At 45.1% G+C, this 130,335-nt stretch overlaps 5 protein-coding genes across 6 annotated transcripts; 2 read left to right on the top strand and 3 right to left on the bottom strand.

Moving 5' to 3' along the window:
* Nucleotides 1-20,523: 20,523 nt before the first annotated feature.
* On the top strand, nucleotides 20,524-23,559 carry apof (apolipoprotein F). Its single transcript, XM_035387116.1, has 2 exons — nucleotides 20,524-20,653; nucleotides 21,295-23,559. Exon 2 carries the CDS (start codon nucleotides 21,345-21,347, stop codon nucleotides 22,647-22,649), a length of 1,305 nt encoding a protein of 434 aa, XP_035243007.1. The 5' UTR covers nucleotides 20,524-20,653; nucleotides 21,295-21,344; the 3' UTR covers nucleotides 22,650-23,559.
* A 2,473-nt stretch (nucleotides 23,560-26,032) lies between these two features.
* On the top strand, nucleotides 26,033-43,887 carry stat2 (signal transducer and activator of transcription 2). The gene is made up of 24 exons (XM_035387389.1): nucleotides 26,033-26,244; nucleotides 27,081-27,212; nucleotides 28,137-28,281; nucleotides 28,548-28,643; nucleotides 30,301-30,393; nucleotides 31,105-31,183; nucleotides 31,587-31,666; nucleotides 32,298-32,446; nucleotides 32,783-32,941; nucleotides 33,036-33,125; nucleotides 34,124-34,183; nucleotides 34,514-34,534; nucleotides 35,233-35,326; nucleotides 36,007-36,051; nucleotides 36,784-36,867; nucleotides 37,238-37,336; nucleotides 38,026-38,161; nucleotides 38,517-38,569; nucleotides 38,699-38,793; nucleotides 39,102-39,241; nucleotides 40,069-40,257; nucleotides 40,908-40,962; nucleotides 41,854-41,954; nucleotides 43,511-43,887. The coding sequence occupies exons 2-24, from the start codon at nucleotides 27,082-27,084 to the stop codon at nucleotides 43,726-43,728; spliced, it is 2,412 nt and encodes an 803-aa protein (XP_035243280.1). The 5' UTR covers nucleotides 26,033-26,244; nucleotide 27,081; the 3' UTR covers nucleotides 43,729-43,887.
* Nucleotides 43,888-46,533: 2,646 nt separating this feature from the next.
* On the bottom strand, nucleotides 46,534-50,495 carry gpr84 (G protein-coupled receptor 84). Of its 2 annotated transcripts, XM_035387392.1 has the most exons (3): nucleotides 50,241-50,495; nucleotides 47,419-48,588; nucleotides 46,534-47,350 (listed from the first exon to the last, which is right to left on the bottom strand). In XM_035387392.1, the coding sequence occupies exons 2-3, from the start codon at nucleotides 48,585-48,587 to the stop codon at nucleotides 47,347-47,349; spliced, it is 1,173 nt and encodes a 390-aa protein (XP_035243283.1). In that variant the 5' UTR covers nucleotide 48,588; nucleotides 50,241-50,495; the 3' UTR covers nucleotides 46,534-47,346. The 2 variants fall into 2 exon arrangements, with proteins under 2 accessions (XP_035243283.1, XP_035243281.1); XM_035387390.1 differs by having other exon boundaries at nucleotides 46,534-48,588.
* An 8,228-nt stretch (nucleotides 50,496-58,723) lies between these two features.
* On the bottom strand, nucleotides 58,724-63,767 carry slc48a1b (solute carrier family 48 member 1b). The gene is made up of 3 exons (XM_035389639.1): nucleotides 63,225-63,767; nucleotides 60,752-60,919; nucleotides 58,724-60,524 (listed from the first exon to the last, which is right to left on the bottom strand). Exons 1-3 carry the CDS (start codon nucleotides 63,352-63,354, stop codon nucleotides 60,388-60,390), a joined length of 435 nt encoding a protein of 144 aa, XP_035245530.1. The 5' UTR covers nucleotides 63,355-63,767; the 3' UTR covers nucleotides 58,724-60,387.
* A 4,919-nt stretch (nucleotides 63,768-68,686) lies between these two features.
* On the bottom strand, nucleotides 68,687-117,304 carry LOC118211763 (integrin alpha-5-like). Its single transcript, XM_035389191.1, has 30 exons — nucleotides 116,861-117,304; nucleotides 101,885-102,015; nucleotides 95,458-95,558; nucleotides 94,780-94,903; nucleotides 94,621-94,682; nucleotides 94,464-94,509; nucleotides 94,183-94,308; nucleotides 93,950-93,994; nucleotides 93,671-93,714; nucleotides 93,324-93,380; nucleotides 92,316-92,368; nucleotides 91,172-91,380; nucleotides 90,787-90,978; nucleotides 90,650-90,695; nucleotides 90,061-90,174; nucleotides 88,426-88,481; nucleotides 87,843-88,000; nucleotides 87,309-87,446; nucleotides 83,174-83,241; nucleotides 80,278-80,428; nucleotides 79,525-79,617; nucleotides 79,196-79,275; nucleotides 78,760-78,840; nucleotides 78,392-78,497; nucleotides 77,843-78,001; nucleotides 75,517-75,624; nucleotides 72,455-72,568; nucleotides 71,659-71,760; nucleotides 71,154-71,276; nucleotides 68,687-69,954 (listed from the first exon to the last, which is right to left on the bottom strand). Exons 1-30 carry the CDS (start codon nucleotides 117,061-117,063, stop codon nucleotides 69,871-69,873), a joined length of 3,174 nt encoding a protein of 1,057 aa, XP_035245082.1. The 5' UTR covers nucleotides 117,064-117,304; the 3' UTR covers nucleotides 68,687-69,870.
* Between the last annotated feature and the right edge of the window lie 13,031 nt (nucleotides 117,305-130,335).

Raw genomic sequence — 130,335 nt, 5'->3', positions numbered from 1 at the left:
TCTGGACAAACTGAAAACACGTTTTCAAGAGGAGGGTAAAGATGTATTTTTAAAAAAATCCATAATGAGGGTGTTTTTCAATGTACAATGACTGTCTGTCTTCATTTGATGCAGTTCTGGGCTGCTTTTTAAGTATCTGTCCTGTCTTGATCGGCAGTTAATGGATTGTTAAGTGATCTGTGTATTGTGGCGTATTTTATATGTGTCTTTCCTTTTTAATTTCAACCATGTGAAGAGTGCTTGAGGTGAGCTCGTAGACTTGCGCTGTTTAAGAACAATAAATAAATGAATACCACTAATCCCAATCTAACCCTGAACCTCCCTTTATGTATATGTATATGGTAATGTCCCGCATTAGATTCAGATTCACCCCCTTATGTCACATGCCCCCCCCCCCCCCCCCCCCCCCGTCACATTGTTCAGTTCTGCCATCAGACATTTCCTTTCTTCCTGCATCTTTTCATCTATTGGGGTTTGGGACAGGTGCTCTGTAGGATTGTCACTGCAGTGACTCGAGTCGTAATATGAGGATAAAAAATTGATGGAAATGAATTCACAGTGTAAAAATTCTAATATGAATTACTCAGTTAAAAAAATTAAAATCGGTTAAATTCTGTGTGTTTTTAAATTCAAGCCCTTCCACAGAAATGAAGTGGAAAAAAATGTAAATGATGACACAGGACTTTCAGTTAACTGGAGGTTGTCTTTTTTTGGTCTAGTTCAGGAGTAGCAGCGTGGCAGCGTGATCGTAGCGCCCGGTGGGGTGGTGTTGAATGGTCTTTGGCATAATGCTCAGCCACCCAGAGCACCGCTATAATGCATCATGCGATGTCGGTGTGCCTTGTATGCCAAGGCACACCGGGGGGGGGGGGGGGGGGGGGGGGGGGGGCTGTCATGATTGCTCTCCAAACGTAATACAAAATGCAAAAACATATTAATAAATTTGTCAGCCTGTCTTTATTTTGTAAAACAACATTTACAGTCAGGTTGTCAAGCACTGGGTCATGGCAAGAATTACCCAGAGCTGGGAAAAAGGCTACCATTTATAACCCTTTTATGCCAGTGTGGGAACTGACTGATTAATTATGCCCTAACTCCTTTAAAAGTGATAAACTTGACAACCTTTAGATAAACTTGAAGAAAACAGTCAGATACGAAAGAACAGTCCCTTGTTCCAAGACACTGAATGCTAAAAAAACATGAACTTGTAAAATAGAAAAACTCTGGTTTTCCACATCCAAAGATAAACAAATAATTTAATGAAATGCACTCTCAAAAGTGTAGGCCGTAGAAACAGTAAACAACATACAGCGAAACTGTGTATGACTAACACCCATTTTCTCTGCAATTTTCCTTTAACCTTTGCCACCATAAACCTTTCTGATCGTCTCAATTTCTTTGTCAAGTGTCAGCATAACTGGCGGTTGACTGGAGACAAAGACCAGGTGGACGGGGAATAAGACTTGTGCTTTGATGCTGTCCTGAACTGTGTGTAGTGGGATATCTGACCATTCTTCAAGGCAAGCGTCTAGTTCTTTGAAGGATGAAGAAATCTGCTTCACTGTCTATGCTCCAGACCTTCCCATAAAGGTTCAACAAAGTTTTGATCTGGTGATTGTGGGGGCATTGGCAAACCACTCTTGAGTATGGGGGCATTATAAAGCCGCTTTTCCACCGCATGGTACCGGCTCGACTCGACTCTACTGGACTCTACTCACTTTTGGTACGAGGTACTTCGTTTTCCACTGCAGATATTACCTCCATCAATGTAGCTGGTCGTCATTAGCGACGCCGCGTGAAACGCGTTGCTCTGACCAATCAGTGGTCTGCAGTGTGTTCACGTCACCTTTTGGTATCGCCTCAGCTCGCTTGGAACCTCGACGGAGGTGATACCAAAAAAGTACCAGGTACCAGGTGCTATCCACAAATTTTGCCCGATGGAAAACCAAAAAAGTCGAGTAGAGTGGAGTGGAGTTGAGCCGATGCCATGCGGTGGGAAAGCGGCTTAAGGGAACAGTGTTTACGCCATCGGGGTGCATGTCGCCTTGTAAAATGGTTTCATGTTCCTTGGCCATCATATGACCATGCAGAGCAGTCGCTGGACGCAGTGACTGCCGTGAGATGGTTGTCCATATTATTACAGATCCACCGCCATGTTTAATAGATGACAGCAGACATTGTGGGTTTGAAGCGTTCCTTGGGCTTTCTCCAGATGTGCAGTAAAAGGCAGTAAAAGGAAAACCATCAGACCATCTTACTTTTCCCACCACTCAGGAGTCCAAATTTGACATGATCCTTACACCAGGTCATATTTCTTTGTCCATTATTCTTGGACACAAATGGTTTCTGAACAGTGGCCCTGTCATAAATTCCAGCTTTGTGAAGTTCACAACAATGTTTCCTGAGACTGAGTCACAGTTTTGATTCAATTGTGTAGTCATTTTTGAGCCAGTCATAGTTTTGGGGTGTTTAGCAGCTGTCCTGTTAGGTGTCCTTCGGTCCCTGTTGCAGTAGCTTTGACTTGCGACCACTGATCCTCCTTGCTGATGCAAATAGTTTTTTTTTTTGTTTGTTTCTTTCTTTCTTTTGCCAAATGTTGTTATCATTTTTGACACTGTTTCCCTTGTCACAGTAAATAATTTAGCTTTTTATTTTTGTATGAAAGATGCACCTGCAATTCAGGCACTGACTATTTGGCCTCACATCAAAGTGCTGATTGTCAGGCCTCTTTTATATTTGACGCGTACTGCTGATTGATATTCAGATAATATGACTCGCCTGTGCAGCTTCCTTTGTAATTGTGATTTAAGTACTTCAAAGTTGAAGTCCTTTTTCGTGTGGTGCTTCTGCTACTTTGTCCAGCCCCTGCACTTATTAGTACATGGTTATAATTCAAAAAGTTGCATAAGAAAACAATGTGATCGTGCTATGAACGCAGCATTTGAGAAATTTTTCTTCACGCAAGACTTTGGTTCACCAAAAATGGGATGGGTAGGAGAAATTCACAAATTTCCATCCGATTCCGCAGCTGAGTACTGTTTCCCTCCACGTATTAAATTTGTCAGACAAGCTGTCAGCTCAGTGATTGGCTGGGGGAGGGTGTTTGGAATCAGCGATGCGGCCTGTGAGCAGATGGAATGTGAGGAGTGATGGGATGGTGTTATTTTACCCGTCAGCCGCGGCTCTGCGCTCAGGACTCCGTGTTCCTCCGCTGCTGGGCAGCAGTGTGCAGTCGTGATTAGGGCCCTGGGCCTATAACCGTGAGTCTGCAGATTCAGTGGCCATTTGGGGTCCGGCCACCGTTCCTCAAGCAAGGCACTAAACCCGAATTGCTTCAATGAATGTCCTGCTGTGTAAATGGAATCTACAGTGAGCGCCATAGTGTTTTGGAAGAAGATATATTTGATTTGGCTTTGTACTCCGCAATTTTAAATATTTGTATACATTATGGTTCCACCATGTACAGAACCTTTTATTAATAGTTTCCCCATTTTAGGGCATCATAATGGACAAATGGCGTCACAGGTGTTTCTGATTATTCAGGTGTGTTTAGTTGCTTCCTTAGTGAAAAGGAAAAACCAGGAGTGGTAAATAAAAATGGTTCATGCTGTCCCTTCTATCCCCCCACCCCCAGCTCTTGTGCTCTCTCTGATTGTTTATTGCCTGGGATGCTGTCTTTCCCTGCAGCGTTCGTAATGAATCTCTTCTGCTTTATCTCTGATTGCTTCCCGACGAGAAATCCGGCCACTGCCTCTTCAGACGTGAGCATTGGTGTTTTTGTGTCCTGGTAAAGTCAAATCTACTTTGCGGGGAAGAAACTGAATGTGAAATAGAGGAATGATTCTGTCAAAATTTGAAACTCACTGGGCGTGGTGCTGGAATACATTAATTTACTAGATATGAAACCGCAGAAGGAATCTGAACGGCCAAAATATGCAGTAAATGGGCCTATGGGGCTCCATGTTTCTGTCTGTGAGAGTTCATTATCTGACCGCTTCATAGCTTGATGGGACAAAGGGCCAATGCAACCGACTGTGTGCACAGTGGCGTGTTCAGGCATTTTAACTGTGGTGGGCTAAGTGGGGCATGGACTCAAGCAGAGGTGGCACTAAGCATGCTGTCTGTGGACTTGGGTGTGAGGGGGAGGGGGGTAGACTAGGGCTTTACAGAGGTTCCCTTACTGCAGTTTTACTGCACTTCCTATGTTCTTTAGATGTCTGAACGGAATGCTGTACGAAACCAATATAAGAGGAGGCAGGTGTAACATCAGGCTATTTAGAATGTCTTCAAATTTAAAGCTTTAAATTATATGTGAAACAACTCACTGGTAAAGCCATCAAAAAGCTGTGGCAAATCGAAATAAGCTGAATGATAATTGAACAGACTGAATGCTGTTGACAGGTGTGCAAACGCTAATGTGCAATGGGAAGTAATATGTGGCGGAGGCGGTTGGGCGTGGGGGGGAAGGGGGGGATCTCTGTTCTGCAGCATTGGCCCCTCATCAGTTAGGTCACTACCTGAGGAGATTGCTTTCTCCTCTCCCTTTGTTACCTCTCGTCTCTCTCGCCGTTCGACGCGAAAATGATCGACCGTCCGCCGCGGAGATGCCGAGATGCGAGAGTCGCGGCGGCGCGGCGGTATTGTTCGCAAAGCACCAGCGGCGCCGGACCGACTGGTCGCCCGTCAACTGAGGCCTGTCCTTATTCGGGTTAGCTTGGGGATGTGCTCGATAGCGCACGTGAGGGTGAGGGTGCGCTGCCCGACTGTTATGGAAACTTTATTTTTAAAGTCACTCAACAAGAGAGCTTGTTCTGTATATCAACAGCAGCTGTCCCTCCCACTCGTACACAAATGGCCACTGTTTCCTCAGCCTGTATAAGGGGCAGACAACCTCAGTGTCCTCTGCTTTTGTCATAAGACAGACAAAATTGTCATTGTTGTAATGCTAAGACTTCAGCTGTCTGTCACAGAAGATGTCGCTCGCGGAATATGTCTGCAGGAGTGGCGAGGCTTGTTTCCTTTTCGCCGGCGAACACACCGTCGGGTTCTTTGTTGGCGACGACGCTGCACTCCATGAACTAGCTCAGAGTAAGAGCGCTGAACAACACCGCCAGTGCCCTGACACGCATCTCTGCCATTCTCACCATTATTATAAATATTCAATGGGAAAAATGTTTTTTTTTTTTTTTTTTGTGAAGAAAACCATAGTACCCTTGCCTGAGAATGTCTGCATGCTTGCATGCCATGCCATTTCATCTGCGGTTTTTCAGTGTGCAAATGAGAAAAGCATTTTTGAAATGGCGCAATAATGGAATGGCCTTCATGAATAATAGAAGCCTCGAGCTGGCGTCTAAAGCGAAGCTGTCAGATTGAGCCATGCCCTTCAGTTGGCCCCGCCAGTGCGATGTATGTGCATCTCTGCCCTTTGTGTACGCAGGGACAACAGGCGAGCAAGCTCAGAGGGAAGGAGCTCCGATATAGTTTCCATTACTTACTAGTGACTGCGAGTTGTATTCAGTGGCCTACATGCACTTGGACAGTGGTCTATATGCACTTGGACAGTGGCCTACATGCACCACAGGCCTGGATTCAATCAGTGTTTGGAATCATCTTTTCTTCCCTCACAGCGTTTGGTGAATGAATTTTGGTTTTTGCTCAACCGTTTGTGTGAGGAAGAAATTGACTTTCATTGACGGGAATGAACCTTTTTCATTGAACACCTTTTCCATACTAAAAAAAAAGTACCAGTTAAAAGAAAATAAGGACTCAGAAACAGATTAAAAATCAGCTTTAATTGTGTGACGTATAAACGGACAACAGAAAAAGCACAGTGCTCGTTGCCGCAGTCTCCGTTGTTGATTTGGCGGGTTGTTGACGAGCGCACGCCCTCCACCGAAGCGTGTAAAGCCAGGCGGGGCTTCTTATCGCTCCGCAGCGCACACTCAGGGCTCGCCGTTGTGCGACAGGGCGCGGCCATCCGGGCCGACTGAAACCCTCCCGTCTCTGCGTGACATCAGAGCCTCCTGTGCAGGGCCGCTGGCTGCAGTCAGCACTGACATGGGCTGCATTCAACATCGGACTGCAGGGCTCTGTCACGAGAACAGTGGCTTAACAAATGAACCGGTTAGCAGCTCGCCACCAGCCGTCTCCTTAAATACTACCCTGAGATCTCATTAAATGTAGGACCAGCCCGTTACTCCAACAGGGAGGGGGGAGGCGAATGAGTTTGTGAAATGGGAGAATTGTTCGACCCTTTGTTCCATGTTGCATTGTTGTAATGGATTAGTCATGCTAAAATATTAATTTGCGCTAATGCCGCTTGTTCGTTGCACTTATGTGTGCTGCCCTCTTGGAAGCATTTGATTGGCCGCGGTACTGGTTTGTTTTTAACGGGAGCTCGCTATGACCTTATGCTCTCTCGCGGTTAGTGACAACCACAGTTGGCAGTCTCACAATAGGCTGGGTAACAGAAATGGTTGTTAGCACCACTTGGTATGCAAATGAGCAGTGCGTGTGTGACAAGGGGGCATAAATACTTGTAGTAGTTGTGCGGTAGGCAACTCTGAAAATGACAGAATCTACTAGTTAATGAGCAAAAACAAAGGTGTCGTTGAATTTGGGGGCAAGTTGGACCTTCAAATGTGGCATAAAAATGTTTTTCTCTGTCTTTCTCACTTACGTACTTGCTGTGGTCTTAACTATTTGATTCTTAATGATTAAATTCCATTTATTTCACTCAAATAGGAAAATAAATTAGACTCATGCCTCAATATACACTCATACTCAAGTGAATATGAGTGTATATTTTTTTGTATCTCAGTTCCACATGTCTGTCTACTTGGCAGTTCTGTTTGTATTTAATTTGTAAGCAACAATTTATCATTACCTGTCGTCATTCCAAATATGGTACAGTCATTAGCTTTTCAGGCCTGTTTCATTGCTGCAACTTCCTAAATCGATTTGTTAGGGCACACACTAGTCTACCTCTGTTTGTTTCACCCTGCAGTTAAGCTGCACTGGAGGACTGAACATCACAGCAAATTTATTTTTCTATTTCAGTCCAATAAATTGAACAGCTGGGCCAGGTCCTCCACTAACAGTGCAGGCACAACTGGGAGTTCAGGAGTCGCTATTGGATGGAGTTGACTGGGATCCTCCCAACCTTGGGTGGCATTGTCTGTAGTTATGTGACTGATGCACTGTTGGCTCTGGTGTGGTTAGGATCTGGATTCGCTACCAGAAGATGCATCACTACCACTACACCAAGGACTGTTTCTTTTGGTTCAGTGTTTCTGTTGCTCTACTATCAATTCTATTTTTGGACATGGCAAAAGGGAGCCAGATTGCGTTTGGTGTGTATTTCGCAGAAAACTCTTCATTCCATTCCAATTTCTCTGCATAGTAACAGTGTAATATCTACTCTTACGGAGTACATACGGCCCCTGTGGGGCTCACATGTACTCTGTCACAGTTCAATTAGCGCCGAGTTAGCGCTGGGCATTGTGTACGGTCCTGCGAGGACGCAGCTGGTTCCTGCTTCCCGAAGCTGGCCGAGAGGACGGGCAGCACGTCTGTCCCCCCGCGTCTGTCTCCTGCGCCTCTCGGCTGACAGGAATGACTCCACTCAAACGCGCGGCGCTGCTCAGCGGGAGTCAGAACGTGTGGCTGTGTGAGAAAGCCGAACGGAAGCCGAGGCTGTTCGCTCCTGCGAACGGATTTTTGATTACGACGTTGAAGTGGCCTTCGCCCCGTGAACACGATGGGTCTTCCATCGCCTGTCCTGCTCGTTCAGCCTTAAAGGGACAGATTTCGTTTTCGGTTTTAGTTTCTTGAGTCATCTCCCCCCCCCCCCGTTTTTTTAAATGAATACCTGAGGTATCTGGCGTGAGATGAGTTCACCTAACTTTCGGGAATGCTCTTTGCTAATAAATTGACGGCCAGTTAATTTTACTGATGAATTGTGTGCTTGTGTAGGCGGCGCTCCAATTGGAGGCAGGGAAGCATATTCTCTGGTGGTTCATCCATCACTCAACAGTGATCACAACTCACTAAACACCAATTAAGGATTAATACCAGGAAAAAAACCCCAATGTAACGACCCTTTCCAGACACTCCGGAGTTCCCACCAAAAGATACTAACCAGGTCCAGCCGTGCTTGGCTTTCAGAAAGCAAAATTTGAAAGGAGGTTCAGCCAATACGTGTACTGCTGGCAGTTCTTGAAGATAATCAGAGCTCAGCTCAAAGCCTTCTCTGCAATGACTGCATTTCCCTGAAGTGGGATCCACCTGACACTGAAAGGTCACAGTGTTACGCAATAGGGAACAGGGCAAATTGCCGCAGATCTCTGTCACATTACGCGGTCCCTGACATAATCCTCCCTAGCTTCGGCGTGAACAAAAGTCAGCGGAGAAAACAGTACATGATAGGTGTACATGAAACTATATCCATGACAACCTAGTGGTCTTTGCAGAGCAAGTTTGAATCTAAAGGGTAATCATTAATTCAAGTGTACGTCTCTTTCACACAGATTATTGTCACAGCAATTACATTCTTGTTCCTTTTCAAAGTGGATAAATAAACGGAAGTCTATTAACCATTGATAAGACTAGTCCCCCATTCCCCCCGACCTCCATTTCGTAATTAGTCCTGTTTATTACTTTGGTGACCTATTGTATAAACAGTGAATGACTTCCCAGGTCGCCGTAGATCTGAAAGGACTGTAAATATTCCCCCGTGCTTTTCAACTTGGCTACTGATTGGTCTCTTGGTTCTATTGTCTGCTATGGTTAGGTGGACTCCTGCAAATGTGGTAACCGTGAGGAAGTTTTCTGGAAACCTTGAGAATGTCCCATCCAAATCCATTAGGATTACAGAGAGGCATTTATTGCTTATTGTTAGCACTGTATCTGAAAACCTTCCTGCTCTAATTGGGTACTTTGTGGCTAGATACTCAATTGGCAGTGCCATCTTAGTCTGGTGAAGTCCCTTAATTTGCTTTGATAATTTAATCATTTGTGTTTAAATGAGTGTTATGATCATTCCATTTTGTGGGAGCACGGTTGTGTGTGAGTGTACTGTGTGTATGTGTGCCCTCCTGTATTTGCGTACGATACGTAGGAGAGATCACGTGAAGTTATCTGTACAATTGGAGTGTACATGTGTACATTACACACGTGAGTGACTGTGTGTCTACGTATGTGTTTGGAGTATGCGAGCGTGGCTGTTTCCATGCGTCTGCCCTGTCTCTGTGTACTGTATTTGTGTATGTACATATGTATATTTTATGACTATGACAGTGAATATGACTGCGTGTGTGCGCACATCGCACTCGGGACTGTATTGAGTAAGATACGGAATGTACCCTAAGATCTTGTTGATAGGAAGTAGTTTGTCTCCACTGTGTTGTTGTGGTGACAGATGGACAGGTGCCAGAAAGAACTCCCACCCTCGTGCGCAATTGAATGACCCGGGGCCCTCAGCACTACTGTTCTCCTTCGATTGACAAAAGTCATCCATTACTCCTCTGCTCGCTCCACCAACGTAATTATATTACTTTAATAACACGGGTTTCATAATAAACACAATCGACAGATTTTCGTCCACATCCATCTACCTCTGGGCAGGTTTACGTGCATAAAACGAAGCTTGTAAATAAAAATATGAAAATGTAGCCGACACATTCGCTGGTGCTTGGGTTGGATGGGACATTTCCACAGGGACGAGCATAAATCAAAACAAGTCACTCGCGCCTGCATTAAAACAAAGACTTGTGTAACATACTCCGATTTTAAGAATAGACCATTATTTCCTATCATTCCCTCTACGGTTTCATCAAGACCTCCGACGCCAAAATACTTGCGCGTATATACGCAAGCGCGCGTGCCTCTCAAACTGCTCGAAAATAATGTTCCAGTCGGACTTGGAGAAGGCTCTCGTCGTCTGACTGATTGCAAGGGGTAACATAAATGAGAAACCCATCAGATCCTAGTCACAGTCATCTGTAAGAACAAAAGAAAAATAGCGGAAATTGTACCGGCGAAAGGGCTAGAGAGGTGGCAGAGAGCCGCTAAGCTGTTACGGAGACGTCTCACTGAATAGCCCGTTATTTTTCATCTTAGGTTTGTGTCATGATTCGGACCATCTAAGTTAATGGCCTTTTCTGTGGCACAACCCTGAACATCCAACCCCGGGGCTTTTTCTGCCAAGGTTGTTGTGTAAGAATGACATAAAACGCCGGTATTTATCCACAACGTATGAACTGCTTCGTAAGAAAATAACTGGAGATGTCACCTATTTACCACCATAGAGTGCCACGCGGTAGGCATATTAATGGACAAAGTTTAATTTCCAGGTGCCTTGATTCAATGCGAATTTCTCCTATATTTGACAAACACACACGCGAAACCTTTATTTTTTGTGCACAAAGAGAGTTTTATGAGTTCTTGTTATTAAGAGAGAATGGACGTCGTTTCCCTCGACAAAACGTGGGAAGAAACGTTTACGCCAATGAACATGAATAGGGACACCTGATTGGTTGTAATGGACGGTGACAGGTTGCCTTAGTGACGTCTAGCTTTTAACACCCCCGTTATGATTTCATAGGTGACATCACTGCTGAATACATTAGTACAGAATGCTGCTCAAGCACTAACATACATGAAAGGTAAAGATGTATGAAAGTATGCCTCATTCACACAGCCAAATTTGGAATGTAGCTTGTAAAACACCTGCTGATGGCACAGGCGTGACCTGGCAATCTTCTGGGAGCCCATATTCCCTTCTACATTTTTCTGTAGAGTACATTATGTGCTCAGAGACATAGCCAACTGGAATGCTCTCCAATTTTATTTTCAGTTTGTGTGTGTGTGTGTGTGTGTTTGTGTGTGAGTGAATGTGTGGGGTGTGTATGTGTGAGTGAATGTGTGTGAGCAAGATATAGTGAGGTGGACATAGAGAAAGGGAGAGAGAGAGAGAGAGAGCATGTTTTGGAGCAGAGTGTTTGGTTGTCAGTCCCTTGAGAGGTCACTAACCCAGTCTGCTTTATTAGTTTTCAGAATGAGAGTTTAGGACACTGAATCATTGGCTCCAGCGCCTGCAGCAGACCTCTTGGACAGGTTATTAGGATGATGCATGTGGGTCCAGACGAGTGTAGACGGGGGCTGGGCTAAAGAGCAGTTTGTCTCCCATAATATCAGTTCAGTATTTACAAGCGTTCGCGCGGTGGCACATGTGTGTCCGTCTGCATGTGCACATTTTATGTACGGTTAAATGCAAAAGTAGTGGGTGAAGCCAGCAAGCAGAGTGCTCAGAAACTGTCCGTACATCATTACGGGCCTGGAGAGCTAAGAGCACTTCTGAACACGTGCGCATGAGAGCACGTCAGATTATCGGTGGGTAGACATGTACAGTTAAATGCAAAAGTATTGGGACAGTGACACAATTTTTGTTATCTTGGCTCTGTACTCCAACACATAACATGTGACTACGTGACAATGAAGATGAGGTTAAAGTGCAGACTGTCAGCTTTAATTTGAGGGTATTTGCATCCACATTGGGTGATCTGTGTAGGAATTACAGCTGTTTTTATACATAGTCCCCCAATTTAATGGTTGCCTTTCATTTGCAATTACGGATGTAGGGTTTTCCCAAGGCTGAAATGATAAACTATGAAACAGTATCTCTTGGCAGCTGGGATCTTGACATTATTTTGTCAGTTGTTTTATAAATGATCTATAAATTTGAATAATGATGGTAATTTCAACAGAAATTTCAGTGGCATTATAATGTTGACTAAACTCATTGGTTCTCAAACTCCATGCTGAGTACCCCAGTGCATGTGGGTTTTCATTCCAATCACAAACGCAATCCCACAATTTTACCAAGCTGTTCATATTTCTCAATTAGCTTTTCATGTTTTGAGGGGTTATTTACCCTCTTATGGCACATTATGTCAGAAATAGCTATTCATGCCATGAAGAATAAAAGTTATGTATTCACATTGTACTCATTGTGCTATATTGCGAATGATTCTAATCTATGAAAAGAGGTAAAACATTTAACTGATCAAATTGAAGACTGAGGTGAATCTGCTGACACGTGGCCAGTAAAACGAACAGTTTAGTAGGTAATGAAGAATCCAAAGACAAAGCAAATAATAACAACCACAATCTGCTTTGGGTAAAGGTTAAGGAACATTTTCAAAGCACTTAAACCTTTAATTGACCAAGAGATTGGCTGTAACAAAAGGTGGCATACACACGGATCCCCATGACTGAGTTTGAGAACCACCCAGACTCAGTGACATTGTGAGGGAAATTATGAGCTATGATAGTGGATGGGAAGTGCCTTGCACAGTCCCTTGCATTGCCGCTCTCAGATGTTCCTCTTAAGCTCTCTAAGCCAGGGAGGTCTTCAGCACCGCGGACAGCGATTGCCTCTTGGACAGCCTGACACAGCTGAGGTTCATTGGTAATCAGCCCAGGTGTTGTTTGTTGATTTTGTTCAGTCCAGTTTTAAAGACAGTGACACGTCTCCTGAACAGCTGTAGCCACTGATATGTTCTTCCATCCATCCATCCATTATCTATACTGAGCAGGGTCACGGGGGGTGCTGGAGCCTATCCCAGCGTGGATTGAGCGAGAGGCAGGAATACACCCTGGACAGGGCACCAAAGTTTTGCAGGGCACACACACCATTCACTCACCATTCACTCACACACTCGTACCTATGGGCAATTGAGAGTCTCCAATTAGCCTACCTGCATGTCTTTGGACTGTGGGAATAACACAGAGAACATGCAAACTCCACACAGAAAGGCCCCAGACCTTCTTGCTGGGAGGTGACAGTGCTACTCTCTGCGGCGCCGTGCCGCCCCTGTCTGGGAATAGGAACCGGACGGGGGCACCCTACCCTGGGCCCCGCGTCGGCAGCCTCGGGCTCCAGAATATGTTCTTGAGAATTCAAAATGTGCAAAATAATTTCAGTGAATCACCCCGACTATTTTGAAATTGTAAAAGGAACCATAAATGCATATATTATTAATAGGACTGTCAATGTTAACATGTTAATATATTAATTTTAATCGCTTGCAAATATTCCAGTTATAATTCTGATTTCCCATAATTGCTAATTCTATGCACGTTGTACAGTCCATGTTATCAGTGTTTTCCTTAATGCAGAAAGATATCATGTTGCTGTTTCATTATGACATTACACCATCCGGACAATGAAATTTGAAAAAGGAGCTCATGAATTCATTGGGTTAATTTGATTTCACAAATCCTCACCCAGATAAATTAATCTCTGCTTGTGATCCTTAGTTATAGCACAACATTTAAATGTACCATGGCTTAAAAACACGAAGGTTTGCATTTGGATTTCTATGCTACAACCCGTGTGGTGTTTTATATGGTTTCATTTACTTCTGGTAAGCTATTGCTTTAATGACGGATCTGTACATAAATCCATTCATTAGACCCCTTGATTTGTAGATGCATTATAAAGACACGAACAGACACCAAAACGCACATAATTTCGTTACACGTTTCTTTTTTCTATTGCAGTAGCTGCCATAGGCTGTTTGATAGGCTATTTTTAATCCTTTATGTAGATGAATCTGCACACTTAGCTTTCTGGATTGTTCCTACAAATTATCTTGGCAGACCAAACAGTGTCTTGAGGGTGTCCTATCAGTGCAGTATTATGTAGAAACTGATGTGAAGTTATGTATCAACATTCTAGTAATTGCCAGTCCAAGATCATCGTCTAGCTCATGTTGATGCTGTATAACAGCAATGTGAGCAACCTGCATTCGCCGAAAGAAAATGAAGTTTCATATTATGTGGCATCACAAGGCATATCATTGTGTTTGTGCCAGAATGAAGCAGCTTGCACTCAGCATGGTCCAGTAACCTTATACAGCACATGCACTTTGACGGGTGTACTCTTCAGGAAGCTGTTCCTTCCAGTTCCAGTTCCTTGACTGCATGTTTTATGTCTGCTAAAATGTAATTTACTTCGTAGAATGCTCTGCCCCAATAGATTTTTATAGACTTGAAAAGTCACCTGGGACAGGTGCTCTGCACTAGCATCTCGCTATAAACACAAATACTTTGGAGCGCCTGGTGCTTGCACATGAAATAATTATCTGAAGTAGCATTTTAATAGTAAGTTTTAGTTTTAACAGTTGAAATAGCTTTTCCTCATTTACTGAATGTTGCTGACCATTGTTTGTTTCCCCCTTTCTTACTGCATGAAAATAATTATATATGACATGCAGTATACCAAAAATCTTAAATTAAATATGTGGGAAATGGATATATAGTGTAATTTATTTAATCCTAAATAGTTAGATTAATCAAGTATGATGATATTCATCAATTCACTAAATTATTTAAAAAATTATTTCTTTGCTTGTTATATTTAATTAATTTTATAAAAAGTATTGAGGACTGGAAACCACACTTTTCAGCCCACACCTTTTCCTGTTGAAGTCTTGATCGAATCCCAAAAAAAACTTAAAGGTCCACGAAATTGGATTCAAATTTTGGTTATATTCCCCGGAAGCTGCAATTCGCACTACAGTTTTCTTAATATTTCTTTCAAGTAAGTTTTTAAACCAATTATAACCAATAAATTGTAATAAACACTATCAGATTTTCATGACCCGTTCAGCAGATAAGCAGAGGGTGGGCGTGTATTCTCCGCTCATTAATATTCATATCTGTCAGATGCCTCATAAGTAAACCATTCCTCGTCGCTGGAGCAGATTGTCCAGTGCAGTAACCGACAACACAAAAGAAAGCGACACAGGCTAGGCTTTACCGTCATGTAGTTAGACCTGCGGGTCATTCAATGCGTAACAACACTGTAACACCCCGTTACTGTACAGTAACATTACACTTGACAGCAGTCTCAAACTCCGGACAATACACCCTAATAAAGAAAGCCTTTAATTCCACATATCTGAGCTTGAAAGCTATTTAATTATGGCTAGGTAAAGGTAGGCCTACTGACTGGTCCATCAGTTCTACAAACACTGGGAGTGGCACTAGCAGCAACAGTTCTGAGGGAGGTGAAGGGAGGGAAGGCACTGTACCACGGACCAGCGCTAGCTTTTTAGCAAAGCCACGTTGTTTTTGTAGATGGTTGGTGAAGTCCTCCTCATGAAAATGTGAACTAAAAATATTACCTGTTGGGGTTATTGCAATATTGCAGTGCCTGTGGGCCTCCAGAAATTAAACTCATTTCTTGTGGGTCTCTTAATTTTTTGGAAAAAAGCGTATTACAAGTAGAAAGGATTTCACCGGTCGTAGTGTTTTACTGATGTGCATTGTACCTAGTTAACCCCGCCCACTGCTGTTTAGCCCATGAAGGGCGCAAGCTTTTCTACATTTAAAAAAAATAAATATTGTTGGGTCATTTGTAAAATTCACAGATTTCCTGGACCTTTAAGTCTGGTTTGACTGAACTGTAAGTGCCCTTAAACTGGCTACATGTGTTTGATTGAAGGGCTTGCTATTTCATTTGAAAACAATTTAATGTTTTTTTTTTTTTAATATTTAAACTCTAATTAGAGCTTAATTAGCTAATTTTACAAGTGCAATTGATCATGATTAACCACAGTAAACCTGACAATTTAATTAATTGTTTGACTAATTATTATCGATGTCATCATCATCATAATCATCATCACCACAAACTCTAGCTGCTGTGGCAACAGCCCAGTTGTTTAACAGTGGCAACAGCCCAGTTTGGGTGGAGTACCACTGCTGAACATTTTACCTGCTAGTGTGTTTGCCTTTGTTTCACACTCAGTCAGTCGCTGTCAGCCATCTGCCTTGTCTGTCATTCAACCACCTCCTGTGCAAACTGCTTACTCGCCCACTCTGTCCTGGCACTGATACGGACACCAGACCGTTTAACTTAATTAAATGCTTCAGAAAGACTATACCTCTCCTAAAATATCCTTGCTCTCCCCTGTCAACTTAGACTGTTGGCACTGGCACCCTAGCAAGTCAGTACGGATGCGGACAGGTTTCAATGCACCATAGGGCACATGACTACACTGGGAACTAGTGCTTTAGCTGGATACACAATCCAGTAGCCCCTGTTAGCCATGATGGACATTGTAGAAATTGAGGACTAAAGGATAATCAAACCCAATACTGATCTTAGTCATCCACTGTTCCGGCTTAAACAACTTTTTTCAAACAGGTCACTGTGGTCAGACAACATTCTTTTTGTGTGAATGGCAAGAGACCTGGTTGAAAATACAACTGACTGTTGAACAGCGACAGTTTTGTATGCCATTAGTCCTCAATGTAACCTAGTCCGATGGCCTTTCGCATCCATAGACTCGTGTCGACCATGGTAACGTGAATGACGTGACACGGGGCTGGCTCTTCCTCGTTCCCACGAGGATTTATCCCTCCTGCCCTGCCGTTTTCCGCTGTGCCCTGCGACCCATCCTGCTGCCTCCGCCAAGATCTGGACCACCCTCTCCTGCGTTCACACGTCGTTCCGCGGGCTCTGCGCCAAGTGTGGCTGCGCCTCGAAACTAATTTCCGAGAGCATTCACACCCTTTTTCTATATATAAATGAACGGGTTCAATAACGTGTCAAATTAATTTCAGTTGGCAGGATGAAAGTCCGTTTGGCTGCGTTTATCGGGCTCAGTTCCAGTGCGAGATCGACCAGACATCCTTTGTTTATGGCTGATTCATGTCGCTGCTAAAGACTCGTAATTAAGCTAATTCGCGAAGAAGATTTTCAGGGCCAGTAATGCATTTTTCCTGAGGGGTTTTTCCCTTGGACAATCGGTTGGAATAAATTGGCGGTCACTTTCGTAGCCTCGCGGTTTCTGTACCTCTGTGCCTGTAAAGTGTGTGGTGGAAGTGACACGTATTCATCTCAACTACATGCTCTTCGTATCTGCCCTGAAATCCATAAAAAAATAAGTTTTGTTGTATTTATATCTATACGTGGTAATCACCAATAGAAGGTTCCACAACGCGCATGTAATGCATATGGCTGTTTTTTGGGCTTTGTTGCGACTTATCGACGGACGTTTCGACATATCTTTAACACAGTTAAGCGCAAAATACGCACACAGGGATTCGGGCCACGTCATCCACTTGTCTTTGAAGATGATGGTCCCTCAGATGCCCCCCTCCCCAGTGCTAAAAGAAACGCTGGATGTCTGCCGAACACAATGGCTAGTGATGCGATGTGGCGCAATATAAAACCCACTTCCCTATTGCGCGAGAACGACAAATCATGTAAGGGACACTTATCCGTTTTTCATATTCGGTATCTTATTGTGATACAAAGCAGATCATTTGTATCAGAAATGTATCATGAACGTGGCATTGTGAGCCCCACGGCTCATCAAGAGGCTTGGTCTTTATGTGGCCGCACAATGGCCACTTCAGAGACAAGAGACGGCAATGTTTGTTTGTTCATTGAACAGATCCCGGGAGTTTTTTTTTCCCAATATAATTTGGTGTGTTTTTTTATTATTTCGGAGCAACCGTCTCATCCAATTATGTTAATTCTTTTTGCTGTACTTTGAAGTTTGAGCTGAGTACGCTATCGTTGGTTGTAAAACGTGTTAGTAGAGGGGGCGCAATTATCAATCATATTTGACATTTGACGCAGCAACATAACGAGATTAGCCTACAGCTATCCCTCGTCCACACGAGTCGGACATGAGATCTATCGATGCATTCAGCAGGGCCATGTCCTTCCCCCAGTAATTTTACAGTTAAACAATTCAAAAGATTAGAGTGATTATTTTTCCATCTCTACATAAATGAATTATTTTCTTTCCGGGAGAATGAAGAGCGGAGGAGAGTAGCATTTGACTGGATGTCACCCTCTTATAACTTCATTAAGACGGCCGGCTTGATCAGCTCCTCCCTGTTAATCTTGCTTTCCTGCCTCTTTTGCTTTAGTCAGTCTCCTCTAGTTATTACGAAGACCGTAGCATACAGACAATGCTAAGAGATCCATCAAGCGAGTCCATTATGGACTTCCTTTAAAGTTCAGCTGTGCCAGTGTAGTTTGCGACAATGATGGAGTTCTTTCGGGAAATAAAGTTGAGTAGGCCTAGCCTAATTTTTTCCAAAACACACTCTTCTTTCCCTGGATAATAGTTTAACATTATTTGCTCTAAAATAAGATTGTATTGTATTGGGGAGTACAGTGCCAATTGTAGCAACAACTACTTTGTAGCATTACCCGATTTTCAGGTTTAAGACACTCATCAGCAGTTCCCAACCCCGTTCCTGGTGATCTACCATCCCATAGGTTTTCATTTCATCCCTAATTTGGCACACCTGGTTGTAATAATTAGCAGCTCAATCAGATCTCTAGCTGTTGGAAGAGGTGTGCTTTGTTCGGGTTGGAGTGCAAACCTACAGGACGGTAGATCTCCAGAACAGAGTTGAGAAACACTACAATAGCCTATAGAACAACATGTGCCCATGACGAATAAACAGTAGGTCCAAGCAGGACTAGTGGGATGAAAGATGGAGACGATTCTAGGGGCACACGGCTTGGGGGGGCCCAGAACTAAACATAATTCAGTTTGTTTCCTGTTCTTTCAGGGGCCCAGAATTCCTAGCTACACCCCTGGGTTCAAGCATCACATTTTGTAGTTTAAAAATGAACTGTACATCCAGAGGCGAGTAGCCCATATTAGTTGAGACACAGTACAGCGTTCCCTCTGTTTTCTAAAGGATGGCAACAGGCATGAAAAAGTACAGGGCCAAACAAACAATAAAGGCTAATTCATCTTAGCCCATGTTGCTTCAGGTAGGTTTCTGGCCAACAAAATTCAAAACATTCCAAATGAATCTCTGATATCTATATTCTCCCCTCCCCACTCTTTGAATACCTCCTGTGTCGTGTTCTGTTAATTCGATTAACAAACCCCCCCCCCCCCCTGCCCCCCAAAAAAAGTGCTAGAACTGCTTTCTCATGAAGGAGATCTGTAATGTGTCCTTCTCTCATGGTTTTTAATGCATCTCAGCCAGAAGTATTCTTTCTGCAGCTGTTACAGTATCTCAGCCAGATTCCCCACTGTCCTTCATCCATACCTCACTTGGTTATTTGTCACTTCGTCTTGGACAAATTCCACCTGCAGCCAGCGGGCCGCTTCTCCCAACAGAAAATGAAACGGCTCCCTCTAGTGAGCATAACTGATCAGCAGCTTGACAGTTTGACTGATCAGGCAATCATCCATTGTTTCTCTTAAACTTATACAAAGCGTTTTTGCTAATATAAAGATCTCATCGTTAAGCTTTTTCCTGCCATTCCTAGTGTTTGTTGCTGGTCATTCAAGTTCTTTGTCTGAATGGATTTCCCACTGCCATTTCATTTGAAAGTGAACAAGCTCTCCCCTTTGGTTCAGTGCCTGAAGAGTGTCAGCTTTCTCAGCCGAAATCAGAGAATACTTCTGTGCACAAAGGGCCACACCTTACTGAAGCAATTAAAATGGCGATTGTTTCAACCTCTGTCCTGATTTAATTCAGTTGGAAAATGTACAACCGCAATCACGGCGACTACTTTCCCTCAGAGAGGTTGCTAGGTGTAGTGAGCAACCATGCCCAAGTGAACTTTTGAAATTTCTTCAGATCTACAGAAAAAACCGAAACAAAAAAAAAAAACATAAACAAAACGAATAACGCTTTCACAATTTTTTTTTTTGGGTCGCAAGCACATTTTTTCCTGCGAAAACAAGACCTGGACTTCTGTGAGGGCTTCACCCACTTTTATAAAGTTGAAATGAAAACATCGGTACAGTACAGTAAAATGTTCAGTGTTAAATCAACTCTTGCAGACTGCATACGGCCCCTATTGGACATTTTACAGTGCACAATGATGTTACCCCCAACAGCCTTACCCTACACATTATAAAGAAATTTTTTCATGCGTTCGCATAAACCACCCTCAACTGGAAACATGGTTTTCTTGGTCAAAAACGAATAACAAGCTAAGTGTTATGGTACGAATCTATATAATGAAGGCGCATTTCCTCACAGAGTGTAAGGCATTCATAAAGACGGTGCCTTCCTGCCTCACCCCCACTTCAGTTCAGAGGAAGGGACTGAATTCTTTTCTTACGCGGTCGGCATGCCTGGGTCTTGCTCGCGCGCAACGCGGGCTGTTCTGTGGGAACATGGTGCGGTTCTCACCGCGATGGCGCCCCCCGTTCCCCGCGAAACGATCGATTGATGAAGATGTCACCCCAGCTGGCCCCACCAAAAAAAAAAAAAAAAAACAACCCTCCGTTTCTGGCACGAGAGAAGACAGTCAGCGAGTATCTGGGTCAAAGACAAAGCCCCCTATCCTCTCCAGGCAGTGGGGGAGAGAACGTGGAGGGCAAACAAACAAAACCCCTTTGGAAAACATGGGCCCTCTCCACGTGAATCAATATTCCAGCCCTGTCCTCGCTATTGAGCAAGGAGGCCAGCGAAAAGGGGGGGGGGGGGGGTGGCTGGGGGAAGAGAGGGGGGACTTTATCATGAGAATCCCATTGGCGACTGTGAAAAACGTGATCTCTATATGTTTCCCCTGTGGGCAAGAGTTCTGACATACTCGGGCATCCTGGTTTGGGAAAACAGCGGGCTCGGGATACCTCTGCTCCTGGTGAGTGATGACAGGTGACATTTGTCATGAGGTGACATTTGGAGAATACACTTTTGATTTTTAGCCAGAGGAGTAAAATAGTAATGGGGTATTAAAACAATTTCCATAAAACAAAACAAAAATTAATATTTAATAACTCCATTTTTATGACTTCATCTTTTATACTGAATGCAGCGTAATGTTCTGAAGGGTGAAGTTGAGCATTTTATTGTCAGTAAAGTTTCTGACAGCGAACAAACATTACATTTTTTAAAGTTTTGAACTTTAAATAAAAATAAAGGAAATAGCAATTGCAAAAATGTTTTGACTCTGTGCCACTTAGCTTCGCAGTATTGCGAGGTCATTTTGGATCACTAACCTTTCGAGCGCAGACCAAGGCAGCGGTGTTTGTGAACGTCTGTAGAATCGGAGTGATCATACGGACGGGTCCAGAGCAGCTGGCCTGGGGCTGCATTTGCTTGTTTGAAACCGCACCAATGCTTAATCCCATTAGAGAACTGTTCCACAACAAAGTCTCTGCTTTACTTTTGGGACCAGGCAATAGCAGAGCAAATTGTCACAAATATGTATAAGTGCGTATAATACAATGTAATGTACGTTTATGTTTAGAAAGTGTTAAATAATTCTCATCTCATTCTCAGCCACCTGATTATTCCTGAAGTCGGGGGAGGACTTGCTTTCTGGCAGTACAATGAATCCAAACCTGAACTGGCTGATCCTGGTCCGGCTCTTGTTGACCAACCCCACCTTCTCCATCGCGCAAAGTCCGTCTGGCCCGGACGACGGACTGCATCGTGGCTTGGCTGTGGAGGAGGAGGAGGAGGAAGGAAAGCAGGAGAGGAAGTCTTTTGTTTCCGGGTCACCTCTGGAGCACGGTCCCCCACTAGGGGCGGGGGAGAGAGTTTTGGGGCTGGGTGAGGGGTCCCTGGAGGAAGAAGACAGGGAGCGGGCGGCCCTGCGCCTGGTGACGATCGTCACGGCGATGCTCCGGGACAAGGTGCAGGCCGCCCCCCCGCGGGGCAATGCCAGCTGCGAGGAGCTGCTGGCTTCCGCCTCCCTGGGGGGCACTTCCTTGGCTCTCTTCCCCCGTGAGCTGCTCGGCCTCTCCCTGGTGCCAGTTCTGGGGGTGTCCGGGTGCACCCAGGAGGCCAAGACTTTGACACTGCAGCTGTTTGAGCGACTGGGCATGGGCGACACAGAGGAGCTTCTGCTGGAGATCAATGACTTGATTGGATGGAGCGCCCACCCCCATGCCACCGCCACTCTGCCCCCACCCACGCGGAAAGCCCAGGAGGAGCGCCACCTGCAGGCCATCATGTTCAACATCCAGCAGCTGGGCGGGACGGGGGAGTCACCGGAGCGCGGCTCGGTGGAGGGCGGGGACGAGAGGCGGGGGAGATGCCAGGGGTGGACCAGGGTGAACGGGACCTTCCTATTGGGAGACACGGCGGGGGAGGAGGGCGGGATTGGGGAAGCGGTACGGACCTGCGAAAACCTGGGCGCCCAGTGCGCGGGGGTGTCCGGCGGCTCGGGCCCCGGGCGGTACCGGGCGGTGCTGAGGAGGGGCGGCCGGATCGTGCCCACCACCCCGGGCTCGGAGAGCTGGATCCGGGAGTGCCGGGAGCCCGCGCCAGGGCGCGTTCGCCGCCACGCCCCGGGGACGTGCGTGGACAAGCGGGAGGAGCGCGTCTACAGCGTGGTGGAGTGGATCCCCGGCGTCAGCACGCTCTACAGCCTGGGCACCGCCGTCTACTACGCCTCCGTCAACTGCACCGAGACGGCCAAGGAGAGGGCCATCCTCAGCGCCGTCGACTTGGGCACCGACGCCCTCATGGCCGTCACCGGGGGCGCGGCGGGCGTGGCCGGCTACGCTCTGGGGGCTGGGGTGAAGACGGGAGTCAAAGCCGGGATCAAGTACCTCCTGCAAAGCATGAAGCACGAGGAGGACCTCATCGTGAATCGCAGCAGCTGGGACACGTCCATCACCGTCCAATAACATGAGTGCCATCCAATCCATTTAGCCCCCTCCCCTCACCCTCAAAAAAAAAAAAAAAATCCATCAGTCAGTTTGCAGACTCTTTTGGACACAGACCTCTGCTCCAGGTAAAGATATTTGAGCAACTGTTATCATCTTCTTATCTGCGTCCTGGAAGAAGACCTTTGGTCAAGTGGGGAACTTGTAAAAACTACCAGTCGACTGATTTCCCCAAGCAATCATTCCGCTTACAGGTGAATGCTGAGGGAAGCCATTCCTTCACTCAGTGAAGTGGACTATAGCCTGAAAGACATCGCGAGCAGCTTGGTTCATATCCCTGGAGATGTGTTGGGTCACATTCTCTGCTCTGTAGACCTGCTGGTGACGTTGTGGAGAGCCTCCAGTCTACTGGTTACTGAAATGTACAGTTTTCATACACTGCTTTTTCAGGACTGAGAAAAAAATCAAAACATTTACAATGTACATGACATGCAATATTTTGATAAATCTCTTTGTCAATTATTATCGAGTTAAAGAACTGAAATTACATCTGGGAAGCTTTTGGCTCTCATGTTGCAGCAAATTTTGGGGTATGTTTCCATTTATTTACTGTAGTAAGGAAATGCAGCAATCGTTGTTTTTAGCAACATAGTTTAATTAACTACGCTGATCCAGATTTTTAGCTGCATTTACATTGCTTTTCTCATGCCATGTGTATTATCAGGGCCTACTACAAAAAGCCACGTAAATCACTGAATAGTACTAAGAAACTGGAAATAAATTGGACAAAAAACAATAGTATTGAGGGACAGTATATCCCCGTGTTTCACTAGCATTTTAATAAAAACAATTGCTTATATAATTTGTTAAGAAAACATGGCCGTATGTTCCAGTCTTGGTCTTGAATAATAAACATTTATGTTTAATACCACAGTGTGGTATTATTTGTGGTCATTTATTTAATATTATTTTGTACATTACCATAATTGGAATGTGTTTTATACCCATTCTGTTTTACCCACCACCCATCTTCTGCCAATTCAGAAACGGAAACACGTGACGTCGAACCCAGTGCCCGTTACCTGCTATTATAAAGCCGGTAGGTCATCAAAAACTTTTCTATGTTTTAAGGATATAGTTTATAGTGCACAGACACTGATTGAACCAATTGAAAACATACACTAAGACTGAAATTACATTACAAAAAACTAGCTTCCCCTTTAAGAAAATGAGCCTCTCAGCAACCCAGGCACCCCCCATGGGGCAAGCCATTGTCAAATTGACTGAAATAATGGCTAAGCTGGTGGACTGTTGAGATGAAACATGGCATGAATCCACTGAACCCAAAGAGAAGAGTGTTTCATTGGGTGTCAGAGCACCAACTAAATTTTCTATCTGTGAATGCTGTAAATTTTTGCAGAAGAAGTAGTATTTTGACTCAAATTGGAATCGGTGGCCTTTTTCCAACTACGTGTTAAATTTCTCACGAAACAAGTGGTTGTGGTTTTTTAAAAATGTTTTTAAAATATTGATCAGTAATACCCAGGCAGTCAAAAACACATTCTGATGAAAATTAAATGCGACAATAAATCAATTTTGTTTGAGAAACATTTCATATGACCCTACCACCGCTCTGGCCGATGCCTGCCATGCATATTGATGAAGTAGGTTTGACATTTGCTTGGAAAGTTACCTGTAATGATTGAAAAACTTAATGAATGTATTCACATTTTCTTACATGACTGGAAAATATACAGGAAGATTGTTGTTGCGTTGAATGTCCGCATCTTGCTTAAACAGGCTATTCTAGTAAATATAGATATGAAGAGGTTGTATGGCCTTAACATATACTCAGCAAGTTCTCCAATGGACTACAAATATGCCTACAATTCTCATGTCGTCCCTATTTAGAAAGAGTAGATTTAATCAGCCATTTCTGGGTAGTTACAGTTATGTGTATTTTCTAAGGAAGTATTCAGACCTCCCTTCTGCATGTGCTCATTTTTTGGGAGGCACTTCATGGTCCTGTTATTCACTTGGCTACTTGTTTGGGATGCACCCCAGGCTTTGGAGCCCATCTACACACATGAACAATGCCTTAGCAGGATGAGCAACCCAGCAACCCTTGTGTCCATTTCCTCCTCCAACTTTGTTAGCCAGGTGTCATGTAGGGACACCAGTTTATCTAGGGCACTGGACCAAAGTGATTTTAACTTGCATTACCATATAAATCCCTGTGGGATCACTGCAGACATTGAGCTGTGGTAATGACTAATTATACAATTAATGATCAATTGTGACCTTCATAAAAGCAATTAGTTGGTAATAGGAAAATGCAACTTGAGGAAATGTCTAGCAAAACCCTCTGAGCCCGGGTGCAACAGTGCCTTCCTGCTACACTGCACACCGAGTCCGTTTATTTTGCAGTTTACCACAAATCCATACATCCACAGAAAGTAGATGCCATTTAGGCTGCAGATAAAACATCAATCTCAGAGGTAATACTCCGTCAGTAAAATGAACAGCACTGAGCAGCCCACAAACGTCATCCAACATTTTACTGATGAATTTTGAGTGCAAGCACTTCAAAAAGCATATTCCCCGAAAACTGACTTCGGTAGAAGTACGTGCTACAGGTAGTTGAATCGCACAAATAAACACGATCACAGAAGAGTCAACAGATGGTTGGCTACAGACAATTATGTTTTGCACGTTTTATTTGTTCGGGAAAATATCATTAGCAACAATGTAACCGCATTTGTCTAGGATTATGCAAGTTACATAAGAACCCGATATCAAATGCCGTTCATTTTACATCTAATGCGCATATTGAGTACACCTGTTTTAGCCTTTCATTGTCTATAATTCCACGTTGTTGCATTCAAGTTTAGAGTAGAAAAAGCACAGTAGAAAAGTCAAGCCTAATAAATAACCGCATAAAATCCAATTTGTTGACGAATTTAATTTGCGTGACTTTCCGTACGTCACTGTTTTGTGGGTGGACCAGAGACTGTAAGAAATAGGGTTGGACGAATGCTTAAGTTTCACTTCGTCATTTCTTGGAAATTTCCTCCTACCAAGCCATGAGTTTCTATTTTCGCTGTTCTCTGATTCTCTCCCACTCCCACCGCTAAACGGTTTATCCCGCCTCTTCCTCACTCAAAAGATTGACACTTCAAGGTAGACCAATCAGCACTTCGCTAGAGCTTTCAGGACAATGGCACAACATCAACTAAGCGTCTTCATTTTGGCTCGTTACCTTGTGGTTATCACTGAACTGCGGTCGTTATTGAATATTAAGAGCCAAAATGGCGCACATATAACGGAAAGCAGAGAAAGGCGTAGATAATCCATAAAGCAGCCAATAAAACGCTTTGAACGTCAGAACAACCTATAACCGAGAACGTTGACAGTGGGAGTGAGAGGAATGTCTTGCTGACAGGAGAAACGAAATTGTATCAGTGTATACATTTGAGTTGCAGCGAAAACCTACGTGAGCATTGTAACTTTAATCAGAGCAAGCCGTTTGACGACGTTCCTGCCGTGAATTCTAATATAGAAGTCATATCGCAGACTGCTGTTTTAGGAAGTAAACAAAAGAAAAGTGTTAATTCGGGTAAGTTTGTTTTTCTCTAGCTAACAGGTACTATCATAAGTAGCAACCGTTTTCCTTGTTTGTTCGTTTATCTTGTTGTTAGCTTTAGCGTTCAGTTATCTAACTAACTTTTACATTTCCCTCATCTGACATCTTATTTTGGGTTCCTAGTACCAGTTTGCGATTTTATTAATTGCCGTGACAGTTGTTTACTAGCATAAATTGATATTTAGATATGTAGACTAGACTAGCGTACATTGTTTTTATGCATTGTGTATCCAGCTAGACTAACAATTTAGATCCAAGTTTTGGCCATACAATGGCTTCGTTACATGAAGCGAAATCATAGGCCTGTCATATGAAACGATTTATTCCACCCAAATAAAACAAATAAATATTGTGTCTCTGCTGCCAGTCACGCGATTGACTATTGTCCCGAGCTCAGATATGTGGGTGTTCGTGAAGGTGCAAGAAGCCCTGCATGATTCATTTTTTCCAGTTGTCTTTCATGTTTTCACGTGCACACGATGTTCATCTTGGTTCCTTCGTTTTTAGTTGTCATTTTTAGTTTTTGCTCCGTCGTTTAATGCCATGGTAAATGCTGGCAACTCGCAGGTGTGGAGTTGCTCTTTTGTACTTCCTTGAAGAATGTGTTGCATTGCCTACGCACGAAAAAACAAACAAAAAATGTTGCGCAATGGCTAGCTATATCAATGATCGAATCCTTACCGAATCAAATATTATTCAACATGTCCTCCCTCACCAGAACTCCAAGCTAAACATTGCACGTTATTTTCTATTTGGGAATTTCCCGACGAAATAAATTGCCGCTGTGAGAGGACGTTTTGTGTTCTCAGGATGGCGCAGTGGGAGAGGCTACGGCAACTGGACTCCCTGCACCAGCAGCAGTTGGATGAGCTCTACAGACGAGATGAGTTACCCATGGATGTGCGGTACTATCTGGCTTCCTGGATAGAGAGCCAAGACTGGTGAGGAGCAATTGCAAAACTCTGAAAGGATATCAGTTATTTTATGAGCCGGAGTAATCTTCGGGAAAGTAGACTCATAAATTAATTTGTCCTCCACTGCTGCTCTTTGAAACCCATGGGACCCCATGTGCAAATAGAAAAGAAAACAATGCTCACACATTTGGGAAGTTAAAATAAAAAAGCTTTCAACTATGTGGGTTTAGAATATTTCGGAAGACTGCCATTGCCCTGCACATTGCAGCCAACAGAGTCTTTGTTATGGTAGGCCTTCAGCAGTTAGGCTAATGCAGACATCCACAGGCAGAAGATAATAATGACACCTTTGCTTTGTGAAGCGCAGGTAGTGCAGACAGTAAATGAAAAACCAAGATTGAACTAATGTGGGGAAAATATGAAATTAAAGAAAATGAACACAGAGTAGTAAGCAGAATATGTTTAGGTCCAGTAGTCTAGGACCTTCTACCAGGCAACAAAGTTCACTCATCTCAAAAATGTCTAGCAGGACTTTAGAATGAATGTAGAGATTTCTCAATGGAGAATTTGGGAATAATCTGATTTTGAAAGCATATAGCTTGTGGTCTCATTACCAGGCTTAGCACTGCATTCTTGGTAGCATGGGCAATTATGGATTTAGGTTTCATGGAACTCCCCTAGAAATCAGACAATAAAAGGACAGGTTAAAATGTTCCTCGGTATTACACACACCATGACACTTGTGCGCTGACATTGTAGTTGTTGTGTCCTTCTGTAGAGGATAAATTTGGGTCTCGCCTAGAAATTCTGTATCTGAAAATAAAACGGTGCCTGGCGGGAGGAGGAGGGGGGGCGGGGTTTGATTGGAAGGCCAGATTTGTGAGAGATGAGGAAATGGCAGTGCGGCCCGGAGCAGTGAGAGCTCTTTTTGTGTCCGTGTTCTGCTCCCAGGTCTCGGGCCACACAGGACCACTCCGCGGCCAGCATCCTGTTCCAGGCCCTGCTGGAGAACCTGGACAACCAGCACAGCCGCTTCGTACAGGAGGCAGACTTCCTGATGCAGAGCAAGATCCGCCGATTTAAGCAGAACTTCCAGGTCCGGAAAGCCAGTGTTGCTATCGAATTCTTAACAAACGATTATAACGATCGCATGGTGGTAACAACAACAACGATGTTGTGGATGAAAACTTTTACAAATTAAAAAAAGAAATGGGGTTTCTGTTCATTTATGTGATTTTTTTTTAGTTTTTTGTCAAGGAAATTGATTTACTCTTTTCATTCCTTAAGGGAAATGGGGGTTACATGGGCAATGCTTGGTCTCTGATCCAAAGTCTTTCTCTCTCCTCCTCTTAATTTCTGCAGGTGTACCAGGAGCAGCCATGGATCCTGGCAAATATTATCCAGTGGTTCCTGAACAAAGAACGGGAGATTCTGCAGTCTGCTCAACTGGCAGAACAGGTAGATGAAACAAAACAGTATTATTATTAAAGCCTTCTTCACTTGAGAAATGAATGCATTGAAGTTGGTAAGCTGATCTGTTTATCTGGCTTGATTAACAAGTGGGAACAGATATTAGTGTTTATTTATACATCACTGGTAAGCTCAGTAATTTCAGAAGGCCTGGTAGGCCCAGAAAGACCTCTACTGTTGATGAGCGACGAATTCTCACCATAATGAAGAAAAACTCCCAACGCCTGTCTGACTGATCACAAACACTCTTTGGGAGGCTGGTGTGGTTGTGCCAGCGACTAATGTTCACAGAAGCCCTCACAAACAGTGCTACAGAGGCTCCACTGCAAGATGCAAACCACTGGTTAGCTGCATAACCGGATGGCCAGGCTACACTTTGCTAAGAAGCACCTAAAAGATCCAGCAGATTTCTGGTAAAAGGTCTTGTGGACAAATGAGACCAAGATTTGCTTGTATCAGAGTGATAGCAAGAGCAAAATGTGGAGGCCAAAGGGAACTGCCCAAGTTCCAAAGCCCCCCCCCCCCTCCCCCCTTCATCTGTGAAGCATGGTGGTGGGGTGTTATGGGCTGGACATGTATGGCTGCCACAGGTACTAGCTCACTTCTGAAGTGTACAGAATCTGCTCAAGCTCTAGCAGATGCCTCCAAACTCATTGGACAACACTTCATCCTATAGCAAGGCAATGATCCCAAGCATCCTGCTAAAGCAACAAAGGAGTTTTTCAAAGCTAAAAACTGAAAAATTCTTGACTGGCCAAGTCATTCACCCGGTCTGTTTTCAACTGACCATGCTTCATATGCTGAATAAAGAACTTGAGACAACTAGCCCCTAAAAACAATCAGTTGTCTGACACATCAGGCGAGCTGTAGTATCCAGCATTGCACTGACCAAACCCAGTCCCACTACACTTCAGGTTTAGAAAGCTACTATTCATAGCAGTGCAAGTGTCAGCCAATATCTGCTGCAATATGACATTTATTCAAAGAGCGCCTGTATGTGTCCCACATTGGTGTTTCAAAAAGCGTAAATACAGTGTTGATGTGTAGATTTTACACAATTTATACCTGGATTCAATCAACATTTGATTTTTTTTAACAGTACAGTGGCCACAACATACCTTTTTAGTCTCTTGGGTGTAAAATATCAAGTGTCTCTGCCGTCATTAAACTTTTATAATCTCTATTTTTGTTTCTTTTCCTGAATATGTGTCTTAAAAAATCTTCACAGTTTCATGCATAGCTCTTATATTACTCTGCTCTCAAAATGCGTGCGCATGTGTTTTTATTACTAGTTATAAATCACATCATTATGTACACGTGCAATAAATAGAGGCATTGCAAAGTTGTGGATGTTCAAGTATTGCAACTCCTAATAAAGTGAAAAAAATAACCAAAATTTACTACCCAAACTATGTGATGGGGGGAAGTCAATGGCAGATAAGCCTGTTGTAACTGTCCACTTTTGATAAGCGTGTGGTCCGCTCCCTTCTGGTGCACGTGCGTTTCCTGCGGAAATTCCCACTGCAGCCGTTCTGGCTGGCTTGCGGTGTTACACTGCTCTGTTGTGACTCCACCCCTCTGTCGCAGCGTGAGAGGGGACACTGCTTGTCCATCATCAGAACTCCTCCCCCTCTCCACCCCCCAGGTTCAGATGCTGCAGGTCCAGCCAAGCCCCGTGGAGACCGACAGCCACAGGAACACCGAGCGCAAGATGGCCGACCTCAGGAAGCAAGTGCAGGTGTGCCTCTGCGTTTGAGATCTTCAGAATTTGTGATGTCAGGTTAACAGCTGTGTCTTTCATCGCAAAGTACACAATACGCACGGCGTACACAGGTGGAGCAATGCGGAAAAGGGTTGGCACACCCTTACAACATGCATCAGTGCAACAGAGAGAGACAGAATGAGCTATACCTGTACCTGAAATAAAATGTAAAAAATGAAATGTTTGTAAAAATTTAATTTGGGGATGCGGGACTGGGCACGTGCAGTTCCCACCTCACTTGTCTGCAGCCGCAGCCAGGCTCACGGATCCCTCTGCCAATTCGGGAGAGCGCAGGCGTCCGCGGTCTTTCCGACGCGACCCGCGCTGTCGCGGGCTGCTTCTCCTCGCGCCGCGGACCGCAGCCGAGCGCGCGCAGAGCGCCGTCGGGGGAAGACCTCTCGCGCGCGGTTTTCTCACGCGGTCCACGGGCGTCCAATCAGCCGGTGGCTAGATGGCGCGAACCCGGGTCCCGTACCCTGAGTGATGCAGTAGCCATCCAGCAGCCCCAATCACGAGCCCCGATTGTCTGCATAAATGAATGAATGCCATATGTAAATGTCTTCAATGTGATTTAAGAAAAACTATCAAAAATCATCGTGGAAGAGTTGGAGAGTGTTGAACCAGAGGTTTATAATTGTCTAGTGGTGTGGTGCTCTAAATCCATCTCGACTCTTTCTGTGTGTTCAGGTCATGGAGCACAGTGTAAGATCCCTGGAGGAACAGCAAGATGAGTTTGATTTCAAGTACAAAACTCAGTCGATGGAAGGTGAGGCATGCGTTTCTTGTTTTGTCGTTCGTGGCTTGTTTGTGGGGAAAAAATTGGATTCTCGCCATGTCTCTGTACTCCTGTTTCAGGAAAAACCGGTTTCGGTTCAGAAGGTGAACATTGATCCCTGTCTACACGTTTCCATTTGAACCATATTTCAAATTGGCTTGAGCTCTCTCTCTCTCGATCTCACGATCGGGCACGGATGCGTCTGTGGGTGCAGATTATTGGAGGTTCCAGATGAGAAATTGGGTGGGTGGGTGGGGAGGTGGTGGTGGGGGGGGTAACTGGGCATGCTCAGCCCCACGTTGAGCAGCAAAAAAAAAGGCATGGGACCAGCTGTCAGAACTGGTGCGCTTTGTCGCACGCGTGCTTCAGTGAGTAACTGTGAGCTGCCCCCCAGGGAACATCACCGAAGCAGAGAAGAGCGAGCAGATGAAGATTCTGCAGTATCTGCTCAACAGGCTGGACGCTTCCCGGAAGGTACTGCAACAGGCTCGCTCACAGATAAACCTGTTGTCTTTAAAAAAATATACTTATATATTATTGATCATTTTATTGATTGGTTTATTTAAAGGGGCAGGCACAGATTACAGTAACCAAGCTAGCTAATGTCAAAATGCCTGGAGCGAAGCGTTATGAAGTAGAAGTATATAAAGTATAATTTATGCGACTAAATTAAGTTTCTTTGCAACAAAAAATACTTTAATGTTGTTGTTTGTTCTTTATTGTAAAGTGAGTATCGCTTCAGGCACTTAAAAGTACTGTTTTAGCTCTGATATCGGCAAAATCAAAATGATACCCATCCCTAGTTCTTTTTAAGCTTTGTGTATAGATCAGAAAGCAGTGAAGATATGAATTATTTAATGGAAGTTCTGCGGTCTATAGTGTAGCAGGTCCCATCTAAAGTGCTTTGTTTGTTGGTTCTGTGAGTGTATTGCAATACTGTTATGAATATCAAAGATTGTTGGGACCTGATTTAAAACATTTAAGCCTCTCTCTCTCTCTCTCTCTCTCTCTCTCCCTCCCTCCCTCCCGCCCCCCTCCCTCTCCCTCCCTCCCTCCCTCCCTCCCTCCCCCCCCCCCCCCCCCTCGCTCCCCCCCCCCCCCTCAGGCCCTTCTCTCAGGGATGAGTGTGCTGTTGGACGCAGCTGATGAACTCTTCGCTCTGCTGGGGGAGGAGCTGACTGAGTGGCAGCGGCGACAGCAGACGTCCTGCATCGGAGCTCCGGTGGAGACCTGCCTCAACCAGCTGGAGATCTGGTGAGTCTCCCCCAGTCTATATCTGTCTGAGTCTCCTTACCTGCCCCCTCAGTCCCCTTACCCTCCCCCTGAGACCCCCCTCCTCAGTCCCCTTACCCGTCCCCTCAGTCCCCTTACCCGTCCCCTCAGTCCCCTTACCCACCCCCTGAGACCCCCCTCCTCAGTCCCCTTACCCGTCCCCTCAGTCCCCTTACCCACCCCCTGAGACCCCCCTCCTCAGTCCCCTTACCCACCCCCTCAGTCCCCTTACCCGGCCCCTCAGTCCCCTCTGGCGGTCTCTGTCGCAGTTTTAGCCGCGCTCGCACGCCCCCCTGACGCTTTCGCCGCCGCCCGCAGGTTCACGGCGGTGGCTGACTGCCTGTTCCAGCTGCGCAAGTTCCTGCGGAAGGTGGACGAGCTGCTGGGGAAGGTCACGTACGAGCGCGACCCCTTCAAGACCCAGAAGCCCGATCTGGAGAAGCGGGCGGAGCTGCTCCTCACCGCCCTGCTGAGGAGGTGATCCCGTCGCCCCGGGGCTGGGGGGCTGGGGGGCTGGGGGGGGGGTGGTTAGAGAGGTCCAGGCTGATCCCAGCTCTGCTCTGTTCTCCAGCGCCTTCGTGGTGGAGAACCAGCCCTCCATGCCGCAGGGGAAGGGACCCCTGGTGCTCCGGACCAACGTGCAGTTCTCCGTCAGAAGCAGGCCAGTATGGATCACATTTCAGTGTAGAACCAGGCCAGTATGGATCACATTTCAGTGCAGAACCAGGCCAGTATGGATCACATTTCAGTGTAGAACCAGGCCAGTATGGATCACTGCTCTGTGTAGAACCAGGCCAGTATGGATCACTGCTCTGTGTAGAACCAGGCCAGTATGGATCACTGCTCAGTGTGTAGAACCAGGCCAGTATGGACCACTTCTCAGTGTGTAGAACCAGGCCAGTATGGATCACTGCTCTGTGTAGAACCAGGCCAGTATGGATCACTGCTCTGTGTAGAACCAGGCCAGTATGGATCTCAGCTCAGTGTGTAGAACCAGGCCAGTATGGATCACTGCTCAGTGTGTAGAACCAGGCCAGTATGGACCACTTCTCAGTGTGTAGAACCAGGCCAGTATGGACCACAGCTCACTGTGACCATTTACCAGCAGTATTTTGGTTTACCCATTTATTGTTAATTTTTGCTTGGCATTGACAAAGATGGTTTATAAAAAGATGATGTGTCACAAAGGATTTCATCTGTACTGTATGTGAAACATGGCTGCTTAGGTCCAGTGTAGTTGTTGTGGCAGCGCTACCTGGAGAGCAAAAAAGGAATTGCCTTGCAGTTAAATTCCAACATAATAATCCAACATGACATACTGTGTGTTGGACCTTGGACTTCTGAACCTTTTGTCTTCAAAGGCAGGAACCCTGTGTTGACAAACTTGCAGGCTGAAATCTGTTTTTCATAATATTTAATAGCATTGTCCAAAAGGAGTTATTAAAATATGTCTCTGTCTCTCTTTCTCTCTCTTCCTCTGTGTCTCTTTCTCTCTCTTCCTCTGTCTCTCTTTCTCTCTCTTCCTCTGTGTCTCTTTCTCTCTCTTCCTCTGTCTCTCTTTCTCTCTCTTCCTCTGTGTCTCTTTCTCTCTCTTCCTCTGTCTCTCTTTCTCTCTCTTCCTCTGTGTCTCTTTCTCTCTCTCTCTCTTTCTGTCTTCAGGCTGCTTGTGAAAGTACCTGAGCTGAACCATGCCATGAAAGTGACGGTGTCGATTGACAGGTGAGCTGGGAAAAGGAAAGCACTCCCTCTCACCACTCTCCCCTCATCTACTCGCTCCTGTGACACGCAGGCGTCTGCGTTCAATCCATTTAAGATTTTTCTCAGGATAAGATGCGTGAAGGCGCGAAATATAAAGTAGCGTCGCAACAGTGGCAAATGAATGTTGTTTTAGTCTTTGGTGTCGATGGGTGTTATTGTGTGAGGATTGGTCGTTGGGTACTCGGTGTGGTCGTGACGTGGAGCACGGCGGCGGCGCAGGCCGCTTTGTGCCGCGCGGCGAGCCCTCTGTGGCGTTTGTGCTGACGCCCGTGTCCCTGTTCTCTCTTTCAGAGACGCGGTGCAGGTGAAAGGGTGAGTGGCGGTCCCCTCCGGTCTGCTGGCGCTGCCGATCGGCCGGCCCCCCCGCGCCGCTTCGCCTGGCTGAAGAGCGCCGGCCTTCGCGTCCGCGCTTCCCGTTTTTCTCACGCTTCGCTCGCGGCCTCTTCCTTTCCTAACGTGGTTTATTTTTGTGTTTTCTCTGTAGTGGGATAGAGCCAGACCTGCGCCAAATACGTTGTTTGTTTTAGATTCATGTACTTTTCTGTGCTCTGTTGATCTTGCCTGGTGTAATTGAGCCTGCCAGTATGGCCAGAAGGCGGGGTTTGCACTTTTTGAGAATACTTCATTGGTTCCAACACACCAGACAAGATCAGTAAAATGTAGAAAAGTATTCGAATCCAAAACAAATAGGTATTTGACCCAGGTCTGGATAGAGCAGTACTGGACAACCCAGTCTAACGCTCCTCATTGAGCCACAGATGCTTGAGTGCATGTGCATATGTGCGCTGGGAGGAGTGGCGTAGAGGTCCATTAAAAAACGGCCCGTGAACGCAGTTTAAAATATGTTTAGCGCAGAGCAGCGCAGCGTAGTACAGCGGAGCGGGGGCTGGCGGGAGGCTCGGCCTGTTAGAGCGCTGCTCTGCGAACGCTCGGCCTCGTGCCGACTGCAGCGAGCGGTGCCGCGGTGCCACGCCCTGAGCGCGCTCAGTCTCGCGTCTCTCTGACCGAAGGTACCGACGGTTCAACGTGCTGGGGAACAGCTGCAAGGCCCTGAACATGGCGGAGAGCACGAGCGGCGGCATGGTGGCCGACTTCCGCCATCTGGTGAGTGGAGGCCGAAGTGCGCCCCGCGTCGGGGGGGGGGGGTTTCTCTTTCCCGGGTTCGACCGCTACGGAGTTTGATACCTGCAGTTATTGCCACCGGTTTATTTCAGTCCGCAGCACGTGGGGGTTTTAAAATCCGTGTTGAGATCCGTGTCAGTCCAGTATCATTCGGTGTGCTGAGATTTCACACAGCACATTCAGTACCGAAGTCGGTAAGCCAGCACTTCCCTCGTAGGTTATTGTGAATGCATACAAGGGCAAGCACTGTTACCGGTCTTCTTCTAAATTAGGGGTGTCCCCTCTGGTTCTGGACAACCACAGGTTCCGCTGGGTTTCGGCTTTTCTCAGCATTTAATTGATGAGTTAAAGAAACTGATAACACGGTTGCTGCTTAACGGTGAGAGCCAGCAGACAGCTGTGGCTCTCCGGGCTGGGGAACTGATGGCTTTGGTAATTGCTGGAAAGGGTTGAGTCTAAACCAGTTTTTTTTTTTGTCCGGTGAAAGAGCAGTTTTCTCTTGTTACTGCACTGTGAGTAAGAGCTGCAGCTAAATGGCTATAAATGTGAAGCTTGGATGAGGGGTGTACCTGCCCTGAGGAGCGTAGCATGGCTGGAGCAAGTCGTGAGTGACAGATGGCCTCTGCTGCCCATGGTCCTAATGTCTGTCTCTCCCTGCACAGACCCTGAGAGAGCAGAAGTCTGGAGGAGGCAAGGGAGTGAATGATGTGAGTTCATATCCTGTTTATATGCACGCACACTAGGACAGTAGCACACTAGCACACTAGGACACTAAGCGCAAACACACTAGCACGCTAGCACGCAGACACGTATACACTGATGCCCACACATGTTGACAAATGTTTGTGAGCCTATGCTCCCTTCTCACACCACGCCGTTTCTCTCCCACTCTCTCTCTGACACACACACACACCGACACATACACACGCACACCTACGAACACATACGCACACACACACACCTGCACACCTACACACACACACACACACACACGTCTGACAGAAGCACAGCCAGGGACTCCACAGTACTTTAGTTGAGCCTATAAAAGCCCTGTTTTATGCAGTGTTCCTTAGAGACGGGCTACCTGGAGAGTACCGCAGTGCAGGGCCCGGGGCTGTGGTTGTTATTGTATCTGTTTGCGTGGCCTGGCGCTGTCTGCACGGGGAGGTCGGCGCGTCTGTGCTCAGAAAGAGAAGTGTGCAGTGTGCAGTGTGCAGTGTGCAGTGTGCAGTGTGCAGTGTGCAGTGTGCTGTGTGCAGTGTGCAGTGTGCAGTGTGCAGTGTGCAGTGTGCAGTGTGCAGTGTGCAGTGTGCAGTGTGCAGTGTGCAGTGTGCAGTGTGCAGTGTGCAGTGTGCAGTGTGCAGTGTGCAGTGTGCAGTGTGCAGTGTGCTCACGCAGAGACGTGTGCTGTGTGCAGTGACCTCGCTCTTGTCTCGCAGCTCTCCTTGAGCGTGACCGAGGAGCTGCACGTGATCCACTTCGAGACCGTATTCGAGCTGCATGGACTGTCAGTCGCGCTGGAGGTGGGTCTTCCCGTGGCCTCCCCTCCCCTTATTGGTCCTCGGCTTCACGTCCACGAGCTCCCAACTCTGTAGCGCACGAGTGGTTACGAATGTGCACACGGAGCGACTTTGCTCCTGAGGAAAGTTGCCACTGGATGAAGACTTGGGTTGTTTGGGTGTTTTGTGGGTTAATGTGGCTCTTATAATCAGTAGCGTGTCGTTATACTCTCCCTGTTCCGTGACTTACACTCAGCACAGTCCAGTGCTTGGGTTAAACCGACTGAATGTGCATTTCTGCTGGGTTTGGCTGGAACGGCGGGTTTGGGATCTGTCGCGCACCTGCGGCGCCCCCTGCTGATCGGCCTTGTGCTCCGCCCTGTTCCTCCGACAGGCCTCCTCGCTGCCCGTGGTCATCATCTCCAACTCCAGCCAGCAGCAGACCGCCTGGGCCTCCGTGCTGTGGTTCAACATGCTGTGCTCCGACCCCAAGGTGAGCGTGTGACCGTGCCCACATTCCATCGCTGACCGCTCCAGGTCACACTGACCGCTCCGGGTCACTCTGACCGCTCCAGGTCACGCTGACCGCTCCGGGTCACTCTGACCGCTCCGGGTCACGCTGACCGCTCCGGGTCACTCTGACCGCTCCAGGCTGTACTGACCACTTGCTGATACTGTTGCACCTTTCATTCAGTAACCCTGTTGGAAGGTTCAGTGAAGCACACAACTTTACCGTAATTAAAAATGTTTGTGAGTGATTGTAATAACCCTGTTTGTTTGGTTAAACCAGGGGTCTGCAACTCTGGTCCTGGAGAGCCACAGGCTCTACTGGTTTTCATTGTTACTCTGCTTTAATCAATTAGAGCGGTTGGTTTCACTGCTAACTGTGTGTGCGTGTGTGTGTGTGTTTGTATCCATGTGTGCGTGTGCATGTGCGTGTGTGCGTGTGTTTGTGCGTGTGTTTGTGTGTGTGTGTGTGTGTGTGTGCGTGTGTTTGTGTGTGTGTGTGTGTGTGTTTGTGTGCGTGTGTTTGTGTGTGTGTGTGTGTGTGTTTGTGTGCGTGTGTGCGTGTGTGTTTCTGCGTGTGGATGTGCGTGTGTGTGTTTGTGTGTGTGTGTGCGTGTGTGTGTTTGTGCGTGTGTTTGTGTGTGTGTGTGTTTGTGCGTGTGCACGCGTGCGTAGAATGTGAAGTTCTTCGCCAGCTCCCCGGCAGCCTCCTGGCCCCAGCTCGCGGAGGTCCTCAGCTGGCAGTTCCTCTCCTCCACCCAGAGGGGGCTGGACGACAGCCAGCTGCACATGATCGCTCAGAAACTCTTCGGTACGGTCCCCGTCCCCGGTTTCCCACCTTCAGACTGTCTAAGTTTCTCTCAGCTGGATATGAAGGAGTGCATTTAACTCATGAGTTTACCTGGCAACCATTTTCTTTCAGGTAATGCCTATTTGATTTATTCATTTTCCCTCCATTTCTCCCAGTGATGACAGCGGGGGTCAAAGTGGGTAGAGAATGCGAGGGATTATGCAGTCGGGCTGATGATTTGGTTGCCAGTTGAGGAGAACGTTTACTAGAACAGTGACATTAACCTCACTGATTGTTATCGTAGAGGCCACAGGGTGTTTAGTGACCACAGCAAGTCACAACGTCTGTAGCATCTCATTTGTTTCTGATCCACCAGGCAAGAAGCAAAGCTACTGCAACTGCAAAATGCCCTGGGGCAGGTTTTCTAAGGTGAGAAAAAAAAAGAAAAGTGTTTGTAGTGTTGGTATGCCTTGTCAGTTTGGTGCTCGACCAGCGGAGGCGCTATTCCCTGTTGTCGCAAACGTGCGGACCACAGACGTGCTCTCTTGCGCCCTACAGGAAATGCTTCCCGGCGTGAACTTCACCTTCTGGACCTGGTTTGACGGCATCCTCGTCATGGTGAAGAGCTACCTGGAGAACCTGTGGAGGGACGGGTAAGCTCGCCCGGGCCCCGTTTCGGCTGTCAAGCCCGACGCAGCGAATTATCTGCACGGGTAGACGCCGATGCAAGCTTTTATGAGGCCTTTTATGAAGGTGCACTGTGGGGTTTTTAAGCAATGCTTTGTGTGTGTGTGTGTGTGTGTACATGCACGTGTGTGCGTGTTTGTGTGTGTGTGTATGTGTGTGTGTGTGTGTACATGTGCGTGTTTGTGTGTGTGTGTTTGTGTGTGTGTACATGCACGTGTGTGCGTGTTTGTGTGTGTGTGTGTGTTTGTGTGTGTCCATCTTCGTGCCTGTGCAGATGCATTATGGGATTTGTGAGCAAAAGCCGGGAGAAGATCTTGCTGACGAAGAAGCAGAACGGGACCTTCCTGCTCCGGTTCAGCGAGAGCATCAAAGATGGCGGCATCACCTTTTCCTGGGTGGAGTATTTTATAGACGGTGAGGGCGGGGTGGGGGCGGGAGCTGTGAGGGGAGGTTTGGGTTGGTGTCTGCTACGCGGTTGTGGGTGAAGGGTGAAGGGACAGTGGCAGCAGTTTGAGGTGGGGGCGTGGTCCCATATTATATACGATGGGTGGGCGGGTTTGCACACACAACCTGGACTTCATTAAAATGAACAGCATAATTTTTGGGCTTGGAAGTCATTGTAAAAATCGGTTGGATTCAGTAAAATTCAGTATGATGAAATTTGGGTCAACATAATTGTAAGCCAAATCACTGTGGTAAACATTGTTGGTGTCTGGGGTATTGCCCATTCACACACACCTTTCGTGTAATCATTTTCTATGCAATTACATATGGAACCAGTAGGTGGAACTATTTTTATAGTTGTGTAGCCTACTAATAGCAAGACATTTGACACCGTCACTAAGTATTATTCATTAAGCTACTGCTCAATCATATGCTTACACTGTTTCTTAAAAAAACAACCTTTTATTTAATTTAATAAAAAGCAGCCACTTTCTGTAATCTTTTATAATAATGAACCTAAATCCATTAGTGTAAATGCATTTTTAAAAATAGGCCTATTGGCTTAACTCCGTCCATCCATCCATCCATTCTTTAACCGCTTAGTCCAGCTCATGGTCGCGGTGGCGAAATATGAAACAAAAACAAAGACATGTTGCCACACAAACAATGGATGATGATGGAGAGCGACAGTTACCATAGCAACCTGATAGTGAATATTTATTTAAATTTCCATACGAGGAGGTGGCGCTTCTGTGACCGACCCCGCCTTGTCTCGTTTTCCCCGCCCCTTTCTTTAGGAACGCCCAACGTGCGCTCGGTGCAGCCCTTCACCAAAGTGGACCTCGCCCAGATCCCTTTCTCCGAGATAATCCGCAACTTCCAGATACTGGAAGCGGAAAACGTTCCGGAGAACCCCCTCAAGTTCCTGTACCCCAACACCCCCAAAGACGAGGCCTTCGGGAAGTACTACTCGGAGAAGAGTGGAGGTGAGGCTCCCGCTCACCGGCGCCCAGGGGGCTGAATGCGGGGCCCTCCAGGCCCTTTCCCAGAAAGCTGCAGGGTCTCCTGCCTTGTGCTTTCACCTGCAAAATCAGGAACTAGTTAGGTCCCAAGATATCAGGCGAGGCAAGTTAGCCACTTTAGATTATTCTCCAGGATACAACCAAATTCTTCCCAAAGTTACGATGTCATTGTATGCCCGTTAGAGCTTATGGCACGGTCTTTTTAAATTGGAGTTTTTTGTCATTGATTTTTAAGAGCTAAACAGAAGCTGTTATGTGCGAAGCAGAAGGGTCCGCTGTGAAACCAGCGCGGTGTGTGTAAAAATGACAATATGACCGCTATATACAGCTTCAGCGGCGATGACTCTTCCATTAGCCTCATGGACTGGTTCTCAAAATTCATTCCAAGCCCTTCAGTAAACCCAGCACTGCTTGTGTCTCCTATGCATGTGTGATGGAGAACGACTCCCAATACAGACATCGAACTAGCAATCCCATAACGTACACGTAACGGGTTTGAGCCTGTCCAAGTCTCACCATAAGTGTACCGCCAGCCGGTGACATCATCACTGTGCGCTGGCCCACGTCTAGAAAAAAAAAAAAACATTTCATCCTTTTGTTTCTTCTCTTTGCAGCGGACAGCCCTTACATAAAATACATCAAGACCAAGCTCGTGTTCATCTCCAAAGAGTAAGTGCGCCTGGCTTCTGTCCATGCCCGCATGCGTCGTGGTCTTTGTGTGAAGCGGTAACACAAGCTCGAGAGAACGCTTTTTTTGACTTAGCTGCCGTTCGGACTGCCTGTTGGGTACGGTCTCGAAATAAATTCGGCAAGAAGCATCATTTCCCCCTCGCACTTACTGGTTCCCAGACGTGTGGTAAAATTGTGGTACGGTTTGAAGAAGAGCTCAGCTGTGAGCGAATGACTAAACGTTTGAAAATGGTTCGCGCACCGAGAGATAAACGAGTGTTTTGTTTAGATTGAAAATTGGAAGACGGAAAGACAGCCAGGCAGGGTTGATTTCGACCCGAAGCAGTGGTCAGCCCCGGACTTTTTAGACCGTTAACAGTCTAGTCGGGGAAGTGAAACCTCTCGGAGCTTTTGTAGCAGTAATGACGGCTATTTTATTTACGAGCAAGCGAACCCGCTTGGTGTGGAGTTTTACTGGGACGTGGACGTCCCGGAGGACCCTTCAGTAAGCAGCTTTCCGTTCTGGGTTTGATTGGCCGTGTGGACCCAGTGCTGGCTCACTCTCAGGTTAGACGCCAGTAACGTAGTTCAGTTGCGAGTACGCGCCGATCAGATTAATCGCTTAAGTGACCTTGGCTAGTCGGTAAGAGCAGACGCTGGGGCGAAATCTAGAAACGGCCGCAGTCTTGCTTGAGTCCTGGTCTTTGATCTTAGTTTTTTTTTGTCTCCCTTTTTTTTTGGGGGGGGTCTTCGTTTTTTGGCGCTCCTGGCATAGCGGAGAGGTACTCTATCGCCGGGACTCGTAGCATTACCCCCCCCCCCCCCCCAGCTGAGGAGGCGTGGCTTTCCGGTGCGGTGATGTAATCCCCTCTTTATCATTGGTTACTTCAGGAACACGTTGGAAGCTAAATCGCCCATGAATCCGTTAGCTGATCCAGAAGCCGCGGTGCCGATGAACGGTCTGTGCGCGCCGCACGACGAAGAGGCAGCCGGTGAGTGTTAGCCGTACCCACCGCCCCCCCCCCCGAGTAGCCTCCCACCCCCACTCCACCCCCAACACTTCCCACCGCCGGGGGGCACCTTCGCAGAACTCTACCCTGCTCTGCGCTCCACCTCTCCAGCTCCGTGCTCCTTGGCCCTGGGCGAGGGAAGCGTATCGATCTGTCTGACGTCCGTCCCCTTGGCACGCTGCGCCGAGCAGGCTGTCCTCTCTCTGAAACCTCTGGCATGCGGCTCGAACGAGGAATCAAGCAGACACACGGGCTTCGCTCTCATTGGACCGCGGCCCGGTGATGTCATAAACGGAGGGCGTGGTCAGCGTCCGCGAAGGGGGCCTCTGTGAAAGTCTTGATTTTCGTCATGGGGGCAACTCACACTTTGCTTTTACTAATCTTCACTTCTGTGGCCAGAAATGGTGATTAACCTTTCAGAAATGTGACCCTCAAACCGTGGCCTTGTGTGGGTTTGGCTTAGATTAACGGCTGCCATGTTTATTAGTTTTTTTTTTTACGATCTTCAGGTTAAATGACCCGATCGTTATTACAATCACACTGAATTTCACTCGTCAAATTATCGGACTCCTTTTTACTTTTCTTTGTGCCACTCTGAAGTAAACACAAATACTCTATAACCTGTAGCCGGAGTTTGAAAGTCCAGGGTTGAGAAAGTAAAAGTCTTGCCGTGTGTTTCTTCCACCCACGAACACATTAGTTCTGCCTCCTGGATGAAGACTTGTGCTAACTGTGCAAATCCAGGTGACTGGAACAAAATGCTTTTACTTTCTGGACCTGGGTTTTTCCATCTCTGCCTGTAACGGGGGTCACACATTTAAATGGATGTTTCGCTATGTATGGTCCATGATGAACTCTAGACTTTGGACTGTGAGAACGATGCACAGGAAGACAAAACTCAGGCATACGCTTTCCCTCGAGGAATATTGCAAAATAGGCAACAACAAACCACAACAAGAAGCTAACAGGTGGATAAAGAAGGCAGCCTAATATGTAAGAAGTTCCCTAGCTTCCCCATCTGCCCTTCACCTGTGACTGCACATTCCGGCAGGTTCTCTGTGACTTTTGGTACGTAAGCACCGGAATTCACCGTGCAGCTGAGACGGGCACTCTTATTTTTCTCAACACGCCTCATCTGGCTACCAGAATAGCTTGTCTCACAGCGCCAACGACTAGCTAAAAAAAATAAATAAATATATTAGTTATAACCTAAATGGGTTAAAGAAATGGTTCTGTTTTTTTCAGCGCTGTTTTTGTACTTGATGTTATTAGCTTTAGCCTGTGGACCTGTTCTAGAATGAGAGGTTAATGAATCAATGGGCTGAATGAACGAAACGTCTTTTTGTGTGTGTGTGTGTGTGTGTGAGATAAAACGTCACAATGAAACTTCAGCAAAAACGTTACATATTAAAGGCTTTTATGAATAAGGCTTTGTGTAAGTATTGATTAAAGGTGTTCAGCTTTCAGCAGCTTTTTGGACTGCGCCCTCTGCCGATCTCACCCCTGTCCTTCCTCTGCCCCCCCCCCCTCCCCCCCAGCCTCAGAAGACCTGCTGCGGTCCTCTGAATCCATGATGAGCGAGCTGGAGGACCTGTCCCCCAATATCAGCCTGCAGGACTTCCTGTTCAACGACCCCATGATGATCTCGGGCGACTTCCCTCCCTCGGACGAGCTGGACTCCGCCTCCGCCTCCATCGCGGCTCTCCCCGACCTCGCCGAACTCAGCTGCTACGCCCTTCCCTGCAGCCCGTACTGAAGGAGCTCCGCCTCCCACTCCCTCACTGCACACGCCCCAACACAAACCCCCCCCCCCAAATCCCCAAAGCCCAGACTCTAGGGTCTCTCAGTGCACTGGGAGCTCAGCACGGGCAGCGGTCTACATGCACTAAACCCCTCCTAACCCCCCCCCCCCCCCCCCCCCCACACACACCCCTGCCCGCCCGGGCCGCACTGGAACAGCGCAACACGCCAACGGCACTGGAGGGGGCTCGCTGTGTACACCTACAAAGGGCGCGACCTTCTTGTGCAAGAGAAAGGCAAAAAAAATAATTTAAAAAAAATCCCCGTACGTTAGGCTACGCAAACGCCGTCTTCCTGTCCCTATAAATGACAGAGGAAACGCGAGCGGCCGAACTGCAGGTTCCGGTGAGGTGGTTAGCCAGCGAGCTCAGCTGTGAGCGCAGGCGATGCGAAGCATTGGGGCAGAGGTCGTTCTGCAGTGATCGTGTGCTTATTTTGTAGCCAATTTCTCGAGATCTTTTTTTTTTTCTCTTGTGCCGCATTCAGTCCGCGTATCTGTCATCTGGGTGACATTGTAATGACACTGTAAAATATTTTCGTTCTTCAGCTGATTCCTCTAACTAAGGTCCTGACCGGCTCCTTTTGGTCGTTTCAACCCTGGAGTTAATCCCAGTGTCCTGGCTCCCCTCTGTACCCCCCCCCCCCCCCCGTGTAGCCAGTCTGGTTGCATATGCAACTGCCTCCACAATCCATTGCATTCCTTTCCCAAATGATTCACCAATTCTCAGTTGACCTGTTTGGTGAAATGAAGGTAAATACATTTGTTTAGAAATGCAGAACAGCCCCACAGTTCTTCAAATGTGTCAAATGAAAGGATTAATGGGCCACTTAAAATGCACTATTTTAATACACCTTACTGCTGAGGACCTGGCTACCGCGCGAGACACAGTGGGCTTGTTTTCAGTCAGTCTCTTTTTGTCGTTTTTCAGGGTCAGTTTTCTGTAGCTGCATCAGGTTGAGGGAGGAGGAAGAACCGAAATTCCCCTTTTGTTACCAAACAGGAAGTTTTCTTGGGACAGTAATTTTCTTCGGTCACCGTCCATCGGTGCCGTAAAATCTAAAAATGAACCCGTCACGTAAGCGAGTCAGGTTGCCCTTGTGCGAACAGCGAGAAATCGCTTCCTGTTTGCGTACTTCACTGCGCAGAAACTGGTTTGGATCTCTCACAAGTTTGTTGAGTCTTGGTTCATCGAAGGCAGATTGGTACTAAATTTGGTCTCTTCTGTTTAAAATTTTTTAATTTTTTTTAAAGCATTTTATTTTTTTACTGCTAGTATGTGTAGTTTGCGATGTCGCTGAAGAAGCAGCCACATGAATGTGGAAAGGGAAGGCGACATTTAAAATGTTTCAAATTTACGTGTGTAACCCGTTCTCGCTGTATCTAGGCCGATTTATTCAAAGGCTAATCGGAGCTGATTTTGAATCGCAGTTTGTTGGCGAAATGGATGTTCCTCACCTCACAGAAATGTGAAGTATGCTGTCGGGCGAAATCTGCCCATCTGAGCTGATACCGCTGACGCGCACTGTCCTGGACTGCAGTCTGCGCTGCTGTTGCCACCGGAAGCGTTTTAGTGGAAGCGTACGCTCCGAGCACTTTAAGAATAAGCCCTGGGGGCGGAGTCCTTCGAGGAGCGGAATAGACTCAAACTCGCAACGCAGCGAAAACGTCACGTACGCGTTTATTTTCCGTGTGACGCTTTTGAGGCAATGGTAATAATACTCGTGCCATAATTATGTACACGATTATGTACGGTAATCACTGTTACTTACACCACCATTCTCATATTAAGCAATTCAGTTTTGAGGTTCTAAATTAGAAGCTCCAGATCTCCCAGACCATTCCCAGCCATTCTTTTTGACTGAATTTGCGTTGAGAGCCATTTTGGCAGTTGGTTGCCGCTCATTAGAGCCACTGGTCTGTACTTGGACCGGTACTTCTCTCTAGGGGTTTCGTCATACTTGTTCCTGGTTATGGTTATACACTTTGTTGTACGTCGCTCTGGATAAGAGCGTCTGCCAAATGCCTGTAATGTAATGTAATGTAATGTAATATTTTTGGGAAATGCTAAAGAAGATGGCCAGTAGCCATACCACTCCCTATCCCTTTCTTAAGCCTGAAGATAAGCAGGTGGGGGCTTATGTTAGTACTTGAATGGATGGAAAGCAATCTTTAAAAACCGGGGTCGTAACTTACTGGTCGTTAAATATCGCATGACACTTGCTCTCAAAGAGTAAGGGGGTTCCCCGGTGTCCTGGCGGAAATTCCCAGCTTGGCTCTCCGGACTGGGCTCCTTACCGCTTTCACTGGCGGAGTGATCCCTCCCTCTCCAGATCAGGTGATGTCCAGTTAGCGTTCTGCCACAAAATGGCTGCCGTGCAGCACCCACCTGGGTGCTGGGTGCTGCACCTTAATTTTATTAAGTGAAAAAGTTTTTTAAATGAAATTGACAAGTAAAAGATAAAGTATTTGCAGTGTATTTTTGGCGGCTGTAGCACAGTAATAGTGGTGGGAGTCGTAATGCATCGGTAACATACTTCATAACTCTTCATAACTGCAGTGATGTTTTCTGTAACTTCTTTCATTAATAGAATTTCAACATTCCTGTTAGCCACAGAACAAAGTCGTATGTGCTTGTGCAGTGTCTACCTGCTCCTTTGCCACATGCTGTACATTCAGGCCATTGTCAATATTCAGTCCATCTCAGTCTTGTGGTCCTGTGTGATGTGTGCGTATACTGTCTGCTCCTTTTGAAGTCTCAGGGCCACAGGAGGGATGGTGGCTCAGTAGAGCAGACTAACTCATGTAATGCGGCATTAGGTTTTCATAGTAGTCATGTTTGTGTTAATGTTTTCCCATGATCTCCAATAAACCTGGTTCCTCCTTAAATTTTGATACTGTTGTCTTGATTTTTTTTGTCTTGATTCATGTTTCCATTCCAAGTGTAATGTATGCAGAGGCTGTTGGTATTTTTTTGTGGTATTATTGTTATAAAAATCTTAGTGGAATTCTTAATAGCTCAAAATCAACATTTATGCTTGTTACATTTACAGTTACAAACCAAGGAAATAAAATTTTTTGTACATGGTATAATGGCAAAGAACACAGTCAGGTGTGGACCTTATACAGGAAGTGCAACACTGTGCGGAAGAAGTTCCTTGATAAAGCAAAGCTGTAATCAGAGTTGCACAGTTTTGTACAGAAAGCTGATTTAAAAAAAATAAATTAGTTCTTGGTCTTCATCCATTCTGTGATGAAGTTGTTGCCGACATGTCTTCTGCACAGACAGCTGCACTAAATCGCCGAGCTCAGTTCTGCTGGAGAAATACATTCACTACTAAGCACAGCAGTGCTATTGGGCTGCAGTTTTAATGCTGAGCCTCCATTATCCACAAGTTCATAAATACATTTTTTTGTAAAAAAAAAGTCACAAAATGGGGTCATTCATCAGGAAATAACAGAGAAAACTGGACAAACGATAAAGAATGTTGTTGCTGCCTTTTTCTTTTTCAGACAGGCAAAATGTGTTGAATCGTTTCTGTGAACATTTCTCAAAGATAGACTCAGCCTGGGCAGTCACCTGAGCTCTGGTCTGAGTGGCAGGGCGGTGCGGGGGGGGGGGGGGGGGGGGGGGGGCGGGGGCGTCACCGCTGGCAGAGACGCCTCAGAGGCTGTGTGGCGCGGGACAGCAGGACCCGGTACGCCTGTCCGAACTGGCGGTTCATGGCGGCGTAGAGGATGGGGTTGATGCAGCTGTTGAGCCAGGTGAGGTTGGCGCAGAACATGTGCGCCACCTGGGGGGCGCGGCCGCCGCGGTCGGCGATGTTGAGCAGGATGAAGGGGGCGAAGCAGCCCACGAAGCACAGGAAGACGGTGAAGCACATCCGGGTCACGCGGTCGAACTCCCCGTCGTCGCCGGGCGAGGGGGCAGGGGCGGAGGCGGGGGCGGGGGCGGGGGCGGGGGCGGGGGCGGGGGCCTTCTGATCCGTGCGGGAGACGGCGGCTTTGCTCGCGCCCGCCTCCGCCGCGCTGTGGCTGGACCCTGTGACGTCGCAGCTGATCTCGCAGCTCTGCGTCTGCACCCCGCTGTCCCCCTCGGTCGTGCCCTCCCCCTCCGCCACCGCCGGCTTCTTCCGGGACGAGCGCCGGCTGATCCTGTACCTGAGCAGCGCCCGGGACGCCGCCCTCACACGCCAGTAGATGAGGAAGTAGAAGAGCCCCACGCAGCCCAGCCCCACGAAGAAGTAGAAGAAGAGCAGCACGGTGCTGTAAGGGCGCCCCCTGGTGCGGTGGAAGCTGCAGGTGCACACCTGCGGCGCGAAGACGAAGGCGGGCCAGAGCGGGCCGAAGCTGGCCAGGCCCACGGCCCAGGTGGCGGTCAGGAGCAGCGCCAGGCCGCGCCCCGAGAACAGCAGGCGGTAGACGCCCTGCCGCGCGATCATCAGGTAGCGCCCGGCCGCGATGAGGCAGAGCGTCAGGATGGACACCGAGTTGGAGAGGAAGAGGAGCAGGCCGAAGACGCGGCACCAGGTGGCCCCGCCCCTCCAGTGCAGGTGCAGGTAGGAGTCGACGCTGGCCGGCTGCAGGAGGCCGCAGTACAGCAGGTCGGCCGCCGCCAGGTTGACGATGAGCGCGTTGAAGTGCGTCCGCAGCCGGCGGTCCAGGATGAAGACCAGCACGGTCAGGATGTTCCCCGACATCCCCACCGCGGTCACCAGGGACCCCCACAGCACCCCGAAGTAACGGTAGCCCACCACCGAGGGGTGGTAGCAGGAGAAGGGGTCGACGGTGACGTTATCTGTGGCGTTCCACATCATCCTGACGGGGAGGGAGGGAGGGAGGGAGGGAGAGGTTGCGTTAGGGCAGGCGCTCGCGAGAGAATCGCCGTCGTAACCCAGGTTTTACGAAACCCTGTACCTGCCGGCATGTGTTGCGGAATGTGTCAGATTGGGGAAGGTTCCTGCGTCAGGCATTGCCCAGACAAGCAGCTGCCCACGTGACAAAACTATGTCCTAACACTAGAGTCCTAACACTAGAGTATGGTGTAATGCAGGTCTTTTCTGAACCAAGTGACATGGTTATAAAATATGTCGTAGTGCAGTGTGTGTGTGTGCATGTGTGTAATAACCTGTATCGATATGTGACACATCTTTAACTCTTTAACTCTGACTCAGATTAGTTTGAGAGTCAGTCTGAGTCAGATTTCCTCTCAGTGAGCCAGTCTGCCAGTGCTGCTCCTGGTGTTTTAGAGAAGAGAGCTGGTTTCAGACAGCCCACAGAAATGAATTGCGAACATGACGGTGACCACTTTAGATTCCAATTCTGCAAACTCGTTGCGGTTGTGTTTGCGCGTGCGTATGTGCTTGTGCTTATATGTACTGCAACACCTTAAAAATAATAGTATCTGTCATTTATGCTCACCAAAAATGTAATCTGATTAATAGGAAAATCACCATATCTTAGTGAGAATTGTTTTTGTTAAAGGCTACTTGGTTTTACATATGATGTATAGTTTGTCCAAAATACAGATTTTCAGCTAATTGGAAGAATAACACCAAACTGAAAGTAGTTTGTGTGTGTGGTGTGTGTGTGAGATTTTTTTCTCACACACAAAGGCAGTAGTTATATGTGGTTTTGCATGCATGCTAGCTGCCCTAGTATGAGATGATTGTAGGCTGCTCTTTCACAGGTAAAACAAACCACAGTTCAAAATGCATCTTTGAAAAACACGGAAATTGCAAAATAGATTTGCAGTTGTGTGTGCAGTTTTCCACTAAACTAAGGAAAACTGCACACAATTGATTTTTATCAGAAATGGTAACCAGAATACAGTACGTGAATACTTTAACATATATGTTTTAAGTTTGTTTAAATTGCTAGCCCAACAAAATTAGTTCATACTGTATGACAGGCGGCAGTGCAGTGTAAAGATTAGAGAAGTTGGCTCCAATGTCGTAGGTTCGACTCCTGGCTGTGTCACTGTCCTTAAACCCTTAAGTACAAGTTATGTACTTACCTTGAACTACTTCAGTAACCTATCCAGATTGGACAAGAGAACAAACTAAATGCTGACATGTAGATGCATGTCAAAACTTCTGTGTAGTGATTGTAAATTATATGTGGCTTGGGTTAAAAAATTCTAACACAGAGTTAACACTCACACTTAAATGATAGATAGATATATAGATAGATACTTTATTGTCCACTTTTGTGGAAATTTGCCTTTGGCTTCGCCATAGTTGCAAGCAGTCACACAATACAGGCTACAAACAACACAATACTAACAATATAGGTTTAGACAACACAGGCCACAAACAACTCAGTACATAGACAACACAACACAAAAGAGCTTCAAGTACCTTCCCAGTACATTAGAGTGCTATGGTCAAAATATTGTATTGAGCTGCCATAACTTTTTAAATGTCAAAGCTGAATTTCAATAAGATCTTTTAACATGTGAAATAGGTTACCTTGATACATGTGCTACAGTGTCCTTTTCTATAAGGTAGATGTCCTCTGGCACTGTTGCTCTCTCTCACTCTGTACCGCTCGCTCTCTCTCACTTCCTCTTATATTTGAATGAAGTCACATAGGCACCTCCTGTTTGAACTTCTTGCTCAACTTCAGAAATGCCTTCTGGTGCTCCTTTAACAGAACATTTTTGTCCAAAGTTTTGAGGAGGGTTCATCTTGCTCTTGTGCCCTAACCCTAACCCTAACCCTAACTCTGGCCCTGGCCTTGGCCCTAACCCTGACCCTGACCCTAACCCTAACCCTAACCTTATAAATAATATAACAAATCAATAACTTAAGTTTAATAAACCATTTTGAATGGTTAATATAGAACAAACCCCCTGCCCGCTCACCCTCCAAGTCCTTAGACTGTAGTATGGAGATTGAACATGTGAGTATAATGCCCAGTCAGGCATTGAAATGACCAGCGCAATCTCGCGGTAATCATTCGCTGTTTACTCGACCCATGTTCATCCTCCCGTCAAATGGTTAATTAAACTATAAAAGATAACAGTCTACAAATAACTATAACCTTATAAATAATATAGCAAAGCAATAATTTAATGTTAATAAACTGTTTTGAAAAGTTAACATAGAACAAACCCCTTGCCCGCTCGCCCTCCAACTCCATAGAATGTAGTATGGAGGTTGAACATGTGAGTATAATGCCCAATCAGGCATTGAGAATGACCGGCGCAATCCCGCGGTAATCATTCGCTGTTTACTCGGCCCATGTTCATCCTCCCGTTAAATGGATAATTAAACCATGATATTTAACAAAGTATTTATCAGTAATTCAGCAAATTAATATAAACTGTTTATAAAATCTATTTTATAAAGTTAATAGAAAAAAACATCTTCACCCGCTCGCCCTCCAACTGCTTAAACTGTAGTATGGAGGTTGAACGGGTGAGTACAATGCCCAGTCAGGCATTTAGAGTGACCAGCGCAATCTCGCTGCTCATTCTCTGTTTACTCTCCCTATGTTCATCCTCCCGTTAAATGGTTAATCAAACCATGATATTTAATGAAGCATTTATCAGTAATTTAGCAAATTAATATAAACTGTTTACAAAATCTATTTTATAAAGTTAATAGAAAAAACATCTTCACCCGCTCGCCCTCCAACTACTTAAGCTGTAGCATGGAGGTTGAACGGGTGAGTACAATGCCCAGTCAGAAACTATGTGGACATCTGGAACGTGGCCGACGCAATCTCGCGGCTCATGGTTCCTATTGTGCTCACCATAATCACCCTCTCGTTAAAACATAAAATCGTGTACATGGTAGCATGGATGTGGACTGGTCGAGTATGTTGTCCAGGGACAACGGAAAGTAACAGCGCAATCTCGCTGTGAAAGACTCCTCTTTTGCTCACCAGAAAATACTCTCGTTAAATTAGCAAACCTTCATCCCGGATTATAGCCACAATTGAGAGTTGTGCTCGACAGACGTAGGCCCGTGCATGCCCTTGGTCTCCCCCGACCAACCACGCAGTCTATGTACTGTGATGGGGGGAGCCATTGTAATATTCTAACCCTAACCCTAACCCTAACCCTGGTAGCCCGGGAAGCAAAATAATAATTCAAGGGCCCACTTGGAGATCCACAAAATCTTGGTGAAAACAGGTCTCTAAATCTGCCATCAGACACAACGTTTGTGCCAATCGACTTTTTTTTAGAAGTTTCCTGGGTTTGCGTTAGAACATGTATTGGACCCAGGAATTATGTCATCTACTGTTCTTGGGTCTCTTGTTAAGCTTAATGGAATCATGAAATTCGGCAAGTATAAAGACATTTTGACCAAATGGCACTCCTTGCCAGGAAGCTCAAATTGATCATTCACCAAAAAAAAAAATCCAAAGTTCACCTCAGAATCAACCAAAAAAAAGAAACTGTTACACAGACCAAAATGACTGTTCTACAGTTGCTATTTGAGTGTCCAGGCTTGAACCCAGTCAAAGGTTTGTGGTTTGAATTAAAGAAGGCGGTCGACAAGTGCAGAGCAACGGATCAAAAAGATCTTGAAAGACAGACCCCCCTTACCTTCCCTCCTACAATTTAACTCGGCATCACCCAATCAGGGCAAACATCCTCAAGCCATGCTGGGTAAGTCATTTAAGATGGCCACAGGAAAAAGTTGTGTTGTATAGCCTTGGAGAAGAAATGTTTTTCTCTTTTTATTTTGGTGGTGGTTTCTTCGTGGTGTGTTTTTAGCTGGTTTCCTTTGATCCTGTGGTGCTTAAACTGGAAGCGGGTTACACTTTGGCAAGGTCTGGCTTATCCGTCTCTCTCTCTCTCTCTCTCTCTCTGTTTTTGGGTATTTCCAAATTAATTGTTTAATGTTTTGTATAATGTATTCTGTTTTGTAATTTAGAAGTAGTGAGCCTGCATTCAATAAATGATTATTTAATCTATTTACTGCTTCATACTGAATTCAATTATTTAACTTTAAAATTTGATTTAGAGCTAGTTTTGACTTGGTTGGTTGGTTGATTTCGCCAGTTCACTGTAGACTGACCTATTAATGAATTCGGTAATTTAATTTATAATTCTCATTTTCAACAATAACTATTAAATTAAATCACATAAAATAAATTTTATATGTAGGTTAAGTGATGGGGCTCTAGCATGCAATATCACTTGTGTTCAGTATTCAGAGTGCTGAACATTTTAACAAGGGCACTGATTGTTAGAACTGTTGGATTCAGAAAATAAACATATTTTTAATTAATCCTTGCTTGTCCCACATACCTCTTGGCAAAATTACCCATAAATATTTCATTAACTTCCACAGTTATGCAGATTATTCTCAGCTGTACATGTCAGCCATCCCTGATGTTATTGTGAAACTGAATGAATGCAAGCCTCAAAAATACAAAGGAATGGATTACCCAAAATCTCCTCTTCTTACATTCAAGCAAAACAGAACTATTGGAGTCCATCAGGAATATATGATATAGTATTACATCTTGCAGATACCTCCGTGCCATCATTATTGGGATCATAGCTGATCCTAAGCTCACTTATGAAACATAAAAAACACATCTTTCTTTCATTTGAGGAACAGTGAAAATCAGCAAAATTCTGTTATTACTTAATGTCAAAAAGTTAGTAAACGCTTTTGTAACATCAGGATTGCACTATTGTAATATCCTCATGTGCACATGGCTTCCTGAAGCCTGGCAGGTTCAAACCCAAGCTGCTCGCATTCTAACCAGAACAAAATGTTTTGAGCACATTCTCCCAGCATTAGCTGCTGTTTATTAGCTATCCATTAAATTGGCTTGATCCTCCCTATCTTAAGGACCTCCTACGCACTTCCATTCCTCCATGAACTCTTTGATTCCAAAGTGCAGGACTTCACGGTGTAAAAGTACTGTAGGCAGTAGGCTTAGAGCCTTTTCTGTCAAGGCCCTATCCTGTGGAATGACCTACCCACTGAAGTACGGGGAGCAGTCTCTCTCTCCATCTTTAACTCAACACTTCAAAGTTAAATTTAAAACTTAAATGTGGCTAGGTACTGGCATGAACTCTGATTGGTCGCTGCTGTCCCTGTATCGTGGCGAGGTTTGGAGACATATTGGGGAGGACCACTGACCACTCCATTCTGTCTTTCAAGATCTTTTTGATCTGTTGCTCTGCACTTGTCGACCACCTTCTTTAATTCAAACCACAAACCTTTGAATGGGTTCAAGCCTGGACACTCAAATGGCAACTGTAGAACAGTCATTTTTGGTCTGTGTAACAGTTTCTTTTTTTTGGTTGATTCTGAGGTGAACTTTGGATTATTTTTTTGGTGAATGATCAATTTGAGCTTCCTGGCAAGGAGTGCCATTTGGTCAAAATGTCTTTATACTTGCCGAATTTCATGATTCCATTAAGCTTAACAGGAGACCCAAGAATAGTAGGACATAATTCCTGGGTCCAATATATGTTCTAATGCAAACCCAGGAAACTTCTAAAAAAAAGTCGATTGGCACAAATGTTGTGTCTGATGGCAGATTTAGAAACCTGTTTTCACCAAGATTTTGTGTATCTCCAAGTGGGCCCTTGACTTATTATTTTGCTTCCCGGGCTACCAGGGTTAGGGTTAGGGTTAGGGTTAGGGTTAGGGTTAGGGTTAGGGTTAGGGTTAGGGTTAGGGTTAGGGTTAGGGTTAGGGTTAGGGTTAGGGTTAGGGTTAGGGTTAGGGTTAGGGTTAGGGTTAGGGTTAGGGTTAGGGTTAGGGTTAGGGTTAGGGTTAGGGTTAGGGTTAGGGTTAGGGTTAGGGTTAGGGTTAGGGTTAGGGTTAGGGTTAGGGTTAGGGTTAGGGTTAGGGTTAGGGTTAGGGTTAGGGTTAGGGTTAGGGTTAGGGTTAGGGTTAGGGTTAGGGTTAGGGTTAGGGTTAGGGTTAGGGTTAGGGTTAGGGTTAGGGTTAGGGTTAGGGTTAGGGTTAGGGTTAGGGTTAGGGTTAGGGTTAGGGTTAGGGTTAGGGTTAGGGTTAGGGTTAGGGTTAGGGTTAGGGTTAGGTTAGGGTTAGGGTTAGGGTTAGGGTTAGGGTTAGGGTTAGGGTTAGGGTTAGGGTTAGGGTTAGGGTTAGGGTTAGGGTTAGGGTTAGGGTTAGGGTTAGGGTTAGGGTTAGGGTTAGGGTTAGGGTTAGGGTTAGGGTTAGGGTTAGGGTTAGGGTTAGGGTTAGGGTTAGGGTTAGGGTTAGGGTTAGGGTTAGGGTTAGGGTTAGGGTTAGGGTTAGGGTTAGGGTTAGGGTTAGGGTTAGGGTTAGGGTTAGGGTTAGGGTTAGGGTTAGGGTTAGGGTTAGGGTTAGGGTTAGGGTTAGGGTTAGGGTTAGGGTTAGGGTTAGGGTTAGGGTTAGGGTTAGGGTTAGGGTTAGGGTTAGGGTTAGGGTTAGGGTTAGGGTTAGGGTTAGGGTTAGGGTTAGGGTTAGGGTTAGGGTTAGGGTTAGGGTTAGGGTTAGGGTTAGGGTTAGGGTTAGGGTTAGGGTTAGGGTTAGGGTTAGGGTTAGGGTTAGGGTTAGGGTTAGGGTTAGGGTTAGGGTTAGGGTTAGGGTTAGGGTTAGGGTTAGGGTTAGGGTTAGGGTTAGGGTTAGGGTTAGGGTTAGGGTTAGGGTTAGGGTTAGGGTTAGGGTTAGGGTTAGGGTTAGGGTTAGGGTTAGGGTTAGGGTTAGGGTTAGGGTTAGGGTTAGGGTTAGGGTTAGGGTTAGGGTTAGGGTTGGTTAGGGTTAGGGTTAGGGTTAGGGTTAGGGTTAGGGTTAGGGTTAGGGTTAGGGTTAGGGTTGGGGTTGGGGTTGGGGTTGGGGTTGGGGTTGGGGTTGGGGTTGGGGTTGGGGTTGGGGTTGGGGTTGGGGTTGGGGTTGGGTTGTCACTGTGGCGAGGTTTGGGGACGTATTGGGGAGGACCACTGACCATTCCTCTATTCTGTCTTTCAAGATCTTTTTGATCCTTTGCTCTGCACTTGTCGACCGCCTTCTTTAATTCAAACCACAAACCTTTTGAATGTGTTCAAGCCTGGACACTCAAATAGCAACTGTAGAACCGTCATTTTGGTCTGTGTAACAGTTTCTTTTTTTGGTTGATTCTGAGGTGAATTTTGGATTTTTTTTTTGGTGAATGATCAATTTGAGCTTCCTGGCAAGGAGTGCCATTTGGTCAAAATGTCTTTATACTTGTCGAATTTCATGATTCCATTAAGCTTAACAAGAGACCCAAGAACAGTAGATGACATAATTCCTGCGTCCAATATATGTTCTAAAACCCAGGAAACTTCTAAAAAAAATTTGATTGGCACAAACGTTGTGTCTGATGGCAGATTTAGAGACCTGTTTTCACCAAGATTTTGTGGATCTCCAAGTGGGCCCTTGAATTATTATTTTGCTTCCCGAGCTACCTGATTCGGTTAGGGTTAGGGTTAGTTGTAAGTACATTTCTGCATGATTACTTCATACTGAAATTATGTTGCCTAGTCATTCTTTGATATTGACTTTTCTGTGTCACGTTCACAAAACAAGCTGTATTTCAGAAGTCAGTTGGCATTTTATATTCTGCATGTCATTGGCACATTACCTGACTTATATAAATTTAAGCATATAACCATTATGTTTATAAATAGATAGAAATTTTGACTAAATGTATTATGACATAAATTCATGAGTATGTAAATTCAGAGTTCTTGTGTTTAAAAAAAAAGTCCTGAGAAAGCATACAAGAATGAATATTTATTCAATATTTATTCATTTATTCTGCGAAGCAATTCTACAATTCTTTAATTTATTTACACTTTACAGTCAAAAGATTTTTATCTTCATATAATGTGCATGTAGTTGAATTATATGCATTTACTCATTATTATATACTCATATGCATTTTGTTCGTTTATTTATTTATTTATTGATAGAAGTGTGGCCTTTTAGAATGAGTAACCTTTTGAAAGAACTTTAAAAATTTTGGCATAGAAGATAAATGAAAGAGATAGTAATGTAAGAAATACAAATGATAAAGAGTAATATAGCAATAACAGGCTTTCTAGATGTGTAAGTATGAAATAATCAGTATCACTGGGCGTTAAGTTCATTATATTGTCATTGACAACTTGCCCAAGTAAAAGCCGTGTAACCCTAGATTTACTTCAAAAATAATATATGTTCTGGAAGTTTGTTATAACCATTCTACATAAATACCCACCTAAGGACTTGGCAATTAATTTTGCCCCATGTAGAGGAAATGAGTCTGGTCTTAATCTTAAACTGTGCTGAAATCTGCATCGAAATGGGCATTCAATAAAAATAAATAATATTTTGGAAAATATTTTCACGGCATGTTTTTGTCATCCAAGACACTTGTATTATGTTGAAAATAAAATAATGTAGTCTTTTATTCAACTTTTTTTCTGTTGGTTTTTTTTTTTTCTTCTTCTTATAGCAAGATTCTGGACGCAAGGTTCATCTATGCCCTACAGGATTCTGACATCTTTATACAAAGAAAAAATCAGGAATTCCATTTTATATACAAATTCTGGAACAGGGTAATAAATATGACATAATTTGAATAAAGCCATGAATTTTCATTTGACTGTACAGCAGTGGGGTCCTCTGGTGGTGCTTCATTGAAATTGCAGCTAAACATGTACTCCGGCTTCTGAATTTCTTTGGAGGCCAAATTCAAACAAATGATAGCCACTGAACACAATGTGAACACAATAATGCAAATATAGTATATATAGTACACAATAGCGCTTGGGAACGTTACATTTTTGGGTAACAAATGACGTCTATAATCCCACACTGTAGATGCACAATTATTCTTTTTCCCTAAAGAGGTTTTCCAATTCTGCTCAAAAATGGTAAATTTATCATAATTAGTTAAATCAATTTCCCTTGATTTAGAATGACTGGAGGGATTATATCCTCAGGCTTGTCTGGGATCACCTTGAGATCCCCCGGGACAGGTTGGCGGAAGTCGTCTGGGCTGCTCTGCTTGTCCTGCGGCCATTGCAACCCTGATCTGGACTGAGTGGAGAGAAAATGGATTGATGGATAGATAGAATGGCTCCATTTCCACAAAAATGTTTAAAGTGATTACAATCTCACATTTCTAATTTACCATGATTCTATGCCCCAAACAGGATTCTCGAAGATTTGCAGTCGTTCTGCTCCCAAACCGGAAATTTATTATGATTACATTGATTTACTGATTTCCCATGATTCACCATTCTGTTTCCACAAACCATTTTTATCCTGATTATTATTCCCAACTGCACATTTATCCAGATTCTTCTGTCCAAAACCAGAATTACCATGATTATATTTCCACAAACCACTGTATTTTTAGAAATTTTTCTTTTCAATGTATTTACCATCTTTCCATTCCCGTATAGTGTACAATTTCAGGGTTTCAGGGTCAGGGTAAGGGTTAATAGACCAAGATACCACAAGTGAAAGAAAATGCACAATTAAACTTCCCTATTTCTAAAAAAAAAAAAACAACACTCTCCCTTCTCCTTTTTTATTTTTGACAGACTCTCCCCTGGGTGTTTGTGTATGTACAGTTAAAGTGTTCAGTGTTTGTATGGATAAAGCGTGCTGAGGGTGTTTATTAGTGCTGTGGTTTAAGTCTGGATCATAAAGTTTAAGGCTTGGATGCAAGTGTGGCACAATTAATGTCCAAATGTGGCATAAATCAATACACTCTTTAATTGGGTATTTAATCATATACATCATATTTGCATTCACACAATGACATATCACTATATTATATGACATGTTATTTAGACTTGAATCAATTAAATTTAATTGCAGATTTCAAGCTGGTCAATGGATTACCCTACCTGTATTGGTGAAATTAACTGTATAAATGTTTAACAGATGAATCTTGCAGAGCACACTGCTTTCAATACCTGAAGATCAGCGTTTCTCCAACAGGAGTGACACACATAGCCAAGGACATTCAGTCAGACCACAAAATAAAAGAATATTTTATTAGCATCCCACTCACAACATTACGTATACATCTCCGCAATTGTGATGCCTGAATGTAATTGCTCAGATGTGGCATTTCAATGGCAGATTCACTTCAGCACAGAGGAAAGTGAGTTTCAAAAAAATTTTGGAAAACAAAGCATTAAAAAAATGTCAACCGCTCAAAAATCATTACATTGTTGTGTTGAACAAAATAACATTAAAACCAAAAAATATTATAAAACCATTACTGGCATGCATGTTCTTAAGAGCTCTATCAACATGGTTTGTTGAATTATATTCCTGCAAAAAGATGTATCTATATATCTCCAATAGCTAACCACACAAGTCAACAAACATACAAACAATTTGATAGGTAGGACTCCTAGACTTCTGTCATTTACAATTATACTTCAATTAAATGACAAAAAAAGGAATTCAGCACCTTATCTTTCTGTAGCAGTTACTATAGGCTGAGTAGGTACTCACGGTGTTACAAAATCACTGCAAACCCAGCTCAGTTAAAACCACTGCTGTTGCAAGTTAGACCGACCCACAGCTTTGTATCAGTCGCGTTTCAACGCTCTTGGTGAAGCAGCAATCGTCAGCCGTCGGATCGCAAGGAACCGCACTTCCGCGCGCACATTCATGTCCAACACCTTAAAGTCGGCTCTCGCATAAAAAGTGTACAGTGTACCGTGTTGTTACACATCGGGAGATTCACCGTCTGGGAGTGTCTTCAACATTGACGCATTGCTTCTGAACTATTTTATAAATCCACCTCGTGTCTTCCCGAATGTTCGTGTCTCCCCGAACATTAAACTATACCGTTTGAGCTATACTGCAGAATTTGAATGTACAATTAATAAAGTGCACGTGACCATAAACATAGTGACGCTTTTTCGACATGTAGAAGCAATGGGCCTCAAGATTTTTACACACGTGAAAACGCGGCTAACACACTCCATTCCAACTCCAGCAAAAGACAAGAAGTCATGAACTGTCGCCCTCCTGTGGTAATTACCTGACACTGCAAAAGAGGGTCGACACGCCAGCAACAGAAGACGCGAGAGCGAATACAGGAATATGACGATAATGGTAAGGAATAACCGCAATAGGCTACCATAAACCAGGAATGATTCCTGAAATTGCCAATATTCCTGCTTTAAGCAATAATCACACTAAGCCAAGTGCTAAGGAATACACCGCGTAACAGCACAGTTAACGACAGAAGGTGATATGCAGCCCCTAACACTCAAATCTGGGCGGTAACAGCTCTCAAAATAGGCAAGATATACGCGTCTTTTCACCGTTTCCCCTCAAAAGTCTGAACAGTTTACGGTCAGTCCTTCCAGGAAATGTGGCCACTGTATATATACCCTGTATTAGTTTTTAGAAAAGCAAATAGCAGAGAAAATGTCAAGAGAATGGACATGATGCACATACAACCATATCATACATTTTGTTTTTAAAAAATCCTTTAAAATACATAGAGAAAGGAGTCCTCGGCTGATAAGTAGATCAGTGCATAACCGCAGGAAACCGCGAGGGAGCAAATCTCCCCGCCATGCTAGCCCGTATTCTCATACTCTCTCTCTTATCACACTTCCCATTCACCCCCTGCCTGTAGCCAACGCGCTGCCGATGCGTGCTGTCCTCAGAAGTCGCTGAGGATGCTGATGTCGGCGAACTCCTTGCGGTATCTGTGCGAGCAGAGGCCGAGCAGGAAAGCCCACTTCAGCGTCATGAAGCTCCACACGCTGGTCAGGTAGAAGCTCCTGGGGTCGGTCACAGCTGCAGCATTACATACACAATCGGAATGCTTCCGTCAGAAAAGCAGTAGGTATTATAAATCAAATACAAAATAGGAAACCAGTCATTGTGGTTTGGAACATGTGGAAGAACAATTCTACTGTGACTGCAGGCCTGAACACCTAAAGCAATAAAGATAGGTGTGTATGAGAGCGAGAGAGAGAGAGAGAGACAGAGAGACAGAGAGAGAGAGAGAGAGAGAGTCTCACCCTGTTTGTGTGTGATGGCGAGGGAGAGGAAGATGAAGAAAGCCAGAACAGCCAGCAGGAAGAAGAGGACACTGATGAACAGGAAGAACTTGAGACCCTTCAGCCAAGTGCGCCAGTAGTCCTGAAGGTACATGATGTGTGTGATCAGAGCCCAGAGGGCCATGACACCTGTGGACAGACACACACACGCACACGCGCATACACACACACGCATGCACGCGCACACACGCATATGCACACGCACACACACAGACGCACGAACACACACACACACGCACCGTTACAATTTTTTATTATTGATCCTGAAAGATAAATTCATAAACATTATGTACGAAGGGGCCTCTGGGAAGATTGGCACAGGGTACTGGAGGTGCTACCCATTTTCATCTACAACCCATTTTCAGTGATTTTGAAATGTTAATTTTCATTTCTGCTGAAACAACGCACAGCATAACACAAGTAGAAAAGAGTGGAAACTTTTCTACTTTCACTGCAACACATTGTGAATTAAAGACCCATTGGTCAATGGGCTTCAACCTCCCTATTGTTAAGTTTTTGTCATTTTGTCAAGGAACTGAAGAAAACACTAGAGAAGGCTTTGCAAGTATGCTTAAAAAATCAGTAGCAGGTACAAAAACAAATGCATATGACTCAGATTGGTACTTTGTTTTTACTAATGAATTATTATGAAAATTTTCCTATTTAAAATTTAAATATTGAAATTTTAAATCTCTTTACCAAAACTTAAAAGGATTCACAGCCCTAGAGTGGCATGAATCAGCAAAGTCCAAGACTCGTGAGGAGTGCGTGGTCAGTTTCTGTTCCACCATCCTAATGCTTCGTCAGTACACCCTACCACATTCCTCATTTCAGTGACACAGCACACCAGCGCTAGAGAACACAGGAACACAGGCCCCTGGACTACAGTAATAGAGAAAAAAAAAAACCTGAGTCACTGCATCACAGCTGAATCGCTGCGTCATGGCAACCTCCTGCCTTCTGCCCTCAACACAACAACCAATCACGCGAGATGAGGGAGCCGTGCCCAGTCATCATTAATTACTCTAAACAGAGTTTAATATGCATCAGCAACACACTCTGTCACATGCTGCAACACCCCCACCTCCACCCCCCACCTCCACCCCCCACCCCCAACCCCAACCCCCCAGTTTTTTTGTTGTTTTTTGTTTTTGTAAGTGTGGAGCCTACATATCTGACTGAAACTATAGTATGTTTCATGAGCCATGTTCATTTATAAATTTAATATCACAGAAAATAAAGGGTTCTTGCACAACATCATTTTAATTGGTGCCTCTGTATATATGTGCAAAACAATAAAGCAATTAAAATAATAAAATTTCATTTTCCACCTGATAGGTAAGTCTTACAAAACACCTAATGCCCAAATTAAGTTTGGAGTCTAAAAAAACACCTAACTTCAGTAATTCACTTTGTCCCCAGACCCCAAGGCAAACACACAGATATCAAAATATAGTTCATATCCACTGCCAATTACAATGACGAGTCAGATGGTTAAAATAGGTTACCTTTGGCCACTTAGCCCCCCTGTGCAAGTTGTTCAGATGCTGAATTCACACTATGCAAACTTCTCATACCAGTACATTTCTGCAGACATTTTGCAGCTGAAATCAAATGTGCTAAAGAGAATTATAAATTGACTTTGCACTAATATTATTAGGGCTTGCTTGGCTACTGAAATGGGAATCTCCATAGGAAAGGTATACATGGTATACAAGGTATACAAGGTATACTTGTTGATCACAAAAGGTTAAAATGGCCAGTTCTCAGATGTACATATTTTAAACAGGAATGGAACACTGGTCAACACAATTAACAGACAGACAGATTATGAATTATTATCATTTTTAACAGCTTTTATTTTTTGGAACAACTGAAAATTAATTTAAGAATTGGAGCATAAAAACTGGACTGGAAGATAAACACTAAAACTGAGAAGAAAAAAATAAAGCTGTCAGAAATATGTGTGTAACAGTCCAGTCTAATATTCTACTACTAATAAATGGAAATATAAAGGCCACAACTCCTGCATTTATGAGACCCTGGCAATTGAAAATAGAGTCCCAATAAAGTTAATCCGGACAAGTGTCATCTCAGTTCTACAACTAATATATTCAATTAAGTCACGTAAGCAATTATAGGCTACTCGTAACAGTCAAAAGTTTGCTCTAAATCTGGAAATATTTTACTAGAATGGCGTTAACTTGGTTGCAGTAGCGTACCAGCCGTCATTACCTTATTATTACCGTTTTACTATCCGATCGCATGTTAGGCTATGGTCAACATAGCCAGCTAGGTATCGATTTATATAGCATTGATGAACTAAAACTACTTAGTAAACGAAGCGGATCTGTCATTGTTTCTTGCAGAAGCTAAGGAACGCATTGGTAAATAAGCAAATTTATGAGATAATAAATAAATATTTATACCATACCCGACAAGCCTCCCATAGCCGCCGTCCATGGTTGTTTATATGCGATATTCCAAACAAAAAAAGCTGAGACTCCTACCAGTAAGCCGACAGTAGCGTATCCTATACTGATATAGGTCTTATTTATCCCCATTGGTAAATCGACTGCACAGACAATACTAGTAAAAACAATAAAACAGACAGCGTTCCCGAATTAAAAAGATCACTCGGGTACCTATGGTCAGATCGCAAGTTAATATTAATAGTCACAGCTAATAATAACGTTACAGGTTATGCAACAATTGACGACACCTCAAAATGTTAGGCTGTAGGCTAGTCTGGATGCCAACCCCTCCTGGTTAAATGTAACAGATATTGCGCTACCCAAAGTAGCAAATATGCGGCTAGAGATGAACTGCAAGAAGCGGACAAGTAGGCTAGAAACAGTATTGAATCGTGACGGTAGTTAGATGCATTTTAACCTCTATTTTTACTTTGATCTGCCTGGGAAGTCCCGGCTAACCAATAACCGGCAGGGGGACCCAGCTAGCTACAGCCCATCCTGATCCAAGAAGGACAAAAGCACATCTGGAGAGCGCTATCTGTAGCCGTGGAAGAGGCATTACTCTTCGTGAATTTAGTACTCCGAGTGTTATCCACAATTTTCAGCATGAAAAGAGTCCCTACGCAGAAATTTTGGAAGTTGTTTTTTTGTTCTTAGTCTTCTTCGGCATTGTTTTGATCAATGGGATACATAAATATTACTTTCGGGACTCATAGTAGGGTTTTGGTTTCAGTTCGATTCAAATTCAATTAAATTTTTATCTTTTTACAAAGGGCATTGTCTCACAGCAGCTTTACAGAGATCCGGACTTGAACTCCCCCAAGAGCAGGCCTAGGGCAACAGTGGCAAGGAAAATTCCTTGTAATTGGAAGAAACCTTGAGCAGAACCTGACACAGAGTGGGGAGTCTACAGGATGGCACCGGTTATTTGGAAAATGGCTGATTACAAAATCAATGTGTGATAAACAGAAAAATAACAGTACATGAAGTTCAATGGCGGTATTTAATTGATGCCATGCCAGGATGATGAGAAATGTGTTGGAAGGCCAACGGGTGATACTGTCAGGCAGGGGACAGGTGTGGAGCTGGAGCTGAACCAACTGCGTCTGGAGGAGGGCACTCAGTCAGTCTTATGGCTACAAGGTGGTTGCCCAAAGTGGGGAAAAGAGGAGAAAAAATATGTAACCATTAGGCAGCTGAGATATGCTGGGGAGCCAAGCAGGAGAGTAAGTAAGGAGAATAACTAAGTCTCTCTCAGCATAGCTAGAGGAGCTAGATACATAAAGGGCAAACACAGTCAGGAGGGCAGCCCGGAGACAGCCACCACCAGACCATGTTAACACAGAAATACCATGCATGATCCAGAGACAGCACTGACGGCTCCATCTACCAGAGACGATAGCTTATATTAACCACCCAACCCTGTCCCTCAACTACATGCTGTAACTGGCTTAAAAAGTAAATCTTAACCCTGGATTTAAATATAAAGACACTGTCTGCACCCTGACCATGAGCAGGCAAAATGTTCCATAGGCAATGTACACGATTGGAAAAGGCTCTGCCACCAAATTAGATGCTTGGGGAATAACAAGAAGACCAGCTCCCTGTAAAGTGGTGCGTTTCTGAAGGATTATGGGAAGAAAGGATATCACTGAGATACACAGGAGTTAGCTCATGCAAAGCTTAAATGTAAGGTACAGTGTCTTATAATCTACCCAGAATTTAACCGGTTGCCAGTGGAGAGAAGCTAACACAGGACTGATGTGGTCTAATATCCATGTTATAGTAAGAATATAAGCAGCAACATTTTGAATCAATTGCAGACGTTTCAAAAGAGCGTTACAATATAGTCTACAAAAAATAGTCAAATTTTACTTTTTGTATAAGTAACAAAAAGTGCACTGGTTTTTCTGCATCATGTTGTGAAAGGGTTTTTCTAATTTAGCAACATTCCTCAAATGATCAAAAGTAGTAGTGATGTTCTTTATATGCATTTTAAATTAGAGATCTTGATCAAATTCAACTCCATGATCTTTGATGACAGTTACTTAGCAACAGACATTCCATCAAGGGATTAAGGCCTGTTATCATAACCTCAATTTTGTCACAATTCAGCAGGAGAAAGTTGTGGGTCATCCTTTATGTCTTCTCAGTTGAACGTCTTCAGGCTTGACAAATAAAAAAGGTAAACTTAAAAATGCTTGTCACTGGGGTAGTACCCCATAGTACATACAACTGTACCCCATATCCAGCAATACATCATTCATTTGTCTTTTTTGCTTGTAAATAGTACTCATTACTACCCAAATAGAATTTGGCTAATTTGTTCCCTAAAGAATACCTCCACAGTACTTTTATTTCCCTGTATACAACTGAGTATCATCTGGATAGTAATGGAAATTAATGCCATGTTTGTAGATAACTTGCCCTAGGGGAAGCATATATATATATATATATATATATATATATTAGTATATAGAAGAGAGAAGAGCAGAGGTCCAAACACAGATCCTTGTGGCACTCTGGATCTATCCCTGGAATGATCAGAGGATTTGTGGGAGATGATCGGGAGGCAACCTTTTGTTGGGGCTGTGTTCGGGGAAGCAGTGGTTTAATGTATCTCACCATGGTTTTTAATTTAGCGTTTATGGTTAGGATAACAATTTAGGTAAGGGTTACAATAGGGTTAGGGTTAGGGCAGGGTCTATCTGAATCCAAAAATGACCCTTTTCAAATTAGGACCTAAGTCTGTAGTCTTACAGTATGTAGAGTATTTTGCCATTTTCCAATTAAACACATTTTTCATCATGAATTTAATTCAAAACATTTCTGTTGTATTGTATATTCAATGTGTTAACCTTGACAGCATCAAGTCCAGTGTCACAGATGGAGAATTCTGTATTGCCTCTGGTCCATAGATGGTTAAGCTGGGTCTCATAATATGGCTACAAAACATGTTTTTCATGCATCAGTAATTTACATTGTTTCTTATTTAACAGATTCCAAAAAATGATACATTTCCCCCATACATAATAATTCTATTTGTCAGAATGAGTGAAAAAACAATGTTTTATTTGAGTTGAAAACAATATCACAACATTATATTTATTTAACATTTTCCCCAATGTGGGGTGAGGAAATTTCACAAAATCATCAGAGAATATTTCAACATTCTCTTAACCTGATGTAACAATATTCACTTTGGGATACGGGGCATCAATAAATGCTTGGAGAAAGGGACAAAAACAGAATAAAAACAAATTAACATAATTTTCAAAAAATAGAAAGGGCCTGGAATTTTCTCTTATTCATTATAATTTTCAAAGATTTCAAACACTTTTGTAGTATAAACATCTGGCTGTAGTTTAAAAAAAAAACAAAAAAAAAAAACACTTTTCCTATCAAACAAAAGCATTTTTTACAATATGTATCTATGTTGTAGCTAAGTAGTAATATTGATCCCTCTTATTTCCACAAGAATTTTAACTTGTGATACAGCTGGTATCATTGACAAAGTGTCAACTATTTGCCCATAATTATAATCAATCCTCAATTAAATTGAGTTTCATCACTTTTATTATTGTAATATGGAATTTCTTGAATACTCACACAATTCAACTGGATTAGTTACTAATTTATAACAGCGGCTGATTGGGTTCCTGGGTTTACAGTCACCGACTCACCAGGGGCCCAAAGGCTCCCCATTGGTTGCCATCGGCGAGAGATGCGTAACCAATGCTCCCTTGTGTGCCCTGTGAGGGCCAAAGTGTTCACTTGCTGACAAGTGAAGTACACTGGAGAAGTGCGTACTTCAGCTGCAGTGCTCCTCGTATTGGACGGCACAGTGGGTAAGAGATTCCAAATTGGGGTGGAAATGGAAGGAATGAAAACAAAAAGCCGATTGTGACAAATGTGCACCTCTGCAAGACATGCAAGTGAACAACAACATCAATGTAAAAGCACCATTCTGAAAGGGGTCCCAGCAGGCAGGCCGTCCGTCTTCCTGTGTCTCTGCCACGTGTTCGCAGACTTTTTTCCTTCGCAAAGCCCGACTCAGACAGGCAGCCTTTTCTCAGCGGACATTCCCAGACAAACAAGCACCAATCCCAGGTCCGGGACGACTATGGCGTGTGATCAGAAACTGATATTGGCTGTTCCCAGATCAGTGGCTGTTGCATAGAATTCGCTCCCCAAATACAGCCCCCCCCCCCCCCCCCCCCCCCCCCCCCCCCCCCCCCCTTCCAACAGATAAGCCGCGTTTCCACCAAAAGCACCCGGAACTTTTAGTCCCAGGAACTACTTTTCAAGGAACTAAAAGGTTCCTTCAGCCCATGGTTGTCTGCATTTCCACCGCGGTCTAAAGTCCCGCGAAGATTAGGCAAATTAGCCCACTGACGTATGAAAAAGCGACGTTGTCGTCGGTCCATCTGTCCTATGATTTCTTCTGTAACCCCATACTACCACCGAAGTAGCCTACAGGGACAGCCTACGGGACAGCCCGGAAGGGTTTATTCCACTTATATACAACGGGTTACCAACAATAATTATATATGGTTACTTTTGTATTTATTGATTTTTATCGATTTAATCACCTGGAATTGAAATATTCTTCTGCAGCCGTTTGGGCATATTTTACCGTTGTCAAGCAAAACTGTCATTGGTAGTTGAACTTGAACCGTTGTTATGCAACAAATATATATATATCATCTCAAACACATTCATTATGTTTTTATGCGAACATTCGCTTTCATGTCTTGACATCCGAAGCGACAGAATGCATTCACATTTCCAATATAACTGCCAACAACAGCAGAAAACATGCACACGTTGTAAACAATTTGCTGTTCCTCAAAAGGTTCCTAGTTCCGGGGTAAAGTTCCTGCGGTGGAAACGCGGCTATACACACACATGCACCATATTGCCATACACCCCCCTCTCCCCCGCCGCCTGAAATGAGTCCTGCAGAGACAGGATGCTGTAATCCTCCATCCTATCCATGCTAGCCCTGCACTTCACCAAAACTGGTGGATATATAATATCTGGACAGTGGGGGTCTGCTGTGCTCCATAAGGACCTTCATAGCTCAGTGTTTATATATATTTCCAAAACACTGAGCAGTTGTATGAACAGTGCATAAGTCTCACTAGTTATTGGGGTATACCTGCTATTCCTCCTATTTCATTACTGGCGGGGTGGCATATACCCCATGCCTATACAGCACAGAGAGTTTGGCACTTTTCAGGTCTTCCTACAGAAATAACCACAATGACCACAGACTCTCAGCCCTTAAGACTTAACACCAACTTCTGTGCCTTCTGATTTAGTTTAGCATGTTGGAATTCTCAACAATACATTTCTAGCATTTAGGGAAGGGCATCTGATTGTGCTTCTGCTTGTATCCCTCTCACCCACCCACCCACCCAAAAACAAATCTCTAAATAGCCATAACCTCCAGACAGATCGATTGACCTCTGACCCCTCATTCTTCCTGCTCCTCGGCGTATTAGCAGAGGGCAGCCATGCCGTCGCGGTGCAGCGGGGGGAAAAAAAAAGCCTCCACTTCCAGGGCGCCCTCCGTTTCACGCGTCCGTCGTTCCTCCAGCCGTTTCCCTGGCGACCCGCGAGCCTCCGCGGACCCCTAAAAGCAGGACCGTAAATAACCCCTCCGTCTCTCCCGGACATTTACAGCCGGTCCCCCCGGGCCCGGCCTCCTTCCGCAGTGCGCTCCTTTTGAACACGGGCCCTGTGCTTGTGCTCCCTCTTCTGAGGACCAAGGCTAAATTCTTTTTAAAAAGTTAAATAAAGTTTTGTGAAGTGATCCAAGCGCTGGAAACACGCAGATGCTGTAGGAGCCCAAAAACAAAGATGTCTTTCGGATTACAGAGGCTCCTGACATCAGACATTTACGACGAACATCTTTGGCAGCGAGGTCCCAGACAGTGAGAACGCACCTGCTTTTCTTTTTTTATTTAAAAAAAGCCTGAAATTCCCACCGCCTTCGGTTTTATATGCGGTGTGAACTCTCTGCTTCTCCGCGAGAGCAGAAATGGAGCATTCCAGAACGTTTCTGAAACGCCAGATCTCTTTCTGCCTTCTCTGCAGACGGGCAGCGACCGACCACGCAAAGTCACGTCCACGCATTCCGCCCGATCACAGCACCAGCCTCCACGGTTCATAAAATGAAAAATTCCTTTCTTTTCTCACGAGAAAAAAAAAAAAAAAGAGGACGAGGAGAAACAGAAACGCGTGCACAGGGAGAACGTGTCTATTGCCGCAGCTTGTCGTGAGCGAAGGACGGGTGAACACACCACGGGCGTTCGCTCCCCACACACCTGCCCACTCCTCTGATCCATAGTGCTCAGCCGTTCGGAATCCAGCCCCAACACTCGATAAAAAGACAGAAACAGAATAAAAAATGTAAAAAAAAAAAAACATTCAGTTTGCTTTGTGTTATTTTTTTTTTCTCTAGTGCAGTGCAGTGGAGTTCCAGTGATATTTGCTCCTGAAGCTTCAGCTGCAGTCTTGCTGCAAACTGTCTGGTGACTGACGCGCTTCTCCGGTTTGTCCGCGGTCTTCTCCGGTGTGTTTCCAGGGCTGGCCCGGCTCTCAGGCCTCTGACGTAGCCGGGGGCTTCAGCTGGGCCTTCTCCATGGCCGTGCTGTACGGGTGGGATCGCTTGAAGAAGCCCAGCTGTATCAGACGAGGGAGAAAAGGAACAAGGGAATATAATCACTTCGGGGGAGTCTTGAATTTAATTGGTTTTTTAAATCCCTCTACTAGGCTTGGCAGGAATATATTTTCTAGTTTTTACAAAACTCCCAACAATCCAAAAATAAATCAATAAATCCGAAATCTAGCTACAAGACATATTTGGTAACTGGATTTTATTTTATAAAATAATATTAACTGCAATATTAAAGTCACAATTTTTGAGATATGGGAGGACAACAGTCAACAATTGCTTTCAGGCACTACACTGGACCAGCCCGCATGCATGAAGACATCTATAGGGGTCCTGCTGACATGCACAAACAGCCACACCTCAGCAAACCAATAAAGGCCTTTTCAGATATCCAAACATTAAACTGATAGCACAGTTAATATATGAATCTACAGTTATTATAATCATTGCTGAAATTCCCTACAAGTGCAGAAATTATTGATATATGTGTTTAGATTTTTTAACGTTTGACGTTGTCCTAAAAACAACCGTCGGCAAAGACTGAGAACATGCTGAAACAAATGTTCGACAGACAGAACTGATTTAAAAAACTAATCCCTTAGTTCTGTCCTACAGCACCACCAGCAGTGAACACAAGTGTCCAAATCAGGTGTTAAGTGCTGGGCAATAACAAAAAACAGAACCCAGAAAACCCTTCTGGTTAGACGCCTCTCTGGTTTAGAGACTAGCAACCATGCACCATCAAGCACTTTCATTAGTCCATAATTGTGTAATCGGTTGCATTCCTTTAGCTGTTTACCACTGGTCGATGCAATTTGAGCGCATACAGTGACACCTTGAGGATAAAGTGGAAAACAGGCACATTTCCAGGCATTGATCCAGATTGACTTACACAACACACATTATTTACAAACATTCCACTTATACCACTGGATAATTCCTGAGCAATTATTTTGAAATGGGGACCATCAATGTGTGGATTTCTTTTCCCTAAATCTGAAGCAATTCAGTACCTTAGGCAAGGGTACAATGGCAGTGCCCAACCCGAGAATCGAGCGTACAGCCTCAGAGTTGCAAGCTCCCTAATCTTTATGCTACACTACCGCCCATGTGCCACCAAAATATCAGCCGTTTGCCATGTCACGTGTCCAGGGGAACCTTGTGGCCCTAAGTACAGTCTCCTGTGCACACCAGGGACCACACTCACTTTGTACAGGACATGGATGAGCAGCGCCAGCAGCAGAAGCCCAGCCAGGATGGCCAGGATGATGATCCACAGTGGCACAGAATACTGGCCTTCTGGCTTACTCCACATCACTGGGGTCACCACCTGCACGGGGCGATATAACATATTAACCTTATAGGACACCACCTGTAGGGGGCGATATAACACATCACTACCTTATAGGACACCACCTGTAGGATATAACACATCGCTACCTTACAGAACACTGCCTGTAGGGGGCGATATAACACATCTCTACCTTATAGGACACCGCCTGTAGGGGGCAATACAACACATCTCTACCTTATAGGACATTATAGGATATTATATATCTCAACCTTACAGGACCGACTTGCAAGGGGCCGATATAACATCGCAACCTTATAGGCCACCACCCACGCAGGCCAAAATAATCAATCTCAATTTTTATATCACCACCTGCAGGGGGCGATATATATCATGGCTGATATATCAAGGAAGAACATGCCTTTTTGGCTCCGGAGGGCCTGTCTCTGGGGACGATGGCGTAAGGCAGCTTCCACACTCTGTACGCAGCGGAGCACTCCAGCACATACTGTTTATATGCCCTCTGTAAGAAGAACAAGATAAAAGAAGTTTTTTTTATCAGGTAAAAACATTTTAGCCAGCTTTACATTTATACTTGAATTACAATTTGAAAGAATTGATCATAACCTGCATAACACGGTTCTGGCACTCATTCATATCTGTGACAAATCCAAAGAAAGATTTAGAAGGGCACTATTTATAATCCAGATTGGAATTGTATATTGGGATTGCAACATGTCTCCAGGAGAGGGCGATGGTGTACCAGCAAAGAGCAGCGAAGCTTCAAACCCTCTCTCACAAGGTCACTTTGGCATTTCGATCCCGTGGGAACCCCAGGCAGAATTTAATGGGTTTTCAATGCACTGGCGGAAACTAGTCTTGGACCAGCCTGAACCATGGTGAGAAAACAAGGTGTACTTTGGGTGTTTGAGACCAGCTCCTGGATCCTGCCCCACACGCACCAGGCCAGAGGTGGAAAACTCAGGTTCGTAAAGCAAAAGTCCTCCGCAGTATTTAGATCCAATCACAGCTAGTTGGCAATTAGCACAATTTCAAAAGTCTCGCTTGTGAGTTTCTCAAAGACGCTTTTATGGCACACGCTTCCTGTCCCGTCTGTGAGGGAGGCATGGCATTACGGAACACGCAGGAAGACGCAGACAGACAGGAAGAAGCATTACGCCCGCCCCAGCAAACACGCCCAGGTCACACCCCCTCACCTCCATGAAGGTCTCGGCCCAGATCCGGGAGCGCACTTTCAAAATGGCGCTGGTCCCCCTCTCCAGCAGCCCCACCTGGCATCTGAGCGTCCAGCAGTCCACGCCAGGACACGACTGGAGAGAGAAGACCTGCGTGTCACATGACGTCTCCTCCGCCGCGCGGCGGGACAATCACGGGTTCAGCCCCGTTTGGACTACGACCGAAACTCTGGCAAACAACCCTTCGCCACGAGCAGGTCCTGCTGACAACATGCTAATACACAGTACGATGGTGTATAATGAAAGAGAGGTGTACGGTGAGAGGAGGAAATGAGAGGAAGTGATGTAGAGAGAAAGAGCGAAAGGCGGGAGAGGGACAGAGGTGAAACGAGCTGGAGGGAAAGAGAAAGGTCGCCAGGAGAAACGAGAGAAAGATAAGCTGTTTTCTGTTAACAAAAATTATAATTTAACAGAAACACTGCCAACCCTGAGCTCAGTTCGCATGTCCTCACTGCAGCCTCTCTGGGCCTTCCCGACGCGCAGCCTCTCTGGGCCTTCCCGACGCACAGCCTCTCTGGGCCTTCCCAATGCGCAGCCTCTCTGGGCCTTCCCGATGCGCAGCCTCTTTGGGCCTTCCTGACGCGCAGCCTCTCTGGGCCTTCCCGACGCGCAGCCTCTCTGGGCCTTCCCGACGCGCAGCCTCTCTGGGCCTTCCCGACGCACAGCCTCTCTGGGCCTTCCCAATGCGCAGCCTCTTTGGGCCTTCCCGACGCGCAGCCTCTCTGGGCCTTCCCGACGCGCAGCCTCTCTGGGCCTTCCCGACGCTCAGCTTTGTATTCTGAATATTTTCCACCTAACCTCTGTATTGCTGAAGCCAAAGACACTCCAATTTCAATATTCTTATGAATATTCACAAAGAACCCCGACCACATGCAATACCGTAGCAATGCAAAGCAATACAATACAACTCCATTGTCCACGCAAAGTGGAAAGTTGTGTTTGGCTTCACGTGACATGACAGACAGAAGGCACATAAAAAACACTTGGGAAGGAGAAAACTAAACATCCTTTTCATAATACTGCGTGCAAGAGCAGACTACTGCAGCACATGACTTGAGTTCAAAATGCTGATTGCGCTCGGGATGAAAGGCTTTTTAAAAACATTTTTTTGGAACCCCTTGGCACTCAAGAGCCTTCCGGAGTTCAACGAGTACCATAAAATAAAGCACCGTGAATTCTTTTACCAACCGGATGCCTTGTGTCACGAGATGGAGAGGTAAAAAGGAAAGCAGGAGCTGGCCATCTGGGTTATCTGTAGAATCTCTCCGTGGCCACACTCCAGCCAGGGTCTCTGTGACCTCTGACCCTGACAGAACCGAGGGAGGGGTTTAATCCGGCTGCCACCAATAAAATCATATCCCTGCTCCTGCAGTTAGAGGTGAAGGGTCGGCGTTTATGGTTGAGCTTCAAGAAGAAGCTAATTCCCCTTCCTCCCGGTTCAAAAGACCAAAGATCTCCAACTCCAGATACCCTGGTCGCCGAGCCCGTTGGCGACCGGCAGCGGTCAGCGAGAGGGAACGCGAGCGCTGGTGCGGATCTCTCTGTGGTCCTGCCAGGGCGCATTCCTGAGCCCCTCTCCGAGCCGAGCCCAGGTGCGCGTTTTAACTGCCTTTCATCCTCCGCGAAACAAAAGCCTCGCGCGACCTCAAACAGCCTTCCACAAAAGGCCCAATCACGCACAGCAGATAAACAACGGCAGTTAACCAGACGGGAACGGAGCACAACGACCCTTTACTGGCTCGGGTACTCAGCCAGAGAGAGAGAGAGAGAGGGTGAGAGAGAGGATGAGAGAGAGAGAGAGAGAGATAGAGAGAGGGTGAGAGAGAGAGAGAGAGAGAGATAGAGAGAGGGTGAGAGAGAGAGAGAGAGAGAGAGAGAGAGAGGGTGAGAGAGAGAGAGAGAGAGAGATAGAGAGAGGGCGAGAGAGAGAAAGAGAGGGAGTTAGAGAGAGAGACAGCTAGAGTGTGTGTGTGTGTGTGTGTGAGAGAGAGAGAGAGAACCCCCACAAAGATCTTCCGTGGTGGTCTCAAACTGTCTCTACTGAGTGACAATAACATTATATTGACTCACTGTTAAAGGGACGGTAGTTTCTGGAGTTCTTGATATTTTCAGTTTTAGTGTTTTTTGGGGGATATTTTAGACATATATCTACACATGTTTCTGATGACCTCATGGCTTTACAATGGCTGGTATAGGGGCATTCATAAGTTTGTGGTTAAAAGGAAAAAAACACACCTCAGTGTATTCAATGCTCCAAATAAGCTTACACAGCAACATTGTGCCTCCTTGGTTATACATGTATATATTACCTGATTAAATTAGAAAAAATTACATGAAATCTTATTTCCAGTTGGAACTGCCCCCTAAGGCACATGCAACATGAGACCAGTGAGATCAGGGAAGCACCATCACAACATAAAAAATATTAATGTTTATAATTGTGAATAAACGCTGTAAAATGTATGTATTCCTATGTACAGCCTCTGAAAACATAACTTTGCTGAACTGTAGAAGGTGCATAAAATATCCTTACCCATGCACAACAACTGCCTGGGCCAGCTGTCTCTGTAATTGTCACTAAACTAATTTTTTTTCCCCCAACCAAAGTAAACTCAGACCGTCTACCTTGTCTACACAGGTTTGTGTTTCGCATTTTTGCTAGCACATGCCACGGCTAGACAATACACTGCATGCTATGCAGAACAGCCAAACGCACACTGAAAGTCTACACAGGGCTGCCAAATCCTGTTCCTGGAGATCCACCGTCTCGTAAGTTTTCATTTCAACCCTAATTTGGCATGCCTGACTCCACTAATTAGCAGTTCAACAAAACCTCCAGCTGTAGAACGAGGTGTGATTTGTCAGGATTGGAGTGAAAAAAAACCTACAGGACGGTAGATCTGCGGGACTCGGGTTGGGCAGCCCTGATCTACGGTGACGTGTGGCGGGACTACAGTGATCTACCGGCAGGCACACCTTCCGTTACCCTCCCGCCCCCTCCCAGACGCAGCAGAGCCTCTCACCAGGTTGAGCAGCTGAGACAGCTGATCCTTGCGCACCTCCCTCCTCTCGACGTGGTGCTCGGGACCGGGCGTCGGCGCGGGGGGCGTTTCCGACGGGGACTTCTGGAGCTGTGAGGGGGGGCGGAGACACACACACGCGGGCCTCAGCACAGGCACACAACACCGCACACGCGTGCAACAGGCTGGAGACGCAGGCGCGCGTGAGGTCGCTGCCATCGCCGAAGGTGCGGTCGGCTCACATCAGCACTCGCGTAAGCGGCCAATGGAACGGCTTTCGATGGGCGCCGCACGCAGCTCCGCGGTGACAACCCCGCTGAACCAGGCAACGGTGAACGAGGACAACGCTGGCAGTTTGTACATTTCTACCACGCAGGAGAAGGGTATGGTTACTGCTCTGCAGCCAATCATGCCCACAGGCAGGTGGTAATTAAATGTATGTTTATTACACAATCACCAGAGACCAATCAGGGAACTGGGATTGGGTTCAAGGGAAGGTATATAGGTTGAAAACAATGGAATTAGTTTGGAGGCCCGGCCCGCCAATCTGCGCTTGTCAGCAGAAGGCAGTGTTAAAAAAAACTCTTTCCAAAAGAAGTAAGGGCTGAAACGGGCTCAGATGTACTGAGCATGCTCACACTCTTAGTTTTAAACAGGAGTCACAGGTGGAACTCAGTGTCTGTGTCAATGAGAAAATAAGAATGGATCATTTAATAAAGTCAGTAAAAAAGCTGTCAAGCACACATGCAGGCTTACACACACGTGTCATGCGTGGTTATGAACATACACAGAAACACACACACACAGACACACATATTATGTGAACCCACATATGTATGCATGCATGCGGGCACATGTTTAAATAGGAGAATTACAACCAGAACAAAAATGGCTACCACATCTGGTACAGTTTATAGCAACATCTCTCTGCTGTCTTATGCGCGCGCACACACACACACACACACACACACACGCACACAGTCACGGAGAGAACCTGTAGTAAACGACATTGGACTGAACTCTGGCAATAAAGACAAGCCCCAAAAACAAAACGGAGCCCAGATGAATGGAAATAGGAGTGTGTGCGTGTGTGTGTGTGTGTGTGTGTGCACGCATGTGTGTATGTATATCTGTGTGTGTGTGTGTGTGTGCGTGCATGTGTATGTATATATGTCTGTGTGTGTGTGTGTACATGGGGGGGGAACCCTGTGCGTACTTCACTGAGCAAAGAAGAGGTTCACGACCAAAAACACGGCCTGAGAGAAGGCACTGAGGGAGAGAAGCTTGGCACGCTGCCCCCTGGTGGAGCGAGGCCCGGGAACACTGCGTAACACTGAGCACAGCTGTGTGACTGAGCGCGTTTGAGCAGCGCGTTCGTGTTCAGTTAGACGGGCGCGGGCTGCAGGCCAAACGCCCGTACCGCCAGGCCAAAGGGCGAAGTGGAGAGGCCAAGGGCCCAAAGTGAACCTGTGATACTGCACACTGTCTTATCACCAGCACAGCCCAACACTGTCCTAACGCACGCTCTTACTGCCAACACACCTCAACACTGTGCAACTCATACTCTCATCTATAACACAACTCAACGCTGCGCAACTCATACACTCTAATCTCTAACACACCTCAACACTGTGCAACTCATAAACTCTTACTGCCAACACACCTCAACACTGTGCAACTCATACACTCTTACTGCCAACACACCTTAACACTGTGCAACTCATGCATTCTTACTGCCAACACACCTTAACACTGTGCAACTCATACACTCTCATCTCTAACACACCTCAACACTGTGCAACTCATACACTCTTACTGCCAACACACCTTAACACTGTGCAACTCATACATTCTTACTGCCAACACACCTTAACACTGTGCAACTCATACACTCTTACTGCCAACACACCTTAACACTGTGCAACTCATACACTCTCATCTCTAACACACCTCAACACTGTGCAACTCATACACTCGCATCTATAACAGACCTCAGGAATAGAATAGTCCTCTGAATTTGTGCGGCGAAAAAGGCCACAGTCCAGTCTAAGCTCTACGGGGGAAAATCTGAGTGATTCCTGTCAACACATCATACAGCAGCATTTATATTCAATGTGCTAGGAAGGCCACAGCAATGTGCTCAAGTCCCAATTAGATTTAAACACGCCACTGGGGTCCGTATTCCAGCTGTTCTAAGAGCTACACCACAGACCGAGGGTCCAATATAATGCTCATGCAAGGTCTCTGCAGCCTCACACAAACCCTGACCATGGGCCCCGGGCCCCGGGCCCCTGCCAAAAGGCCCAGAACGCTTCTGCGGGGCCCTCACCTTGAGCCGCAGGGGGTTGAGGGTGTGGGCTGTGGTGCAGTTGACAGGCCCCTGGGTTGTCACCTCCAGGGGGTACATCAGCCAGTGATCCTGGACTCTCATTGGACAATGCAGCTCCAGGAGGGTGTGGCTAATCATGCTCGGCCCATTGTTCACCAGCTGGGAGAGAGACATGGCATGAGCTAATCCATCATGGATGCCCGTGAAATGAACGTAAGGAAGTCAAATATAATACTAAAAAAGGGAAGGATAAGGAGAATTAGGATAATAAGGTTAAGGATAATTGACATGTTCAGTGTCAGTAAAAAGTGTGAAAATAAGTGCCAGACTCTATCCTGGCAAACATATTCAACAAAATCTATTAATATTCAACAATTAGCATGTCAAATTTAGCCAACTTAACACGGTAAAGAATCTGCGCAACCCTTTGGTAGTACCAGTACAGATGTGCAAACTGTTAAGGTGCCTAACTGACACACTGGACTGTTCAGTCACATTTTCTGCAGTTGGTCACTCTCAACCCTTGACCCCTGACCCTTCCATCCCTACCTCATACACATGCTGGACCAAGGGCCCCACGTCCTGCTCCTCCTGCAGTTTCTTAGTGACCTTCCAGTTTGGCGGAGGGAAGATAACCTTGTCTGGACGAGAGACCCTTAAAAATCACAGAGGAATAGTGATTTAGCAAACACGGACAAACACCAGTTTCGTTGTTGAAGGCACGCAACTGAAAGATGGCCAATCATGACTTTGTAAAGGAACACTGGCTGCACTAATCTGATTTAGCTGAAAAGTTTGTCCTCAGGGCCTGAGCATAGTTTTCAGTTAGACTGCAGTTACGACGCACAGAAAATGCTAACTGCATGTTAATGTTCTTCAGGAAAGGTAGCGTAGCACCACGCATTATGCTGACTCACCCCTGTAAAATAACGTCCGCCATCACAGCCACCTCCAACTTGTAAGGCACTACGTCGCTCCGGGAGTTATTCTCATTTTTACTGAGACAGAGAGAGGGAAATCGTGAGTTTTTGTGGTTGCTTGCGGTTAACAGTCACCGCATTTAAAAAAGAGAATGTTGTCGGTTAGAATCTTCTGTGGGACCCTCCTGTAACACCCTTGAGCAATGCATTTGTACTAGAACTACTTTATTAAATATCCACCCGAAAATGTATATCAATAATATAACAAATGTGAGCCAAGTAAATTACTCTAGCTAAAGGAATTTTGAAAGCAAACATAGTGTATCGTAGTGGTTTGAAGCTTATGATGACACTCCATGCATTCTCTACTCCACAACAGTTTCCTGTTCAAGGAGCATTAATGAGCAGGTAATACAACAGCATGAATATTCACCTGCGTATCTGGACCTCAAACTGTACTGTCCTGCGCGTGTCCTTCAGGCGTGGAACAGTGAAGCGGAGACCGGCCCATAGCTGTAGGGTACACGCACACACACACACACACACACGTACGCATACATGCATGCACCACACGCACACACGCATACGCACACACACACACACGCGTACACACACAGGCACACACACATACACAGATACACAGACGTTTACACACATATTAATGCACACAGACCCTGATGGAGAAATGCGTACACATTGACACAGTTAAACACAGACAGATATGTACATTGACACAGCACCAAGCCACACTCTAGTACTTACACTCGTGCCAGATTTCATGGGGTTGCCCAGGTCACAGCTGACATAACGGGTCTGGTTCTCTGTCTCATAGCTGCAGGTCAGCTGGGACAGCGTCTGAAACAACACACAATTAAGAACATATCACACGCACACACACATTTAAGAACACAGAAGAAGGCACACGTCACAGTGAAAACATTGTGTGAAATCCCACTCTATTGCCCCTTAAGACAATGTTTTCTTGGAATTTAATTAATGATAGGAAGCAAATTAATGTCATGAACTCAGGGTGGCTTATGAGTCATTGAAATCAGTTTAAAGTGCACATATAGACACCACATGACTACTTAGATTCATAATTAAAATCTCATGCCAAAAGGAATTCAGTTTATAGTATATGAACTAGTATATTTCTTAAATTAGAATGCATTCATTTCAGAACTTCTATTGCACAAATATACCTTAATAATATGCCATACATGGACTACATAGTATAATAAACTAACAATGTTATACAAAATAAACAAGAATATAATGAATTATATATAATAATTATGTAATAATTATAGCCATATATTTAGTATGAACTTACCACACAGTTCACAAACCCTTTTGCGGAAAATACTTCTTGTGTACATTCCATACATTTTCTGTTCTGTAAATCCGAGATACGTGTGATTTCTCATATATCCCTATAAGTTTTTATCCGGGTAACTCACACGTTTTAACGGGCGCTGGGTCCCGGGTGCGAGGTGCAGAGGCTCTGGCACTCACCTCGTTGTTGCGGGCGATGCCGCTGTAGTCCGCCTCAGGGGGCAGGGCCACGTACAGCTCCGCCTCGTAAGCCCCGCCCTCACCCTCGTTTCGGGCGTTGAACGTCAGGGTCAGCGCGTTGTCGTCACCGAGGTACGCTTCCTTCCTGTCGCTGCAAGACACAAAATGACAAAGGTCGGTTAAAATACTTTTTCAACTTTTTTTTAAATTACAGGATTGCTGTTCGTTATATAATGACTCAATGCTAAAAGGTTCAAAGCAAAAAAAAATGTTGGTTGAAATGTTTTCAAAAAATCTTTGTTTGAGAGGATATATTGTTGCCAAAAATACGATTTTAAGACAAAAAGTATTAAAAAATGTATTTGCCTAATGTGCTGGGATAAAACTAATCAAAGAAATCACCAAATTACCAGTGTGACAGAGTCATTTTCTCTTTAATACCCCCTCTGCCACACAACGGACACCTTCTGACACTCTTCTGATTAAACTCTAACAGAGTACATATGACTTAACACTGACCATTTTACTGTGTATATAGGACATCTACTTTGACTTTACACTGTGTCCCAAATACCTGAATAATTACACAGTAAATGCAGAGATTGGTACAAGATGACCATCATTTGCATACATACTGCCACAGTACTTTCAGCTGTGAAACCCGTTTGCGATTGCATTCAAAGTGTTGTCCTCCGCCTGACTTGACTACAGTCACTAAATTAAATCGCCATAAGCCCAATCGTTGGTGTGATCAACATTACAATTGTTGACCATGATCCAGGCTGCTTGATTGTAATTCAATTGCCTAGAGTGAGGAACTCAAGATGGCTGCCATCCACCTGATGCCTTTGATCTTACCCCGAGCCAGGTAAGAGCACATAACTCACGAGCAAGGCCCAAACCTAAATTTTATTCCTCTCCCCCCTCTGTGCGCTTCACTGCACAAAGTCTCTGAGCTCAGCAGTGGGACGTGACCCAAATAACACCACTGCCATTTGTCTCAGGAAACCCACCCCCCTTTCCCCCCATCCCCCCTCCCGCCGAAACTCCTCCGATGCAGAAACACGGCCGTGCAGCCGATCGAGCTGTAGAACAGCACCCCCCCCCACCCCTTCCCCTTCTGCCCCGCCCCCACTCCGCGAACACAGTCAGAAATTCCTTCTAAGGGCTCCACAGATGATTCCAATTACACCCAGACCTCATGAAGTCACACCGAGGAAGCGAGAGAATCAATATCTCAGACACCGGCCCTCAGAGAACAGAGAGAGGTCCTCAGAGAGCAGAGAGAGGTCCTCAGAGAGCAGAGAGAGGTCCTCAGAGAACACAGAGAGGTCCTCAGAGAGCAGAGAGAGGTCCTCAGAGAACAGAGAGAGGTCCTCAGAGAGCAGAGAGAGGTCCTCAGAACAGAGAGAAGTCCTCAGAGAGCAGAGAAAGGTCCTCAGAGAGCAGAGAGAGGTCCTCAGAGAGCAGAGAGAGGCCCTCAGAGAGCAGAGAGAGGCCCTCAGAGAGCAGAGAGAGGTCCTCAGGGAGAAGGCCATGCAGCTGATTTTCTGAACAATGCAACAAGAAAAGAAAACAATACTCCCAAAACCAGACCTAGCGTGTTTCACTGAGAACACGTCCCCAGCAGCAAGTGTCTGGCAGAAGCTCTTCAGTGGAGACGGCAGCAACAGATATTATTTTCAGGACACATTCTTGAAAACAGATTTAACTCCTCTTTTCACACACACACACACACACACACACACACACACATGCACGCACCATTTTCTCGAAGGTACTGACACAGCTCAACATGAATCTCACGAGGTAAATGTTTTGCGATGAAAGGCCAAACGAGTTTCCTCCAGTGAAGTTACTGAACAAACATCTGCCCAGTCATAGCTTGTAAATAATTATCACTGCCTGCGATAAATCCAAACACACAAATGATTATTAATCATAAATTTTCAAAAACTGACACCATGAGAGAGAGTGCTGAGCGCCAGATGAAAACAAGACAAAAAAAATCAAGAAAAGAAATATGGAGGGCCCCGTACGCCAGCAGTCTTTAATCGCAGCTCGCTGGAACCTTCCCCAGAGGCCCTCTGGCACGCCAATCCCCGCCGTTTCTGCAGCTACCCCTTTCACCCCCCTCGCGTGCGCTCTACCCGTCCGTTCCACCTCTCTCTCACCTTCTGTCCTCGCACCTGTCCGCCTGCCGCCCCTCCCGTTCCCTTACGTGCGTTAGCCCAAAACGCGAAGCGCACCCTGTGGCTGCTCCGGGGTCGCCGGGGGGGTGTCACCAAACTACTCCTTTTCAAGTCTAAGCTTTGTGAGATAATCAATAAAATACTCAAATAGCCCCCTTGTGTGTTTTATAGTTATTACATTAACAACAACAGTAACAGAAATTGCAGGGGGGTGGCGGGGTGATGGCATGTAAGCAGACATCAGGAAAGACGAAGAAACAGTGAACAGGAAAAATACCCCAGCCAATGAGGAGTGGCTATGTGCTGTCTGAAACAGAAAAGGGGGCGGACCTAAAGGAAGGTATGCCATACAAACAGAAAAGGGGGCGAACCTAAAGGAAGGTGTGCCATACGAACAGAAAAGGGGGCGGACCTAAAGGAAGGTGTGCCGTACAAACAGAAAAGGGGGCGGACCTAAAGGGAGGTATGCTGTATGAACAGTAAAGGGGGCGGACCTAAATGGAGGTGTGCTGTATGAACAGAAAAGGGGGCGGACCTAAAGGGAGGTGTGCTGTATGAACAGAAAAGGGGGCGGACCTAAAGGGAGGGGTGCTGTATGAACATAAGGGCTCTATACTGTAGGTCAGGACCTAAAGCGAGACGGTACTGTACTTGGCCATTAAAACAGGCTGGAAAATTAGTGAGTTAACAAAACTGAGACTCACCCATGAACAGCCAACTTCAGATCAGGCACACAAATGTTATCCTCCCCACAATCCAACAGAATCTGGGCCTGAAAGGAGCGGGGGAAAGAAAAAGACTCATGTCAATGTAGGACCGTCAAGAAATATGCTTACTACTTACACTGTGGCTGACACTGCAGTCGTCAAGGGTTGGGGAACGTGGCCTGTAACTCAGAGGTTGCAGGTTCAAACCCCAGGGGGGACACAGATGGTGCATTTGTCCTAAATATCCAGCTGTATAAATGAATAGCATGAAATAGTGCAAGTTACTCTGAATATGAGGGTGTGATAAATGGCTAAATGTAATGTAATTGTTCTGCAGAGGCAATTCTTTATTGGACCATGTACTGGGCCTGAGCTTGCCTTGCCAATCCAAACACAGAAGAGACAGACTTACTCCAGGCTGTAGGAAATTCAAACGTGAAGGGAGTATTTAGCAGAAACTGACCTTGGATTTTACTGCTATGATTTTATTTCAGAGACACTGGTGCACAGTCAAGCAGCCTGGATCATGGTCTCAATAACTCATTTCATCTTTCCCCTGGGGGGATGACCCTCAACCCCCCGCATCCCCCCCCACACACACCCCTCAGCTCCCTGCCAACCCCCCCTCCCACAACCACCAACTTCCCATAACAAAAATTGAATACTCTGCAGCATATAGTGTCCTGTATATGGATTTATATGTATAAATATACAGTATTTCACAGCAGTGTATTTTTGGAGAAATATATTGCCTTTTCACAAAGCAGCAATCATTTTAAATGTACTCATATAGTATTAAGTATTGCAATAAAACATTTTAAATTAAATATTAAATTCAGTATATTCCATTTCTCTAGGGGTCTGTCTCCAGCAGACAGATTCTGCACCGCAGCGCCCTCTAGCAACAGGCAGGAGGAGCTGCGCCTGTCACCGTCACCCGCTTCACAGGGACACGCTGGCACACCGCACGCCGCCGGGGCGCGGCACCACCCAACACGCCACCCAACACATAAAGAGCGCTTCGATCAGGGAGGGCAGAGGAGGGGGGGGGGGGCGACGGGACGGAGGGGAGCGCGGAGGCGTCATGGAAACGGGGAGCGGGCGCGGGGACGTACGCGCAGCAGGGTAACCGTGACGATGATGAGCGGTTGACCATGAAAGGAGAAAGGGGGGGGTCTGGGAAAGTGCGAGCCCGCAGAGGCAGTTCAGATGAAAGCCTCGGGGCTTCCCTGTAATTAAGCAAGCGATGGATTCTAATTAGGGAGGCGGGGGCAGGCCCTGCTGCGAGCTGGGCCGACCCCTGCGCAGGCCTAGGCTCAACTCTCCAACAAGAAGAAGAAGAAGAAGAAGAAAAAAAAAACTCTCCAACAGGAGGAGAGAGATGTCTCAGTGCGTTGTCACGGCAGCGCGGTAGAGCGAAAAAAGCAGGTGGCACTGGGTGTTTGAGTGCGCTAGCATAGCATAGCATAGCTGCATGACAACACAATCAAGTACCTTGTTTTCTCATTGAAACCCCCACTGTATATATATATATATATCTGACCAAATCTGATGACAGGCTAACACATCACAGCTGTTTCCAAGACCCTTTCACTAACCAGATTTAATGCTGAAAAATCCCACAACACGCAAACTGCTGCTCTGCCGAGCCTACGTCCAGAGGAGTCCGAGTCTTCCGTTAAACCCGCGGTGAAAACGCTTGTTTTACTGCGTTCATATTTATTTCACAGCTGGGAAATACCTCACGTTTAATCACAGACCTGCCGGTCCACTAACAACCCAAAAACGATTTAAATACAATCACGCAACAGCTGAACTACAAACTGAAACAGCGCAACGACATTATACACTACATGCACCTGTATAAAGTTTCCTAAGACAGGAGGAAGACAAGTCATTTTCTCCACTCTAGGGGACGAGTCTCTGGTCTTAATCTCAGGAACGGACATTTAATAAAAATTTAGAGAATAGTCTTGAAAATAGTTTCACGGCAACATGTTTTTGTTGTCCAAGACGTGTATTATGTCAAAAAAAATGTAAACACCTTTTTTCTGTCTGATCTCAGGAGGTTATAACACCTAGCAGAAGCTCTCAGAAATATAATTAATAAACTTAATAGCCAATATCCCATGTTCCTCTTGGTCAAAACCTAGTATATGGTCAGGTCAAAACCTAGTGTATGGCTGGACCGGCCGACCAATGGTGCAACTTCATAACTCGGCTGACCAATGGTGTAACTTCATCACTCACTCAGTCACTCAGTCACAGTCATTCACATTTGCAGGGCTGGCCCCGCCGCTGCGGTCCAGCCGAAAAGCAGCGGAAAGTTCCTGTTGAGAGGCGAGGCGTGAGTCGCCCCGGCGCCCCGTCACGGCAGCATGTGGAAGGCATTACGCCGCGGGAGAGCGAGAGCGTGCGGGTCCCTCCCCACACACGCTCCCGCACGCTTCCTCGGCTGCCGCGCTAACTGCGAGGCCCCTCCCCCTCCGCGCTAGCTCCCGCACTCGACACAACCCTCTCTCCCTCTGTCTCTCGTTCTCTCCGGTTTCACCTCCCCCGTGTCCGTCTGTCTCTTTCTCTCTCCTCTCCTCTCTCTCTCTCTCCCACCCTCTCTTTTGCTCTTGCTCTCTCAGTCATACGTACTGCGGTCTAACGTAGATCAATGGCGATCGCAGTTTCCACTGTAACTCCCAGAGAAAAGTCACAGAGAAATGAGAGAGGGAGAGAGAGAAAATGACATAACATTTCATTACAGCGCTACACTGGGCCACTGTCTGCTCCCAGCACCCTAATCACCAGGCCTCGTTTAGTAATGTCTGGGGAAAGGCGTGATCAAGCGTACCGCGGCACGGCCCTCCCCTTGAGCCCGACTCACACCTGGCAGGGAAACGCTGGTAAAACTCAAACGAGGTCAGAAGGGGTCAGAACCACGAGAGGCCCCGCCCTAGAAACGCCCCCCCCCCCCCCGCCCCCCCCAGATCCCAGCGCCATGGCGAGCCTCCCCCGTCACAAACCCGTCCAAAAAAGTGAATCTCGGTGGAACGATTAAAAGCCCTCCACCGTACTGGCTCCGAATTTTCCTGTTTCAAACGGCTTCCCAGACTGGCTGGACCGTTTCCCAGGAGCCTTTTTTTTAAAAGGTGGAAAAAAAATGAAAATAAAAACGGTCTCATACTACTCAGCCAAAATGACTGCAGTCATCCCTGAATGGAGCAGGAGCCAATCAGCTCTTAACTCCTGCTGTCGGACAAGGTATGAGCTATAAAAACACGAGCTGGCTATGTAAGCTAAGCTTTTTTCTCTTGTGTGCTTAAAGTGGTATTTCACTCCTAGTTTAGCAACATTTGCTAATATGGTAAATAAAACATTTTACAGGTTATTTCCTTATGGACACAGTTCATCCTGCACATACAACCTCTAAAAGGTTCAGTGTCAATAACAACTGCATTAAGATTTATTTGTTTTTTTATTTCACAGATATTTCATTACAAGCTCATGAGGTTGGACTCTCTCTGTCGACTTGCTTTCATATTGGATTATAGCCCTATATCTGACAGCCTGGAGCCTGCAGCCAAACACTGTAAGTAGCCAAAGAACACAGATCAAAGGAATAAGACTGACGTAAGAAGAGGAACTTCAAGGATTTTACTTATTCTGTTGCCACGTGCAAGCTTGGTCAACAGCAGGGGTCCTCAACCCTGATCCTTGAGGGCTGCTGTGTGGTGCTCTTTGTTTCCACCTTAAAATCAGTAACCTACTCAGACCCAATAAACCAGGTGAGGTAAGCTACATTACATTACAGGAATTTAGCAGATGCTCTTATCTAGAGCAACTTGCACAACTTTTACATATCATTTACAAACGTATCCATTTATACAGCTGGATATACACTGAAGCAATGCAGGTTAAGTAACTGAGCTCAAGAGTACAACGGCAGTGTCCTACCAGGGAATCGAACCTGCGACCTTTGGGCTACAACACCAGTTCCTCACCCATTATACCACACTGCCGCCATAATTGTGTAATCACCTGTGCTTTAGTTGATCTAAGGTTGAGAATCCCTGGTCTACGCTATCAGGCCGGTGGGTGAAGCAAGACCGCAAACTCTTGAGCGCAGACGACCGCAAGGTACCTTCTGTTCGACGAGCTCGGCGCCCTGGTAGTTGATGACGGGACGCAGGCCGTGGGCGTCAGCTGGAGCCCCAGGGTTGAGGCTGAAGTTGAGGGAGACGTAGATGGAGGAGAGCTTGTCCCGAAACTCCTTCTCCTCCTGCAGGCAGTGAGGGCATTACCGTTAGGCTTAGCAGCACCGCAGCACTGTCTGGGTGCAGGGAGGCTTCAGTGAGGTACATAAGGTTGTAGTTTACTTCATTGGTACTGTAATGACCACGTGAATTAACTCATGTAAATCTCTATGGAGCTTGAAGCATCGATAAGCTTTACAGATACGTAAAAACATACTAGAAAGGAACCCCAGGGTGTGTTCACTTGAGTGTACCAAGCCCAATAAGTCAATGATGCCTAGAATGATGCCTATCTTAAATGCTATGTTAAAATGCTACGTTAAATGCTGTGTTAAAATTCTATGTTAAATGCTATGTTAAAATGCTTGGTATGAACAACCAAACCCCGGCCCAGGGCTGGATGCTGTGACAGAGGTACTCACTCGCAGGTAGATTTTGGTGTCCTGGCAGACGCGCGCCCCGTTGGCCACCAACAGGGTACTCCGCATGGCGGGCTGCTGGCTGTGCAGGAACAGAGACCTCCTCACCGCCCCCCTCTGCCTCTGCTTCACACTGTCCAGCTGCACCTCCACCACAAACTCTGCACCGTGTGCACACACACACACACACACATGCACACAACCATGCGCACACACACAGAACCACGCGCACACAACCATGTGCACACACACACAACCAGGCACACACACACACATACACAACCACGCACATACACACAACCAGACACACACAACCATGTGCACACAAACACAACCAGGCACACATATGCGCACACACACACGCAAGTGCACACAAAAACAAATGCACACACACATGCACAAACATGCACACGCAAGGGCACGCACAAACACACATACACGCGCACGTGTTGACACACAGGCGGCAGACACACACAGAGATGCATAGACATTAGTTTCTGATTGAACTTGAGCGTGCATCTTAAGGAGGGCCACTGAAAAGAGAGGACGCTGAATGAATGGTAGGAGGTCTGTGCGGGGTCCTCACCCAGAAGGGCCGGGAGGTGCTTCCCAGCGGCAAAGAGGCAGAAGCTCAGATTCACACTGAAAAACAAACAGACATCACGAGGGCTTAGCAACACTTCCTGACCGAGCTGAACGCTCAGTCTTCCACATGCGCCTTCAGTGCTTTCTAATCATTACAAACTTTATAAGGCAGCCATGTATCCACTTACACATAAAACATTTATGAGTTATGACTATGTTAAAATGGCTGATATACAATTAGTATTGTCAGCTCATGACTAGAGAGAGTAAAAAGAATAGTGCCATTTTATGTGGTGTGAGAGTAATGCTATGACGAATGATATGGCTTTGTGTTTTGTACAGTAGTATTGTGGGTAATGTAGTGCAGTGTAGTATAAGTAATTGGGAATTGGAAACTGCAGTAAATTCAGTGCATCTCCAGAGCTGCTGCAGGAAAAGAGGGACTGGAAGCAATCAGCCTCTTAGAGCATAGAACTGTGAACACTGCAGGGTTGGGGACTCTCACTGCTGAGGACCAGAGAGCCTGAGAGGCTGTGGGGTGGAGCTCTGAAACCCATGACACTCACGGACCCCTGCAACGAACAGTCCAAACCCTCCCCTCCTTACCCCGCCCCACTCTCTGGTCAGAGTAAGCCAGAGTGCAGAGTGTGTTTTGGCATATGTGCGTGTGTGTGTGCGTGTGTGTGAAAGGGAGTGTGTGTGCATTCGTGAGTCTGAGCATGAGTGTGAGCGTGTGGGAGAGGCTGTGTGTGTGTGCTTGTGTCTGTGAGCATGTGTGTGAGAGTGTGTGTGTGTGTGTGTGTGTGTGTGAGAGAGAGAGCGAGAGAGTGTGTGTGTGTCTGTGAGCATGTGTGTGAGTGGGTGTGTGTGCGTGCTTGTCCTTATGTTTCCCAGCTGTGTCCCATTGCTAAACAATATCTCATTCAGAGAACATGCCAACCCCTCCCTCCCACCCTCCCTCCCTCCCTCCCTCTCTCCACCTCTGCTCTCCCACTCAGTCTGTCTGTCACTGCGCAACACAGGCTAATCAAGGCGCACACAAGGGCTGCTTGTATTGCGTAAAAAAGGCCAGACTGCAGAGCACACCCTCAATCCGCAGCACCCACAGCCGTCCTCCATTCCGTACCCTATTCTAAATGAAGGGATATCAGCCCGTAGGCCCAGACGAGAGGCACATCTCCAAAGCGCAAACTGCATTACGCTCCCCAGCTATTTGGCCATATCTCCAGCAGCACAAATGAGTTCCGCCTCCCAATGCGTGCAGTAGCACGGAGACCAGAGACTACGCTGCATCCTGTCCCAGAGGTATCTCTCAGTTGACATGTCTCTTTGGCATTAGGATACATGTAACTTTAAAGGACCAACTGCACTGCTGTCTTCAATCATGCACACGGGCTTTCATAGGCTGCAGGAAATATTCACTAAAAGGAATATTATTCATTTTATACGTCCTGTGCCATATACACACACAGTTCAGTGGAAATAAATTCTGCATCATAGCTGAACATTTCCAGTATACTTCAGTGTTTCATTAATCTAAAGCAGGAGGTGGTTTGATAACTGAAGCTGAAATACTTCTGTTGCGTAGTGAGGAAAGCATCCCAACCAATGGGGGGCTGGGGGTGTGTCCACGTACCAGGACACAAATGAAGTCTCATTGCCAGTGGACACCATGCAGGTCTTCTCCTCCGGATTGATCATGCTGGGGTACACCAGAAGGGTGGCGCTGGCGTTCACGATGGGCCGAGCTCTGCGGAACACAAGCACAAAACCCAAACGTCATCTCATATTAAAACACCGGGGGGCCTCTAGTGGCGCAGTCCATAGAGCGCTAACCACATGCTCAATGCGAGCCGCGACGTTGGCAGTACGAATCCGACCACCGACCTTTGTCACACGTCTCTCCCTCTCTCTCCTCTTAATTCTTCCTGTCTCTCTACACTGTCCTATCAAATAAAGCTGAGAAAGCCCCAAAAAAAAAACGTACACTGACTACCACAATCTCAACTTATCAAACTTATCATTGACACTGACAGCTTTACTAACACTAGTCACATTAAAATTAAAGTCAAGGGCTGGGATTGAATCACTCACCCCCACCGCCCCACCCCACAAACAAGCCTAGCTATTCACAAATTGACAGCGATATCGACAGCAGCCCAACAGAGCTTTAATAATGACAACTGACTGCAGCTGGAGTTGGGAGTATAGTGAGGGTCACTCACCTGTACAGAACCGCCTTGTCAACTCCAAATGCGCCCACTAGGAGATCTGTGTGAAAACAGGTGAACCATCATAGATGCATTTGTTTTGTTTTTTTTAAAGAATGAATTAAAGAGCCGCTTTTTGCCGCAGGACTCACCGGGGTAGCCATTCCTGTCCAGGTCTTTGTTTCCGCGCAACGAGAAGCCGAAGATCGCGGGGAGGGTGGCAGAAGCCCATTGGCCGGCCAGCACCTGAGAAGGCGTGGCCTTGAGGCCTCCCGCGTGTCCGTGGTAGATAAGGACCAATCCCTGCTGCTGGTCTCCTCCAAAGGGCGATCCGACAGCCACATCTGGGCGAGGCAGGAAACAGTCCGTAAGCCCCAGAAGCAATCAGTCACTCAGTCAATCAACATATTTTTTTTTAGAAATCAGAAAGCCCGTTTGAGCCGACGCGTGATCCTGCAGCCATCTTGTTCGGCCCCTCTCAGGATACCCCACCAGCACCCACCCCACCCCCACAAAACCTGACCCTGACGTCCTCACCGTTGAACCCATCCTGGTTGAGGTCCCCGAGAGGAGCGATGGAGCTCCCGAACCTGCTGCCGAACTGGGTCCCCGTCAGGGAGGGGAGGCCGGGCGCAAAGTCCAGGGCCCCCCGCTGCAGGTAGACGTAGACACGCCCCACCTCCTCCAGCCGCCCGTCCGACCCCCGCACCATGAACGTGGGGGCCCCCACCAAGAGGTCCTCCAGGCTGGGACGGCAGCCAGACACACGCGCAGAAACAGGTTGAGGTTATTAACCCGATGGGCATTCCTCCATGCTGCACAAGTCTTAGTCGCACTACATTAAAAAGGCCTCGCACACAAGTCACAACTGTGCACTGATGTCAAAGACAATTGTAACACTGGCATTCTAATGACAAAATAAAAATATATTCAGAAATACTAGATATAACAGATATATTGTTATTAGTTAAAGAACACGCAATAATATAGAATAAGTAAGCAATTTAAAAGTTTGCCAAAGCAAAATCTGCAGCAGCAATTTTGTAAAACTTACTATGAATGGTTCTTCATAAGAACAATATGCCTCCATCAAAATAGCAAATATCACTTTCATAAGCACTCATAAACATTCATAAATTCTTTGATCAATTAACACAAATAGGCATATAGAGCACTGATACGCTTATGCAGTAAGTGACATTACCATGCCATAGCAACTGGAAAACAACATATGAATGTCTATGTAGTGCTGAAGCAAGTAGTTCTTACAAAGGATTTACATAGCCATTGTGAAGGTCCATTCAGAGAATATTGGCAGTAATTTTACAACTATTCAAGAAGTTGCACATTCAGATCATTCATAGCAATGGAATAATATTTATTTACAATACAGAGAAGTATTACTGCCAATTTGTCTTCTTATTATAAGGTTACTGCAGCCAATATCCACAACCCTGCAATCTTCAGCTACTCCTGAAGGAATCACAACCAGTGATTTACAAGCATGAGTGCAGTTTAGCTGTGCGAGTGAGAAAGTAGCAATAAAACAGGTGGTGTCATGGGGGTTTAGGTGATTGCCCATGACACAGGATCTACAGGAGGAGGTCTACCTCCCCCCCCGCCCCCGCCCCCCCACCGCTCCTCCCGCTCTTTGCTGACAGCCGGCTGCCCGCTCGCTCACCCGTCGTTGTTTATGTCGGTGGTGGCCACCGCGTAGCCGAAATAGGAGCCCATCTGGAAGAGATCAGAGCCCAGACCAGGGGCAATTACAGCGGGGGGTGCAGGAGCATCACCCCCCCACCTCCACCCCCACCTCTCAGCATCACCGCCTCCCAGCCTCCCAACATCCCCCCCACCTCCCAGCCTCCCAACATCCCCCCACCTCCCAACATCCCCCCCACCCCCGCCTCTCAGCATCACTGCCTCCCAGCCTCCCGCCATCCCCCCACGCTCCCCCCCGCCTCCCAGCATCACTGCCTCCCAGCCTCCCAACATCCCCCCACCCCCCCCCCCCCTGCCTCCCAGCATCACCGCATCACCGCCTCCCAGCCTCCCAACATCCCCCCACCCCCCCCCCCCCGCCTCCCAGCATCACTGCCTCCCAGCTCCCTCCCTGCCAGCCTTCCTCTCCAACAAAGAGTAGTATCTGTACATAGAGGTAGAGATAAAACACAAAACATAGCAGCATTCTGACAGTAAAGGTTTCAAAGTGATAATCCCAAGCTACCTCGTGTTAAAACATTTCTTTGCAAAAGAGAGGGGTGTCTTTCAAGATGATAATGCCTCTACCCACAGCTGAGCAGTTGCCTGGCGATTTGAAGAGCGTGACACTGACTTAATCTGTTTGTCATGGTCTTCTCAGTCACCATTTAGGCATTTATGGGACAGTGCCAGGGTTCAGCATTAAGGTTTTTTTACACTTGACTGGCCAGACAAGTTGGCCATGAATCTACTAGACCAAACTACAATAGAATAAGAATTAGATAGACATCCTCGTGTCCTTAGGAAAACAAATATTTAGATCCTATATATTCCATATAAGCAATTACCATAAAAACGCCTTCTTTTAACCAACTAAGCAGTCCTTGCCAACTGCTACCTGCACATTAAGTTCTTCAGGATTAAATCACACTGCACCATGCACCACGCTGTTACTGGATCTGCACTGAAAACCAGGCCGCACACTCACCTGCTCACCGGTGAAGTTGAGCATTGACTTCATATCGGTCCCATTCAATAAAGACACCTGCAATGCAGAGAGGAGAACACAAGCACTCAAAGCTGACACTGTCAACGAAAGCCATCAAGATCTTAGGAACAACTATGACTTGACAACCGAGGCTGCTGACTGCATATGTCATTTCATAACTAATAATTTCACTTTAAATGCACTTTTCAAGATTACATTATTTGTTGTCTCCATTATAGTTCATGCATTTCCTCTCATTCTGTTATCCTCTCTGGGTAGATTCAGGTGGTTATGTAATCGCACAAGGCACCAGAACATTGAATTTGAGGAAAGTTGGTGGTCCTTACTAATCCAAAGAGCAACAGTCCTTTCGGGACACCGGTCACAAAATCTGCAGGACACAAGCGCAAATAAAGTAAGTAGAACACCAGGAGAGGATGGCCGAATCAATAATTTTAACACTGAGAGCCACCGAGAGCTCGAAACAAAGCCAGCTTTCACCAGAGAGCAGTTAATTAAACATGACCGCAGACTCGTGGAGTAACGCGACAACAGCCTAATTGTGTGGAAACGCAGGTCCACACTGTAAACATTGTGCAGCAAAAAAAAAAAAAAAACTCAGTTACCTTCAATTCCATCTCCGCTGAACTCGCCCACCGCTACAGAGTAGCCTACAACAGAGGAGATGGCAAACATCACGTGCTGTGGAAATGCGCCAGCAGATGTTACAACACAGCAAAACACGAAAAAACCAGCTGTTTCTGAGTAAAAGAAAAGCTGCTTCGCTCAGCAAGGGCAGAGAGTGCAACAATACGGAGCACCAGAAGAGCACGTGCACAGCAGGAGCGGTGGAGTTTACCCAGGTAGCTGTCGTCATAGGTGCCCTGCACCTGTCGTGTCTCCACCTGCCCCGCCACTGACAGCAGGAAGTACGAGGGGTAGTACGCCTTGACGATTTCCTCCTTTGAGGCCGAGAACAGCTGACCTGGAAGGGAGGGAGAGGAAGGGTCAACCAGTTGACCTCGTTAAATGATAAACCCCTTTGGTAGCTTGGAGAGGTTTGGTTTAGCATTAATTCCACATACACAAACACAGATAGTGGACCACTATTTGACTTCCTTGCTGATGTCCCGGGCTTACCTTGCCAGTAGAAGCTGCCCGGACCACCAAGAACGACTCTCCCATTCTGAAACACAACCCAAGGCTGGTATAAAGATCACGCTTGGAACTTCAATACCCAACAGGCCCCTGTACCTTGTACCAGGAGCTTAGCAGTCACAATGCCCAGCAAGTTTACCTTTGTAAAATCAGCACTGAATCCTCCTTGACAGTAGCCTTGGCCACCTGGTCCAGCTCTCTCTGTGGTATGGGGGAGGAGAGGAGAGGTCAGGCTGGGGGAAATATTGGGATATACTCTATGATCCTTCACCTGAACTCCCCCAAGGACATGGCGCACCTGTACGGCAGGGAGCGTACTCCACGAACTTGGTGAAGTTATTGACAGAGAGGTAGCAGGTCCCCGTGGCATCTGACATGGGAATGTCCTCTTTGGTTCTCCAGTAATACAGTGGAGCACAGGCCTTGAGGGAGAGAGGACCACCATTTACACTGGAAAACCTCTGATGAAGAGACTCAAAGAAAACTGGCTGAAGAACCAATGAATCACAACTCAATAAAAGAAGGCCACTATGGCTTTCTAGGTTCGTTGAAAGGCTAGTAGTCGGACCCAAGAATGAAGACTACTAGGCTTTTAAACTTTGGACAACTAGGATACCATTGAAAATGCAAAGTAAAGGCGATGTCTCTAGACTACACCTCAACAAGCGGCCTAGCTTTTTGGTGGAAGAGCAAGGCTCGGCTAAAACATACAGCAAGCAAGCCTTACGGCTTTTCAAGAACCCCCCGCTCCCCACAGTATGTACCTTATATAGACAAGCATTTGTGGGAAAACGACAATTATTTGTTTCCAACATTAGCATTTACTGTACAACAGCCTTAGTTCTAGGTGCAGGCAATTGAATGCTCCACCTTAACCATCTTTTCGACATACACTACACGGCTAAAAGTATGTGGATGTCTGACGTCCAACATCTCATTCAAAATTATGGGCATTGGCCCTTTTAATTCAACCTACCAGGATGGTGTTGCCATGGGATCTCACTGTGGCTCCAAACCACTGATGGGATTTGAATTCCACTTGGAGGTCTTTGCCATTGACGTAAGAACTTTGATCTCCTGAAGATGGACACACAAATAGAGAATGCTTGAAAACCTTTTTGGCAAACCTGGCACACCTGCAAACAGCATAAATTCATATCCACAAACTCCACTGCATTATCTTCAAACCACATTGCATTCACATTCACAAACTTCACAGCATTCTTATCCTCAAATCTCATTGTGTCCACAAAACAAATCTTCACAGCATTCTTATCCTCACACCAGATTGTGTTCACATCCCAGATATTTACTACATTCATATCGTCCAAACGGCCTGGCATTCACATTCTACCACTTCACCATCTTCAGCCCCAAGATGTAGGACATGACAGGGTCCTTCTTCCTCTGCACTGAATGTCCCTTGTGGTGAATCCCTCATCTATGCACAAGTGTGCTCTTTATCGCACAGCCATTCCACATTGAAACGCGCGGCTAAAAGCTAAGACCGCCCGAGTTCGCATGGACATCCTAATGAAAGAGCAGCCGTTGGGCTCCCTATGTCTGAATGACCTTGCCAATGACCTCAGAGCTCAGATTCCTCCAAGGTCGTTTTCTGTTCACTTTCAGCCGGCTGAGCCAGAATCACGTTATGACCACAGAAAACAAGAGAAAACTCAAACAGAAGATTTGATTAAAGTAGCCTTACATCATCCCCCCCCCCAAAAAAAGAAAAGACCCCGTCCAAGAAAAGCAGAAGTCCGGGCTTGCCTCATCCCCGCCACCCATCCATCAGGCCTCCCAGAGGGCTCCTCCCTCCTCCACAAATTTAACTGTCTAGGAGCAGAGCAAGAAAGGATGGGGATTAAACCTTTAGCAGTCATGCAGGGCTCCCCTCTCCACAACTAATCAGCAGCCACGCAGGTCTCCTCTCTCACACGGCCAATCAGCAGTCATGCAGGGCTCCCCTCTCCACAACTAATCAGCAGCCACGCAGGTCTCCTCTCTCACACGGCCAATCAGCAGCCATGCAGGGCTCCCCTCTCACACAGCCAATTAGCAGCCACGCAGGGCTCCTCTCTCACACAGCCAATTAGCAGCCACGCAGGTCTCCTCTCTCACACGGCCAATCAGCAGCCATGCAGGGCTCCCCTCTCCACAGCCAATCAGCAGTAATGCGGGGTTCCTCTCTCACACAGCCAATCAGCAGCAAAACAGGGCTGTCCTCTCTGACAGCCAAGCCTGTCCCTCTTTCTTACAGCGAGCTCAGTGAATGGCAGGTCAGGTCATATGGATTCCATTTATGTGGGAAACATTCACAGAGGGACAGGGGAGTAAGCTGCTCACACAGGATTCCTTCATAGGTCAATACTGTGGATTTTCTCACTAAGATTAAACATATGAGCTAGCCGCTTAGGATATCTGTTTGATTTTGACAACCAAAATTATGCACTAATCTTGTGTGAAACGTGCCACACAAGAAATTCAAGTCAAGGTGTTTCTAGCATAGCAGGCACTGTACTGCTCTCTCATGATAAAAACCACAGAGATAAGTTGAAAAAATTAGGTTAAATTAAGTGATTACAAAGCAAACACAAGAGAGGTGTGAACTTGATGGAGCACCAATGAACAAAAAGGATGCGTCTTTAAGGATAATTTTCAATTAAATAAGAAAATGTTATTTTCTTAGCATGGAAGACAGCTTCTGGCTGGTCTTACTGCAACAACATTTTCACATTATTGTCTGAAAACAGGTTAGTGTCCACTCAGATTCTTTCTGCATGTGCCCTTGAGTCCTCTGACATGATTTTATTATAGTGTCAAAGCCACTGGGTTTAATTCATCCAGAATGACACCAGCAAGTACAAAGTGCTCCTTCTGATAAGACTTCAGGACAGGCGTGCTATTGCAGCCAACACGGATGCCAAATCACGAGTTTGAAATAGGTCCAGGTGGAAAATATTAGAAAGGTCACAGTGCCTGATCATAGCCTTCTCTCAAATGGCAGTTTGTCTTCTTTATAGGACTAGTGCTATTTTAAAAGCACTTCTTTTCAGTGCAAAATGTGTAAAGATAAAAAGTGCAGTTGAAGTGCGATACTGGCACCCATTCAGAACAGCAATCTGCAGAAGTCACACATTAAGATATCTGATCCATTAAGAACACGCTGACTTTGAGTGCAGTCTCCCAAAGGCCTTCTTTGTGGGCTTTTTACATGAGAGTCAATAGGGGAGGGAGAGATTATGTACCTCAGCAATTAATTTATCCAAGTCTACAGTAGCTGGTCTTTTGACCAGTAGTGAACCGTTACTCTGGGAGACAGAGAGGGAATGAATGTGACCAATGAGATTAGAGGCGGGTCAGCCAAGGAGTGTAAAACAAAGTCCGATATGTTGCGCCCCTCGAAAAATAGAACATGCTTCAGCGAGAGAATCACACAATTCAAGGATTTGTGAGGAGATGAAGATCAATTCCGTATAGTCTGTGACAGTGTAAGGTTTCCCAGGTGTATGTGTCCACAGGTCCAACTGATATATCGGTATATTTCTGCTACTCTGGCTCTGCTGTATAAACTGGTGAACCAAGAACATGGCCCGTGCATTACATCATCATAAACCCACCCAGCATGCCTGCTGTGGTCAGCTTCACCCTGTCAGCTTCCTCTTATTTCACCACAGTGAGGAACTTTTGCTTTCCATCCAAATGTGCGGCCCTGTTATGATCTCCTAATGTCATGACGGCGTTTTCTGCAGATATGCTTTCATGCGTGTGGGTGTGGCCACCTCCACCCCAAGCCTGAGACCGCTCCTTTCTGGGGACGACTCCCAAATCCAGTTCGACTTAAACAGAAGTGCAGCTTTAATTGGCAGGTTTGACTTCTTCTGAGAAATCAATCCTCGAGGGGACGACAATAGATTTTTAATCAGTCTGGCTATCTTTGTTTAGATAACCTCTACTTGTTGGTTTTGGGGAGCCCAGCTTCTTCGAGGTATTGGTCTGTGTCATCAACCTCATTCAGAGTATATAATTGATTTGCAGACACCCTCCCCACTTCCTGTGCATAGCTACGATCTGCCACACCGCCCCCCCTACCTGCTGGACATGTCTGTCATTGCGGCCTGAGACTTTCATAGTAAGTGGGATGTAGGAGGAAGTGAGATTGGGTGGGGGGTTCTGCATAGGAGGGGTGAAATGGCCAAGAGGAGCAAATGGCTCATTTAAATCTGTGGCCCTGGGGCTGGTGTTGACTGTGGGGGGGGGGGGGGGGGGGGGTCACTTAGACTGGGGCCTTTCAGGTTCTTCACCGAGTACTGTTATCAGATTGCCCTTATCTGATGGAGAGCGATTCAGATGAAACGGGGGTGGGGCAGCCAAGGGTCTCCCATAACGAGTCTGGTCTAATTAAAGCAGTTAATTACAGCAGTGTGCAGCAGACCCTGCCTCGGTGAGGCCTCGCATTATTACAAACTCAGAGGAGGCTGGCGAGGGGGAGAAGGCAACCAAACCAGCCACTGGTGTAACAGAAACAAAACGGTTTCCTATACAACAGTTTAAAGTCAGTTTTTGAATCTGGACCGAGATAACTGACCCTAAGCTGACACAGTCCAGAGCCCCACTAAAAGCTAGCCTAACCTTTCCTCATCAGTGTTAAAGAAAGTCAAACAAGATCCCTGGAGTAAAATCGTGCCACAAAAAATAATCTGAATACATTTTCCCCCCAATCTGCACAAGTAATAATAAATACCTTGACAGATTTTCATTGTAAATTTGTTTTTGATTAAAACATCTTTCGTTCCTTTCCTAAAATCATGGTGTTCTTTATTAAACCTTTTTATTCCTTTTAAGTTTTGTTTTCTTGTAATTGTTTAGATTTTTAAATAAGCAAAATTCAGTGTTTGTTCAAAAAAAGATTACTAATACATTGTTTGTACACTACTTGGAGCCTGTAGAATTTCTTTTGATATTTTTGTTCATTACTGGGCTGTGCGTGTGAAGTGTTCGAACAAGTACCTTTTTTAAATAAAGCAGTTTGGCTGTTGTCAGTGGCTTGGCTGTAACTACCCTGTAACAGAAAGTTTCATGGTCTGTGACCTTGAATCATTATCAGCTGTACTGTCACCAGGGGGTCCGCTTCCAGAAAGGTCTGCCACTGGCGGTATTCTGACTCGTCTTGACTGAGCTGCAGCGGGTTTGTAACACTCTTGTCTAATTGGTCTATTTCTGGGGGGATTAAGTTCTGATTGTGGGAGGCGTATTCCTCCCAAATGACATAACTGTAAATAAAAAAATAAAAACACGTTTATTTTCTCAGGGGTTGATGCAGTTTCGGTCATTAGACTCCACACGTAGGTCTCCACAGATAAGCGTGTTCCCCAGGGTATGGAAAGGCATACTAAAGCGTGGAGATGGGGGAACGGTTACTCATTTTAACACAGGGTTTCAAAGGGGGAATATATTACACACACACACACACACACACACACACACACACACCTTCTCAGTGTTGACCCAATTTAAGTCCAGATGAGTTATCATTTTTTAAATGTTTGCAAAGGTCTTTGCACACAAAGGCCGATTTTTGTTTATGTTCTGAAAATAATTTGAATCTATGTCTCCTCTATGACAGCTTACACACCAATGTGAAATTTTCCTCTGTGATAATCTGTCATTATTTTATTTGGATCTAGTTCATTTTTTTCCCATTATTACACATGCAAAATAGCCTATTGACCAATGAGATTCAGTTTTGTTTAGACGTGTGTGTAGTCAGACTTGTTTTTGAACAATGGCTTACTGGCTGAAAAAGACAAGTGGGAAAATGTCTGGTAGGGAACTGCCCAGCAGTTGGGGTATAAAGATGGTAGGTCTGAAAATGGCTGGCCCTGCTTTTATTAAAGTACAACTAAAAACATCCAACCAGCCTGCCCAATCATGATACAGCTCTGGAAATGGACGTGTTTAACATGTTGATGTCTTTCACATTATTTCCATGAACACATTGCACCAGGGCAAGGTCTTTTAAAATGGCCTACACTGCATAATAAATGTAAAATCAATACATCAATGGAATATGGACTGCAGTGCATGAGGTAAGTTGGGCTAGCAAATGGTTAGCTATCATGAGATTGATGCACAATAAATAATAACAGTTGTGCTAGCTGAATCCATATTTAGATTTTTTCATGGCATAAAATTTTATTCTGAGAAGAAAAAATGGGTGAAAACACCACAGTTGGTGTCAATAGTTGCAGTGCGAAAAATTAGATTTTTCGCATTGTTGTGTTATTTATTTACACTAGCCTTGGTGTGCAAAAACCTTTAACCCAAAATAAAAGAGCACCAGAGTGTCTTCTTCTCATGAAACTAATTTTCTGCAAACATAGCCACCACAACCATCCCCCACTCCCCTCCACTGCACAAACAAACTCCATCCACTCGCCACTTGGCCTCTATCTCAGTCCCAGGGACACTGACACACCGTGACCTAATTACCTACATTTTGTTTTTCAACTCTCTGGGACCTTTTTGGAGGGAGATTTGCTAAGATGAACACATCCTGTGAGAGCAGAACACTGCAGAGCACTCAACACCCCACCCCAACCCCCCCAATCCCAGAGGGAGAGCGCTTTATTATGAGAGACAACTCATCAATGGCTTTTAAGGCTACAGGAACAGGAACAGGAACTAACACCACCCCCACCCCCACCCCACAAGAACTGTGTGAGGAAACTAAGGGTTAGTGACACAGGGAGCAGAGCTGCAAACAGACCAAATACGAACTTTGCAGGGGTGTATCTGTGAAATTCAAATCCAGTTCCTGCCCTGGCCTGCTTGGTTAGTTAGCATGCATTAGACTGATACTTAATGAATAATAATAGTAGTTGTGATAGCTAACTCTATATTTAGATTGTTTCATAGCATAAAATTTTATTCTGAGAATAAAAAATGGGGAAAAACACCACAGTTAGTGTGAATAGTTGCAGAATGAAAAATTTGGAATCCGATTTTTCGCATTGTTGTGTTGTTAATTCACACTGGCCTTGGTTGTGCGTAAACCTTTAACCCAAAATAAAAGAGCACCAGAGTGCCTTCCTCACATGACACACTAACCTCCTGCAAACATAGCCACCCCAAACATCCGCCCCCCTTTTTAAATTCAACTCTAGTTCCTTCTTTTGTCTGCTTGAGCCAGAAAGTTCAAGTCTTGCCTAAATCCATTGGCCAAGATGTCCAGCCGCAACAAAAGTCACTGGTTAAATAACAACGAGCAACCAGTATTAACCATAATCATACATCATGCATTACGTCCTTCAGTCAGGTTCTTCCAAAACTGGAGTTGGCAGAAAAATAGTTCATTCCAGCAGATAAATTGTGAACCAGCGTTGGAAAAAGAGATAGCTTACCTTTAACATCAAACTCAATGGCAGTGCACTGTGATTGGCTGCGGCTCCAGGGGCAATAGAACACTGATCCACCCTCAGTGATATTTGGTTGGCTGGTGTTGGCTTTGGGAGCACCAATCAGAACACTGACACTGTGAAGAACAATAACAGTATTAAAATTAATTTAGCACAATTCAAACACATGGTGCTATTCAATGTGCTTTGCAGAAAGAAAGAAAAAGATAAAACAGACAAGTGAAAACAGGACAAAAATAGAAAATATATATAAATAATAAGGTCATTAATAATAAAAGATTTGCCTGTTAGTCCCTTTACATTCATGGTTTTTTGGGTAGTGAAACTGACTCAGACATGGCTGTTTGCAGGGGCGAGTTACAGTAAAAGATTGCTTAATTTTACATCAGTTGGTCTCCATTTTGAAAGTATGTATTTAATTAATATGGGCACACCTAACAGCTCCATTTTCCCACTGAGAAAGGGGACATTGCAGTGCACAATTTTCTGAAGGGTTAACTGAAATTGACTGATTAACAGCATTAATAGAATTGGCTATGTGGACAGCAGTTTGATTATAGAAATTAACATGAGGTTTGATATTAGAAGTAAAAGTTATGTATTTAGGTCCAGTCCCAGAAGAACGGCTAATTTTGTAACAGAACCCCAAACAGAAGGATTTGTATTTGAAAGACAGTAGCATTGGAAAACGTTTCAACAGAAGTATATAAACCATTAGCAAGACCAGAAAGCTTGGTCAAAGCATCCGATAGTTGTAATGGTCAGATGTAACATACATTACCCCATTACATGTCATGCTACGGCACACTGTGCAAGTTTGCATTTTTCCAGAAGGTATCAAAGAATATAACAACCTAAAAGCACCGTGTTACGGTACATATTTGAGCACTAACTCTCTTCCCGTGTCCCACTGGCTACCTTTCTAAAACAATGACAGTAATTAATGACACTGCATGAAAAGTACTGAGTTTCTGGAAAATATCCGACCAGTTAAATTTGATGAGTGTTGGTCGTGAGCAGTAGTTTCCCTGTGAGGATATTTTTAACACGTGTATTCCCAGAAACGTCTGCACGCTCCCGGTCTGTGATAGGGGATTTCTGAACTCGGATATTCCCGATAAATCCATGGGCTCTGCCTGCATTAAAATTTCACCGCGTGTCCTGAGACGTGGAAGGCCATGTCTGGTAATTTATGCCAAGTGTCTGGACAAGAACGCCTAAGTGCCTGAAATTGTGTCTGTTTCCGACAGAGATTGTTTTAGTGATGGATCCTATTATCGTAAGTCTTTTGGACCGGATACTCGTTATACAGTCATGAGCAAACTCTCATTATGTAATTATGGAATCATTGTGGCCAGTCTGTTAAGAAAGGGAAGTGCAGGGGAGGGGTCAAAGGGAAGTGCACCGGGTTTCATTCTTCACGCCCCTTCAAACACAAGCAGATGGATTTTGTGTTGCACTGCATGCACTGTAGCATCTCGGGGTCTGTGAAAGCGTGAGTGCCGCTTCCTCTCCTTACAGTACACCAGATGTTTCAGGGAGGCAGACTCTCCAAAAAAATCACATTTTGGGAGCCCGGCTACACGGGACCGCAAGCGGCGAAACAGTCGGACGAAGCTAGCACGGCGCAGCGGCGAAACGGTCGGGCGAAGCTAGCACGGCGCAGCGGCGAAACGGTTGGGTGAAGCTAGCACGGCGCAGCGGCGAAACGGTCGAGTGAAGCTAGCATGGCGCAGCGGCAAAACGGTGGGGCGAAGCTAGCATGGCATAGCAGCGAAACGGTCGGGCGAAGCTAGCACGGCGCGGCGGCGAAACGGTCGGGCGAAGCTAGCACGGCGCAGCGGCGAAACGGTCGGGTGAAGCTAGCACGGCGCAGCGGCGAAACGGTCGGGCGAAGCTAGCATGGCGCAGCGGCGAGAGCTGTTCAGCATCTGCCTGGGGTTCAAGTCGGCGGAGCTGACCGAGTTAGCGGAGTTCACGGTCACGGTCGAAACCACGAGAGGGTGTCTGGAGGGGGGTGGGGGGGCTGACCCAGGGCAGCGCTGGGTGAGAGGGAGGGAAGGCAAAGGCCACTCTAAGAGCGCTTCAGACGCGTGAAGGCCACCGGCGCGTCTCCAGGCCGCGGAATCGGGACGACAGAACCCCGGGTATGAAGGAGGTGGCGGGTTTTGTTTTGGAAGGGGAGAGGAGAACCGTCTGCGCTAAGGTCTGGGCCCACGAGGGCCTCCGCACTCCTTCTGGCTGTAAATAATGACATTCCCAGAGAACTTGCCCGTCACCGTTCCCCACACTGACTGCTGTCTGGGGTCCGGATGTCTGGACAGCGAGGGGGGATATCTTCATGTCAGGCCAGGCGCAGCTTCAGGCCCACTCCCCCCGACACCCAACACCCCCCCCCCCCCCTTGCGGATCCCTCTCTCTCTCTTTCTCCTGGAGCACCTCACCACAAATACTCACAACAGGCAAATCTCCAGAGCTGAAGATGTGGCCTCTTCACACAGCTTCTAAAACCCACAAGGCATTAAATCACTTTAATAAGGACTGCATGTGCCTTCTATTGTATTGCATTGGGATGTTGTGCAATGTCATCGAACCCAAGGGCTGCAGTCAACTTGGAGGCGTCTGCCCACATCACAGTAGCTGGTGAGCTTGCACATTTTCCATGTTCATTGTGGGAATGTTATCATTGTCATACCCTTTCTGTTTTCTCTGTATTACCACAAAAACTATACTAAACTTCGGCCATCCTGTCAGAATTGATGCTCGGTTTCAAATTAATTTTACGACAATAAACTAATGTGACCCAGAAACTATGACCCGAAAAGTCAAAAACTAATGTCAAACTGAACACTGGTGCTATGGAATGCAAAGTTATGCCTACGAAAACTCAGTTGCTAACCCTCTGTTGACAAAATATAAGCACAATATGGCCTATTCACCTGTAGCCAGAGCAGCTGAACTTATCTTGATACTTTAATACAATGGATCCCGTTCCAATTTGGGCAGAGTTTCAGCCGTGCGTGAAGGGGAAAGGCTTTAATCAGCCAACTGGAAACAGTTTAGCGGAACAATATTCCATCTAGATAGTGATCTGGAGTAGCTGAAGTAAGGAAAGATTAGCAGTTACCGGCACTTCACCCTACCAAACCGTCTGAGCCCACTCCTTCCCTTTCAGAGGTAGCAGAATGACTTACATTTAACCCTTCAGTGGTCTGCTCAACAAAGCTTTCTGAAGGGTGTGCCTAAGTGTGCCAGTTAAAGGGTCAAAGGCTGACTAAGGTAGTAAGGTGGTTCTCAGGTGTCATATCCAGCTGAGCCCAAAGGGATCACAGAGCTTCTCCACCCTAGCCCCCCAGTGGTGGAACGAACTCCCCGTCCCTCTCCGAACCTCCCCCTCACTACCCATCTTCCGCCGTGGCCTGAAGACTCATCTCTTCAGACTATACCTAGACTAACCACCACCACACTGTATATTTCACTCTTTAAACCCCCCCCCCCCCCCCTTTCATGTCACTTGTTACATGTTGCCCCATCCCAGCACTTTTCCGTAATTTGTATTTGTCCTAATACTGCAGCTTATTCTTCTGCCTAGTTTGTTTTGTAGAGGTTAGGTCAGTATAGTGTTCACTGTGTGAACTGTGTTCTTGGCTAGAACTAGTTGTACAAAATAAGTATTGTACCTTACTGAACCTGTGTTAGCAGTTGTCTATGACCATGAAATGCACTTTTTGTACGTCGCTTTGGATAAAAGCGTCTGCCAAATGAATGTAATGTAATGTAATGGTTTAGTGGTCTGCCTTATGGTCCAAATGAAAGAAGTACAGTTCCAGTATAGTTACTAACTACTGAAGCCTGTTTCGCACAGTTATCTGTGCAAGATTAGCCTACCCGGCCACTAGGTCCTTTGTGCAGCCCAGCATAGATACGACCTGTCGAATCCAAGCAAAACTGGCTTCGGAGTTCAAATCCTTACTCATGCGAAAAATGTCTGTGGGCTAGCACTATTTGACCGTGTTTGCGGTTCTTGAAAAATGTGCTGAAATTACCTTAGTTAACGTGCAGTAAGTCATACAAGTATAATTATCCAAATGGTAAACACATGTTCCCTGAAAAACTGAGGTGAGGGGATTATGCTGATGACACCAGACACTGAGTCGACCTGCAGGAGAGCACATCAAGGGTAATTTCAATAGGTGTTACATTTTTTCCTTGCACAGTGCAGAATGGCTAAACAGTGAAATGGTTTGGCCTTGACTACACCCCAGCAGTTGGGCCTCAGTACTTCTTACTAGAATGAGTGTGAAGCAAGTGCACAAGGTTTGGCTGCTACTCCTTTAGCAAGATCCATTGCTGAATCTAGGGGTGGCAGAACAAGAACAAAAAAGGATCATGGGTAAGGATGGCATTGTGGTCTCATTGGCTGCTAAATAGTAGAAACACAATTTCAAGGGTTAAATCAGCAATTTGACATGCTAAAATGTTCAGATCTTTTGCTGATTGTAAATTTCTCAAAATTGTAGACAGACATAAGGACCCAAAGGACAGTGTCTTTGATGCAACTGCAAGTGAGCAACATCAACAGAAATAAATACGCCCAACAGGTTTTCTCAAAAGGGAGTCCCACAGCGGGTACCTAACAGATCTGGAAGTGACTTTCTCTGATCTCTCAAACCAATTTTAAGCATTTGTGGACCTCCAAGATGAAAGGGATATGTTTACAAACACCTCCACAATGTCACTTCCCTTCATTTCCCCCTCGCTTCGACACAAACCTTGGCTTAGGTTTCATTCAAAACCTTGGTGCTAGCCTATGGAGCAGCTAAAGGCATAGCTCCATTATATCCTCAAAAGATCGTCAAAGGTGCGGCATGGTGGTGCAGTGCTTAGCGCTGTTGCATCACAGCAACAATCCCGGGTGGGGGGGCTTTCTGTGTGGAGTCTGCACGCTCTCTCCCCGTGTCTGAGTGGGTTCATACCGGGTACTCCGGTTTCGTCCCACAGTCCAAAGACATGCAGGTCAGGCTAACTGGAGAAATCGGTCATAGATACAACTCTGTGAGTGAATGTTGTGTATACCCTGCGATGGGTTAGTGACTTGTCCAGAGTGTATTCCTGCCTCTCGCCCAATGGGTGCTGGGATAGGTTCCAGCCTCCCGAGAACCTGATAAAGCTGGATAATGGATGGAAGGACCCTACGCAACAGCCAGACCTCTGCAAAGTTATGTCCCTTGTGTCACTGCATGCCTACACTTCCAGGTCACGTCACCTGTCTGTTCAGGCCCCCCGGCGGTAGAATGAGTTTCCCACTGCAGTCAGGACCATAATCCATCTTTCAACGTAGACTGAAGACCCATTACTTCAAACTGCATCATTGCTCCCTTGACCCACTTTAGATATCCTCTTTCCTTTTGGGATTTCCTTTTGAGATAATAATGTGATAGGTATAGCCATGTAAAAGGAGGCTAGGTGTTTACAATGGTAATTGCTAGTTTGTTCTGTAAAGTTTACACTTATTGATGTTGTATTCCTGAGACTCGAATACGAACACAAATGTTCTCATGTTCGAAAGAACTCCTGTGAAGTCACTGCAGTGGAATGTAACGTGACGTCTTCTTCCCAGCTGTCATTCTTATGTCACTCCAATGTTGTCATAATTGCATAAAGCGTGCCGAAACCACATGTGGCTCTTCAGCGGCGTGAAATCACAATTCCCCTCACCCGGCTCCAGCTTTAAGCACCATCTGCGTTCATACGACCACCCTGGCTGTGATACAAGGCTTCTCACTTCTGAGGCACATTAGCAGGTAATCTCTGCTGAACTCTGCAGGCTAATGAGATCGTCAGAACTCTGCTGAGTCAGAGGGAACCCAGTGACCCCCTGCTCCAACGGCAGAATTTAGGAACCACTCTGAACACAGAGCAGGTGATATCGCCACCCTTCATCAGAATCAGAATCAGAATCAGAATCGTATTTTATTGCCAAGTACATTTACACATACAAGGAATTTGCTTTGGTCAACACACCGAGGCAGCCATCTGCGGCGCCAACTTATTAGATGAGAAATGAGAGAACAGGAGGAAGGAGGAGGAAAAAAACAGTCCTTTCGATGAATCGCCCTTCCTCCCTTCTCACAGATAGGAGATGGCTTGTTTGTTGCATCTTGGGAGCAACGCACACACCCGGCCGACATTCGACTGACGGCTCCCGCAGTAAAAGAGCCCGATCATCAGCTGGACAACAGCAGCACCACCATTAGCACAGTCGCAAGCGACTAGAGCAGCTGGGGGTGTCCAGATCAGGAGGCGCAACATCGGGAATGGAGCCAGGGGTGTGCAGCTGGGAATGCAGTGGGGCAGGAGGAACATTTCGGTCACAGACCACAGGCTCCAGAGCAGAGGGCTGAGTGGGTTCAAATCCCACTCTGGGAGTCACGCTCTAAAAACTAAACACAGCAGCTATGAAACCCAATGACTAAACACAACACCCCATAAACAGAGCAGCAACTAAACACAACCTCGGATAAACTGAGAAACAACTAAATACAGTAACTACTAAACACAGTATCTGATAAACAGTGTAGCTACAAAACACAACTGCTAAACACAACATCTGACAAACAGTGCAGCTACTAAACATGCTACTGGACACAATAACTAAGACAGCAGCAACCAAACACAAGTACTAAGCACAACACCTGGTAAATAGAAAAGCAGCTACTAAACACAACAAACAATAAACAGAGCAGCTACTGAAATCATAAGTTACTAAACACAGCTACTAAACACAGCAGATACTGAACACAGCTAAAACGAAATGCAGCAGCCACTAAACAGCGGAATGACTGAGTCAGAAATTGACTCCCTGCATTGCTATGACAACATCCTATTACATACAAACAGAGAAACAGAAAACTAATTTTTCTCCTATAAAGGTTGATTGGATAAACAAATGCTATTCCAAGACCTGCGTTTGTCACCACACAAGCATTTCCTCCCATAGGAAGCAAACTGGCTGAAACGCGCGTCTTACTTGGGACCTCCAACCACTGTAGCAGGAGGTTTGTCTGTTTCCAGCCAATAAACAACACTCGCTAGACCAGGTGCAAACTGTACCGTTCCTCAGCAAACACAGCTTAAGCTGTGGCAAACAGCGCGAGGATCCCTTCCCCCAATCCCTCATGGATGATAGCAACATTGTGAGCAAAAAATCACGGCCAAAGCAAACAGAAAGTGCATTTCCGCCCCATTATTTTAGCCTTGCGTGTGATTAGCCACCAAACATTCGCAGCTCTACGGTGTATACTGCAATATTTAATGGTGAAAAACAGGTAGGACCCCGTCTCCCTCAGGGGGAATAATGCCACTGATATATTAACCACAATTCTTTATTAACTCTCTCCGAGCCTCTGGTCACATGCTCGTCCTGATTATTTCTCAGTCTGTCAGGCTTGGAAAGAACATTTTGTTTACTAAAAAATCATACATGAATGTATAAGTCGGCTGAATTTTCAGTCTCCACTCCACCCGTTCATGTCAAAGAGAATTCTGAAGTGGCAGAATGCCTCCCTCTCTCTCTCTCCCTCTCTCTCTCTCTCTCTCTCTATCTCACACACACTTGATAACTGAAATCACAATGGTGTTGGCATTGTACTAAACACAAGCATTGCTCTGGGCCAAGTCTTGTGTGCAGCGTTGTATAAACAGAGATATTGAACAATGAGGTGGAAAGACTGTCAAAATAACATGTCATGAACCTCCATTACATATGCATTACACTGGGCTGCCTTATCCAGAGCTTAAACAGGCTATATTTTTCATAGAAACTCGCTTATTTAAAATATTTTACTGAAGAAACTCAGGCTAAGTACCGTAACTCAAGTTACAAGCCCAGCTCCCTACCGATTACTCCACACTGCAGCCCATTCAGAATCCAGGTCCTGCTGCAATACAGAACCCAGCATCTAAAACAGCTGCTTGTTGCTGACAGCTTCTCATACTGAAACATACGCACCCGGGTCAGTTTCATCACACACACACACACACACACACACACACACTTCCTTTTCAGGTTGCAGTGTGCAAGTTTTCATTTTCACCCATGTTTTTTCTGCTCTTATTTTTACATCATTATTTTGCTCTTATTTCTGCTCTGCATCAATTTGTTTTAGGTATATTCTCCTTTTTGTTGGTTTATTATCGGAGTCTTGAGTTATACGCCACTTGCCCAGTAAAAACAGCTGTCCCGAGCGTTATTCTTCAGTGGGACGGAGGGGGCGGCCGGTCGTTTGAGGGCTGTGCTCCTCTCGGCTCTTCCTGGGCCTTGAACAGGCTTTTCTGCGCAGGCGGTCAGCTGATTCTCGGCGGAGGGGCCCCGCGGGGGCCGCCACGCGGTGCGTTTACGCCCCCCCCCCCCCCCCCCCCCCCCCCCCCGCCGGCGTGGCAAACGGCTGCGCGCACGCAGAACCCCTTTACCCGCCGCTCCGCGCTCCCTCCCCCGTCGTCCGCTTCCGCTAACGCCGCTGGAGCCCGCGTCGCCGCCGCACGTCAAGGTCTGGCGAAGCACTCACCAATCCCATCCTCTCTAAAGTCACTGAAAAACTTAGCCAAGTCTAAAAGCTGCATCTAAGAAGAAGTAGTTCACATGTATCAAACTAATTTCACAGGTGCAGAACATTGAAGTGGACTCTTGGGGGAAAACAGAGACCAACACATTGCTTTGCACAGCCACAAACAAGTTTAATGGTGCAAACAACATTTCCACCTTCTTGTCAGGTATAGCCATCACTTTTTCTTCACCATAGTTGTATCGATTCCCCACCCCCTATTTATACAGCAAAGCTATATCTCACACAATTATTATTTAACTTTTTTCCTTTCTGTAAATCAGAAGACAAACACCCAACTATTAATGAGGTGGATAAACATTAAAAAATAAAAGACTTTCTTTGCTCCTTTAGTTAAAGGGAACCAACCGCCTGGGTCAGGGTTTAAAACCCTTGTAAATCTGATAAATTAAGGAGCAAAGATAGCGTGCAACCTTCCTTCTGAAATAAATGAGCCATTTCCTTAAAAAAAACACCCCTTAGCAAAGGCAACTTATTTACATGGTCCCAGACGTGTACTGAGGACAGGGGCACACAAATAAGGGCTTGTCTTTAAAACAGCTCTTTTTCGGAAACTCGAATCTCGCGGCAGCATCTCCGTTATGCAAGAACGCCGTGTGCCTGTGTCCCAAACGGACTCCGAAATCAGCGGCCCCTTTGTGAGCAACCCTGCTTCGGCAGCAACGGCGGAACCCCCAGGCGCAAGAAGCGAAATATAAATTTTCAGCGCCTTTAAAGCCGGCCAATCACCTACGAGCTGCTTCGCAATGCGGAATCCCGGAGTAGTCGGGGTTCCTACATCACTGCGCGCCACCGTCAGTTTTAAATGTGGCCCCATTCACAGCTCAGGTAACGGCCTGTTTTTAGGCAGCGCCTGGGCCTGTTTCCTCTGATTTGCAGGACCCCTGTGGCACGCCTCGGCTTCCTGAGTGAAGCGAACAGTTGGGGTGTCGTTTTCACCCGTTACACGGCTGCAGAGGCGGAACCCGCAGACACAGGCAGAGCACTCTACCCCAAATTCCTGCTTAAAGAAAAATAAAACACAGCAATTACCCATCTGCCCCCTAACCGACCCCCCCCCCCCCCCCACCCACCCACCCATCCTAATTCCCACACCCACAAAGACAGCGAGACCTTCCCATGCTGCCCAGCTGCATGATGTCATCACCATTTTACGCTGTAACACATTTTCGTTCACGGGTGGATTTTCATCACGATGCGCATAGCTGAACAGAGACATCATAGCCGTCTGCTCAGTAGTCTAAAATCAGTGCTCAGCTTAAGAGGGCAGTGCTCAGCTTAAGAGAGCAAGGCTCCAAACAGAGTTTTCGCTCTTTACACTAAAGCAATCGGCTGCGCTTTCGCCCACAGTCCACTGCGTCCATCCGCGCTCTCAGCATCAAAATCTCCCTTTGTCTCTCAAACAGGTCTGCTGACGTCAGTCATTCCAATACTCGGTGAGTGGATGGAGACAGTACCATCTGCACAACTGACGCATTCTACCCAGCCATGACAGAACAAACCCGAAATGAAGGCCACCGGTGATTTAATTCCCCTAATTTACGCAGCGGAGCGGCGCAGAAGGGCGTCCCTCGGCCTGCCGGCGCTGAGGCGTGGCGCCCCCATGCGCGGCCCGGCCGGCGGCAGCGCTGCTCTTCCCGCCGAATCTCGCGATCGGCCCGCCCCCTTCGCCGCGGAGGCGGAAAAGCACAAAACCAGACAGCGTTCGAAGGACTGCACGCGGATCCACAGCGTGACTTCCGCCCCTCGTACCGCGCTAACCCCGCGCGAGAGAGATAAAAACGCCTCCGTCGCACGGCTCGTTTCGAAAAGCCCAAAAAAAAATACGTACGATTTCGCCGGCGTACAAGGGGCATCATTGTCTCCTGCCGCCGGAGAGAACTGCAGAGGGGGGATAGAGCTTTCCAAAGGAGCAAAAAGTCAATATTTTAATAGTTTCCTAACTTCTGACCTTGGATAACATTGCCCTCCTTCCTCTGACAAACTACAGGAAAGCTTTCCTGGTTTTTAAAAATATATATATAGATTGGTCATATTAATTAGAAAAAGCACCAACTGCCCAGCAGCCTTGTGGGAATCATGAATAAAGAGACAGCGCAAGTAAATGTTTCTGTTAACCTCTCTTTAAAAATGCTGCTAAGCCCTCACCAAATATTGGCTTAACAGTGACCCTCAGAAGTGGGGCCAGTTGAGCAAATGTATCACAGAACCAATCGAGGGTGACCGCGGCATCCGCGATCCGTCGCGGCGAGGCCGTTAACGGAGCCGCGCGGGGCCGCGCTTTCCCAACAAACCCGACCTTCCCAGGCCGCGCGCGCGTGTAACAGGAGTGTAACAGGAGTGTAACAGCTACCGAAGCTGCCCTCCCAAGCTCTTCGGTGACGTCACTGGAAGCGGGACACCGAGCCTGCGACCCGATCCCCAAACCTCCGCCCTCTCCGCCCCGACCTCGCCGGCGAATCAGGGTCGTAACGGTGAGGCGCGCGAGCGGCGCTGGCCTCGCGCTGACTCATCGGTTGCGGGCCGCCAAGGAGCGCGTCGGATACGCGCGCGGCTCTGATGCTTCTGTAACACGATAACCAGGGCAGGTTTGCTCTTACGGGGCTCCTCACAGAGGGGCCTTTGTGGGTAGGATCATAAATAACCATCGCCCAATACAATTATGAGGGCCCTGACACACAGCTGTGTCATTCCGAATTTCACGGTTCATATCTCCAACGCTGTAAAGTTTTTTTTTTTCCGGAAAGTTTTCTTTAATGGCTGTGCTTAAAATTGGCATCTCCACCGTACCTCATGAAAGGTAACACAAAATGAAACCCAGCTTCTTCAATAGTAGTACAAAAACAAAATTTTAAGCCTGGAGTTACAGATAGTCACAGAAAATGTACTGAATCAAAGATCTATAAAAATGATCTCACGGTCCTGCCCTCATCATTTGCATAGCAGAAGTTACTGTTAGTACAGAAATGCCTGAGAGCGTGACCTCAAACATAAAGCACATCAGTAACAAATATAAATAACTTGAATGTGAACATTGACTTCTGAGGTCAGCTTGCTAGGGGCATCATTTGACCCAACATTTGCCCCTATCTTCTTCAAGGGAACCACCATGGTGGTCAGTCTGACGATAATTCAATTTGATGTGGACAACCCATTCTCCACAGACAGGAACTCACAGCCCATCCAATTTAGTTCACAGGAACTCACAGCCCACCAGATTTAGTTCACTTCTGTACAGAGCAATGAGGAACAAAACTAAAATGTTCAATCCTCTCTGGCCAAGGACATTTTACTCTGATGAGAGCACATATGACCCCTCTCAGACTCATTCAAACTCTGTTAGAGTTAAATTAACACACAGAATTTTATTTTGTGGTGACAAAAAAAAAAAAAATGGCAATGACTATGTTTACAGGACACATGTGGAAAGTTTAACACAGACATGGCCTTAGCATAACTGGTTGCGAGTTCTTCTGGCAAGCGCATTTTGTGTTTTCGAGCTAGGCCTTCCTGGCAACTTACGGAGCATAGATGACAGCTGACCGTCGGATATTCCTCATTTCCTACAGGACATATGCTGGCGGGATAAGACCCGCTGAATTAGTCATTTATTACTTCCCCCTCCGGGTGGGAAAGTTCTGTTTGTTATTAAAACTCACTGCTCATTTCACAACTATAAATATTCTAATCATAACACGTGCCTAGTATGTATGAAAATTAATGAATGACAAATTAATGAATAAGCAATTATACACAGTAAAATGTCCAGCGTTAATTCAACTCCAACAGAGTCCAAAACGGACCATACGTACTCTGCACGAGTCGATATAACACAGAACATTTTACTGTGTATTTTGAAATGCAACACAAAGCTTAAGACAGTACAGGCATGATGTGTGGCATTGCTTGTAAGGCAGCTCTTTAGCAGTACACAAGTCCCTTAATAGTGAGGGTTCCACTCCCTCACCATAGGACCATCTCAGCTGCGATGACTTCTCTGTCTGTTATGCTCACTGCTTTCTACCTGTCTGAGCAAAGACAAAAATAAGAACAGAGGGGCGGGCTGCCTGGTCTCCTTTTAAGAGAGAGGAAAAACTGCAGTGCTTATGGCATCAGCACTGCCTGTACATCAGCAGTTTCATGTTTCATAAGCGCTAGATGGATAGCATGTGTGTGCGTGGGTGTGTCTCTGTGTGTGGGTGTGCACGTGCGTGTGTGTGTGCGTGTGTGCGTGTGTGTGTGTGTGTGTGTGTGTGCACAGTGGGGCATAAACACAAACACAGCTACAGGGTCTGAGTCACACCAGGGCAGCATTCACATTAGAGGACCGAATTTTAATGGAATTATTCAATCTCTTTCTCTTTCAGCAACAGAATGGTACAACAGCACAGCATTGACCATTTTGTCAATATTCCCTTCATCTTAGTCAGGCATTAACAGCTGTCAATCAACACATACAAATGTGTGACAGACAGTATCTCACAGAACAGACCTAACATCAGGCCAGGAATGCACAGATGTGACATACAGATTGGAACTACATCCGTTCAGAAACACACTGAAGCAGTGCCTGGTCTGAGACCCGAAGCCTGCAGCTGAATCCTTACAGAGCGCTCCTATTGGCTCAAGGATCAGCAGCACGGTCAACGCATCTGACAAGACAGCCCTCCAGCTTCAGCCCCTAACAGACAACAGAGCTTGGACACACTCCGCTGAGTCAGCAAGAGATGGCAGGAGACACCTTATTAAAAAAGATCAAAAAAGCTTCCCCTTGTGAAATTAAACGGTACCGAGAGGCAAGGGTCAGACTTTGACCTATGAGCTAATAATAAATTACAGACCAGGCAGAAGTAGGTTACGGTCACTAGTTCAGCCACAGAAATGCCAGTGCTCGTTTGTTTTTATATATTAACTTATGTTATGTACTATAAAAGCCACAACCGACCACCTACACTTACTCATTATTATTACTATTATTATTATTATTGTAGATTCAATATCAATATGGATCAAGAACTTCATGCAAATCCTATTAAGGAGGACAACTCTGGGTATCTCTCTCAATAGACGAAAAGCTTCGTTGCCACAGCCTTTATTTTTTCAGAAAACAAAAGGCCACCAACTGATTAAAATTCACGTAGCTTGGAAGCAGCGTGATTCAGATCCTCACTTTTCAAGCTGTTTCTGTAAACAGTCTGGAGCTGTGGAAAACGCGGAAAATGAACATCCTAAATCCTTTAACTACGCCATAAGTCTGTTATTTGAACATTAGATTAGACAGCGGTTCGTTCTGCTCCGAGATGTACTTCGCATGAGCAGGCTTGGGAACCCCAAACAGATTATAGGTACCTCTGGGGTTCGCGGCTCGTAGGGAGGAAGCGGAGACAGGAGAGTTCCCTACTGCGCGCCCGGATAGAACGCAGCTGGCCAAATACCAAGGCAGCATCAAAATTACTGCAATGCAGTGATGCAAATACGTGCCCAGTGACAACGACTGACTTTTTTTTTTTTTTTTCTTTAAGAAAAATGTTTGCATTATCAAAAGTTTCCGCCTTAAAACAAGTCCCCAGTTTGAGTATTGAGATTTGAAAATGAGCTCTTCATTGGTCTACATCATGGCTAGGCAAGAGAGCGTAAATCAAATCGCTAAAGTAGTTCCTGTAGCTTCCGTATATTGTATGTTGAAAGCTAAATTAGTTATTTTTAAAGCGGAAAGAAACCAAAAATATCGCTTGGATATTAAACAACGAGTGCGGATTAGCCTACATGATTAGACAAATGTTGGTTACTCATGTGGTTAATGTTCACTGGAACTTTTCAACGAGTTGCTGCCATTCCAATAAACCAGATAACAGGAAAATGTACTCTAGAATGAAGATACCCATAGTCTAGTTCGATATTATTGTCAGTTAGAAAATTATTAATTGGCAAATATAAAGCACTTTAAAATGAGACAATCGAAGTGGCAGCTAAAATCGCAAATCATTGTTTTACAAGGCAAGATCATAAGAACCTGTCTGATTCAACAAAACTGTTTGTTAATCAACGTTCATAAACTTATTTAATAATTTCAATTTTAGGTATTCTGTAGATATTAACAGATGCTCTTTCTATAGGTTGCTAAACTGACAATTGTTGGATTAAGCGAATCAATTAATTAGACCAATTAACTTACCTGGCAATGACTGGTATAACAGCCATTGCCCACTGTTTGAATTGATCGTTCGTATAAAATGTATGACCTACGTGCAAATGCACGTACTTGTCAACAGTGTATTGGGGCAGAAAGAAAACTGAAAAAACTCATGCGCCGGATAGAGCAGAGATGATCGCTCACCTTGTAGAATCGGTCAGGTAAAACTCCACAGAATAACCGAAGTGGCTCCCGCTTGGTCCGCTGTAAACCGTAGGGTTGTCTACATCCAGATTGAAAGCTGCGCACAATGTTGGGAGAACCGCGAATAGTACATGGAGAGACGCGCCGATTCTGCAGCGGGATAAGTACAGCGAAGTTTTCGAAAGATGCCTATTGTATCCCATCTCTGTTGCTGCGTTCACTCGCTGTCCTGTAATGTTTGTGCAATTTAATTGCCAACGCAAAAACTGAAACGCTTGGATGTGTACGAGGTATCCGCAGTTTGTGTTAAAACCACAGCATGCTGTTGTACATCCGAACAACACACAAGCAGCTCGTAATTCTCATGGAGGCTCAACTCTTGCTTCTCTTCCTCTCTCCGCTTCTCGTTTTCTACACTCTATCCCATGCACATTAAGGAGAGGGAGTTCCCATATTGGAACTGGAATAAGTTTAGTGGGGGTGGAGCTTTTGATTCTGAAAAAAACGGTCGCAGAGGTGGGAGGGGGTGTGCGGGAGCTGTGAGTTGTACAGGAAGAGCGTCCCTAATCGACGCTCACTCTTAAGTGCCCTCAACTGCACGGTCCTAGAGTTGGAGAACATCCAAAACATGCGCCTTAGTCATGAAAAATGTTTCCAATATAACCTCATTTATGCGTGTCATAAATTTAGAATGTATTCTCTAAACAATGTATGGCCACTCAGACATTTAAAGATGAAGGAAATTAGATATCGGTACACGGTAGACAAATAGATATATTAATATATTAAAACTGATAATATTATTTGCCTCATATGGTAAAATAGTCGTGTATGTTCTCAAATCTGGCTGCAATTAATAATAAAAGGTCAAATGCTCATTACTCACAGTCACTGTGGGGGTAGGGCTACATCAGTCACGCTTAAGGCACAATATCACGTTTGTTCTGAACTGAGATGTTTTGTTACCGTTAAAATAAATGGATAATTTTACAGCGCTCCCTTTATGTCAGGAAACCCATTATAAACAACTACGAATAATCATTCAGATTAAATGCCCTCAGAGAGTTGTTTTTTGGCATGTGATCTATGGCCTCAGATCTGTTTCTGACAGACTTACAAGCAAAATAACCAAAAACAAAAAAACACAACAGAACAGAGCGATACAATTGGGAGATAGTTACACTCGTTGTTGACAATAGCTGATAGATAGAAAATAGACACAGTGCAATACTATAATATAAAAAATCCTGGAAATGATCATAAACATTTTTTTAAATTGAAAACAGTATGTTGAATTTTATGCATTCAAATAACCCACTAGAATGTGGGATACTTTTTTTGCAGACAGCAGACGAATGGTTAAATAGGCTTATCTTTATTCTGTGGAATTAAACTGCAGCAGAACTGCAGTGCCCTGAAAGTTGTGGATTATTCTCCCACAAAATTCCTTCATCCCCCATCTCCACTGAGTTCTCATCCCCCATCTCCACTGAGCTCTCATGCCCCCATCTCCACAGAGCTCTCATCCCCCATCCTCGCTGAGCTCTTGTCCCCCCATCTCCACAGAGCACACACCCACCCATCTCCACAGAGCACACATCCACCCATCTCCACAGAGCACACATCCACCCATCTCCACAGAGCACACATCCACCCATCTCCACAGAGCTCTCATCCCCCCATCTCCACAGAGCTCTCATCCCCCCATCTCCACAGAGCTCTCATCCCCCCATCTCCGGTAGGGCTGAGTCCCTCAGTGCTGGTCCCAGCTCATCGGCTGAAACGGCATGCTGTTGGCGAGGCGTGAGTTTCCACTGACTCACTTTATGGTTTATGTCACTGAGCCGTATCCACCCTCCTCAGTCCAGCGCCGACTGAGCTGGAAATAATGACATCTTTGTGCAGGGGGGCGGCTAGCCTGATTCCAGCAGAACCTTCTAGCTTTCATCTGACAGCTACACGGTGAGGGGTCCAACGTGGGCACTACTCAATTTGTCAAGACAAACTGACACGTCAAGACTTCAGGCAGTCCCCTGGTTTAGTCGAGTCCCCTATGGCACTTATCAACCAAGACACACAAGGGCTGCAGTATAGCCACTGTAACAGCACGCATACTGCTGTGAGGAATGCTTTCTGTAATGCAGTCTTATGACAAATTAATGTCTTTGCACTAGTGTACAACAATAGTGTCCCAGCTAGTAATCTGGCATTCTAGCATACTGAATAATGTTATTAGTGTGATAGCTCTGCATACGTGTACTGCTGTGGCACACAGTTTATTTTTTGCAGCAGGTAATATTTTTGGATATCATGTTACATTTTTATAAGAAAACCTGTAATACATATTAGTTACATTAAGTAACACACCTACTCATATTGAGCAAGCAAAACATACTCCTATGGGTTAGAATGACAAAATTAAACCACTTTATTCAAGATTACAAGAGTAATGTGTAATGCCATGTACTGTATTACCATGCATACACTTTTTGAATTAGAATTTGTGTTATATTACCAATCAATATGAAACATTCATAATTGTAATATCTTTTGTCTGAAAGCAGTGTGGCCGTTGATATATTTAAACATGTTCTCTTTAGTCCCTCCCTCACTGAAATAGCAATTCTGTGGTCAGCACAATCTCAGACAACAGAAGAATTCCTTCAGTTCTCTTTTAGCCTCAGATAATTTCAGACAAGGTTGTAAATTATTAACCATCAGTACACAGAGGATACGAGTTCACAAATGTAACTATCCACTAGCAGTGACATCAAGCATTGGACACAACCAGTGACCTCTTCAACTCCAGGCTAAATGACACTCAATGCTGATACCTGATACCAATGCTGATTCCCTGGGGGAATATCTTCAGCACAGCGGCTGTTGATGTGTTGATTTTTATTTACACAGACAGTCCCATTACTTCAGCCATCAGAGGGGTGAAATCAGGTTATCAACGTACCCCAACTTTTTGAGGTCAAACAGATTAGGCTGTAGATGATTGTCCTTAGAACAAACTGCAGTAGACATGGAGCCACATAGTAAATTTTGGCTTACCCACAGCATTGCACGAATCCATGTAATTATTTAGTCGGTGAGATCCGGGCCTTAAGACTTAATTATCTCACCTGTTCAAAACAACACACCTCCCCTCTTTAGCATATAGCACCACTAGGTCTCCATTTATCTCAATGTACAGTATCTGAACTTTCAATACGCTTGTATAGGGCAAACCTAAGCTTTCCTAAGCTGAATAACCCATTAGCAATAATAATTTCCCCTGAATTATTAGTAAGCTTTTATCACATGTCCTGCTGCTCTCAGGTGTGGTCATTTCCAATACAGGGCTGTGAAATTCTGATAAAAGCCTTTCTGGGTGCTTTGCTCTATATTTAAAATCGGATTCCCTGTGCTGGGTTCATAGCCCTGGTTTGTAAATTGGATGTAGACGGTTATGAAAGTTAAGTTACACTTTGTTGAACCCCCTGGGAGTAATTTGTACACTGCATTTCACCCATCCTAGTTACTTAGGAGTAGCGAGCAGCTACAATGCAGCACCTGGGGACCAACTGCAGGCCTGAGGCCAGTGCCTTGGTCAAGGGCAATGGCAGGAGTACACCTAACCTAACATACATGTATTCTTAAACACATTTGTGCCTATTGGGGGAAGGCAAATCACAGGCAATCACTGGAGTCTGCCAGGAAGTTATTCAACCAGAGATTATTTTCTCACAGTTGAGATTCTGATCGGGAACCATATAATATGAAAGACTAGTACCAATCTTCACTATCTGTCCCACATAGTGCAAACAATTATATCCAGCCACTAAGAAATTGCATTGCTATTTCCTAGGGTTGGATATAATTATATAATTAATTGCTAATGTAGAGTTTATCTTATGGACTGCTAAATAGCTAAATAGCTCAATATTAGAGATGTTTCAATTTGAATATACTGAGTGCACACATAGCCCTGACCAGCTTTTTTTAAACGCCTGTTCAGTGTTACAGTTACTTTACACAAGGAGAGATCAGCATTGGTTTCTATTTATTTATAAAGCCCTTCATTTGTAATCTACCCCTTTATTTGTCATCACTCCTGGTCTGGAAAAATGGAAATCACTACACTCGCTCTCAGGACTGGCTAACACTCCACGTTCCTCAAACTCGGAACTAGGAAAGATTGCTTTTAAATTCTGTGCCCCTCACACCTGGAATGAACTGCAAAAAAGACTTCAATTGAATTCCATTGTATCACTGGGCCATTTTAGATCCCTGATCTCAGATTTGATCAGTTTTCATTGTAACTGCTTTAATTGATGCTTGTTATTATCTCTTTTATGCTGTTTTATTTATTTTACTTCTTATGCCTCTTGTAATCTCGGTGCATTGAGAAAGAAGGTTCCTACCCTCAATTGTCACCGAGAATCTCAAAATAAAGGTCGAATGAACAGTATGGCCAACCGGCCTTTTTTTCTCCCAGTCAACTCATTTCATCCAGGTCTTTTCTTGAGATGTGCGCACACAGCTACGCCTCTGCACCGGCCTACCTATTTCCTGACACTCTGCAGAAATAATCACCTTCTTATCTGGCCAATCACTCAGGACAGGGCCACGGCAGCACAATAACCACCAGCCCCGAGGCCTGCTAAACTCCTCTGGTGTTGACGTTAGTGGTCGATATGAGTGGGATGTTTTCCATTTGCACTAATTATTGCTGCGTTTCATTTGCACATATTCAATCACTTGAGACTTTCTAAGTGAATGATTGCATGAATGAATAAATGAATGAATGAATGAATTAATGAATGAATGAATAAATACACCAACAATAGCAGGCAAAAGTGGAATAGTTATTTTGTTGAAAATTTGTTAATTCCAAAATACTGTGTTTGGCTTTTGTTTTGAAGGCCAGGGTCCCTGTCTGGTGGTGTCCTTTAAGGAAGCACACATAAGTGCAGTGCCGTTAGAGCATCAGAAACAGTACATGATCTCAGACAGCCACAGCATGGAGCGGTGTACAACAATAGAAAAGTGGAATATACAAACCAGATTTTTTTTAAAAACAGTTTAGTCATATGTGTTTACACACAGTTCACAGAATGAGCACACATACACACTCTGGAGTGTGCACTTATAGTGACTTTAAAAACAAGTTCCACCACACTGTTTGGGCATTTCCTGGGCATGGTCATTCTACACATCTATGCCCATGTATAGTGCCCTCCGGAATTGTTGGCACGCCTGGTAAAGGTGAGCTAAAAAGGTAATGGAGAAATGACATTTTTGTTTATCAGCATGACCTTGCACTGAAAATATGAGACAAATCTAACATTTAACTGAGGTACAATTGTTCAAAGTATAAAGTGTCATCATCAAGAAATAAATGTTTTTCTAAAAACAACTTTGATTTCAATTGTTTTGACACAAGTCACAATTCAGCCTAATTTTATGGATCTTCTGTTAGAAAACATTTGATAAACAAGAAAGTGAAATGTACCCACTGAGGGTTCCAATAATTCGGGTGGGTACTGTATGTAGAACTGTTGGGTTTGTGTATGGAGTTGGATACATTACATTTTTTTGGGAGGGGGGAAGGGGGTGGAGGGGGGGGGCATACAGTGAAGTGAATTTTGACAGAGCACAATCCTTGAACACCATGTAGGCCCTCCCTACCACCAAAATGAAAAAAATGTGAATGTCTTTTATGAACACTCCCATAACAATTTATGCTTCAGACTGTGTGAGGGGTGGGAGTATAACATAAATTAAAATCATATAAACGTGTGTCTAAATGTCATATTTACATGAATTAATACCCATTCCCATAATATATAATTCCTTACTGTTTTTACAAAAATAATGCTCAAATCAAATTAACCCTCTCTTATTGTATGTGCAAAGCATAAATATTTTTTTTTTTTTATTACATTTTGCTACACTTGATTATATTAGGTGCATTTTCATTATAAGAGTAATCCAACATAATGTATGGGTGACAAAATGGCTTTCATGAACAAAGGCCCAACTCTCAAATTATCCAACCTCATAGTCTCTTTTTATATAAGTGTTACCTAAATCAAGCACACAGCTCTCATGTTGCATAAACATGGCTTAAACTAAATATACAACTGTCATTTTATGTAAATTGTGCCTCAGTTTGATTATAGAAGGTGTGTTTTCATTATACAGGAACTCCTCTTCTTGCGCAATGTTTCATTGTCAGTGTATGTGTTTATGGCCATGGGTTATATTTAGCCTGGGCTTCTTTCATACATGGCTAGTCTTCATCTGAGACTTTCCTTTGCACAGCCTGTAAATGAAACGCCTCACCCCCAAATAGGTGAACCAGGAGTCTTGTCTTTGTGGTCGCATTTGGTACCTTAGCCATAGAACTTGAGTAAGGCGAAGATGATGTGATTGTGATTCGCATATTTACATCTTCCTCCTTAGAATCACAAGATGAAACACAAGACATGTTTCAGTGATTGGCTTCCAAGCTGTGCACCACAGTTTGGAGTGTGGTGAAGTTGCTTGGCATAAAATCCAGGGTGCATGTTCAAATAAAAAGTATTTTGGGCTAAGTTTGTGAATGAGTCCAATGTACACAGGAGTCTGTTGTGGATTGTGCTCTCATGATAATCGTTGCAGTGTGACATCATCGAAGTTGGAGAGTGACATCATAATAATAACTTGAAGTTTTATCCCCACTCTACAGCCGTTACATTCCGTTCACTCATTTTAAGAAAGCCAATTCCATGACTGGAACATCTGTTATAGCCCAGCCTTTTGAAAATATTTACCCAGAAAATGAACACACATTGACATCCCCATCTGTGATACACCCAATAGAAACAGCACCATGGAAACCAACTTTCAAAAACAACATTATGAGTCACTGAGGTCATCTTGAGGGATTTCTGAACAGCTGAGCTGCTTTTTAAAGAGAACACACACTTACTCAGATCACACAATCAATAAGAAGACAACTGTTTCACAAGAAAGTGGATACACCCACAAGTTATGCTTCAATAATTTTGTGTTGTGATCGATGTAGATCGTTGTCCCATTTCTGGGTTATGGTGGGGGAATGTGTTTTCTTTTTTCAATCTCTGTTCTGTTTTTGTTTGTAGAAAACAAGAAAAAAAAAACCCTGATTTGTCCTTTGACAATAAAGAAATCTTTTGTTAAAAAAGGAAATGGATATCCACAGTGATTCTATTAATATTATAAACAAGGAAATTATAGTGAATCTCCAAATCATGTATTAAAATGCATTTTTCCATTTGAGATTCAAGCATTTGTGTCTGACTGTACAGTAGACATGGATCTGTGGGGTTCTAGAACACTTCACACAGGATGACTTTAACTGAAAACAGGAAAACTTCCTCTGCAGCAGCTAGATGCCAAATTACAAGCTGATGCATGTTTATGATAAAATACTTCTCACGAATTTAAAATTCTGGAGCCCTACCATCTCAGTGTGTCTTCACTGATTCCTCTGATTCCATCAATATATTTCATTTGATAATCTGAGAAATAAAAAGTTATTTTGAAAAGTGACAGTATTTTTCTAGAGAGTCTATCAAGGAATGTCTCGTAGCATCATGTAACCATCTTCATATCAGACCTGTGTCAAATACGTATTTGTTTTGGAATAAAATACTTTTCTGTGATCTATTGATCTTGCCTGGTGTAACCGAGCCTGTCAATATGACCAGGAGGTGGGGTTTGCATTTTTTGAGAGTATTTCATTGGTTCCAACACACCAGACAGGATCAGTAAAGCGTAGCAAAGTATTTGAATCCAAAACAAATATGTATTTCACCCAGGTCTGCTTCATATTGCATCATGGCATTCAAGAATTCATCCATACTTTATGACTGCTAGTACGCTTTATGGTTTTATAGAGATGTTTGCCGTATGAATCTGTAGTTTTATTTTATGGTTGTAGGCTGACATGATTTATATATAGTGCTTCATAAATGCTGCCATCACATTTGCTGGTCTGGGAATAGTACATCTCCAAACTACACCATTTAACTTCAGGGAAACAATGTGTAATCTGTTTTACTTCTTTCTCCCTTTTTATGTCATTTGTCTCATAGCAAGGATTTGCCACAAACAACAAAATAATTATTTCTGTATTTTGGAAGCTACGGGTAATGCAGAAAATAAAATTGTATTCTTATGTTCACTTTCCTTTTGGCACACCTGTAGGTCAATCCCAGGAATTGTGCATAGGACTATAATGCTAACTGTCACTTTCCTTTCCTTATATAGTTTCAGCATTCACTGACACCTCAGAAGTAGACTATAAACCAGAGGACATATAACCATCTCACAGAACCTCTGAAATGTGTCTTAGCTTGGTTAGCGCATCCCAGTCCCCCAACATCTCCTTTCCATGCTGTATGACACTGGTTCTAAAAGCAGACTGTTTTGTGCATCATATGCCATGTCCATTCAGTCCTGCTCCAGGGTATTCATTAGCTCTCTGTGGCTCTGAGAGGAGGAAGTGGAGAGGTGCTGCTGGCTGTACCAGACAGCGTCTAGAACTGAGGGATCAGGTTTGATGGAAGGGACAACTGACTCCTATTGTTCAGATTCAGTCTTAGCAACTGGAAGTACTTTCAGTATCCCAAACTTGTTTACAGATATATCAAATTTTCATGCAGTTTTCTTCTTTTCTTTTCTTTTTTTACATTAAAAAATGAAAAAAGAGGGCCCAGTCCTCAGCTGGATTATAAATTACAATCGAATGGAAATCAACATCTTTAGAAAGAACAGCCTGCTTTCAGCACGCAGACTCACGTTAATGACCAGGGCCCCAGTTTAACTGATGTTACGGCTTCCTAATAAAACCAAACGAGGCACATGCGCGTGCACTCAAAGCCTCTGATTAAAATTCCGGGGTTGCACAGAGCCCGTCTGTGTTTCCAGTGCCACTCTACGCGAGCGACTGGGGAAATGCATCCAGAAGTTCCTGTTGAATAACACTCCACTTTTTGTTATTGATTTGCTTGCTCATTTACATTTTTTTTTACATGTAATAAAAGCCAGCTGTGTTTAGACATGCCTGTGGTCTGCATCTGTACATATAACAAGGAGCTGCCCATATGAACCTGAGAGGTCCTTCCTACCATGTTCTTTTTGTGGGTGAAGCATTGTGGGAAAGCATTATGGCTTAATGATATAAATATTATATTGCTGACCTTGGTTTACAGCTGCCACTCTTGACTTTTAAGGTTATTATACAGAACAAAAACAAACAAATGAAAAAACCTATGCTCAAAGGGATAGTTCACTTTCTAGGGCATTTTGATATTATTTGCAACTCTACAATGGGGGCATTTGAGGTTTTGTGGTCCAAAGAAAGAGAATACACTAGAAATAACTCCAAGTCAGCTTGTGCAGCAGTGTGTAAAACCAGTTGGTCGTCAGAAACTCATCTAAGTTAGGAAAATGTCCCTAATTACACATGAACTATCCCTTTAAATAATCAAATGGGAACAACATTATGAATACATTTTGACGTGTAGACTGTATAATGTGCAGTATAAATATCACATGGAAATGTTGGTGTATATTATTTTATATTTTTAAAAGATGTATATTCACGTTATGCTTAAAATGACACAAAAGTACTGATTACATCACACGTTTTAATATGACATCTCTATTGACACACTTTGAATGGTGTTCCTTGTGTTTCTGATTTCATGATTGATCACCAATAAAAATAAATATCTGAGATGGGACGCCATACTGTTGTCCATCCAGTGTGTGAAATAAATTTTCTATCCAAAATGTTTAGCATTTCAAGCATTTTAAGAAATCATGTTACCAAATAACTCTGGCCAAACGTGCCGATGTAAATGCACCCATAAGTCCGCCTCGGTTTGAGGGCTAATAAAAGTGTCGGGCTGTAAAATGGGAATGGTGTGGCAGTGGCCCTGGCCGGCAGACCTGGTGGTGGTGGGGCACATGGGGATCCCATTGCACAGGCAGTTTGAGCCATGCAGGGGTTTTATGAGTGTGTGGATGAGCCAGACCAGTACGATACAGACACAGCTGGGGGCCATTAATCTTTACACACGTGCATGTTTAATGTCGTATACGACACAATGGCATGCGCACAATTGCCACAAGAGTCACTGTAGATCTAATCTGTGTGTGTGTGTGTGTGTGTAAGACATCCCTGACACCAAAACATTAAGGCCATTAGTTGTTTTACTGGGGGCTCAAACCAAGGATTAACATGTGTCATGAACTTTGACACTTCCTAATAAAAAAAGACACAGTGTATTCTATTTTGAACTTTTATTATCTGTCCTGAATTGGCCAGAAAACTGTTCTGCTTGGGGACTTACTCTTTCTAAAAATTGTTCCAGTATGTTAATTAATATCCATGTATTTAGAATTCCCAACACACAAATACATAACATGCAGAAATCCACATAAAAACCACACACATGAAAGAATACATAAATGCTCACATAATTAGAGAGCACACAAATAGCTGTACACTGAGATAATGCATAAATACTGGAACAATGAGATAGCACATTGTAAAGCCATATTGGGAGTTCCAAAGGCATAAATACATTTAGAGTTCCTGTCAAATACAATATTCAGGCACATTTATAGTTAAACTTCTAAAACTTAGTTATATGGCAACTTTCATTTTACATTATCCAGTTTCCTCCACTTTACTTCTGTCAAGGACATAATTTGCCTTTTGAACCGAGAGAAACTCAGGAAAGGAGAAACTCGGGAGATTTTTATGGTTTTCCTGGAACAGTCTTGAAATCTGGAAGTGTTAAGTGCCTACTGTTGTGAATACAGACTTAACAATTCAAACAAGCTAGAATGACGCTAAAGAAGGAGAAGACAAAATTTTGCAATGCATAAAGCACAAACGAGTTCGTGTGAAACTGTTTTCAGTGAAACAATGGGGTGATTCTAGAATGAAAGTATCAGCTACCACAAATAATGCTCATCCGTCATAATTATGCTTAGTCTCAACCAACAATATGAAACTTAATGGTCTTGAATTGGAACAAATTTTTTTTTTTTTTTTTTTAAACATAAGCTTTACGGGCAGGAGATCACAGTTTGACACAGTGTCTTTGAAAATCTCAGCTTTTCCTCCAAAATGCAAACATAATGTATTGACAGAGCACATAAAAGCAAAAATATGTATGGTTACCTAATGGGACCATTCCCAAATGTCATATTTGGCACATCAACATGCATATATAATTGAAAAAAGAACCATAACTCAGAATGTGTTTAATGACTAAAAAGCTGAGAAGGTTAATATTATAAAATTTATAATATATATTAGCCCCATAGGTACACAACATCTTCTGAAAAAAAGGACATTTAAAATTAAAACAAGTGCAAATTCCATGCACACGTATGCAAATGCAAATATACGCAAAAGTGCATAAGAAAGAATGTTTATGTATCTATGTATGTTTATGATTGACCTCAACCCCTCTAACCACCAGCCCAACCACACCAAGTCCTCAGAGTTCATGACGGTTGTGATGAAGCAAAGATCACCCGTCAGTGACGATGTGTGGTTTGCAGGTCTTGGCAGGGCTCTTAACTCTTCATCGTATCTGTTTGGATTTTGAAGAGCCCCCCCCTCCCCCTTCTGCTCAGGTACTGTCAGGCTGTTCTTGGGAAATGAGTGTTTCAATTCCACCACATCTCTGTACGTGCGCCCTTTCCCAAAAATCACTGACCCAATTTGGTGCTCCGCTGCCGTGTCGCCGGATTAAGTAAACCACACTTTATGGAGGAGTGCGGCCTTCCTTATTAGTCAATGTTGATTTTATTGCGGGAGTTACTCTTGCGACAGCTATGCCTTATTTAGCGCTACTAATGCGGTACGAATGTTCTGAGATGAGGGTGGGGGACGATGTGGTTCACCATTGATTACATAGTATGACGTTTCAGAGTGAGAAACATTACGGTTGGTGTGTGGGACAGACAGCAGGTCTAGCGTACTGCTGAAGCCATTGGTAGCTTATAGCTGCTAGTGACTCACGGGGAGATGTTTAAAACCTGTGTGAGTACTGTAGTGAACAACACTGAAGGATGAGTCAGGGTCCGCATATAAATGCCCGTGTATAGTTAGGCGATGTATGATTGGCGGATGGATATCGCTACATTGTCACCAACATTCCATTATCGCTCTATTTTGATATTGAACACTGTCGCTCATAAAATACAGCCTATAACCTGTAACCGATAAGAATGCATCACCAGTGAAGTCATTAATGCCATGTTTGTAGTTCACCCGATTGGCAGCAGACAGGCACGGAAACATTGTAATTGTGTTTATCAAACTCTCAGCAAGCGTGTGGTCTTCCATTTTATTATAAGGGAAGGCGAGTTGAGGCTATTTTAAATAAACCAATACATTTGTTAACTGGTTTTGAATATCACAGATGGTGTAATAGATGTTATAGGTACAGATCGTATTATAAACATATTTGTGTCATCACACACAGTGAAGGATTATAATCCTAATGTAGGATTGCATTTTGGTTCAAGGTGGTTGGAGATGACTTTATAAACATTACTGCATGTCTATGCAGTGTTAAGAGGTAAGGATGGTGTTATAAACATGGCTATTTTTTAGTGCAAGGCAATTATAGGTAGTGTTATACACATGGCTGCATTCCAGTGCGGTCTTGAGGAACTAGATGGTGTTATAAACGTGATTATGTTACAGTTCAGTATTGGGGTTAAACATGGTTTCATAAACATAACTGTATTTTAGTGCAACGTTTTAGTGTAACAAAACAGTTCACTCCTTTATATTTCTACAGAATGTGCCCTGAACCTACAAAAGATGTCACAGATAGGTATGGGCCTATTTATTCTATATTATGTCCTCCTGAGACAAATTTTTTTTTAAGTATTCTAATTTTTTTTAAATAATAAATGTGTCTTGGATGGAAAAAACATGTTGCAGTGAAAATATTTTTTTAAATATTATTTATTTTCCTTTTACTGCATTTCGTGTAAATCAAATTTCCAGGGGGCTGCAGTGTCTGCAGGTTATTGTAACTTCCTTTCAATCAGCTGCCAAAAAGCCATGAGATGGTGTGATAATCCTTCAGCCAACAAATTAATTAAATGAACCAATTGTGCTGAGAACACCCAGAAAACCAGCAGACTCTGTGGGGCCCCAGGACTGGACTTTGACACCTGCACTCTACACAGAACAGCAGGTTTCAGCAAGGCATAACATGCAGTGCTTGAGATTAAGACTCACGTCATGTACATTAATTGCTATCTTCGTTCATGAACATTCGTATCTCTAAAATACCAAAGATAAGTTGGATGAAAAAGGAAATCGAACTCCTGACCCGCATTAGTGTCTGCCAGCCTCATCTGGGTCCATAACGTACGGCTCACGGGCAGAACAGAAAGTCCTCGTGCATCTCCCTGCT

The sequence above is a fragment of the Anguilla anguilla genome, chromosome 13, assembly GCF_013347855.1.
Source record: "Anguilla anguilla isolate fAngAng1 chromosome 13, fAngAng1.pri, whole genome shotgun sequence".
NCBI classification, from domain to species: Eukaryota; Metazoa; Chordata; class Actinopteri; order Anguilliformes; family Anguillidae; genus Anguilla; species Anguilla anguilla.
Note: the sequence above shows the minus strand (reverse complement) of the source record. Positions and strands in the feature narration are given on the sequence as shown.

Excerpts from the sequence above, each read along its gene's own strand:
- apof (XM_035387116.1), top strand. The coding sequence starts at position 21,345 with ATGAATCCAAACCTGAACTGGCTGATCCTGGTCCGGCTCTTGTTGACC.
- stat2 (XM_035387389.1), top strand. The coding sequence starts at position 27,082 with ATGGCGCAGTGGGAGAGGCTACGGCAACTGGACTCCCTGCACCAGCAG. Across the intron at positions 27,213-28,136 it reads TGGATAGAGAGCCAAGACTG|GTCTCGGGCCACACAGGACC; the intron begins GTGAGGAGCAAT and ends TTCTGCTCCCAG. Across the intron at positions 40,258-40,907 it reads CTACTCGGAGAAGAGTGGAG|CGGACAGCCCTTACATAAAA; the intron begins GTGAGGCTCCCG and ends TTCTCTTTGCAG.
- gpr84 (XM_035387390.1), bottom strand. The coding sequence starts at position 48,587 with ATGATGTGGAACGCCACAGATAACGTCACCGTCGACCCCTTCTCCTGC.
- slc48a1b (XM_035389639.1), bottom strand. The coding sequence starts at position 63,354 with ATGGGGATAAATAAGACCTATATCAGTATAGGATACGCTACTGTCGGC. Across the intron at positions 60,920-63,224 it reads GGCTATGGGAGGCTTGTCGG|GTGTCATGGCCCTCTGGGCT; the intron begins GTATGGTATAAA and ends GTCTGTCCACAG. Across the intron at positions 60,525-60,751 it reads CGCCATCACACACAAACAGG|CTGTGACCGACCCCAGGAGC; the intron begins GTGAGACTCTCT and ends GTAATGCTGCAG.
- LOC118211763 (XM_035389191.1), bottom strand. The coding sequence starts at position 117,063 with ATGGGATACAATAGGCATCTTTCGAAAACTTCGCTGTACTTATCCCGC. Across the intron at positions 87,447-87,842 it reads ACACCAAAATCTACCTGCGA|GAGGAGAAGGAGTTTCGGGA; the intron begins GTGAGTACCTCT and ends CACTGCCTGCAG. Across the intron at positions 75,625-77,842 it reads TCAACCCCCTGCGGCTCAAG|CTCCAGAAGTCCCCGTCGGA; the intron begins GTGAGGGCCCCG and ends CCCCCCTCACAG.